This window comes from Zingiber officinale, chromosome 8A, assembly GCF_018446385.1.
Source record: "Zingiber officinale cultivar Zhangliang chromosome 8A, Zo_v1.1, whole genome shotgun sequence".
Lineage (NCBI taxonomy): Eukaryota > Viridiplantae > Streptophyta > Magnoliopsida > Zingiberales > Zingiberaceae > Zingiber > Zingiber officinale.
This window is the reverse complement of record NC_056000.1, coordinates 57,687,050-57,831,228: the sequence shown is the minus strand read 5'-3', so window position 1 is coordinate 57,831,228 and position 144,179 is coordinate 57,687,050. Positions and strand designations below refer to the sequence as shown.

Sequence of the window (144,179 nt, the reverse complement as noted above, 5' to 3'; positions counted from 1 at the left end):
GATCGATCCATTACCATCGTATGGACGTGGGAGGGAGAGATTAGGGGGACGCCACATTAGCCTCATCCATGGAGACGGCCTCAGCGATGTCGTCGTTACAGGTGTTCTTTCTCAGCTGCCAACATGTACAGAGTATACCTTTGGTCCGCAAAGAGGAGATTTGCTCCTTCGTTGATTATCCAAGTTTTGTCCTCGGTCACAGGACAGAACGGAAGCATCGATGGGCAAGGCAAGATCTGGTGGGACTTTTGGTGGAACAGGACGCTGCAGCACACGCGGGGTCACCTTCTTGAATTAGTGAATTCAAACAACATTCTCATCTCAAACCTCACTTTCCTCAATTCTCCATTTTGGACGATACACCCAGTTTACTGCAGGTCGACCCCAAAACTTAACTTCTTATTCTCGCTTTTTCTCAAAAACAGAGGTGTTTATGCGAAAATCCTCTCAGTTACGTGGTGCTCAAAGGTCTCACTGTTCTGGCGCCTCTTCATTCTCCGAACACAGATGGGATCGATCCAGGTACCCCCTCCCCTGAATGTTTAGTTACTGCACGCTATCAAGTTCTTCATGTTTTTGAAGACTTTCTTCATATTTCGATATCAGATTCAAGCTCGCATGTCTGCATTGAGGACTGCTACATCGAGAGCGGGGATGATCTTGTAGCCGTGAAGAGTGGCTGGGATCAGTATGGCATCTCCGTGGCTCGCCCAAGCACCGACATCATTATCCGAAGGGTCTCGGGCACGACTCCAACGTGCTCGGGCATTGGAATAGGAAGCGAAATGTCAGGCGGAGTAAACAACGTGGTGGTGGAAGGCCTGCATGTCTGGGACTCAGCTGCCGCAGTGAGAATAAAGACCGACATCGGCAGAGGAGGATACATAACCAACGTCAAGCTTACTGATCTTAGAATGGAGAGAATTAAGGTCCCTATAAGATTTAGCAGGGGTTCCAATGATCACCCAGATGAGGGTTGGGACCCTAAGGCTCTTCCGAGGATTAAGGGGGTTCATATCGCCAACGTCATAGGGTTTGAAGTGGGCAAAGCCCCGGTCTTGGAGGGTATCAAGGATGCAGTTTTTGAAGATCTCTGCATTAGAAATGTCACCTTATTTGTCAAGAAACAGGAAGTTAAATGGCAGTGTGAGTTTGTGACAGGAGAAGCCTATGATGTTTCTCCGGTGCCGTGCGAGGATCTAAGGAGCAATTCCTCCTCGTCATGGTGCAGAGAGTCGTAAGATAGACAGAATACAAAAATGTGGACTTGATGATTTTTTTTTTCCTTTCAGTCTTTAAGAAAGGAGATCAATTCAACAACAACGTGTGTAGGCCTTCTACAATGAATACTAATTTACGGATCCCTGACTATGGAAACATTCCCAATTAGAAATATTTCTTAAAGTTTAACACACACTTTGAAAATATTTCTGATCGGAAATATCCCCAAATCTTCAAGGCAGGGATCCTCTAGTCCAAGATCTCTGGATCAGTCCTGATCCCTTGCTCATTCATTGATTGGATGGGTTGAATTCCACCTGTTTAACAGGTGAAGTCTAGTCCACCCAACTAATGAATGAATAGGGTCTCTTCTGATCCAAAAAATTCTTGACCAGAGGATCTAGCCTCAAATCTCTAACGCATACTATTCAGTCGAGATCATGCCCAAAACTCTAGAACACACTATGAGAATATCCTCGGTCACAACAAAAATCCAATGTTTAACGACAGACTTATTCTGTCGCTATATACAATTAGCGACAAAATATATTCTGTTATTTGGATTTCCGTCATTGACATTTTTTATGACAGAATATACAACGTCATCACTGTTATATATATAGTGATGTATTTATATATTTCGTCGTAATATTCCGCAAGCTAATTAGTGATAGATTTATGTAAATCCATCGTTAATTAGCAATAATAAATTATTATTCGCACGCCCTAATATCCTGAATAAAATTTAGATTCCGTAAACACATTAGCGATAGTAAATTAATATTTGTGGCTAATTATATGTTGATATATTAGCGACGGATTTTAATATCCGTTGCTAATCTTCATTAAAAAAAAATTACCCAATTTCATCCATTTTCTTTGTTTACATCCAAATATAATAATCACCAACAATGATTTTCATAACGAACAATACAATCCATATCAATAAGCTCACAACACAAAATAACATTAATAAACATTCATATCAACTTAAATAATACAATCCATACACAAACAAAATAACATCCAAAAGTAATAGCATCTATTACATAATACATCCAAAATTTGGGCACAAAGTTTACATCATACATACAAAACATCCTAATGAAAATCTAATACAAATTTTTTTAAAAAAAAAACATACCTCACTTTAAATTTTGGATACCTGAATATGACGATAAAAATATGCAACATTTGAAAATATCATGGAAAATTATGATACAACTAGAAATGCATATAATTTTTTAAAAAATAATAGAAATATTTTTGACTAAAACATAGAGAAACATTAAAAGCTAAGGGGGTGCTTGGTTGGAGGGAATGAGAGTGGGGAATGGGAAAGAGATTGAAAGTGGATGTTTGGTTGGGAGGATTAGTGGTGGGTCCCACGGATTCATTACCCCAAACATGGGAATGAACCATTCCCTAGCAAAAGGAAGGAAATGGGAAACCCCCCATTCCCATTCCCCACTTCTATTAATCTCATTCTCATTCACATTCCCTTATATGAACCAAGCACCCCCTAAGATAAATAATAACATACCTCAAAATGATCTACTCAACAGGGGAATGGTCAGGACTCGCAGTCTCTTGGGACTCTAAACAATGCGGGCGCAACATCTGTGAATTCGGAGTGAACGCTACTGCAAACACTTGCATATGACAAACTATCTGCTCAGTTCAAGCCTATCACTCGTGCATCTCCCGTGCCTCTGCATTCCTCTCAACCATCGTCTCCTCCAATGACGAGAGTCAAGTCTACTAATCCTTATTTTCCTCCCGCAATGCGTGTACCTCAGTAGATGAGGAGGAGGAACTAAGGCAACCCCTGATCCGTGGAGCCCTCATCCGATCAAAGACAACTTTGGCCTGAGAGCCAAACTTGTAGAGGGAGGTCTTTTTCTTTCCACCAACGATATCATAATAAATGTCATTAACCTTATTGGTGGAAAGAGGTTGTTGTTGGTGCAACCTTAGGTCAAGGTTGACCTGGTTGACCCGACTCGAGGTGACTTGACTCGAGTTGTATTTTGATGTTTGACTTGGGAAGATTGTCGGTGCAACCTTAGGTCAAGGTTGACCTAGTTGAGTTGCATGTCGATGTTTGACGAGAAGAGAGTTGTATTCTTGATGTTTGACAAGAATAGGTGTTTGGGAGATTGTAGGTGCAACCTTAGGTCAAGGTTGACCTGGTTGACCTGATTCGCGAAAAGTCCAAGTATGGAGACTTGGCACTGGAAAAGTCCAAGTACGGAGACTTGGCACGGGGAAAAGTCCAAGCAGGTAGCTTGGCACGCGGAAAGTCCAAGTATGGAGACTTGGCACTGGAAAAGTCCTAGTACGGAGATTTGGCACGGAAAGTCCTGGTGAGTGAAGCCAGGCAGTGGAAAAGTTCTAACTGGGATGTTAGGCAGTTGGAAAGTCCTGGTGAGTGAAGCCGGGCAGTGAGAAAGTCCTAACTGGGGTGTTAGGCAGTGTGGAAAGTCTTGGTGAGTGAAGCCAGGCAGTGGGAAAGTCCTAACTGGGATGTTAGGCAGTTGGAAAGTCCTGGTGAGTGAAGCCAGGCAGTGAGAAAGTCCTAACTGGGATGTTAGGCAGTGTGAAAACCCTAGTGAGTGAAGCTAGGTGAAAGTCCTGGTGAGTGAAGCCGGGCAAGGGAAAATCCAGATGGATCAAGGATGATCGGACATCTGGTGTTGAGAAGGTCAAGTAGGTCAAGGGAGTGACCGGATACTTGACACGAAGAGAAAAGTCCAAGTGGGTCAAAGGGATTGACCGGACACTTGGTGAGGAGTCTTAGCAGGTCAAGGGAGTGACCGGATGCTAAGCATGATGTACCAACATGTCAAGGTTGACCGGATGTTGGTTTGGGAGACTTGGACTTGGTTTGGGCAAAACCAAGCTCGGATCGATCTGCAGACCGATCCGATCGTTGTGTATCGATCAGTCGGTGACCAATCGGATAACAAGCGAAGGTGGGCTTCTTGATCGGTGCAGGGACCGATTAGCATGGAGCTGATCGGTCCGGGACCGATCAGGAGAGGTGGGATCGGTCCGGGGACCGATCAGATCCGAGAGAGTTGGGCAACTCTGTGAAGCCTTCGATCGTTCCGGGACCGATCAGGCCTGATCGGTCCCCACGGCCGTCGAGAACCGATCGGGCTTGCTGATCGGTCCATCTAAGCCGTTGCGTAGCAAGCTAGTTTCATTGTCTTCTTGGCGGTATAAAGGGGTCGCCGCTGTGACTTCTTCTTTTCTTCTAGAACTTGTTCTTCTGCTGCTGAAGCTTCGCTTCATCTGAGCTTTGATTGAGCTCGCCTCGAAGCTTCGCGTGAGCTTCGATCTGGTGTTCTAGCTGCTGGATCCGAGAAGTTGCTGCTTCACCTCCAGTCGACAAGAAAGCAAGCAATTGGTAGAGTGCTATTGTATTCATATTGTATTGCTTTTCTTACTGTTCTTGTACTCTTTGTTTGCTGTTGCAAACGTTTGTGGTGAGGTTTCTCCACCCACAAGGAGTATATTGTATTAGCCGGTTCTCCGGGGGCTCATCCACCGACGGATTGACTGGACTCGTCCACCTTACGGACACGCCGAGAAGTAGGAGCCATAATCTCCGAACCTCGTTACATCCTTGTGTTAAGGTTTGGTTTTCTTCTTTTTCGTTTCTTTGTATTTTCCGCTGCGCTAACACGTTTTGTAGAAAGAAACGACGATTTGGGGTCGGCTATTCACACCCCCCTCTCTAGCCTCCGTACGAAGGATCCTAACAGTTGTGACCCCTCTCAGAGATGCATATGCAATTCTATTGGGCATTGCTTCTTGTGTCAAAATATTAATTTTATTAACCTCCATATAAAGTCTACAAATATATTCATGAAAGTTAATATTCTTACATTAATTGTTGAGATACGTCGATCAACAAATGACCCATCCTTTTTTCTTATGGGTCTTGTTAAATAGCTCCCAACAAGTGGTAGGTCTCTGTAATTCAGCAACCTACTTATAGAGAATGCAAGTATATTAAAACTAATTAAAAAATATATGTAAGATATTTTTATATAACTTAATTTTAAACTTACCAAGTCAGATGCATGCTCAAGGATAGAACGAGATCCAATAGTATGTTTTGTGGATCTAGTGCTCAACCTAGTAGGCTTTGAATTGTGATTACCTTGAGTAATCGTTGAATTAGACTACCAATACTGGGTAGCCCAAATGGCTCTCCAAGTCTCATAAACTATATCAGAGATCTTGAATGGCCTAGTGCCCCTCTACCTCCACTTATATAATATGTCCCTGCATAGTTTAGAGCAGTAGTTCCAAATTTTTTTAAATTCGGCCTCTTGACCCTCCTCCCAAACATACCTCTTCTGCAATAATAAATTTTGAGAGTTAATATTTAATTTTAAACTACAGAATACATTTTATATGCAAAATACTTACCAAGAATTATCGTAATAGAAGTCTGTCATGTCCTGGTCTACAAGCCTCAATGTAGTACCAAATGAGGACAATCGTTCTTTAAACCACTTGGATATGTAGGTTGTGACCTGGTGGTCGTTTGGGACAAAGTTGCATGCAAAAAATATCATGGGTGAGATATCACTATATCATATTTGACTTTCTGCAGCGTGCAATTATGTTATCTACAACGCGCATCGCACGTTGCACAACTACAAGATGTTGAAAGTCTCAAGACATTGACAATGTGCGCCACGCATTGTGGTTAATAGCTTTCGCAGCACATGCCGTGCGTCACGCGCTACGGTTAAGAGAATTCTTAGAGTGCAACACTCACTGCGGTTAAGAGCATTCACAGCACACGGCGCACACTATTGTTAAGAGCATTCATAGCGTACGATGCACTCTACAATTAATAGCATTGGTAGTGTGCATCGCGCGTTACAGTTAACAACATTCGAAGTGCTCAGTGTGCGCTGCAGTTAAAATACCATACAATTATTATTAACATTTATTTAAAATATATAATTTAAATTTAAGATTGAGACATTATCACAATTCATCCATCACTTAAAATATAAATAAAAATTATAAAATACAATCAAAAGGTGAATACATAATTTTTATTCATCTAATTATTTTTTTACAAAGCTCACAAATTAATCTAAATTAACTAAAAAATCATGAATCACTAACATTCAAAGATTTCACTATCAAAGTATTTCCACACTACTTCAATCTAATATGCATCCAACAATGTTCCACTGGCTACCAGTGTTCGTTTCGTTCTCAAGACTTCCATCTTAGCCTTCATCTTATCCAGCAATTTCTCATTAATCTCTCCCTTTAGCATCTGTACCTTCTCCTAAAAAACATACATGATAAAATAAGTAAAATTTATATCAGTCATACAAACCTATTAACTCAAATAAAGAAAAAGTGATTGTGCTTCCTATTGCATCCTTAAGAAAAATTATTTCTTCATTTAATCGAATTAGGTCCACCTTCTCTAACAAACTCTTATCAATCCAAACTTTCCAACAAGATCCACTAAAAGGAATGTGATGTCTCTTAGCTATATTTTTTTTTAAAATAGCATAAAGAGATTGAAATGCATAAGTATACTTTATTAAAGTAAATTAAGATTTTTTAAAAAAAATACAATATAACTTAAATTTCATCAATAGATGTTTTGTTGTGTTTTTTTCTTCTCATTTTTCTCATCTTTTGAACACATCAATTTGATTCATCATCGGTTCAAGAAAGCATATTTTATAGAGTAAAATATACTCTATATATAATTGAATAGACACATCTCATAATCATGTGAAGACAAACATTGTGGCAGACGAAAATGCACAACATGTACACAATGTGAATCGTTGCAACCCAAATTACAATATGCTTAACATGCACCATGAAGCAAACTGTGTCTATGGATTTTCTAGTGGTTTTTTTTTTCCAAATTCTGGAATGATATATTCACTGAAAAATAATTTTTTTTGAGTTTCATGTAAGCTTACTAAAATGATGTATTATTTGTATCTTTTCAATAGTGAAATAAGATTGATATGAAGAATTATGATATGAAATACCTCTTATTCAAGAACATTCAAATTCTTTGATGCAACTAAGAATATATCTAAAGTAGGCTTCAAATTCTCAAATACATCAGCAGATACAATTGCATTAAACTTGATATCCATAAGACATTTCAGATCATTAAATTTATTAGCTTTGAGATATTGTAGGAAAAAGATAAAACCTCGAATTTTGTGTGCCTAAAGGAGTTGTCTTAACAATGAACTAGAAAATAATATCACCAAGAATAATTGTAACTGGAGTAATTTCATCTCATAAGTTGAGAAGAACTGCTAGAGCATAAAAACTTCAATTTACTTTAGCATTGCTATAGAATGCATCATTATATTGGTGTAATTATCCCTGGGTTAAAATTGATCAGTTTGATCTTAAGTTTTGATATTTAATAATATATGAAAATTACAAATGTAATTGTTCATTAAGAAGAATGTTCGTGCAAGTCTCCTCTAGTCAAAGATTGACCAATTTGAAGTGAGAAAATAGTCAAGTAGGTCAAGGTTAACCGGATACTTGACTGGGAAAGTCTTAACTGGAAGTTAGGTAAGGACAAGATCAACGAGATAGTTGGCAGAAGAAAAATCAAATGAGTCAATGTTGACCGGACACTTGATGTGACAAGTCCCAGTGAGTAAAGCAGACAGTTGGAAAGTCTCAGTGATTGAAGCCAGAAAGTGAAAAAATCCTAGTGAGTGAAGCTAGGTGGTGAGAAGCTCCGGTGAGTGAAGTCGGGTAGTGAGAAAAGTCATAGTGAGTAAAGTCAAGCAGCTGGAAAGTGTTGGAGCAATCCTAATGGTCTGTGCGACCATGTGTTTTGGTGTTTGGGCAAAGGGTTTAATTTAAATTTACCCTTGTTATTTGATATGTGTATGTGAGTGTGCAGGTTTGTAGGATATGTTGGTTGGTCGTAGGAAGATCGTACCGGCTCTACTGTACAAAAATTTTGTACAAGTGACGAACCTTTCCTAAACAACCTATTGTGTTGTTTAAAAATTAAATTAGGAATTGCAAACGGAACTTAACATTATTGATTCCAAATTTAACTTATCTGTTCTTAATGGTTTAGATTTGGATCGCAAACGATACTTAACATTATTGATCCAAATCCACCTATGTTATAAATTTAATTAAATATTAATTTCTAAAATTGGCTTCCAGGACTACATGGCGAAGCACTAGTCCTTTTTGGGTATGAGATCATCTACTACCACCTAGACAAAGCCTTTTAAGGAAAGCTAATATTTAATTTCCTTATATAACTCTAAGCTTAACCAAAAAGAACAATCGAATCACAAATTCGAAAAACAAAAAAAAACATAAACTCAAATCACAAATTTGAAACTCTAGAATCATATGTCTCTTGTGTTTGGAATTCATACAAAGAAGAACTAGCATGATGCGGAAAATAATTACTAGTTATACCTCTTCTTTATATACTAATAACCTCGAGATCTTCTGCCGTATTCCTCGTCTCCTCTCGGACGTCGTGTGGGCAACGATCCTCCAAGATGAACACCACTCAAAAGCTCCTCCTCCTTCTCTAGTATTCAGCCACCACCACCACCAAGGAACAAAAGAGAGCAAGGGGAAAGGAAAGAGAGAGGGCCGACCACAAGAGAGAGCTCCAGCAAGAGAATAAGAATTGATATTTCATGAGGTCTCTCCTCCCCTTCTTTTATAATACTTGCCCAAGGCAAATAAGGAAAGATTTTTTTAAAAATTAAAATCTTCCTCTTGTTTTTCCTTTTCCCCTTTTATTTTTCCTTTTCTCCTTTAATTGATTGATTGGTCGGCCCCTTACTTGGGCACCAAGCAAGGGTGGCTGGCCCTTAAAAGAAAGAAAATAATCTTTGTAAAAATTTTATAAGCAAAGAGGGAAAGCTCTTATAAAATTTTATAAGCTCTTTTAATTTCTTAATGTGGATGTTAAAAAAGGAAAGTTTTAAAAAATTAAAACCAAGTTTTAAAATTTAAAACTTCTCTTCTAAAATTTCCTTTTTTAACATGGTTACAAAAATAGAAAGTTTCAAATTTAAAACTCCCTTCTTTTTTTTTCAAAACCATGAGGATGGTTAAAAAAGAAAAGTTTTAAAACTATTAAACTTTCTTTAAAACCATGTGGCCTAATTCAAATAAGGAAAGTTTTGTAAATTTAAAATCATTCTTTTAAAACTTGTAGTTATCTACAAAGAGAAGATTTTAAAAATTTAAAACACCCCTCCTAATTTGGATTATGGTGGCCGACCCCTCCTTGCTTGGGCACCAAGCAAAGGGCCGACCCCTTTGAGAAGAAAGTGGTCGACCCCTATGGCTTGGTCACCAAGCCATGGGTCGGTCCCCTCTTGGACACCAAGATGAGCTTTTCATGAGTGGATTTGAGGCTTCATTGAGGATACGACAGGGACCTAGAGGAGAAATTGATTTTGGCTTCCCGACAAGCTTGAGTATCCCGTGTTCGCCCCGAACACACAACTCAAGTTCATCAATAATAACTCATTCCACTAGAGAGTTATTATTGTACTACCGCACCAATCCCAAATTACATTATGGATTCCTTCTTATTATGAGTGTGTCAGTCTCCCTGTGTTTAAGATATCGAATGCCCATTAATTTAATTGAGTTACTGGCAACTCGCTTTAATTAATATCTTAGTCCAAGAGTAGTACCACTCAACTTCATCGTCATGTCGGACTAAGTCCACCTGCAGGGTTTAACATGGCAATCCTTATGAGCTCCTCTTGGGGGCATTCTCAACCTAGATGACTAGGACACAATTTCCTTTTATAATCAACAACACACAGTATAAGTAATATCATTTCACAACTTATTGGGCCTATTGATTTATCGAGCTAAATCTCACCCTTTGATAAATCAAAAAAATAAATATCAAATATATGTGTTTGTTATTATATTAGGATTAAGAGCACACACTTCCATAATAACTAAGGTCTTGTTCTTTTATTAAGTCGGTATAAAAAGAATTTACCTTAAATGGTCCTACTTAATACACTAAGAGTGTACTAGTGTAATTTATTAGTCAAGATAAACTAATACCTAATTACACTACGACTATTCCAACAGTTTGTTCCTTTCTATCTTAGTCGTGAACATTTGTTTATAATTTATAAAGAACTGATAACATGATCTTCTGTGTGTGACACCACACACCATGTTATCTACAATACAAATTAATTGAACAACTACACTTAGCAAATAAATGTAGACATTTGACCAATGTGATTCTTTTATTTCAAAAATAAATGTTTACAAAAGCTAGGCTTTTAGTATACACTCTAACAGGATACACATATGACTCAACTTGATGGCTTCGGGTCAGGTGAAGGATAAACCATCCGAGGGACCGTGGGCAAGGCAGCAAGGACAAGGGCTGAGGGAAGCGACTTCGAGGCATATGCGAAGGATAGCATTGGGGATGAGCTGCGAGCTTGGATGCATCCGAGGGACGAGAGCCTAAGGAAATAGGCTTGAAGGCAAGAGGTCAAGGCTGCAAAGAAGAGTCAAGTGGGTCGTGAGGGTCTGAGTGCGAGAGAAATGTACTCGGGAAGGGGAACCCTAGGTTTAGGGTTGTATCAGTCGACTAGTACTGGGATAGTAGACTGGGGGTGAGCACAGAGAGGTTATGTGCCCGAACAGCTGGGATCAGTCGACTGGTGTATGGACCAGTCAACTGGTAAAGAGCCGTTGGAGTACCGTTGGGTTGACACCAGTCGACTAATGGAAGGACCAGTCGACTGATAACAGTAAAATAGTAGGGTCGTTTCTTCCCAAGCTCTATAAGATGGAGCTTGGGATGGCTGACCAAGGTGATGAAATTAGACTTGGTTAAAGCCTAATTAGTAGTCACTAAAGTTTCTAGTGCTCATTGTATTCCAAGAGGTCTTGGTAAGAGTTATGGCGAGGTTTCTCCACCCACAAGGAGATTTGAGATAGCCGGAGTTTGTCGTGGGCTGATCCACTGACAGATAGGGATTGTCTACCTTACAGACAGTCGTGGATTAGGAGTCCTAATCTCTAAACCAAGTGAAAGGAAATGTGTTAGCAGTTTGCTTGTTCTTTCTCTTATTGTTTTTTAGCTTTCGTATTCATATTAGTATTGTATTTCTGCTTGCGCACTAATGAATACGTAGGAAGCAATTGATTTGGGGGTGTCGTCTATCTAACCTCCCTTCTAGTCGGTCGTACAAAATCTCCAACAGAAAGTCCTAGTGAGTGAAGTCAGGCAGTTAGAAAGTCTCGATGAGTGAAGCCGGACAGTTAGAAGTCCCGGAGAGTAAAGTCGGGCAATGAGAAAACCCTAGTCAGTGAAGTCAGGTGGAAAAATCTTAGTGAGTGAAACTAGGTGGTGAAAAGTTCTGGTGAGTGAAACCAGACATTGGAAAATCCAGGTGGGTCAAAAGTTGACCGAACACCTAGTGTTTGGAAGTTCAAATGGATCATGGAGGACCGGACACTTGGTATGAGAAGAAAAGTCTAAGTGGGTAAAAGGATTGACTGAACATTTATTGGAGAAGTCCCAACAGGTCAAAGGTGATCAGATACTTGGCAATAAAGAGTCCTAATAGATCATAGTTGACTAGATGTTGGACAGGGAACCCTAGGACTCAGGTTAGGAGCTAGGGTTGCCAAATCGATTAGGATAATCTATTTAATTTGGCAGAGCTTAAGCGATTAAGCTTCATCTTAATCACTTAATGCTCAAAATTACAATTACAAAAGCAACCTGAATCGCTTAAGATTCAGGATGGCTTAAGCGATCATCCTGATTGCTTAAGGCCTTTTCTATAAGGAAATTGAAAAGGTGGTAAGTGATTAAGCAAGGTAGCATAATTGCTTACGATCTTTAATTTCTCGTGATTGAGCAAAAGGAAGTGGAATCAATAAAGCTAATTGATTCCGCCCCTCTTAAGCGATTGGGGTAATCATTTAGGTTCAAAAATATAGTCATTCTGAGAAGGTTGCTGACGTGGTAATCGCTTAGGAAATTCTTAAACGATTAAGGCTCCCAAGGTAACCTTAGAAAAGAGTTTTCATGACAGATTGAAGCAACTCTCTCGACACAACACTCAATGCCAATTCTTGGGAGTTCTTGGAGCTTAGTGCGGTTGCATTTCCATCTACCAAGAGACAGATTCGAGCAATAGGAAGAGAGCAAGCTAAGATTTTATTGTTGTAATCTCGTGTAAGATTTCATTGTATTTGTTCTCTCTCTTTTTGGTGTATTTCGTGTTGTGAGCTTGTACGAGGCTTCTCCTTCTCCTAATTATTTCCAAGAAGAAGTGTTTTCATAGTAAAAATGTGTGCACTGTGTGGATCCTTGGATTAGTCATCTTCAAGAGGTGGATACTAAGTAAATCTTTGTGTTAGCACTGAAAAGTTCTTCACTTTAAGTACTCCATTGTAACTCATCTTCGTCAAAGCGAGAGAAATTATTTACCCTCCTCTAGCTAGCTCCCCTTGGTCGTAACATATCATACCACTGTATATTTGATTCTTGAAAATAGAAATTAGTTTACTATAGACCTAACTCAATAAATCTCATAGGTGCATTCAAAAATCAATATGACATAATTAAACAACAAAAAAATATCATACAATCTGCATGCAAATGATAGGCTACATTTCAATAGTATATATCTGCAGATAAACCTCAAAAAGACCAAACAATTAAATTCTTCAATTATAGGAAAGATGTTCATCTTCTCAAGGCAAAGACTAGCCAAAGATTAAGAGAGATGAGAATGTAAGCCTTAGAAAAAATATTTTACCTTTAATATGATGGTTTTGTTTCTTCTTTGCACAGGGAAACTAAGAAAATGGTTATGTGATATAGGCTAGCCTTTTAAAGTTCCTTTGTGGGTTGGTTATTTGGTGTCATATATTTTTTTTACACAGATCTAATATGAGTGAAAACAATAATTGATATACTAAAAATCAACAATGTGGACAAAATTAAGCCTTTATGGTATATGTTATAGTAGCAAGAAATTCACGTATATTGCTCAATAATATGTAAACTAACTCTGGGCAGGACAGAACTGACATCATAATGTATAAGATAGTCTAAATTATCAGCCAACAAAATGGACAACGAATTCGTGAGCTATTGATAGAGAAATAGGTAGACCAACAGCAACCAAATTTGCATCAACCTTGATCCTCTCAGCACTAGAGGCAACAACAACCTTAAGTCTTCTTTTGCACTATCATCGAGTACATCAAATCAATAGCTTAATCAATTTAGTTATGGTTAAAAAATTGAAGGAAAAAAATGATAAAGGGAAACCTACTGTCACTTAAATTCACGAGTTCAAAAACTCCAGGAAATCCAATTTCAGCCTCTGGCTTCGAAAATAATTATCATACTGCAATGTTGAACCCTTTGAAAATAATTATCTATGTTATCTGGTTCAAGCAATGTAGAATTATCATCGGTTAATACCTTAGCAAGGCAAATTTTGAAAAAATAAATAAATAAATAAATTTAGCAGCTTCTGGATTGAACCCTTTCACTCCTTTTGCCCTAGCAACACCTCCAAGAAAATTGGTCTCGCCTAAACCATTCGATTAATACAAAAAATTATGAGAACAAGGAAATCAGATCAATTTTACGTTAATAAAAAAAGTTCTGAGAAAAATAATCACATCCTAACACCGACAAATTTGCTCCGAGAGATATCAGCAGGGAAAAGGAGAAGTCTACCCGTCCCCATGAAGGGAATGAAGTCATCGGTGGTGATGGAGATGCTTGCGAACCTCCTGCACTCGAAGCAATCGCTCGTTGCTTGGTGAGTCAACGGCTGCCTCACGCGTTGGTAAGGTAGCGACCGCCTCACGAGTGGGCGTTGTTCGCTGACTCATCGGCCACCTCTCAAGCAACTGGCGCTCGCTGCCTCTTGGTCACTCGCTCCCTCGTCGGCAACTTGTCGGCGATAGAAAATATCACGGACAGGAAAGGAGACTCGCTGCGGGAAGGCTAAGTTTAGGTTAACAAAAAATTAAGAAGGGTCGGACACCGCTAAAGTTTTGAACGCGGACGAGTCAATTTTGGGCGCATTAAAAAAACCTCTTTTAACAATGCAATTTTGAGTGCTGTTAAAAGTTTATTTCCACATACATATTTTTAACGGCACACAACAGCCCATTGTTAATAATTAATTTTAACAGTATGGATTATGTGTTGTCAAAATATATTTGATAGTGTATTAGTTTTGTACGTTATTATTTGTAAAAAAAAATATAATATTAATCACACGGTGCCTGTGTGAACTAGTATGGCCAGTATCAGTCTCTGTCTACACTATAGATCAAATTTCGAATAATTATAATCATAAATCATGTCACATATGAAAATATAGATAGTTTTAAAATCTACAATTTTACTTCAGAGTCTAATTCGAGAAAACCATATATAATGATCAAAAATCTGGTTTGATGGAGCCTTGTAAACATGATAGATCATAATCCAAATTATAGGTTAAATTTTGAAGGATCATAACTTTTGACTAGGTTGGAGATAGGAGTTGAACCTCCTATAAAAATATAGATATTTTCAAGCTCTACAATTTTGATTCAGGAAGCCAACTCTAGAAAACAAAGTCTAAGGGTAGAAAATCCCATTTTGATGGATCCATATAAACCTGCAATTCTAGATCACTGGAGGGAAGGTATAAAAGAGTCAAACAAATCCTTGATTGACCACTCTTGGACTAGAGAACTTCATCCCCCTCCTTGGGAGTGGGTTTTACCCTCTTGGGAACCTTAAAGGCATCATCTTCATTAACTTCGGTGATATGTCCACATCCAACACAAGGGAACCACTCCGAATACACCAAGATCTTCTCTCTAAGCATTTCTTCTATCGTTATTCTTTATTTTGACATGTATGAATACTTTTATTAATGTCTTTAGTTTGTAATTTCTTTGCAAGGGAGTAGTTCTCTTGATTCTAGAATGTAGGGAGTAACTCTTTTGATATGTGAACATCTTTTCAATTAATCTATATATTTACATATTTCTTGTTTGATGAAATATGTATTTATAGTCCAGATCTACCATATTAACACGATTTCAATGCTAAAAGTGTTGGTGCAGGGAGCATCAAACGATCTAACCTAAGTTTTGATTGCGGCAAAGGATCCAAAATTAAGGTTACTTGTAGTCTAACAAGTGTGAATGAGCTTGTAGAAAAGTCCTAAGTGTTCTTAGGTAAATGTCCTATTGGATTCTAGGCAGGTGAAAAACCTTATGGGAGGTAACCTTAGGTAAAGGAAAATTCTAGCTGCGGTTAGGCATGAAGTCCTAATATGAGGGATTAGGCGAAGTCTTGGTGGGTCGAGCACTTTGGGTGAAATCCTAGAGTCGGGGGACTCTAGGTGAAAATCCTAGTGGTCACAGACCATGTGGAAGTCTGGATGGGTTGTGGAGCGAACGTTCAACATGAAGACCTGAAGTCTCAAACGTTAAGCAAATGTCCAGATGGTCTGGAGGACCGATCTGGCAAAAAGATAATTTCTCTTGAGAGGAATAGGTGAGGATGTGTTCCCCATTGAGAGAATAGTAGGCGTCAGTTCGACCTAGAATTTTCGGGAAATCTGAAAGTCAGAATCGGACAGTTTGGAGGTGGTCAAATAATTTATTATTCATATTTTATTGTGCAAACTTTGTTTTGTAGGGTATATTTTATTTGTGGACTAATATGCCTTGCAGGAAGGGAAACGCATAAGGAAATGCTCGGATGAACAGTATCCGACACACCTCCGAGGCTGTTGGAGGCGCTTCGGGTGCCTTAGCCCAAGCTTCAGTCAGAAGGGAGCTGAAGGCGCCTTGGACCAGGGATGGAAGGCACCTTCTAGGAGCTTGAAGGCGTCTTCGAATGGATGAAGTTCACAAAAAGTGGAGCTTATAAGTATCACGGATTTGGGGATAGAAATTCGAGCAGGAGGCGCCTTCAACACCCCATAAAAGAGGGTCTCGAGCAGATGGTTGAATATACTTGATTTTCGTAATGTTTCTCCTACGCGCTGCTCCAAGGACAATCATGCTACTCCATGACGCGACTCCAACGATCGAGCGATGCCACTCTAACAACCGAAAACGCAACACTCCACATCCTAAAGTTGTTGATATACTTGTTGCAAAGTTGTACTTCAATATTTTTGTTATATTCAAACTGATAGTGGATTGCCCAACAAAAACGATCAACAATCACAAGCCTTAGAGTAGGAGTGGTCAAAGCCTCCGAACCAAGTAAAAATAAATTTGTTAGCATTGTTCTTTCTTCTACTTATTCTTGTTCTTCCGCTGTGTTTTACTCGATCATGTTTTCTGAAAAAGTGTGAAGAAGCCATGAGCGCTATTCACCCCTAGCACGCATCGATCCTACAAAAAGTACGAGACTCATATATCACGAGGGTTTGGGGATGAACTGAAGTGAGAATTCAACACTTCGACCCATAGAAAATGGAGACACAGAGAGTCAAATATGAAAGTGCAACCCAATATGCCGTGAGAAACTCTAGGACATCATAGGGCCTAATTGATCAAAATAAATTTATTGTCGCACAGTAGGAAAAGTGGTTAATTAGAGGTTGTGGGATCTAGTGACATGGTCCCCTCTAAGTTATAATCACTAGCTGTGATCTTTCCGAAAGTAGACAATGATTATTGGTGATATGTCATTTGATCCGGTGACAAGGTCGGGGGGCCCTCATGAGGGCAAGGTTAACGACATGTGGAGGTCAACAGTCACGACGAGCGGGCGAGACATGCTGATCACTAGGCAAGGACCTTCATTCGAGAAAACAACCATCTTGTCGTGAGCCCAAATTTCCAATAAGGGAAAAAGATCATATGGCCGAGCGGAAAGTCCGCTCGGCTGCATTGCATTTCAAGAGTAAAGGGCGAGCGATTTCCCGCTCGGCCAGGGTGTCCGGCTACAAGAGCCGAGCGGCGACGACTCTGAACCATCCCGGATGGACGACCACCGACGCCAGACCAAAGGCGAATAGTCTGGCCGAGCGGTTTGATGGCCGATCCCGGAAGAAGAAGTCAAAGAGTATGGGACAGCGGGTACGTCATCTTAGTAACCCCTGTTGCTGACAACAGGCATGTTCGAAGACCAGGCCATACTCAGTATCGTACGACAAAAGGTTCTGCTGTCCCATCAAGGAGACACTCAGACTGTAGCAGTATGACGTCAAACATGCTCTTCTGACAAGTCCATGCTGCGGTATGGTGTATGACACGTGCACACCTCGGTTCGTGTGCACCAAGCTCCCATAGCTCTATATAAGAGCCCTTGGACTTCACCGGAGGTATGAAAATCTCTAATCTTGGAAGCCACCCTCTTGTTTTTCGTCTGCCTGACTTGAGCGTCGGAGGGTCATTGCCGGGAACCCCTTCCTGGCCCGACTTCTGTGCAGGTTCACCGGAGCACCTTGTGATCAACCGGAGATCTACGTCAGCAGCTTGGAGAGCGTCACGTGCCCAACGTCCATTGATTCAGCCTTCGGACATGATCACCATTATAGAAGCAAAAGTTCACATCAGATACCATTGGATGATCTATCTACATAAATATCCATTGAGGATAGGAAACCAAATATAGATTAAGTGTTTACAATTATTCAGGTGAAACTGAAATTTTGGTATTGCCCTTCACTACTGAACCTTTTGTGATATTTCTGCTTTTTTATCTAGATCTCTCTATCTTCCTTCTGCTATCATCTATGTCTTCTCATTGAGATCTTACTGTCTTCTCTATGTGATCTCACTACCTTCTACTCTAATTTCTCTGCCTTCTTTTTGTGATCTTCTCTGCATCTCTCTCTCACCTCTCTTTCTTGCTCTATCAACTCTAACTTTCTTTCTTGTTCTAGTGACACACACAAAACCTTAATTATCTAGACAATTAGTACTTGATTCACAATCCTTGTAGGATCGATATCTTTTATTACTTGATGATATCTTCGTGCATTTACGGACTTACCACACATCACATATCTAGAATAATCATCAATAAATGATAGAAAATATTGTTGATTATGTTGGTGCGGTTAGCACAACGGTCTAACCCGTGTTTTGATGAATGACAAAGTAAGTTAAGTTAGTTTCATATTGATCTAACACTTTGACGAAGTGTGCAGGAGAAGTCCAGCTAAGTCAACGGGTCGACCTGATAGCTAGCACGAAGCCCAGACTAGTCGACGGGCTGACCGGATGTATGGAACGAAGTCCAGCTAAGTCAACGGGTCGACCTGATAGCTGGCACGAAGCTCAGACTGGTGGACGGGATGATCGGATGTCTGGCACGAAGTTCAGCTAGGTCGACGGACTAACCTCATAGCTGGCACAAAGTCCAGACGGGTCAAAGGGTTGACCGGACGTCTGACAATTAGTTGAGGTAAGTCACTGGAGGAGGAGTGGCTGTGAGGACACGTTCCCGGGAAGGGAACTTAGGCCTCGATCCAACTTTTTGGAATAAATAAACTCAAAATTTTATTTTCAAAATTATTTTTAAAAATTAACTTAAAAATTTATTTAAAACTACTTTAATTTTAAAAAATATTTTAAAAATCTTGTTAACTAAAAAATTAGTTTAACTTAAAAAGCATTTCAAGTAAACTTAAAGTTAAACTAAATCTAAACCCTAATGAAATTATTAACATTTGATTAACTTAAAATTCTAAACTGAATTAAATAATTAATAAGTAAATAATTAAAGTAAAAACTTTAAAAATTATCTGTACTCTAAATTAGACATGACCTTAAAACTTAACCTTAATTTAACTCAATCAATCTTAATTTTAACGTTAGTCAAAATCTTAACTTCACTGTAATTAAATCATAATTTATCATTATTAATGATTGATTCAAATTGAATCTTAATACTAATTCTAAACTTAGTTAATCCTAATTAAAAGTAACTTAAGTTACTTAATCAAAACTTAAAGATTAAGTAAATGAAAAATAAAATATAAATTACAACTATTATTTTTAATCCATTGATATTAAGTCAATTAATATGAAATTTAATCAGATAAGCCAAGTAAAATAAAAGTTAATCAATAAATTATTGATAATAATTAACTATTATTAAGTTTGTAACAAATTACTTATTACTTATTAATGAGTATAATTGATTATTGATTAATTTCAACAATCTTATTTTTATCAAACAATTATACCAAGTATATAGAAATATTTATGTAAATAATATACTCGATAAATATAAGTGTTACTAACACTGAATCCCTTAAATACTTAGGTAGAAAAATGTGTTAAAGCTTTGAAGTTTAACCCAAATCTTATGTGGCAAAAGGCGATTCGCTCGCCCCCAGCGCCCGCCAACCCGTCCCTAGGCCAACAAGGAGGAGGTAAATCACGTGTGGCTACTAGCCATTAGTGCAAATGGTCAAGACATGGGGGAGGCTATGCTCGGTCACGCAGAGTTTCGACCCCAAGACCTCATGTGGCATCACCCCATGCCTTAACCATCGCACCGCCCCGAGGGGACAGTTTAACCCAAATCTTAGTATTAACTTAAGGGGGAGAGATAAATTAAGGAGAATATCAAATTTAGAGAGAGAATCATTGTTTTTTTTAAAAAAAAAAATTGTCTCCTAAAGTTTATTCAAATTTCTTAGATTGCTTTTCTACAATCCCACCTCAATTTTTTTAAAAATAAAAAATATATACTTTGAAAATTTTACTTAAAATATTTTTTCTAGTAAATATTTTTAAAAGTTTTATTTTAAAATTATGTTAGGTTCAGGGGGAGAATTAATCGCCCTAATACTTATTTTCCCATAATTTAAAATTTTGAAATTAGTTTTTGAAAAATATTTTCTTAAAAGTATTTTAAATCCTTTTAAACTAACTAAGTTTTTTTAAAATTGGATCTTACTTAGTTTTGAAAATTGGTTTTAAAAATCGGATTTTACAAACTTAGTTTTAAAAATTAGATCTTACTTGGTTTTTAAAATTAGGATTTGAAAATTGGATTTTACAAACTTTTAAAATTGAATTTTCTAAAGTTAGTTTTGCAAATTGGATTTTACTTAGATTTGAAAATTGAATTTTACAAATTTAATTTTGATTATTAATTTTATCCACTGAGTTGAAATTTAAATTTTATAAACTTGACTTTAATCTCACTTGTGTAGAGATGGTATATTTGAAAATTAACTTTTATAAAACTTATTTTTGAAAATTGTGTTTAAAAGTGTTTTAAATTTGCAAAGCTCATTCTGAAAAATAAGTTAATTTTGTAAAGTTTATCTTTAAAAATTACTCTAAAATTCACAAAGATATCCTTCTAAAGTTATCTTTCTAAGTTAACTATTTTTTAACTTAGCTATTTTTTAAAGGGCCCTATTTTGGTGGGCCAACTCACTATGTTTATCATGGTCACCATAGAGGAAGTGATACGATGACATCAGGCATCCCAAGCAATGGAAGTGGAGGTTGAGGCACCGATAGCATATGCCTGAATTCAAGATCCCATAATGCAAAGCCCAGGGCCTTCACAATCCAAGAGGGAATGTAGGAGCCCATCACGACCTGCCAAGAGCAATACAGTACGTCAAATATATCTTAGAGGAACGATTATCGTCTAGTTTTCAACCTCCTTAGATTGGAGAGTGTAAGTACCTCAGGTGAGTTTTGATATGATCAATCAAGTTAAATTAGGCTCTATGTATTTGATGTCTTGTGTCTAAGTGTGTAGAGACTTAGAAACATAAAAAGTCGAGCAGAAGACACAACTAGTGAGAAGGATGACACTGGAAGCGAGTCGATGAGCTCGGTGCGTCTGAGGGATGAGGCATTGTGAAAAAGTACACCTACAGATGAGAAGCATGCACATGACACTCCTGAGGGACAATAAGCCAAAGTGGAAGATTGCTTGAGGAGAAAGGCGGAGTTGAGTTTGAGTGAACTACTCAACTTTGGATGGCCAGAGAATCACCCAAGTGAACAAAGCAGCAGCCGGATAAGTCAACTCTATGTTGACTTGTCCATGCACCTGGACCAAGTCTAGACGCCCAGACTCTAGGCACTTTGAACAAGTGTAGGCGTCCGGACTCCATGCGCCCGAACCAGCCTAGTATTGAACAAGCACCTTTTCGAGACGTTGTTGTGGATGACGATTCAAAGTCCACGTCAGTAACACTCTAAGTGCTTGGACTGATTTAGACACCCGAGTTCTGATAAAGTATTTTCATCAAGCTATTGCGAGCAGCTAAGGTGAACCGTTGGAGGGCGCACTCGCTCCAGGTACCTGGAGTTGCCATGTCAGCCAACGGTCAAATATGACCAGAGGGCTATAAAAGGAGAGCTTGTTCTCCTTTTCGAATAACACATTTTCTATAATCTCATTTCCAATTCTGTGCTTTTAATTTACACATTCAATGCTTGTATGAGCCTTCTCTGTCTCTGAGGATTCGCTCGTAGAAGGAGATTTTAGTGAGTTTTCATTGCCTTGGATTAATAATCCTCTGATTGCAAACCAAGTAAATTTGGTTGTCTCATATTTCCTTTTTATGCATTTCACTTTACTCTAATTAAGTGTGTATTTGCTAAAACTCAAAGATCAAGAAAGGTTAACTTTTATTTCAGACAATTCACCCCCTTTTGTCAGTCGTACCGGGACCTACAATTGGTATCAGAGTTCAACCATTTTAAAAGGACTAACTAGGGATGACGTTGGGTAGGATTTCATATCCTCCATGCTCATCTCTATTTATTATATCTATACCCATACTTATCCCCATACCCATCGAGTATTTAACTTTCATACTCATCCTCATACCCGTCAGATTTTCAGGTTTTCATATCCTACCCATCATCCTATTACTTCTTACCATTCTTATTTTTTAAAAAAAAAAATATTTCAATGTACTTGTCAGCTCTTCCTCATCTCGTGCTCTTTTGATCGGGTGAACATTTCCTGTGGAAAAAAAGATAAGATACGTGTTGATGATCGGATAAAGAGACAAACTAAGTATTTTTTTTTCTAAGACAGAAAGCAAGCCAAAGTTTTTTCTTTCTCAATAAAAAATGAGGCTATATATATATATATATATCGGGTATCGGGTAGGGTATGGGTAGGATTTTACCATATCCGCCTCCATACCCATACCCGAATACCCATTTACTAAATTGGGTATAAAAATTCCCTTCATATCCTCATTCATTCGGGTCGGATGTCGAATTACCCATCAGATTCGGGTGAAATTGTCATCCCTAGGACTAACAGATGACTGAATCAACAAGATGATGGCTGGTTCAAGCATTCATCCACCAAAGTTTGACAGATATTTCAAGCAATGGGAGTACCGGATGGAGGTAATTTTTAAAATAGATTTTAAAATTTTATTAATAATTAATACGATTTTGTACTACCCAAAGATCAACACAGAATAAAGAAGGAAGAGTATCTTTGGAATAATAAGGAGCAGGTTGACTTCGTAGCTAATGACAAAGCAAGATTCCATCTGCTTACCTACTACCACCCCAAGGAGTCAATAGAATCAGAACATACAACTCAACAAAAGAATTTTGGGAGAAGTTCTTGGAGCTATACGAAGGTACCTCGGAGGCTAAACTAGCAAGATGAGACGTACTCTGAAACTAGCTAAGCAACCTTAGGATGAAAAAAGGAGAAATGGTAGCTCATTTGCACACGAAGATCAGAGAGTTGATCACCGACTCAACAACCTTGGAGAAATGGAAATGAACCAGGATTCAATAAGGTATATGTTGGATCGAAACGCGCTAGAGCGGGGGTGAATAGCGCTCGTGACTTTCACTTTTCATATTAGGAAAACTTACGAGTAAAAGCAGCGGAATAATAAATAACACAACAAAGAATGACCCAAGTATTTTTACTTGGTTCGGAGCCTTGGGCAACTCCTACTCCAAGGCCCGGGCTCGTTGAGCGTTTACTTTGGGCAATCACTATAAGCTCAGAAAAAGTACAATTAAGTATTACAATTAAATGCACTAGAAATTTATACCGACAATAAGAAATCGTAAAAATGAAGCTTCAGGTCGTTAGAATGTTGTTACAGCTTTCTTGGATCGTCTCGTTAGCAGTGCGCTGAAGAAAGATGACTCAGAAGTGATTGATCCAAGTTTTTGGTCGAGACTGTCTTTTAAAGATTGTTGAGGGTACCTTCAAGCCCCTTTAGGGTGCCTTCAATCACCGAGTTAGCTGCTGTGTGGATGAGAGCCGAAGTGGTCTACGCTTATCCACCTGAAGGCGCCTCCAACCTCTTGGAGGGCGCCTTCAAGGCTGTCTGAGGCGCCTCCAGCTCCTTTGGAGGTCGCCTCCGGCTCTGCTGTGAGCACTCCTTCTGCCTTGCACCCGTGGCGCCTTCAAGCCCCATGGAGGGCGCCTCGGGTATTGTTCATCTGAGGTAAAGTTTGCTCCTTTGTTCCTGCAAGATACGTTAGTCTCAAAAATATCCTGCAACACAAAGTTAGCACATAATAATAAATATAAAAAGATGTTTGATAGTTACTAAACTGTCCGGTTTTAATTTCGGATTTCCTACCGGAAACCCTAGGTCGAACCGACGCCTACTGTTCCCTCAGCAGGGAACGCGTCCTCACCTACTCCACTCAAGAGAGTATACCTATTGCCAGTCCGGTCCTTCAAACCGATTGGATTTTTACTCAGCGTTCGAAGCTTCCAATCTTCATGCTGGACGTCCGCTCCACGACCCACCCAGACTTCCACCTGGTTCGCGACACTAGGATTTCAACCTAGGGTTACCGCCCCCTTGGATTTTTGCCCGAAGCTTCGACCCGCCAAGACTTCCCGCCTAGGGTTACCACCCCCTAGGACCTAGGGTTACCGCCCCCTAGGGTTTTCCCTTTGCCTAACCGCAGCTAGGACTTTTCTTCACCTAGGATTACCACCCCCTAAGACCTAGGTTACCACCCCCTAGGGTTTTCCACCTGCCTAACCGCAGCTAGGACTTTTGCCTAAGTACACTTAGGACTTTCCTTCAAACTCATTCAAACATTTTAGATAACAAAACAACTTAACTTTGAACCCTTTGACATAATCAAAACACAGGTTCGATCGTCGGATGCTTCTCTCACCAACAATCTCTCCCTTTTTGATCATGACAATACAGTTCAAAGTTAAGTAAAAATATAACAAACAATAAATAAAGAAATTTTAAACATGAGCATAAATGTAATGAAACTTATGCTATGCTCCCCCTTTATTTTGTTTAAATTCTTGATTTACTTTTTCATTTTGTTAAATCTTAATTTGCTTAACTTTGACTTTTTTCTCCCCCTTTGATATAAATCAAAAAGAAGGAATAGAGAGAAAAAAAATAGAAAAATATTCTATATAATTTTAAACTCCCCCTGAAGAGTAACACTTAGCTAAATTTAGCTTTAAAAATACTTAGCTAATTTAGAAATGCTTTGAAAAATATTTAATTTTTTTTAACAAAAACTTAGATAAACATAGGTTTTGAAACTTTTATATCTTTTTTGAAAAATAAACTTAGCTCAATTTTCAGCTTTAAAATGATTGTGTTGATAAAACACCATGCTAAATAGCTAATTTAGCTTTTAATTAAATTTAATGTTTAGTTTTGAAAACTACTTAGTTAAAAACTTAGCTGAAAGTTGATGGATCGAAAGCGCTAGAGGAGGGGGGGTGAATAGCGCTCGTGGCTATTTTAAATATTTATAACACAGAATAGAAACGCAGCGGAAAGTAAAATCAAACACACAGAGATGCAGGTGTTTTACTTCGTTCGGAGCCTATGGCGACTCCTACTCGAAGGCCCGCGGTCCTTGACCGCTTTCGGTGGGCAACAACTATATATCTGAAAGATTACAATTTGAATTACAATTAATGCAATAAGTAAACTAATACCGACAACAAAAGATCGAAGAGTCTGAGCTTTGGGTTGTCGACGTCGAGTAGTAGCACTTCAAGGTCGTCTCGTTGGCAGCACTTCACAGAAGAAAGCTTAGAATTCGTTGTTCTTTGAAGCTGCTCCTCAACTCTCCTTTTATATGAAGTTCAGGGCGCCTGGGACCTTTCCGGGCGCCTGGAGTGTGACGTGGCCGACCAACCAGGTTGCTCCACGTCGCGAAGTCGTGCAGGGGATAAAAGTTGGTCTCGGGCGCCCGGATCCATCCCGGGCGCTCGGACCACCTTTTTCCAGCAGGTTCCTTACCTACAAACAAAGGTTAGTCCGAACAATATACCCTGCAAGACAGTGTTAGAATCTGATAAAACACAATAAGGAATAACTGACAGTCTTCGGACTGTCCGAGTCTGACTTCGGATTCCCAACCGGAAACCCTAGGTCGACCCGACGCCTACTGTTCCCTCTACGGGGAACGCGTCCTCACCTACTCCCCTCAGGAGAGATTACCTGATGCCAGTCCGATCCTCCAGACCGACTGGACTTTCCGCCTAGGGTTACCACCCCCTAGGACCTAGAGTTACCGCCCCCTAGGGTTTTTCTCTACCTAGGGTTACCACCCCCTAGGACCTAAGGTTACCGCCCCTTAGGGTTTTCCTCCACCTAGGGTTACCGCCCCCTAGGACCTAAGGTTACCACCCCTTAGGGTTTTTCATCTGCCTAATCGCAGATAGGACTTTCCTGAAACACTCATTCAAACATGTTAGATCACACACTAACTTAACTTTGAATCCTTTGCCATTATCAAAACTAAGGTTCGATCGTCGGATGCTTCCCGCACCAACAAAAGGAAGTTTAATAAACACTTAGATTTGAAAAAAAAACTTAGTTAATTTTTACTTTGAAAACACTTTTATCAAAGTCTTAGCTAAACTTTTGAAGATAATTGTTTTATCAAATATTTACCCTTAAAAAGACTTTTAGAATTTTAATATTTAGCTTCAAACGTAAAGGTTTTGAAGGACTTACTTAAAAGTACTCAATTTAAAACAGATTTTGATAAAAATTTTAGCTTTAAAAAATATTTTGATAAAAACTTTAGCTTGATAAAACTGTCGAGCTTGAAATCGAGCTCGAGCTCGGCTCGATAAGATAAACGAATGAACTCAAACGAACTTTTTATCGAATCGAGCTCCGAATAACTCACGAACCGTTTGGTTCATTTACATCCCTAGCTGGAATTCTCTTCCTCAAGATTTTAGACTTGAGTTGAGGTTTTAGTCTGAATAGGGTCAATCAAAGGACTCGAGTTAGTCGTTTCCTTAAGGGTTGTTACCTCCTTTTGGAGTGACTTGACCTGGACATTGGATTTAGCTAATTTCTTTAACAAATAAGAAACTAAATTTTCTAAATTAATACCATAGATAAGAGAGCTTACAGTGGGGTTAGGTCCTTCAAAAATAGATACAGATCCGTGGCTTCACTTAGACTCAGTTCTGATTCACTCTCGGTTTCGGACTCGAACTCGGACTTGGTTTCGATAATATTTGCTTGTACCGGTAGAGTGAGAAAGTTTGCTTATACTTCTTCGTTGGATTCGGATTCGTCTGATGACTCGGACCATGTTGCCTTCAACACCTTCCTTTTTCCTTGCCTTTGATTTGGACAATCCGGCTTGTAGTGCCCCTTTTGGTTACAGCCATAACAAGTAACTTCAGTCTTGACCTTCATGTTCATTTGAGTTGCCTTTTTCTTTTTCTTGTACATCTTCCGGACCAGTTTCACGAGTTCAGTTGTGATCTCGTCGTCGTCATCGTTCGAGTTTGGTTCTTCTTCTGACTCCGGTTCGGTTCTGCGTCTTGCTTTTGGTTCGCGGGTTCTACTTGTACTTGCAATTAAAGTAATACCTTTCTCGACTGATCGAGCATTAATTTGTTCATGCAATTCAAATTCAGCAAACAATTCGTCTAATTTAATCGAAGAGAGATCCTTGGATACCTTGTAAGCATCTACCATTGATGCCCACAAGGTATTCCTCGGGAAAGCATTGAGTGAATACCTGATTATGTCTCTATTTTCTACCTTTTGTCCGATTGTGTGGAGACCGTTGAGGAGGTCTTGGATGCGTGCATGCAGTTGGCTCACCGTTTCACCTTCCTGCAACTTAATATTATATAATTTATTAAGAATGAGATCCCTCTTACTTTCCTTCGTATCTGATGTACCCTTGTGTAGCTCAATCAGTTTTTGCCACAATTCTTTGGCGCTCGAGAAGGGGCCGATGCGGTTCAACTCCTCCTTGGTTAGGTCGCACTGAAGTATATAGGTTACTTTGGCATTTGCTTATACCTTTTTTATTAGAGATGCATCCCAGTTCTCACACGATATCAACTTGCCATTGCCGTCAGTTGGGAGTTCAAGACCAGTCTTGACGATCATCCATACTTCGAAATGAGTCTGAAGATATGACTCCATTCGGCCCTTCCAGTAGTCGAAGTCTTCTCCGGTGAAGAGCAGAGGTCGGGCTGTATTGTAGCCTTCTTGAAGATTCATAGAAACTTTCACAAGGAAAACAAAAAGAAACTTGTCCCAGGACTTGAGCTTGGATTAGTAGTGCGGGTTAAAGGAAAAACTAACACGCGATCTCAAGTGGTATTGCACCAACTTCGAGAAAAATTCGATTACGAAAAAAAATCGGAGGGCGGCAAGAATACTGATTCCGATTGACTTCGAAAAATTGAAAATCACCACGAAAAATAGGCTTGACTGGTGGTTGCACTAAATCGAAGCGACCCCGCTCTGATACAAATTGTTGGATCAAAACACGCAGAGGAGGGGTGAATAGCGCTCGTGGCTTTCACTTTTCATATTCGAAAAACTTACGAGTAAAAGCAATGGAATAATAAATAACACAACATAGAAGGACCCAAGTATTTTTACTTGGTTCAAAGCCTTAGGTGACTCCTACTCCAAGATCCACGCTCGTTGAGTGTTTACTTTGGGCAATCACTATAAGCTCAGAAAAAGTACAATTAAGTATTACAATTAAATGCACTAGAAATTTATACCGACAATAAGAAATCGTAAAACTGAAGCTTCAGGTCGTCGAAATATCATTACAGCTTTCCCATATCGTCTTGTTAGCAGTGCGCTGAAGAAAGATGGCTCAGAAGTGATTGATCCAAGCTGCTGGTCGAGCCTACCTTATAAAGGTTGTTGAGAGCGCCTTCAAGCCCCTTGAGAGCGCCTCCAATCACCGGGTTAGTTGCTGCGTGGATGAGAACCGAAGTGGTCTACGCCTATCCACTTGAAGACGCCTCCAATCTCCTGGAGGATGCCTTCAAGGCTGTCCGAGGCGCCTCCAGCTCCTTTGGAGGGCGCCTCCAGCTCCTTTGGAGGGCGCCTCCAGCTCTGCTGCGAGCGCTCCTTCTGCCTTGCACCCGAGGTGCCTCCAAGTTCCATGGAGGGCGCCTCGAGTACTGTTCATCCGAGGTAAAACTTGCTCCTTTGTCCCTACAAGATATGTTAGTCTCAAAAATACCCTGTAACATAAAGTTAATACATAATAATGAATATAAAAAGATGTTTGACAGTCACCGGACTGTCCGGTTCTGACTTCGAATTTCCTACCGGAAACCCTAAGTTGAACTGACGCCTACTGTTCCCTCAGCAAGGAACGCGTCCTCACCTACTCCACTCAGGAGAGTATACCTGTTGTCAATCCGGTCCTCCAAACCGACTGGACTTTTGCTCAACATCTGAAGCTTCCGGTTTTCATGCTGGGCGTCCGTTCCACGACCCGCCCAGACTTCCACCTGGTTCGCGATACCAGAATTTCAACCTAGGGTTACCGCCCCTTAGGATTTTTGCACGAAACTTCGACCCGCCAATACTTCCCACCTAGGGTTACCACCCCCTAGGACCTAGGATTGCCACCCCCTAGGATTTTTTCCTTTGCCTAACTGCAACTAGGACTTTTCTTCACCTAAGGTTACCACCCCCTAGGACCTAGGGTTACCACCCCCTAGGGTTTTCCACCTGCCTAATCGTAGCTAGGACTTTTTTCTAAGTACACTTAGGACTTTCCTGCAAACTCATTCAAGCATTTTAGATAACAAAACAACTTAACTTTGAACCCTTTGACATAATCAAAACACAGGTTCGATCGTTGGATGCTTCCCGCACCAACAGTATACTCTAAATGTATTCCCGAAAACACTAGAATGGACATCGATATTCGACGTCTACTACATCTCCAAGGACTTAAAGGTAAGTACTTTAGAAGAACTATTTTCTACCTTTGAATTATACGAATCTAGATGTACAGACTCAAGAAAAGAAAAGGAGCCTACCAAGAACCAAGCATTCAAAGATGAGAAGATCGAACTGGACTCCGACGCATCCCTTGATGAAGATGAAGCAACTTTTATAGTAATAAGATTTTTAAAGTTTTTCAAATCTAACAAATTTAACAAGTTTTAGTCTAATAAGCCTCCAAGAGGCAAATAAAAGATTAAATGTTACAACTATGATGATAAAGGGCACATCAAGGATGACTGCCCGAAGCTGAAAATGAAGGAGAAAAACAAAGGGCCAACAAATTGAAGCATAAGAATCTGAATGCAACATGGGATGAGTCGTTATCAGAGTCTGAACTAGAGGAATATATCAAACTATCATTAATAGCGAGTCACCAAATGTAGAGCATCGATGTAGGTGGAGCTACATCTGAAGAAAGCAATAGTGAAGAAGAAGAATCTAGCTTTATATCAAATTTGGTAAGTGAGATATGCTTTCTACCTCCTGATCAGTTATATTCTGGTATAACCTTATTTCTAGATCAATGTGCAAACTCAAGTCTAAAAATAATGAATTAAAAAAAGGAAAATATAGTTTTGAAAATAAAATTAGCTAATGTATGTCCATTATAACTTTTTGACAAAGTTCAAATGGAAAATTCTAAGTTAAAAGAACAAATAGAATCCTTGCAAAAGAATAATACATGTTCAAATCTTTCAAACTTCAAAAATTACAGTGGGCGTAACAAATATTTATAAAATCATAGGAGTCAAATTATAAAAGTAAATAAAAAATTTATTCCTAGAATTCAGTAAAAAAATAACATATTTAGTATAAATTAAAGTAAGTTTTATGCATGCTTCAAATATAAATTTAACTTAATTTGAATATTGCTTGCAAAATTTAATTATTTCGTGCACTTACACTTCATAATTTTGGTTGAAATTTGTTTTTGTACAAAATAAAAACATTATCTACTCACATAAATATTTTTAAATTTTTTTGTTTGTTACACTTATTTTTAAAATTTTTCTTTTGAAAAATGAGTTTTGATGATTAAAAATATTTAGAAAATTGATTTTTTTAAAATAGAATTTTTATATGATCATGAATTATGTTTTTGTAAGAATAAAACTTTTCAGAAATTTTTGACAATTATCTAATTTTTATAAATTTTTAATCAAAATATATAATTTAAAATTTAAAATTTAAATTTTTTCTAAGATTAATTTTAAAAAACCTGATTTTTTGAGAAGTTAATGTTGTATTTTGGATAGTAAAAAAATCAGTAAGATTTTTATATGATAATTTCTATTTTTTTAAAAAAATTATTATTAAAAATAACTCTATCCGTTTAAAATATTGTCTATGGTTAAAATAAAAAGATTTTGTGTATATTTTTTTTATCATACTTAAATTAATTTTCAGAAATTTTTGACAATTATCTAATTTTTATAAATTTTTAATCAAAATATATAATTTAAAATTTAAAATTTAAATTTTTTCTAAGATTAATTTTAAAAAACCTGATTTTTTGAGAAGTTAATGTTGTATTTTGGATAGTAAAAAAATCAGTAAGATTTTTATATGATAATTTCTATTTTTTTAAAAAAAATATTATTAAAAATAACTGTATCCGTTTAAAATATTGTCTATGGTTAAAATAAAAAGATTTTGTGTATATTTTTTTTTATCATACTTAAATTAATTATGATTAAAATGGATAAAAATATTCAAGATTTTTATAAACTTAAGAATAATTTTTAAATTATTTTTGTCAAAATATAAAATTAATTGATAAAAAATTATTTCTTTGAAAATAAATCTCAATAAAAAGTCATATCTTTGGAAATCTATTTTGTACCGGTAGAAATATTTTGAATATTTTTCTTATTACTTTTTCCTATTTTTCCTATTTTTTATGTGATAAAAGGGGGAGAATTAGAGATTAAATTTAGGGGAGATGTATATTACTTACTTTAATTGTAAACTTATTGTAGAAAATTATAAAATCAATATTTACTTATTTTATTGTATTCTTTACCCTAACTTAACTTGGGTTGATGCACATTAAAAAGGAAAAGATTTTAAGTATTTTAGGTGAGTTTTGATATAATGAACTGGGTTAAGTTAGACTCTACGTATTTGATGTTTTGTGTCTAAGTGGGCAAGACCTTAGAAACACAGGAAGTCGAGCAGAAGGCACAGTTAGTGAGAAGGATAGCACAGGAAGTGAGTCGATAGGCTAGTGCATCCAAAGGATGAGGTGCTACAGAAGAGTACACTGACAGATGAGAAGAATACGTGAGACACTTCTGAGGGAAGAGAAGCCTAAGCGGAAGACTGCTTGAGAAGAAAGTCGGAGTTGGGTTCGGGTGAACTCAACTCTGGATGACCAAAGAATCACCCAAGCAATCGGACCAGCAATTGGACTAAGTCCAAGCGCTTAGAATCCAAGTGCTAGGACCAAGTCCAAGCGCCTGAACCAGCCTGGTAATAGGCATGTAAGATCTGACAATTAAATAATAAGTGTTATCGGAGATATAACCTTATTTGATTTTATGAAAATTTTTAGAAATTTTCTGGATTTAAACTGAGTTTGTATGACCCATTTAAGAGGATAGAACTATTAGACTCAGAGAAAGCATGTTTGGAACACCCATTAAGTTGGGAGTTAATTGTGGAACAACTTAGGATTTAATTAACTTAGACTAAGTATATACTCTGCTCCTCTCTTCATCTCTTACCCGATCCCCAATTCCAGTGCCGCCTAGTTGCCCCTCTCCCTTCTCTCTACGTCATCGTCGACCATCAAGGTTGGACGCCAACCGCGAGATATCAGTGATCCACTCTTGTGTGCCACTGCATCCTCTCCGTCCTGACTCTGCTATGCATCCTTTGCCATAATGCCACCAGATTTTGATTTGAGCCAATGTCGTTTAATCCATCGTCGGTCGAGCTTTCCTCCTCCACCGATCACCTAATTTTTTCCGGTGATTGTCCTTCTCGCCGAGTCGCCACCCGTGCGGGCGGATCTTCAGCCAAGAGGGAAAGCTTGAGCCCTAGCATCGAACTTCCCTCGCCGCACTTGCGTGCCAGAGCACCGACCATCGGAATCCTCTGCTCCAGCTAATCATTGCTGGAGATCGAGCTCTCTCACTCCAGATCCTCTCCTCCGCTCAGTGCTAGATTTCATTTGGGTCTTGGTCGTCGGTGGCTAGCTACCGCCACCTGATTCTTCACTAAGGATATCCCTCTATCTTTAGGGATAGTGTTGGACCTTACCCCTTGGTCCGAAGAGTAGCTTCTGTCCATGAGAAAGTATGGTGTATCCTTCCTATTTTCACTATGTTTCCTGTCTAATTGTTAGCCATTGTGGTCTCTTGATTAGCACAATTGGTTTCAGGTCCAAGGATGCAATGTCTAAAACCTTGCTAAGTTCCTGACCACGACATTGGAAGGAGGTAAGGGTTGAATTAGAGTACTGGATTTGCATATCTACAACTCCATCTTGCTCCAGCCACTTTTCTTGATAGCAAGCATCTCCAGTTGTGAGTCAACAATGGGGCGTTCGGATTTGGATAAGTTATGGAGGAAATTTCATATATGAACTAGATTTGATTCTAGTTGTGGAATGGTTAGAATGTCCTAATTATATTTAGTTGTGATCTGTTGCTTGACTGGATTTGAGTTTGTGATTGATTATTATGTGGATTGATTGTTATTGAGATGAATATTTTTGGTTAAATGGAGGATTGATTCATTGCTGGAATTGGGTGAGTTTTGGATTGATTGTGCTTGAAATAAATCCTAGGTGAGAGCGGAATTTGATTAGTTTGTGTTGAGTTGATTTCTATACTTGGATTGATTAGTGGATTGGTTGATTTAGAGGTGTACATGATTGTTATCAGAATCATTGGATTGATTTATGATTAGTGGTGATGGATTGGATGTATACGGTTTCTTATTGGTAGAATTGAATGAATTATAATCAAGGATTCATGGATTGGATTAATTTAGGTAAACTAATGATTAGAGTTGATTAATAATTATTGTGATGATGGGTTATCTTATCGGTTTTAGGAACTAGGTTTAGCTAGTTGATATATAACGTAAGTAGCTAAATTATACATCATGTGATTTTTTGGACTTTGATTCGAGACGGGCATCTCGACATAGGATTACTTAGCACGGTCGACAGATAAAGACGGGTACTTCTTACCTTGATTTTTTAGTTCTTTTACCCCTAGTGCATAAGTTATATATTCGGATAATTGTTGTACTTACCTTGACTCCACTCATATTTTTTCTGAGCTTGATACTTACCTGCTTGATCCTTGAGCTGATCATATCCATATCTATGCAGTCTTTCATTGTTATCTATGATATTTAGCAGATACTAGATACCATGTTTACTTGCTTTGATTGTTGTTTTTTCACATATGTTATTGAGTATGTTGGCTTATTATAGCATACCTGATTTCTATTTATATATGTGATACTGTTGCATCTTGCACATCATATCATTGCATGCATACTAACGATTATGTCTTTCTTGTGGTTGAGAGAGTCATTGGTCAGCGTTGCACACTCGACCACTCATGGGTAGTAGTAGCTAAAGGAGATGTCACTTGTCCTGTTGTGCTCCCACTCGACCACTCATGGGTAGTAGTAGCTGGAGTTATGAGTAGCAGGGATCTCATTGCTACGTAGCTAGTTAGCTACTATGCACCTGTCCACTCAGTCACTCGAGAGTAGTGGTAGCTGGAGTGTGTATAGTTGTCATTATCCCGATCTCTTGACCATACAGGTCGTAGTGCAGAGGGGTGGGCGAGTGTAACCATCCGTGCATATATTTTTATTATTATATTTGCTTATGCTATTGATTGTTTACTTATGCAACTATTTTATTGTATCCATGTGATATACCTATATATGTTGAGTTATATACTTGTTGCATGTATTCGATACTGACTTACTTATTGGTAGTATGTATATATCTCACATGTTACCCTTGTAGTTATGAGTAATACTATTGCAATTCCTCACTACCCCTGACCCTCTATTACTAGCTTAGTATATGAATTCAGGTATAGACATTCATTATATTACCTCTATAGTTTATGATACTTTTTCCCTATGAGACTGTATACCTTTGACTTTCTCTATATATATTATGCTCATACACTATCTGTTTATTACCCGCTGAGTACCAACACTCACCATCCCTTAATCTGATTTTCTTTTGCCAAGGAACAGGTAGATGATACAATGACACTTAGAGGATCCTGACTGTCAGTTCCACGACGCATCCGATGACGGTTTTCTAATTTTGTTTCTTATCTTATTTATGTTTTGAATTTGTGAACTTGGTACTATAATAACTCCATATGGACTTAGAGTTTAGCTTTGTGGTTTCTTGTATCTGGTTTGATATTGTCGTGTCAAGTCGAGTCGGCTCACAGTTAGTTGTTTTGTAGTTTTGTGTTAGCTATTTTGTGACTTTCGTTGTGTTTTGTTACAACTGTGTAGGCTACTTATTATACAACTGCGTGATTATATTCTTTTTATTCTAGTCATGTGGACTGTGCATATAACTACGTGGTTGTGTATTTTCCAACAGTGTGGGCCGTTGTTGATGACTTGTGAGTAGTCTTGTGGCATTGTATACATGTTTCATTTGTCATTACTACAGGGGAGGTGTTACCCGATTTTCGTTAGAAAACCTTCCCTTCGGGGCGTGACAAGGCGCCTCTTCGAGACGTTACTGCGGATGATAATTTAGAGTCCACATCAACAACACCCCAGGTGCCTAGACCAGTCCAGACGCACGGGTTCCGATAAAGTGTTATCATCAAGCTGTTGTGAGTAGATAAGGTGCATCACTGGGGCGTTCGGACTCGATCCAGGCACTCGAAGTTGCCACGTCAGCCAATAGTCAAATCTGACTAGAGGGCTATAAAAGGAGAGCTTGTTCTCTTTTTCAAATAACACATTTTCTGTAATCTCATTTCTAATTCTGTGTTTTTAATTTACACTTTCAACGCTTGTACGAGATTTCTCTGCCTCTGATGATTCGCTCATAGAAGGAGATCTTAGTGAACTTTCATTGTCTTGGATTAATAATTCTCTAATTGTAAACCAAGTAAATTTGATTATCTTGTATTTCCTTTTTATGCATTTCATTTTACTCTAATTAAGTGTGTATTTGCTAAAACCCAAAGATCAAAAAAGGTTAATTTTTATTTCAGATAATTCACCACCCTCTTGTCGACCGCACTGAGACCTACAGAGATTACAATGTCACGACAGACCTAGAGGAATACCTGTGTCTATTTGATAATGTGACTCCCCTTCACTAATACCTTATGGAGTTAGGTGTAGGATTTCCCTAGCTACTCTGTTCGAACCCACCTACTAAAGGTTCAATACCCTGAAGTCATATTCTATTTGATCGTTTGACGACTCTTCAACTTTATTTCTACACCACTTTTCTAACTGTAAGAGGACCGACCCATGCCCCTTAGTTGATTTCATTTGAAGTAGAAAACATATGAACCTCTATGAGAATATATACAATTGTTCATCTCTTGCCCAGAAACTTTCACAAGACTTTGATGAGTTGCTCTCCTTGGCCAAAAAGTATATTAACATAGAGAAGTGTAAAAGGCTCACTAGGAGCAACATACAATTTAGTCGATAAAGATAGGGGAGCATTGCCAGGAGCACCGACCTTCCCTGCGGCCATCACACCATTAAGATATCTTATAATCACACCCCGCAGGGGTGTTTAAAGAGAGGGTCTTGTACGTTTACGACAAGAAACACCTGAGGTCACCCGATTCGTGGGGGCCTTATGTTGGATCATAGCGTTCGATAGAGGGGGAGTGAATATCGATTAAAAACTTGTCGAAAGAGTATGCAGCAGAAAAGTAAATGCAAAAAGAAATAATAAAGCAATCATAACAAGAGTCATTTTTTACTTGGTTCGGAGCCTTTGTCGACTCCTACTCCAAGGCTCGCAAGCAAGGGTGCTTTCGATGGGCAATCCACTAGCAATTCAAATATTTGATTACAAACTAAATTACAGGAATGCTAATAGAAAAGCAATACCGACAAAAGGAAGAAAACAAAAGAACAGCGCGTGGTCGGAGTAGCTTCGCAGCGTCGCAGGAGCATAGGAGAGCAGATTGTCAGTTGTTGTTGGAGCTTCAGCCTTGACCCTCCTTATATAGGAGGTTCGGGGCGCTTGGAACCTTCAGGGCGCCCTGATTATGACGTAGCCGAGCCAACCAGGGAGCTCCACGCGGCGAAATGACGTTGAGGATAATTTTTCACCTCCGGCGCTCGGATCCCTCCCGGACCCTTAGTTTTCAATAGATTCCTTCCTGCAAGAAAATGTTAGTCCGGAGGCAAATATAAGATATATCCTGCAACACAGAGTATTAGCACAGTTTAAAATTAATCAGAATATTAATTAGATTCCATCTCTCCGAGACCGGAATCTAGTCAAGATCTCGACTTAGAGTTCCGAAATGGTTCTAAGTCGGATCGACACCTAAGTTCCCTTCCCAGGAACGTGCCCTCACAATCACTCCCCTCCAGTGACTTACCTCCACTTACTTGCTAGACATCCGGTCAGCCCTTCAACCCGTCTGGGCTTCGTGCCAGCTATCCGGTCAACCCGTCGACCTAGCTGGACTTCTTGCCAAACGTCCGGTCAGCCTGTCGACCCGTTTGGACTTCGTGCCAGCTATCCGATCGGCCTATCGACCTAGCTGGGCTTCTTGCCAGACATCATGTCAGTCCGTCGACCAGTCTTGACTTCTCCTGCACACTTGATTAGAGTGTTTAGATAATAATGAAACTAACTTAACCTATTTTGTCATTTATCAAAACTTGAGTTAGACCGTTAGTGCTAACTGCACCTCCCCCTTTTTGATGCAATGACAACCTGATTAAATTAGTGAAAAATATGCAAGTAAAAAATAAGAATTAGGTTGTTAGGTTAGCTTTTTTAAATTCTGTTATTTTTGTTGTTTGTTTTGTTTAACTAACTTAACCTCCTAACTCTCCCCCGTTGGCATTCACCAAAAGATTAATATAAAAAAAATGTAAAGAAAAAACAATCTAGAAATGTAAGTCAGATTGTCTCGGGAGAATTGTAAATTTAGACAATTTTCCATTTACCTCTTAACCTTTGTAAAATAGCTAAGTTTTGAAAAAATAGCTGAGTTAGCAAAATACCTTAGTAATAAGTTTGTAGATTAATTTTCAAAAGATAATTTTTGTAAACATAAATTTATAAAAGCTAATTTTCAAGTATAAGTTATTAAAGCTAACTCCATAAAAGCCAAGTTTGGAAATTCTAATTTTCAAACATAAATGTATAAGTTCATAATTTTAAAATTAATTTAATTTTCAAAATAAATTTGAATAAAAAAAATCTAATTTTCAAAACTAAGTAACATCGAATTTTCAAAATCAAATTTCAAAACTAAGTAACATTGAATTTTTAAAAATATTTTTCAAAACTAAGTTTCGAAGTTGTTATTTTCAAAATTGAATTTGAAAAGTTTAAAAACATAAAGCTAATTTTCAAAAATGATTTTAACTTTCAAAATTAATTTTGAAAAATCCAAAGGAATTTTTAAAACACTTAGGTTTAACTTGATTTTAAAAAGAGGTATTTTTCAAAAATTTTAAATAAGTATAAAAATGATTAACCTCCCCCTGAACCTGACATTACAAAAATCTATCTAACCAGTTAGTTATTCACTGACTATTAGAGGATAGCAGCTTTCACTTGGTTAGTCAAGTTAAGTCTAAGCATCAGTTAGTGTTTGATTACACTGAATGACTTAATTTGATTAATATCTGTTTGGTATTTAATGCTCAGACTTATATCGATGCACTGATATAAGCATCTTAAGTCCAGGTAATTTGTCTATGCATCTCACCCCTTTCAATGTTTGACAATCACAAACAAGGGAATCCTAAGGTGTTGGTGAGATGCTCAAGTACTATCCCTAGGGGAACATGCTTTATAAGGGATTGTCCTAGTTTAAGACTAAAATTGATTTTGAAATTTTAAAAATAGGAAATTTTGAAAATATAAAAGCATTTTGCCTTAGAATTTAAAAATAACCATTTTTTAAAACAATTCTAAAATTCCTAATCTATTAGACACATCCCTAATTTTCTACGTAGATTGCTAAATTCAATTTCAGAGAGGGGTTTAGTAAATATGTCAGCTAAATTAGATTTTGACTCAATGGACTTGAGTTCAATGTCTCCTTTAGAGACATGATCCCTGATAAAGTGATGCATAATTTCAATGTGTTTGGTTCTGGAATGATGCACTGGATTTTTTGTTAAATTAATTAAACTAATATTGTCAATTAATACTTTTACATTTGTAAGGTTTAAGTTAAAATCTTTTAAAGTGTGCATCATCCATAATAGTTGTGCAACGCATTCTCCTATGATAATATATTCTAACTCAGTTGTAGATAGAGCAATACAGTGTTGCTTTCTACTAAACCAGCTGACAAGTGATGGACCTAGTAGTTGACATCCACCGCTTGTGCTCTTGCGGTCTAATTTGCACCCAGCATAATCTGAGTCAGAATACTCTATTAATTCAAAATTATTAGTTCTAGGATACCAAATACCTACATTTATTGTTCCTTTAAGGTATCTAAAGATTCTTTTGACTTGAGTCAAATGTGATTCTTTAGCACAGGTTTAGTATCTAGCACACATACTAATTGCAAATAAGATATCGGGTCGACTTGCAGTTAAGTACAGAAGGCTACCTATGACACTTCTATAGTATTTTAAGTCAACTGGTTTTCCATTAGCATCTTCATCTAGGATTGTGTTTACTGCTATAGGTGTTTTTATTTCTTTAGTATTTTCCATTTCAAAATTTTTAAGTAATTCTTTTGTATATTTTTGTTGAAAATATAATTACTTTCATTTGTTTATTTGATTTGTAATCTTAAAAAGTAAGTTAATTTGCCTACTAGACTCATTTCAAATTCTTGCTCCATTAGAGTTGTAAATTCATCTAAAAATTCTAAGTTAGTTGGACCAAAAATTATATCATCTACATAGATTTGGGCTATAAAAATATCTTTATTTATTAACTTAACAAATAGGGTTGGATTAATTTGACCTTGGTTGAACCCTTTGGATATTAGGTAAGAAGTTAGTCTTTCATACCATGCCTTAGGTGCTTGTTTAAGTCCATATAAAACTTTCTTTAATTTAAATACATAGTCAGGATGCTCTAGACTTTCAAAGCCAGGTGGTTGTCCTACATAAACCTCTTCTATTATTAATCCATTTAAAAATGCTGATTTGACATCCATTTGATATACTCTAAACCCTTTGTGGGCTACATAGCTGAGTAACATTCTAATGGACTCTAGTCTAGCTACTGGGACATAAGTTTCATCATAGTCAAGTCCTTCAACTTGACTAAACCCCTTAGCAACTAGTATAGCCTTATTTCTAGTAATTTCCCCAGTTTCACTTAGTTTATTTCTAAATACTCATTTTATTTCTATTACTTTTTATTTTTGGGTGGTGGTACTAAGTCCCAAACTTCATTTCGCACAAATTGAGTTAGTTCCTCTTGCATAGCTATGACCCAGTCTGTGTTAAGTAAGGATTCAGTTATGGTTTTAGGTTTAATTTTTGAAATTAAGGAAATTTGACTTAGGTTTCTAAAGGATGACCTAGTCTGAACCCTTAGGTCTAGATCACCAATTATCTGGTCAGTTGGATGATTTGGGTTGACTCTTATGGTTCTAAGAGGTTGATTTTCTTGAGTTCTTTCTTCCTCTTCATGATTTAAGTCTTGATTGGTTTCTTCTTGATTACTATTGCTTTGAGTGAACTCAATTGGCTGAAGTTGGGTTTGATCTAAGTTTGGTTTGGATTCCTCAAATTTTACATTGGTGGTTTCTTCAATTCTTAATGTAACCTTATTATATATTCTGTATCCCCTACTGTTGAGTGAATATCCTACAAAAATTTCATTTTCTACTTTAGAAGTAAATTTTCCTAAATATTTCCTTGTGTTTAAGATGAAGACTGGGCATCCAAATACTTTAAAATATTTTATATTGGGTTGTTTATTATAATAAACTTCGAAAAAGGTTTCATTATGTACTTTATTTAGGGTTGTTCTGTTTTGCACGTAGCAAGCTGTACTAACAGCTTCTGTCCAAAAGTATTTGGGAAGATTATATTTATTTAACATAGTTCTAGAGGCTTCAAGTAAAGTTCTATTTTTTCTTTCTACAATCCCATTTTGTTGAGGAGTTTTAGGGAACGAAAATTCATGATGATAGCCATTTTTATGACAAAATTTATTAAAGTTATGATTTTTAAATTCTCCTCCATTATCACTTCTAATTCTCTTCATTTTAAGATCTTTTTTTTTTCAACTTGTTTACAAAAGTTTGTAAAAATTTCAAGGGTTTTATCCTTATTTTTTAAGAATTTTACCCAAGTGAATCTAGAGTAGTCATCTACTATTACTAGACAATATAAACTACCGTTTATTGATTTGACCCCATGGGAGTCAAACAGGTCTAGATGTAAAAGTTCTAGTATTGAATTAGTTTGAGATTGATTAATTGGTTTGTGGGTAGATTTTGTTTGTTTGCCTTGTTGACATACATTACATATTGTTGAATGTAAGTTAGGTAATTTTGGTAAGCCTCTAACTAATCCATTTAATTTGCTTATATTTCTGAAATTTGTGTGTGACATTCTTCTATGTCATAACCAAGTTTCTTATTTTTTTGTTAAATAACACTTGATTGTGATGGTTGCTACTTGGAATATCATACCGGTTCCCCTGTACAAAAATTTTGTACAAGTTCTGAACCTTTCCTAACAACCTATTGTGTTCTTTAGAAATTAAATATGTAATCGCAAACAGAACTTAACATTATTGATTCCAAATTTAACTTATCTGTTCTTAGAGGTTTAGACTTGGAACGCAAACGATACTTAACATTATTGATCCAAATCTACCCATGTTACAAATTCAATTAAATATTTATTTCAGAGATCGGCTCCCAAGTCAAACATGACGAGGCACTTGACCTTCTTGGGTATGGGAACATCCACCACTGTCTCGACAAAGCCTTTTAAAGAAATTCAATATTTAATCTCCTTATAGTAACCCTAGGTTTAACAAAAAAGAACAATCGAATCACAAGATCGAAAAACAAAGAAACACAAATTCGAAACAAACCTAGAATCACTAGCCTCTTGTGTTTGGTATTTCAAGATCTAAACAAAAAGAATGAACTAGTTATGATGTGGAAACTAATAACTAGTCATACCTTTTGTAGCTTATAGACTTCACGATCTTCTACCGTGTTCCTCTTCTTATCTCGGACGTCGTGTGGGTGACGATCTACCGAGACGAGAATCCACCCAAGCTTCCTTCTTCTCCAAGCAAGTTTCAGCCACTCCTAATCTCCAAGAGATGTAAAACTTTTGGCCACCAACCAAGCCCAAGGGATGCAAGAAATAAAGCCTCCTATCACTCCTTCTTCCTCTAGCAAAAATCGGCCACCACCAAGCTCCTTGAGATAAAGATGTCGTCGGCCACAAAGGAAAAAGAATAAGAGAAGAGGAGGAAGAGAGGGTCGACCACCAACCAAGGAATAGAAGAGATATTGTTGTGTTAAGGTGATGCACCTCTACCCTCTCTTTTATATTCCTTGGCCTTGGCAAATAAGGAAAGTTTAATAAATAAAACTTCCTTATATTCTTTGCCAATGTTTAAGAAGGAAAAATTTATTTAAAATTTCCTTTTTAAACTCTTAATGGCCGACCACCTTATTCCCTCCAAACAAGGAAAATTTCAATCACAAAATTAAAATTTCCTAATTTGTTTCCGGAAATAAAAATTTCTCTTTTAAAAATTCCCTTCATGGTTGATTATAAAAGGAAACTTTTATAAATTAAAATCTCTCTATTAAAACATGTGGATGATTTCCAAAAAGGAAAGTTTTCTTCAAAATTAAAATCTTCCTTTTAACTACAAATAAGGAAAGATATCAAACTTTTCTCTTAATTCTTTGTAAAAAGCTATAAAAGGAAAATTTTATAATTTTTAAAACTTTCTTTTAAATCATGAGCATGGTTACAAAAAGGAAAGTTTTATAAAAAATTAAAATTTTTCTTTTAATTACAAATAAGGAAAGATATCAAACTTTTCTCTTAATCCTATGTAGAAAACTATAAAAGGAAAGATTTAAATTTTAAACTCTCTTTTAAAATCATGCTTCCACATAAGAACAGATTTTAAAAATAAAATCCTTTTATTTTTCATTGTGGCCGGCCACTACCTTAGCTTGGGTTCAAGCTAGGGCCGGCCACCTAAGCAAACCAACTCACCTTGGTTTGGACGGCTCTAGCTTGGGCTCCAAGCTAGCTTGGCCGACCACCTTAAGGTGGGTAAGAAGGTGGGTATGAGTGAGTATAATACTTTATAAATAAGAGGCTACGATAGGGACCGAGAGGAGGAATTGATTTTGGTCTCCCGATGAACTTGAGCTTCCCGTGTTCGCCCCGAACACCCAACTCGAGTTCATCAATAATAACTCATACCACTAAAGAGTTATTATTAAACTACCGCACCAATCACATATTATTATATGGTCTCCTTCTTATCATGAGTGTGTAAGTCTCCATGTGTTTAAGATATCGAATGCCCACTAATTAAATGAGTTACTGACAACTCATTTAATTAATATATAATTCCAAGAGTAGTATCACTCAACTTTATTGTCATGTCGGACTAAGTCCACCTGCAGGGTTTAACATGATAATCCTTATAAACTCCTCTTGGGGACATTATCAACCTAGATTACTAGGACACGCTTTCATTCTATAATCAACAACACACCATATAAATAATACAATTTCCCAACTTATCGGGCCTATTGATTTATCGAACTAAATCGCACCCTTTAATAAATCAAAGAAATGAATATTAAGTATATGTGCTTGTTATTATATCACGATTAAGAACACACACTTCCATAATAACAAAGGTCTTGTTCTTTTATTCAGTCAGTATAAAAAGAACTTACCTTAAATGGTCCAGCTCAATATACTCTGAGTGTACTAGTATAATTTTATAGTAAAGATAAACTAATACCAAATTACACTACGACTATTCCAATGGTTTGTTCATATCCATCTTAGTCGTGAGCAACTGTTTATAATTTATAAAGAACTGATAACATGATCTTCTGTGTGTGACACCACACACCATGTTATCTACAATATAAATTAATTGAACAACTACACTTAGCTTATAAATGTAGATATTTAACCAATATGATTATTATTTCTAAGTAAATATTTATACAAAAAGCTAGGCTTTTAGTATACATTCCAACAGATTGAAGAAGTGGTTAAGTTGATTGCATAGATGTTGTCTTTTCTAAATCCTTTTAGACTCATAGTAGGGTTATTTAGATGTTTGATTAAGCATTCCGTAGACAGGAACCTAACCTTATACCTAGTGTCACACAATTGGCTGATACTTAAGAGATTATACTTGAAATTTTCAACAAGTAAGACATTTGTAATAATAAAGTCAAATTTTAGCTCAATGTTACCTATACCAATTACCTTGAGTTTGTCATTATTTCCAAAGACAATTGTTCCTAAGCTTTTATAAGTAAGTTGAGTGAATTTGGTGTGATCTCCAATCATATGTTTGAAACAACCACTGTCCAAAATCCACTTAGTTTCCTACAATAGGTGGGAGCTTGAATTAGTCTAAGTTCAGGCCGATAAAATTTTTAGGTTAGTTTTAAAATAAATCTTAAAAAAAAAATTAAGTTAATTTTAAAATGAATTTTAATAAAATTTTAAATTAATAATAAATTTTTAAGTTAGAAAGGATCTTTAAGATAATTTAAAGTTTTAAAAATAATTTTTAAAGTTTTTAAAAGAATTTTTTAAAGGTTTTAATTTTTTTTTTAAGTTTTAAAAATAATTTTTAAAAGTTTTTAAAATAATTTTTGAAAGTTTTTTAAAATAATTTTTAAAAGTTTTTAAAATAATTTTTAATAGTTTTTAAAATAATTTTTAAAGGTTTTAAAATAATTTTTAAAGGTTTTAAAATAATTTTTTAAAGTTTTTAAAACAATTTTTAAAAGTTTTTAAAAGAATTTTTAAAAATTTTTAAAATAATTTTTGGAAGTTTTTTAAGTGAATTTTTAAAAAGTTTTTAAAATAATTATTGACAATTTTTAAAAGAATTTTTTAAAAGTTTTTAAAATAATTCTTGAAGGTTTTTTAAAAGAATTTTTTAAAAGGTTTTAAAATAATTTTTAAAAGTTTTAAAATAATTTTTGAAAGTTTTTAAAAGAATTTTTTAAAAGTTGTCGAAAGTGGGGGTGAAGAATTTTTTAATTTAATTTGATTTAATTTCAATTTAATTTAATTAGTCATTAGTCATCTCACCCGATCTACGTTTTCAATCAAGGAATCCTATAATTTTGTGAGATGAATTAAGTTCAGTTTTAGGGTTTGGTTTAACTTTGTGTTAAATTCAGGTTTAGTTTTAAGCTCAACAATTAGGCATTCTTTGGATAAACTTCTGGGCTATGGTGAGTCACTTGGGCATCATTAGAGTAACCATGCATTCGAGGTTTTCCAAATAGTCCTATCCACTGAACTTAATACAAAACCTTGGTTTAACTGGTTAGGATCCATAAAGCGTAGCTTCGGTCAGTTCCACCTAGGCAAATGCACCAAGTCGAAGTCATATATTCCTAAACATGCATAGACTAAGCTTCCCTGACGTACTATCATCCAAAACTTCACCAATACCATAGGTCAAGTTAAACTTGGTCCCTTTCTAATTAGTCCTAATTAGCCTGTCGGGTAGCTTAGTTTGGGTTACCCTGTCGGGTAGGTTAGTTTCGGAGGTGTTAGTTATTCTGGAGCCTCCCCTAGATTATTGGCCCTTAATTTATATTCTAAGTCTTGGTGTGACTTAAAAAATTTGGATTTTGAATTTGTTGGTCTAGGTTTGTATTTTAATTTTTTATTTGATTTATTTGATTTTATATAATGTATTTTTTCTTTGGATATGTAGTATTGGTTAAGTCCTACTTGCGTGGTTAAGCACGCTTTCGGAACCCAAGCTTTACTTAATTGTTTGTGTTGGGTTATTAACGATTTAAATGTTTTATTCAAACTTGACTTGTAGTCAAGTCCGGTTTTGTTGTAAATTACTTTTTGATTATTTAATATTAGATCTAAATTCTTAGATCTAGTTGTAAATTTTTCTAACATTTCTTTTAATCTGTTAATTTCTATTTTTAGCGATAAATTCTCCTCCTCAAGTGTTAGATCTTGAGTTGGATTTGATGTTGTGCTTTGTTCCTTGAGGATTTGATTTTCCTCAAGGAGCGTTTTATTTTCATTTTCTAATGTTACCAATTTTTTATTCAAGCACAAAATAATTTTAAAGAATTTTTTTATTTAAATTAACATTTACCTTGTCGGGACCTTCGGAAACGAGTACGGACTCGTGGCTCGATTCGGGTTCGAACCCGTCTTCCGATTCTTCGTCCGATTCTTCTTCGAGGGCCATCAGCGCGAGGTGGCTCTGTAGCCTTTTGCGACATTGAACTATTGGTCGAAGTCTATCTTCAGGTAGACCTCCATCCGCTTCTTCCAGTACGGAAAGTCATCCCCGTTGACCAGGAGAGGACGTACTGTGCTGAAACCTTCAATTTGAGGCATCCGACACATAAGAAAAAATAGACAGAAGAACGTCCCAAGACTAGGTCTTGGATTAGTAGTGCATGATAAGATAGAAGTAATTTAAGAACTGAATTGGTGTTGCACCAATTCAGATTGATTGCGACGAAAGAAAAAGTTTCCGAAAAGGTAATAGTACCAGTTTGGAAAATTTCGAAAATATGGAAACCGAAAAAAAAAGGAAAAGAAACACAATTAATCTCACCCCCTATCTAATTGGTGGTTGCACCAAATCAGAGCGGAACCTGCTCTGATACCACTTGTTGGATCGTAGCGTTCGATAGAGGGGGGGGTGAATATCGATTAAAAACTTGTCGAAAGAGTATGCAGCGGAAAAGTAAATGCAAAAAGAAAGAATAAAGCAATGCTAACAAGAGTCATTTTTTACTTGGTTCGGAGCCTTTGTCTACTCCTACTCCAAGGCCCGCCCGCAAGGATGCTTTCGATGGGCAATCCACTAGCAATTCGAATATTTGATTGCAAACCAAATTACAGGAATGCTAATAGAAAAGCAATACCGACAAAAGGAAGAAAACAAAAGAATAGCGCGTGGTCGGAGTAGCTTCGCAGCGTCGCAGGAGCATAGGAGAGCAGATTGTCAGTTGTTGTTGGAGCTTCAGCCTTGACCCTCCTTATATAGGAGGTTTGGGGCGCCTGAAACCTTCAGGGTGCCTGATTTTGATGCAGTCGAGCCAACCAAGGAGCTCCACGCAGTGAAATGACGTTGAGGATAATTTTTCACCTCCGGGCGCCCGGATCCCTTCCAGGCGCCCGGAACCATCCCGGGCGCCCGGACTCTTAGTTTTCTGCAGATTCCTTCCTGCAAGAAAACGTTAGTCCGGAGGCAAATATAAGATATATCCTGCAACATAGAGTATTAGCACAGTTTAAAATTAATCAAAATATTAATTAGATTCTGTCTCTCCGAGACTGGAATCTAGTCAAGATCTCAACTTAGAGTTCCGAAATGGTTCTAAGTCAGATCGACACCTAAGTTCCCTTCCCGGGAACGTGTCCTCATAGTCACTCCCCTCCAGTGACTTACCTCCACTTACCTGTCAGATGTTCGGTCAGCCCTTCGACCCGTCTGAACTTCGTGCCAGCTATCTGGTCAGTCCGTCGACCTAGCTGGACTTCTTGCCAAACGTCCGGTCAGCCCGTCGACATGTTTGGACTTCATGCTAGCTATCCGGTCGGCCCGTAGACCTAGCTGGACTTCGTGCCAAACATCAGGTCAGCCCGTCGACCAGTCTGGACTTCTCCTGCACATTCAATTAGAGTGTTTAGATAACAACGAAACTAACTAATTAACATATTTTGTCATTCATCAAAACTTGAGTTAGACCATTAGTGCTAACTACACCAACACCTTATCTCTCCAATCGACCATTTTTTTATTCCTTCCACTTGGCTAAAGGAACTTTATACCTCATGAATTTTAGTATACAAGTTTTATTTTTCTAGGTTCCCTTGTGTTGCTATACATATACATAAACCAACGTTAGAACAACATATAAGGAAACTCAAACAATTAACTTTTGTTTTGATTTAAATCAATCCAAATTCTCTTTAGTTGAATTAAACTTAGATAAAATATTTTATTATAGTAAAAGGTGATTATCTTCCCCTTAGACTCTCCTTACAGTCATTCCCTAGGTTATTAAAAGGAGGTAAATTATGATATGAGCTTATAGTCGATCGTCAAATTGGCTAGAGAATTGGAGAGATTTTTTTAGTTGACTAACAAACTTTTATGCATAAATTTATCTTAATCGACTCAACTTTATTGATGCAATCATAAACTAAGCATGTGGTTTGAATTTGATTTTGATGTTTGAAAAAACATTTAAGTTAGATAAATAATTATTGATCTCTCATGTATCATGTAAAAAGGAGTAGAAAATTTTGATATGTGTTGTAAGTGTTATAATGAAAGTTCACGTAGATCAACGAGACTGAATATTTAGTATATAGAAGCTTAAGTAAGTTGAGAACCAATTGAAGTCCTGGTAAATTAAAAAAAAACTAGGTGAAGATAAATTCTTAGTCATAGAGCCTCTTGGCATGTAGGTATTATGTAAAAGAGTTTGAGGTGACGTTTGGTTTAGGAGTTTGAGAATGAGAGAATGAATTCATTTTTAAACTTTGTGTTTGATTGATGGGAATGAAATTCAAATTTTGGAATGAAACCCAAAAACTTGGATTTTGATGAAATCCACCTTCTCCCTTGGGTTTTGATGGGAATGAGAATGTGAAATAAGTTTTGGACGAAAATACTCTTAATATATTTGTTCAATTTTTCTTTCATATCACTTTTTCTCTCCTTGTTCTCTCTCATCATACTTTCTCTCTCCTCATTCTATCATTACACTTTATCTCTCATCATGCCCTCACGGGCTGGATCAGCTGGAAGGGTGTCTGACGCTTGCAACGGAGGTTCAGGGGTCGAGGGTCTCCGGTTGCACACAGATGTAAAATCTCGGTCTGCTGCGCTTTAAATTCCACTCGACCCCAAGTCACCCCTCCTGCCCAGCTTAACCGTGATTTACCCCTTCTGGATATCTGTGGGGTCGGACCCAGGGGGCCGCTAAGGTGGCGGTTCCACCTTTTGTAACTTTATCTCTCATCATACTTTCTCTCTCCTCAATCTCTTCTATCATATACTCTCGTTCCTCATTTTCTCTCAACACACTTTCTCTCTCTTTATTTTCTCCCATCATACATTCTTTCTCATCATACTTTCCCTCTCCTCATCCTCTCTCATCATGCTCTTTCTCTTTCATCACACTCTCTTTTATCATTTTTTCCTATTATACTTTCTCTCTCTTTAATCTCTTCTATCACACTCTCTCTCCCTATTTTCTCTTATCATATTTTCTCTCTCTTTATTCTCTAATCACCACACTTTCTCTCTCCTCATCATCTCTCATTAAGCTCTCTCCCATCACACTCTCTTTCATTTTTTTTTCTCATCACACTTTTTCTCCTATCATACTTTCTCTCTCATCATGCTTTCTCTCTCATCACACTTTCTCTCTCCTTAATTACTCCCATCATACACTCTCTTTCCTTATTTTCTCTCATCACATTTTCTATCTTTTCATTTTCTCTCATCATATTTTCTCTCTTATTATCCTCTCTCATCATCCTTTCTCATCATGCTCTCTCCCATCACATTCTATTTTCTCATTTTCTCTTATCATATTTTTTCTCTTTTCATTCTTTTCCATCACATTTTTTCTCTCATCACACTTTTTATTTCATTATTCTCTCTCATCATATTTTTCTCTCACATCAAAATTTAGATTTATTTCGATAGAAAATATTCGACTAATTAAATATTATTTTTATGAGTGATACTCATGCTCATACCCATTCTCATTTCATAATACCATGATTCTTATTCTTATTCTGATTCCTAGGAAAGAACTAAACATCACCTGAGTGTATATGTACACTAGGAAATAAATGGGATTAGACTTAGGAACCAACTCAACCAGAGTATGGGTACTCCCTGCAAGATTGTTTGAAGCTAAATTAGGAGTTAGAGCATGTTATTGATGTCCACCCACAAGTGCAAGGAATGTTAGTAGTGACTACTACCTATTGAGTGCCCCTATCCCAATGCAATCCTAAAGAACAAACATGGTACGTTCTAGAATGACATGAGCAAAAAAGGTATGCAACTCCTCCCGAATAGCGACCTGGTAGGGGACTTGAGGAGAATAAGCAATCCACTTAGGGGGTTATTAAAATGATATTGGGAGGCACAGTAGATGAAGATTCCAATCGAACACAGAACGTCTATAATTAACAAGAATGCATGACAATGGCCAATTTGGAGACTCGGGCTGGGATCAGAACTAGGGTTGTACACTATATCTTCCTTCTATACACTTCCCTCTCCACTCTATATCTAGATTTTAAAATTTCAAATCCTCTACGTCTATCAATGAGTTTCAGCAAAAACCCATTAATAATCTTAGTCAGCTCTAATGAGACCCAATCCAAGTCTTGTATAATTTGGTAGTGCTCTTTAGTCTCACCATGCTCAAAAGTCTTAGATTCAAGATCTTCTTAGCCATGCACAATATGTTTTCAAAAATTCAATCAGCATGCCAATTGACACAAACCAATAACTTCATGTAGGAGGCTTAGAACCAAGGTTGCACACCATATCTACCATCTATACATTCCTTTATTCCACTCCATGTCTAAGTTTCAGAATCTCAAATATTCTAGGTCCATCAATGAGTTTCGGCTAAAATCCATTGATAACTTTAACTATTTTTGATGAGACCCAATCCAAGTTCTATAGATTTTTATAGTGCTTCTCATTCTCATCGTGCCTTAAAGTCTCAGATTCAAAGCCTTTCTGCATAGTATATTTTCAAAAATTCAACCCAGTCCTAAGGTGATGCTTTGATGAAATCAACACCAACATGGTGATGCGATAACGAAATCTGTATAAAGATGGTGATACTTTGAAGAATTTAATACTAAAGTAATGTTGTTTTTTAAGAAATCAACACGACGTTTTAACAAAATTAACACATCAAGATGATGATGTTTTAATGAAATCAATATCAAGGTGGTAATATTTTAATAGTTAATTAATTTTTAATATATATATATATATATAAAATAAATTGTCTTTAGGAAAAATAACTACCCGACAACGACCTACTACTTATAAGTTTCTTACATACAAGACCTAGGACTTCATTCCAAATGGATCTACAAACAAAGACACAAATTGAAAGTTTTTCTGGATTATCACAAACTTTAAGACAACCAAATAGAAACTTATCTGTAATTCCCAGAAGGTCATCATCAAATATTGCTACTTATCAATTAGAAGAACTTATAGACATTGAACATAATTTAGATACCTTTTCTACCAAACAACTAAATACCCTAAATCCAAGGAGAATATATAATTAAGGACTATTATCTTTCTCTACATCACTCTATAGACATCACAGGACACAACCACTTCATCTACCAGATGGAGGTGAAGAAAGATTTACACTCATGACTGAAGAATCGACACAAACACTTTTACAAAGAAAACACCACTACATACATCTAGGACTAATAGTATTTGGCCTAAGAGGACTTACTAGAAAGAGTATAGGAGCCAAAGTATTTTTAGTCTTTTACGACTCAAAATTTTCTGGCAATTATAAGGCAGTTATTGGACTCGTTGAAGTAGATATAAATAACAATTTAGAAATTACCTACTTCTGTCCAAACTTTAATATGACAATCCCAAACTTTATAGAACATATTAAAATTTCAGTATAGGCCTGAGGGAATGGAGACTTTCAAAAACATAATATCAAAATAGACATAATCTTTCTAGGAAAAATAATGACAAATATTAACAATAGTTTTAAAGTCCAAATTACTAATATCATTGAGACCTTTACTACAAAAGACGTTTATTTCCTCAAACCTAAGGACTTTTCATCTACTTTACTTGCCGGATTAGATTGGACTCTTAATTTGGAGCTAAGCATTAAACCATAAACTTTACAACAAACGGAATCCATTATTTACAAAGATATACACGACAACTCTATAGTAAGATTTTATAATTACAAACCTTCAACATCACAAGAAGAAGATCATGAAGAAAATCAAACTAATATGAACTTAATGAACATAGAATATACAAACAACAGTGCTGAGAATAATTATTTATTTTATGATGACCTAAATGAATATGTTTACATCCCATTTGGAATAGCTGCCTATTTCACTAAAGAAGATTTAGAACAATTAGAAACCTTTTACCTTCTACACCATAAATTATAGCCTAATTGGATGTTATATATTTTGATGAGGACCATAATATAATCACTAAAAAGAAAGATTACTTTTCAACAGTAAATCTAATGAATCCAACTGAATCTAGTAGTACTAGTAATTTCAGACCACAACCATTACAAGTAAGATATCCTGAAAGCTCTATGAGAACTATAGATTATGGAGAATGACATCCTCCAATAACAAAGATTACCCCATCTACTAACAATAATCCTTTGTTGAGAACAATCGGAAAAAGGAGACCACCTGAAATTACTTATTTTGGCAAAAATTTGGTCCTATTAAATATTGGAGAATGCGATGATCCATAACTTTATAATACCTATTTAGAATAATGATAGTATATGTTAAAAGAGATTATCAAGCCAGACACAAACTAGACATAGAAACAGGAGAAGCCATGATAAGGGTCGGGGAAAATTACTTAGGCGATGTTGCCAGGGCAGCATGAGAAGCTTATAAAACTACATATCCTGAGAAAGAAGCTAGGATGACCTCACAAGGAAGTAACATACTCAATTTTTGCTATCTTTAGCAAACTTCCAGGAGACTTAGGAAAGGAAATACATAAGGGCTAGACAGATATGAATGTAGCACCGCAATATGATAACATTGGAGTAATAATCCAACACATTATTTCCATAATTAAAGAAAAATGTACCTATATCCATATACAAAAAACAACTTAAAAATCAACAATATAAATTTTGTAGTCAGATATATACCCCTCAACATTATGGTCTCACCCAACCTAGACCAAAACTAAATCATTCATCAAGAACACCCAGAAGATCGGTATCAAGGCCCAAAGCAATAAAACTCAAAAAGACCTACTATGTTAGAAAAAGTAGAGAAAATAAACCCTATCTAAATAAAGAAAAACATGTGCGAAAATTCAAACCAAAGAAGACGTATGCTAATACCATCACATGTTTCGCTTGTAATGAACCAGGCCACTTATCTTCTGCCTGCTCAAATAAAAAGAATTTATATACCAGAGAAGCAAAACTAGTTACCTGTACAAATCTTGATTTAGTAGAAGTACAATCAGATGTTTATGACACATCCTCCATCTACTCTATTGTTTCTGTAGATGACGTAGAAGAAGTTATTCCCCCTTTTGACTATAGTCTTGTAAACTCCTTCTTACAACCTTCATACCAGCAGTATAACCTACATCCTGAAAGTCAAAATTACACACTGTATGATACACTAGACAATCTAGAAGAATTATGGGATGAAGTTCCGTTTCTAGACACCAATTTAATGTTTAAACAACACAGTACAAAGTCTACAGAAGAACTTAACTATCCACATGAGTGGATACTAAAAACAGGAACTGATAACATTCCTTGTTTCTTTTGTAGCTATTATCCATCTTTAGATAAGAGAGGTACCTGTAAGTTATGTAAGAAACAAGCCTGTAATCTTTATCTTCAACAGTTGTTCTCGATTACAATACCCATAAGCCAGCTCTCTAAAGGAGGTACTCAAAATTTTTTATTAGAGACAAGAGTCTCTGTGTGTGTGTGTATATATATATAGAGGTTTAGTTGATTCATTCAATTTAAATAAAAAATAGGCTAAATAGTTTTAAGCCCCCTATATTTTCTATCAAAGTAGTAGTTTGTCCTCCTGTATTTAAAAAATAACACTTAACTCCCTTTGCCCTGAAGTTAAAAAGAAAAAAAAGAGTAACTGATCAAAATAACTTATTACTTTGCTGACCTAAATCTTAATTCTGAATGTTGAAATTATTCTGACTGAAACATCTTTATTGAAAAATAACCTCAGACTTCTAGATAAAAAATGAAAAATAAAAAAAATCTCATAGGACTATTGAAAGCTTAACCTTAACCTGAATGTTTTGGAAGGTGAAGTTGTTGAAGTCTTGTGCTTCTTTTTTCTATTTCATCCATCCACCAGAAGAACCCACTTCCATCATTTTTTCTGTATACAAATAGTAGTTGACATCTATTAGATGTTAGTGATTTTGGATTAATGTGGTATATTAAGATGTTTGAGCATTAATCTTATAGCCACAATAGCCTATAAACTTTCTTTTTTGAATTTTGTAATATTTTTGATGTGTGTATTGGTGCAATTTTGTCACACCAATACTTCTACTCCATTGTATGCGACATTTGATGATGAGAAGATTTTTAATGATGAACTTTATTTTATCTTCATTTGATTCTGGTTCATTAATTTAATAAAAAATGATACTTTTTTTTGGTTTGGTGAGGATGATGGAATGAGTTTTTGCATGATTATCTTGTTTATAATTTATGTTTTTCTATTGTTTATATTAGTACATGTATGAATTTTGTGAGGAATTTTTTTTTCACAAGTGAGATTTTTGACCTAAACATAGGTCATGTTTGGTTAAAGTTAAGTCTTCAATCGTCATATGAGTTTTTTTAATTTTAATTTTCAATTTTTATCTAAGATTATTTTTTAGTAAGGATGTTTCAATTAGAATAATTTCAACATTTAAAATTAAAGTTTAGGTTAGCAAAGTAATGAGTTACTTTCATCATTTACTATTTTTTTTTATTTTTAATAAAAATTAAATATTATTTTTTAAATATAAGAGACAACCTGTTATTTGATAGAAAATAGAGAGGACTTAAAAGTTATTTAGCCTAAAAATTATATCTTTTACTTTAATTTACCGAGGAATATTTTTAAAATTAGGTAGGCTCTATGATAAATTTGCAATATGGGCCTTTTGGATGTTTTAGAATTTTTAGAATTTTTAATATGCCTTTTGTAAAAAGCCTTCTTATGAAAGTCAAGTACATTCAACACAATCTTTATTTGAACCAACTATCAACAGCAACTACGTATTATCCCATTAAATGGGGTGATGGATTTCACACTAAGCTAAATAAATTGAATTTCTATTTAAGTTCTTGTAATAGTTTAAACGACTATGATAAATCAGACACATTAAATTTGTGTAAAAAAATAAACACTTATATATCTTATTTTTTTATTTTTATTTTATTATGTAAATCAGAAAACATTTGTAACGGATGATTAATCAGTCCTGATTTTGAGATCAACTCTCTATTAAAAAAATATATCTATTAATCGATCGAAAATTAAGACTCGATCCATGCAAATTGAAAGCACGCTTGTATGTTTGTATGTGATACATTGACAATTGTTATGTCTATTTTTATTTGTTTTTTTCACGCAGGTAACAAGTATGCCATACAGATCTATTATGCTTGGTCCGACGTGAGTAAAAATGGGTCAACTTAGTCCATGCCCTATCTGAGCGCCCGCCCTCCTGTTAAACTAGCCCAAGGCAGAGAGATAAACAAACCCTGCTGGGCCTGGTATCGCCGTCTCAGGTCGCGGCGGATAAGCCGGCGACGCGATGGCTTCTTGGTCGCCGACACTGCCTTCTGCCTCATGCTTCTCGCCTTCCTCTTCTACGTTCCTTCCTTCCTACCGCCTGCTGACGACCACTCTCCGGCGCCAGACACTGAAGAAGCACCTATCTGTTACCGTCCCGGTGGATGTTGCTCATTTCCGTGTTCGAAGCTTGGAGACGAACATAACTCCTACAGGTGATGGTGAACTACCGGTTAACGAAGCAGCAACAGAGGGAGAGAATCTCGAGTTGCAGCAGGTTTTCGAGGTGCCGTAAGAAGAATGCTTTTACGTTCAATTGTAATTTCCCCCCTCTTCACCTCTAGTGTCAAACTCATGACGAAGTAGGAAGTGAAGAGCACTTGAAAACACCTTGACTTCCAATTTTCGGTTTTTTTTCCTTTCAAATTTGGATTGGAAAGCCATTGTTTCCATAAGTTCAATTGTTGCCAGATGTTTATGATGAGGTTGAATTGATCAGAGAGGCAGGGCGTTTATATTAGGTCGTCTAAAGTCTAACCAAATTGAAAATTATCATTTTTCTTCTGTAGGTTCAAAGTGCGGCATACAAAACGGGGCTTATGCTGTTTAATTTATTGTACTCTTTAAATCGTCTAGTGATTATTTATATACTGCAAGTTATAACTGTATGCCACTTTCGATCACATATGCCAACCTACTTGAAGAAATTACAATCGTTTGCTGCTTAGGAATATGCACTTGCATTACTTAAGTTTGGACATTGAGAAGTTATGGCTTAGATTCTAGTTGAAACCTTCTACAAATAAAGAAAAACAATGATTGGACTGTTAGAATTCTGCCTAGCAAAATAGTCTGATCTTGTTCTACAGATCCTGAGACTTGGTTGTTTAACAACAAGCAGAGTGAACATACAAAATCTAGATACCTTGAACAGCCTAATGGAATCTCTGTTAACAGATAGAGCTTGCCAGAATAATGTTTTTTTGTGTATTTTTTGAATCTGTGAGATTATTTGTCCTCTCAAGCTGTTGATATCTTATGCTCACTACTCAGAATATTTTGGAACAATTTTTCAGAAGTTGAAGGATTCAGAGCGACAACGCGTTGACAAGTTGGAAAAGTTTGAGAATAAAGCAAATGTGCAACTTGAGAGGCAGCTTGTATTGGCTTCCTCTTGGAGTAGGTCTTTACTGACTTTGCAGGGAAAATTGAAAGGAACAGAATGGGATCCAGTGAACTCTCACAGTATTGAATATAGTGAGTTTTTGAAGCTACTTAATTCAAACAATGTCCAATTCATGGAGTATTCAAATTTTGGACAGACCGTCTCTGGTATGAGATCTATCCTATTTGGTTTCTACCTTTTCGTTCTATTTTGAGGTTGGAAGAGTCATTCTTAGCTGCTTTTCCCCCATTATTTCCTTGAGATAGTAGATTCATTTTCATTTTGGATCTTGAGACATTTTCTTCCCTAATCATGCTAGATAAATGTTAATATAGGTTAACCCTTGTGTTATTTTTTAATGGCTTTCTCTTTGGCTTAAGTGATGATTTTGTTAATTATGCCATTATCTGCAATGCATCCCCTGCTTCTGCTAATAGTCAACTTCATGTGATTTGTTATTTTTTCCTGAAAAAAATGTGTTCTGTTAGTTCAATATCAAATGTAAAGTCTTAATAATTTTAACTTTTTATGGTTGTTAAATATGTCTCTTCACCTTATTCTTGTTAATGTTTTTGTTAAATATATCTCTTCACCTTATTCTTGTTAATGTTGTTTGTCATTAAGTTTATGATCTTTTGTGGAATTTATTAAAATCTATTTATCTATTGATCTATTCCCGGATTTGAGTCAGGTCACATTTTCGTACTAATGTGTCATTAATTAAATATATCTTCACTTTGTTCTTGTTAATGTTATTTGTCACTAAGTTTCTGATCTTTTATGGAATTTACTAAAATCTGTTTGTCTATTCCTGGCTAGGTCACATTTTCTTACTGTGTGTCAGTAGTTAAATATATCTTCTCCTTGTTCGTGTTAATGTCATTTGTTACTAAGTTTTTGATCTTTTGTGGAATTTATTAAAATCTATTTATCTATTCCCTGATTTGAGTTCAGTCACATTTTCTTACCAGTGTGTCAGTAGTTAAATATATCTTCACCTTGTTCTTGTTAATGTTATTTGTCACTAAGTTTCTGATCTTTTGTGGAGTTTACTAAAATCTATTTATTTATTCCTTGATTTGAGTTTGGTCACATTTTCTTACGAGATCTTCACCTTGTTCTTGTTAATGTCATTTGTCACTAATTTTTTGATCTTTTGTGAAATTTATTAAAATCTGTTTATCTATTCCCTAATTTGAGTTCTGTCACATTTTCTTACTAGTGTGTTAGTAGTTAAATATATCTTCATCTCGTTCTTGTTAATGTCATTTGTCACTATATTTTTGATCTTTTATGGAATTTACTAAAATCTATTTATCTATTCCTTGATTTGAGTTTGGTCACATTTCTTACCATTGTGTCAGCAATTAAATAGATATTCACCTTGTTCTTGTTAATGTTATTTATCACTAAGTTTCTTATCTTTTGTGGAATTTACTAAAATCTGTTTATCTATTCCTTGATTTGAGTTCGGTCACATTTTCTTACCGCCTGTCAGTAGTTAAATATATCATCACCTTGTTCTTGTTAATCTCATTTGTCACTAAATTTTTGATCTTTTGTGGAATTCATTAAAATCTGTTTGTCTATTCTCTGATTTGAGTTCGGTCACATTTTCTTACTAGTGTGCCAGTAGTTAAATATATATTGACCTTGCTATTGTTAATGTCATTTGTCACTAAGTGTTTGATCTTTTGTGGAATTCAGTAAAATCTGTTTATCTATTCCCTGATTTGAGTTCAGTCACATTTTCTGACCAGTGTGCCAGTAGTTAAGTATCTCTTCACCTTATTCTTGTTAATGTCATTTGCCATTAAGTTTCTGATCCTTTGTGGAATTTACTAAAATCTGTATATTTATTCCCTGATTTGAGTTTGGCCACATTTTCTTACCAGTGTGTTAGTAGTTAAATATATCTTTATCTTGTTCTTGTTAATGCCATTTGTCACTATGTTTATGATCTTTTGTGGAATTTACTATAATCTGTTTATCTATTCCCCGATTTGAGTTGGGTTACATTTTCTTAATAGGGTGTCACTGGCATAGTTGTCAAAGATCAGATGACACAGATATGGATCACCTGTATTGTCTTGGTATGGGCAAAAGCTTATCCGATCTTTATAAGGAGATTGGTTATCCCATTGAAATTGTTGGATAAGTTTGGACAAACTCAAGATTCAGATTAAATTACTTAGAGATCAGTTATATTCCTCAAGGAAATAGATGGAAACAATTGAAAATTGGCCATATTGAGAGTGAAAATGGATGCGGTTGGTTGATATTTGAGCGTCTTAGGGTGACTAATAAACCTGGTGTTTTAGCAAGAAGTTTTATCCTGTTTAATCCTAGTAAACATGCATGAGAAGGCAGTAGAATCTTTCTCACTCTCTTGAATTTGAAGTTAAATTTTCAACCTCACCATACTTAAGTTTTTCATGATATCAATAATTTAACCTTTTTAATGCTCCTAAACAATATTAGAGATCTAATATGTATAATCTACTATTACCTAGTAGTTTCAAAACATTACTAATAGTTTGAAAGTATATGTATTATTAGTTCTAATATTTATTATTGGTATTTAGTGATATTTATTATATGATATTTGATGAATGCACCTCCTTATTATGATTGAACACAATTTGTTATCTCATTTGAAATTATTTTATTTATTTTTCTTAATGATTCCTATTTTACCAATCCTACCTATCCAGATGACTCATAATTATGTATTTTGACCATTGGCTCCAGATACATATACCAATTTTGACAAACAAGCTCAGTAGGCCATGAAGATAAAAGTAAAAATTTCCCTTTGTTTTATCTTTTATCTTAACTAACTAGCAGTAACTGAAAGTGCACATATGGACACGCCTGTCTTATCTTTTTGCTGATTGAACTGATACATCTATCTCAACGTTGTATTTTGTTAAGTATATGTCATAAACTGTATTTTTCACTTGATTTGGCAAAATGAGTACAGGAATAATGTCCAGGGCATGAGATTAACGAAGAAAAAAAATAAGCCAATAGTATGGAACACTATACAGAATAACTATATTATATGAATGAAATGAACAAAAAAGATTTGGTTATTTTACAAGGTTCTTGGCATGAGATTTTTGGAATATGCTCCTACAGCTACCAAAACTCTTAAATTATTATTATCTTTCTCATAAACTTTCCAAGTTTACTAAAGGCAGCAGATTATTGCTAAGGTTTCAAAGGAAATGAGACTGTGATTGTACTGATGGAATTCTAACTGACAGCATATATTGGGTATGCAATCAATGTCGGTGTGCTATATTAGATCATGCAGTTAGTTGTCTCTTAATTACCAACGTTCTAGAGATAAGATTCATGCAGAATTTGACATTGGAGTCTCCTGGTTGTTGATTCTTCTCTTAGTGGGTGAACATAGTGTGGGCATAGTCCTTCATCAAAGTTGAGAATTGGCAACCAAAATTGGCCTTTGGACAGGTTAAGAGTATGATTTATAGTGATTTGGGTAGAATTATCCATTTAACTTTCAAGTCATGGAACACTTCCATTGATACCTCCCATGTAACAAGATAGTAGTCAAAGGATGTAATGCTCATTGTTGATACTATGATCAATGTGTGAGGGCTGTGTGGCCACCTAACCAATTGCTTAATGTCAAAAAGGAAGAAGCTTGAGTTAGAGTCTAATGAGAGGACACATGGACTTTAATTGATAACTAGGTGCAACCCTCAAGGCCTATAATCCATCACTTGGAGGATGCACTCAAATACTTGAAGTCACACTACAATGAGTTAAGAAAGGACACTCCAAGTTTAATCTTTCTTGTATATAATGGCTTCACAATCTTTTGGTGAAATCTCATCATTGCATATCACGTTTACTTTAGTTCTTTTTCACTTAGATTTTTTATGTTTAATAAGACTATATCACTTAGATAACTAAATTAAAAATAATTTTCACTCATTTTTGCTTCAATGTGTGTTAATTATTGGAATGATGTGCCATTTAATTGTCTCGCCTGGTGAAATAATGATTCAATCTAAGTTGATCTTGGTATGCTTCGGCATCAACCAAAGTGTGCCAAGTGTTGACATAGTGCGGTATTGAAATTGTATCATTCCATCAGAGGGCAAATTCTAGCATGGATCAATACTTTAGAATTGGCCAACACGATCCAATTTATTGGTTTTGAGCCAAATTAATTTATTCAGGAACATTTTCATGTATAAAATTTGGTTACGCACAAATGACAGGTTATCTCATTTATCTAAATCAAAAGAATGACTGAGAATTTTAGGTGCTAACAACTTGTAATTTATTTACATTAAATTACCAATCTTGCTTGTCATTTTTGAAACATTTTCCTGATGCTTCATGTTTTACTTATTGCTACTAGCTAGTATATTAGATTTTAGTTGAATATATTTGTTAGGAATGAGAGTCTTGGTACAATAGTAAAGTTGTTGCCGTGTGATTTAAAAGAGTCTCAGAAACAACCTCTTATAAAGAAGGATAGGCTATGTACAATAGGCCCTTCCTAGGGACTGCATTAGCCGAAGCTTCGTGCATCGGGCTGTCTTATTTTTTTAAATATATTTATTAGGTAAAGACATAAGTATCGTTACTAACAATATTTATGTTTCTTAAGAAATATGGCCATTATATTCTATCATGATAATTAATTGACATGCTTATTTAACATACGATGCCCTAAACATGGTCTCAATGCCTCAATAACAGGAGGATTTTTAAAATATTGATAATTTTTTAGTTTTAAATAAATTAAATGCATCAAAGAAACAAACTTGCAAATATGGTATGCCATAAGCCTATTTAGTTGTTGCCACTAAATAGGGCAAAAGGTCACGGGTTCGAATCCTGGAAACAACCTCTTGCAAAAAGCAGGGTAAGATTGCGTACAATGGATATGGGACCCGCAGAGCGGGAGCTTCGTGCACAGGGCTGCCCTTTTTTTTTATAAGCCTATTTAGTCTCGTTACTTGTGCTGATGTGTTGCCACTTGTGACTGATGTGTTAAGCTATATCAATGCAGAAAATTGTTACTGAAGGATTTACTGGCACAAATAATCGTCCTTTATAACTTTTTTTGTGCTATGCAGACCAGACCAAAAAACTGTTTCGAATAATTTCTGAATACTTGGTTAAAAACCTTCGTCAAGCCTTAGTTTAATCCATTTTCGTATACTACACATGGCTATCAGAAACTTTGAACACAAATCTTCTCCTATGATTATGATAGTAGATAGGGCTGAAATAGGCAAACTGAAAGTTTTAATTGACCGAATGCATATAACTGCGATACAACCAACGACACAACTTCTTATAGACTCCAATACAGACACTAGCTTTTGGAGTAGATCTTTGAAAGCTTCCTTTTTTAACCATGTGAACCTTAAAGGCTGTGTCAGATACACAGAATACCTCCCTTCTTTTCATAGTCCTTGTGGCTTCCAAATTATTTGTGTGTTTGCATTGCTCAGTGCCTGCCTGATATGCTTTTATGGGTCATTAAGCGTCTGTTGAAGTGGTGATCCAATCAAATTTTACTTGGAAAAGATTAGACTTTTCCTAACATCTTAAGCTTTGGGGATGACGTCACCGATCAAATTAATAGTCCTTGAGAATTTGCTAATGTTATTCCTGTTGCACATAGGCGTTTTCTGGTGGTTGCATGCACATTTAAATAAAAGATTATAACTAGTCTTTTTATTGTTATGAAGGGATATTAAGGACAGGGAGCCTCTTCCATATCTTCCTTTTTTGTCATCAATTTATTGGTTGACTTAGATTCTTATTTATATGGTTTCTTTGATACCTCTTCATGTCACAATTTCAGCACAATAACTTGTTATATGTCACAGTTCTCCTACATCTAGGCCTTTGATCACATATCCATTTTGATTCAGTATTATTTTTAATATTTATGCTAAGTTTTGCTTTATGAAGACGGTGCATTCTTTCTGCTATATCTAAACCCTAAATATACTTGCATATATGTTTGTTTTGCTTTTTTAATTGGTTATGCTGCATTCTTTCTGCAGTGATTTTACCTTATAACAAAGACAAAAGAGATGGGAAAGAAAGTTCAGACAGAGAAATTGTGTATCAACGCCATATTGTTGATCGGATGCCAATTGATGGGTGGAACACTATATGGAATAAATTGCATCAACAACTTGTAAATGTAGATGTCATTAATGTGGATTCTTTATCCTCTGAAGTCTACTCAACCATAGCGACTGCTGTTGTGTGGTCTATGCGTTTTGCCCTTTCAGTTGCTGTATATCAGTGGGTTGATAGTGTGGCGAGACCAGTTTATTCAAAGTTGATTCCTTGTGATCTTGGTAAACCACAAAAAAGAGCTAGACCTTTGTTGCCCCGTAGGCACAGTGCATTAGGATCTTTGGGCAAAAGTCGGTAAGTGGAAACATGTTTATTCCTTTTAGTATCACGTGTACTGATAAACATAGATGGCCAAGTCACTAGAACTTTTGGAAGATTGTTTTTGCAAATAAAGACAATGCTAAGATCATCTCCCTTTTATCGAATAATTATGATTTATTGAAGTGTCAATTCCTAGAATTAGCAGACATGTTACTTATGACATTTGAAAACAGTAACTTAGTTATCGAGCTCTAATTTAAAAAAAAAAAAGTTTACATCATGAAGATTTTTGTTAAATCCTGTTAATACTTATGGTGTTTCATGAAGTGCAAGTTCTTATTTACTGAAAATCAAATCATGTTACTTATGACATTTGAAAACAGTAACTTAGTTATCGAGCTCTAATTTAAAAAAAAAGTTTACATCATGAAGATTTTTGTTAAATCCTGTTAATACTTATGGTGTTACATGAAGTGCAAGTTCTTATTTACTGAAAATCAAATCTTGATTAGATACATCTTTACTCATTTTTCAGGGCAAAATTTATATCAGCTGAAGAGACTACAGGTGTCACATTCAATGATTTTGCTGGACAGGAATATATAAAGATGGAATTACAAGAAATTGTGCGAATCCTTAAAAATGACGAGGCATTTCAAGATAAGGGTATATATTGCCCGAAGGGGGTTTTACTACATGGACCACCTGGAACAGGAAAAACTCTGCTGGCTAAAGCTATTGCAGGTGAAGCAGGTCTCCCATTCTTCGCAGCCAATGGAACTGATTTTGTTGAGGTGATGTCTGATTCTTTATTTTGTTGTTTGCATGTACCGAAACCATATCGGTACGGCATGATACGGTACTTAAACCGTATCGTTTTGGTCATAAACTGAAACTCTGATACAGTTCGAGATTTTAAACCATGGACTGACCTATTGGTTGAGTAACTTGTTGGTCGACTAGATGTCCCAATCTAGTTGACTAGCTTTGACTAATTCTTCCATGACTCCTACCTTCCACTTGCATTAGTCACATATACATTAGTTTTCTAGTTGACTCTTTCAATCAGCTGTTATATTCAAGTATAAATAATCTCTTCCAGTTTCCCCATTGTTTTTATATGACCATTTATTTTTCTTGAGGGGGTATAAAAACTTATGTCATTTAGGATCTCTCTTTTTTTTCTAAGCTCAACATTAGTACCATAGCTCCCAATGATGTAGAAGAATCCCATATAGCTTATCCCACTGAGTGGCATAAAGGCTTGGTTGTCGTAGTTATTTTTGTAACCTTAACACCACAGCTCTATCTACTGAATCTTCATCTTCTAATCATGAACTAACATTTTTATGTGCTGCCACACAACAATGAAGGATCTTTTGTTATTTTTCATCGTATATATCCGGTGTGATGATGGTCACTTGATCTCCTAGCCTAGCCTTGCAAATTGGGATACCTTTGTGTTGTTGGCTTCCACATGATTTGTAGGTGATGATCTAGCCTTATAACAAATATGATTTAATCCAGACTCATGCATGATACAATTTTACATGGTTTCAAGATCTATTCTAAACCTTAACCTTTTCATTGAGTTTGGATCCCTCATTGGAGGTTTTAGACTATACAACCACTTGTTGCAAAAGCTTAATCTCTTATTGAAAAATATCTGCTTAAGCCTTTTTGTTTTCAGCAACTATATTGTACAAGACACGACAGTGATTGATCAGACCTCAAGTGCTCCTATGCTCCTGTCATGACTATTTTCTTGACATGTTTTCTAGCCTTGCTCATGAGAAAGTGTTTCTCGTTGCCTGTTGTTGCCAACTTGCTTCACATTGTTTTGGTCATTGGTTTGCCTATGCTTCTCCTCCATGTTTAGATTCAGTTGTCAGTTATTACTCTGTTTTCCTTCCCAAAGTACCAGGTCCAATTCATGCTTAAGTAGCCTGCACTCAACATTTCTACCTTGGCAGATGTTTGTAGGTGTCGCAGCAGCCCGTGTGAAGGATCTCTTTACAACTGCCAGATCATATGCACCATCAATAATCTTTATTGATGAAATTGATGCGATAGGCAGTAAACGTGGTGGACCTGATATTGGAGGGGTAAAATGTTCTTTTCTCCTAATTCTTTTATAACATATTTTCCCTTAACTTGCCTTTTCATGCAAGGATGGCTGTGTTATGATGTTGCTGGGGTGTTAATTACTCTCAAGTTTCTCTATCTCACAGGATTTTGCACTTTAGCATTCCTGGATTTTTCAATTACATTAACCTTTTATTTATTAATTGTTTGGTTATACAGTTTAAACTTTAATGCTGGGCAGATCACTAATTTAATCAATATGTTGAAATTGATTGGGGGTGGATCTCGCATGCATGCATTAATTATTTGTGTGATAATTTTGCTTTGGACCATTTTTTCCTAAAAACAAGTAAACATGCTGAGTTTGCGGAGTGTGTACTGTTTGAATACTTAAAGTGCATGAAGAGAGAGGAGTTAAAAAGGATAAGGAGAAGAAAATGTTGGAATAGATAATTTTTAGAAGAGGAACATATTTGGTACTGAGAGAGATAGAGACCACCTGAAAGAAAAAATGAAAAAAAAAAGATAGACATAGGGATTGAGAGAGTAATTCACATGTTTTTTTTGCCTCTCCTTTTTGTACCTTGTTACATGAGCAGAGTTTAACTAACTTGATTGCTTATCCAAAATATCAATCTAAGATCTTTGTACTTTGAAGATCTGGTGTAGATCAACTATGAAAAATTGCTAGATCTTTAGAAGAAAAGAAGCTCATTGTGAGAATACTTCACAAGTGATGTAACACAATGGATGGATAAGCAAATGAACCTCACATAGAGGAACTCTAACATAGAGTAAAGCTAGTGAGAAGTTTGCAAGATGGCAATTACATGGACTATGGACCTCTTTTGTAGACCCAAATAATCTAAATTAGGGAAGGAGACACTCGAACATAATTAAGAATACAATTGTCTCCTAATTAATTACCAAAAGAGATCAAGGTGATTGAAAATCAATTTGGATTTCTACCTAAAGTCGGTGATAAAAGCTATACATCTTCTTAGATAAATGATTGAAAAGTATCGGGAAAAGAAGCAACATGTATACATGATATTTATTATCCTAAAAAATGTCTATGACAAAGTTCTGAGAGAAATTATGTGAAGAATTTTAGAAAGAAAGGTGTTAACGTAATGCATATTGAGACAATAAGGATATATATGAGGATTTAATGATAAGAGTGAACACTCTGGTGGATTAACCAAAACATTTCTTATAAAAATAAGGTTACATTAAGGAGTAACTCTAAGTCCATATCTTTTTACATTAGTTATGGATAAACTCACTTAACACATCCAAGATACATTATCATGGTGTATGCTATTTTAGATGATATTATTCTGGTTGATGAGATACGTGAAGAAGTAAATGCTAAGTTTGAATCTTGGCAGAAGACATTAGAAGTTAAAGATTGTAAGCTTAATAGAGTAAAGATAAAATAATGGTATTTAAGTTTAATAGTAGTAGACATAACAAGATAATTGTTAAGATAGGGGATGATGAGTTAGTCATAATTGAAAATTTTTAAGTATTTAAGATCCATTTTGTAAAAGGATAGAGGAGTTGATAGAGATGTTTTCATATAATATAAGTATGATGATTAAAATGGATGAGGGCGTCAGTAAGGTATCTCTTAAACTTAAAAAGAAATTTTATAAAATGATGGTTGGACCTACTATATTATATGAAATTGAATGTTGTGCTGTAAAGTGAGTTCATGAGTAGAAGATGAGAGTTGCAGAGATGAGGATATTAAGATGAATGTATGAATATACGAGGATAGATAAGAAATCAGAATATTAGAGAGAAAGTATGGGTTGCACTAAAACTCTCATAGATATGTTTAAGATGGTATGAATATGTACTTAAGTGCCCAATATATACCCCAATTAGGCTATGTGGGAGCATGATAAATGCACACATTAATCAAGAACGAGGGAGACTAAAAAAGACTTGGTTAGTAACTATAAAACAATATAAAATGCATCTAAATATAGATGAGGATATAGTAGAGATCAAATCTATTGGTGTAGGAGGATCTATATAGCTGAGTTAGCAGGATAAAAACTTTGTTGTTGTTGTTGTAGTAGGAGTAGTATTCACCCATCTTAATTTATTCACCTTTTTTTTTCTTAAATTGAAAATGTCTTAATCTCAAATTATTCTCCAATTTGTTTAATTCCTTTTCAGCATTATTCTCCTATATTAAGAACTCAACTTCAGATGAGTTGTCAGCTTTTCTTCTTGGATTGTCATTTCCAAGCATAGGGAATAATTGCTTTACTATGTTTAGTAATGTTTCTTAGTTATTTTGTTTTTTTACTTTCCTTCTAATGAGCAAGAAATCAATACAGTTTGCTCCTCTTTTGTGCTTTGTGTTATTCCTTTTTGGTTGCTCTTTTTAATGTATAAGAAAACATCTGAGATTGTTATAAGGTAAGAATATTGGATATGAACATGGTAACACTAAGGATGATTCCACATAAATTGTGACAAAGTCAACATATAAAGAAGGATACTTAATTTCTCCTAGCAAATTAGTATACCCCTATTTAAAAAATTTGACTTATGGTTAAATAAGTTGGCAAGATAAACAAATGAGCATTGTAATCAATCTTATATGTGGCCAAATAAAGCAGTTATGAAAGTAATAAATGCCCTAACATAGGCCAAATAAAGTAGATATGAAGGTAATAAATGCCTCTAAAATAGATGTTATTAGAAAATTCAGATATGCAATATGAAAAATTATTGTATCACTTGGAACTTTATAATAATGATTTTGTTACTAGTACTAACAGTATTGGTAGATACATATGAGACTGAGACTTTCAGTTTGGTAGATAAAAGAAAATAAGAAATCTAACTCAGCTAGTCGACGTATATTAAAGTTATAAGTAACTATGAAATAAATCATGTCAAGTAATATAAAAATTTTAAGGTGATATTGTTCATGATGTTTGTTTTGTTTTAGTTTCCCCTTATGATTTCTTTGGATAACATGAATGGGCTATGGTTTGAAAGACTAAGACATGGTTACTATCGGGTTGTTAGGTCTTTTTAGCTTGCATTGTTAATGAGCTCATTTAAGTGTCATTAGAAGACTTTTAAAATGTTATTAGAGAACTTTCCTAGTGTCGAATTATCAACTTTTTAGCACAATTCTTTCATTTCAATCAATTGTCATTTCAATTGAGTGTAAGTGAAGTGGAGTATGAGGATATTGTCTTTGAGTGTAATTCTTTCAAGAAGATTGTTTTGTATATACATATTGGGTAGTTGTTTGAGTTTTTTTTCCCTTTTTTTCTTCATTTTTGTTGTTGTTCCTATTGTAGCAGTAATAATAATTTCTTTTTCTTTTTCTTTTTCTGGTGTTGAGGGTGGAGGAACTTTGTAATGAAATTTGAAAGAAATAATGATGTAGATATAAAAGTGGTGGACGAGTGGATGCATAACAAGGAGTTACGTGATTAGGTAACTAGTACTAAGAATGAACCACTTGGTTTTGGCTTTGATACTAATTGATGTAGCACTGTGAACAAATAGGCAAACGAACCTCAGATAGAGGAAATTCTCACACAGAAAAGCGAAAAATTATTATTGATTGCAGGATCACAATTACATGACTTTGGACTTCATTTATATACTTTATCCTAGTGAATTAGAAATAATAATCCTAAATTAGGAACTATTCGCAAGACCATAATTGGGAATATTAATTACCAAAACGAAAAATATAAATTTCCTAAATTACCAAATAATTCAATAATTTATGAAATGATAAACGCCAACTTAAAATTTAATTGAAAATGTGCCAATCTTAAATTATTCTCCAATTTTATTTCTTTCAATTAAAGATGCACCAATCTCAAATTATTCTCCAATTTGTTTATTTCTTTTTCTGCATTAACAAGTCTTTTGAAAATTAAGCAATGTATTGTGAGGTATTTTAGTCTTCATTGAGCTTGTCTTTTGGTACATAACAATGTTTTTGAGACGTTGAAGTTCTAGTTTTCTTGTGTACTTAGTTTGACATCCCTGATGTGACTAGTGGGCATGTCTAATAGGTACAGTATCTTTTTTGGCTAATAGTTTTGACTTTCAAGATCTAGTTTGGGCACCTACTTGGCTTGGCATCAAACCTATGTCAATTGGCCGGCATAGGTCCCACAGGTGTAGCTAGGTTTATGATTGCCCCATCTCCTTTTGTCTTGTTTACCTGCAAAAATACATATGAAATATTAAAGAACCTAAATGACAAAACTATATTATTGTATCAAATAAGTTAATGGTAGAACCTCTTTTGTAAGTAAAATCAATAACAAATCAGTAGCTACATAATTCTTAGAAGTGTTGTAAACTAAATGTGTCTTTTTCATCAAAGTTGTATAACTATAGGTAATGTCTCCTAACCATATTTTCCAAAAAACTTGGCTACCTAACAAGATTAACTAATTACAGATTCAAAGAAAAAAATGCAAAAAAATGAATTAAATTTCACTTAAAAATGGTTAAATCAATTAACTTTGTAAGTTCTGAGTGAATCTGCAGGAGTTAATAAAAACCTCGTATGGGCAGTACCTATTCTTATAATTAGTGTAGTGCCAATAAAGCTCCAATGAAAGGAGTGTAGCCACCACAGACTACTAACTCGGGAGTAGATGTTTGGGGGAGGCTGGTATAATCTTTGCCATATGCTCTAGTCAATGGTTTTGTGGACGCCAAATGAGATGCTCCTGATCCTCACCTATGGATTTTGGTGAACAATGGCCTGCAGCTTTCCTCTTTTGACCTAAGCTGAACAATGGTGCCTCATTAAGAGGGAACACAATTTTTGAATTTAGACAGGAAGGATAAAAGATACAGATAAAAGATACCGTGCTTTTATTTTCATTGCATGCCTTGTTTTCTTTCCTCTTGTGCATGCCACAAATTTGGCCATGCATACTGATACCACCACTACTATCATTGGGCCTGTTAGAAAGCGACAAAATTAGCTATTACAACCAATTAGAAAATTGTGAAGTCAAACTATTTACTTGTACTAATTTTCTGAATCTAGGCTATTCTGAAACCCACTTCTTTGCTTGGTCAAAGTTGATACGAAACTAGATAACTGATTGTTATCCCTTCAACATCTTGGTTGATCCACACGCCCCTTCTAATTGATGCTTCCTATTGCTGCACCATTTTCTATACGTCTCTTTTTTAAACCTCACCATATTAACAACAGATGCCACGCTAGCAGTTTCTGCCACATAGGTCAACATGTTGGTGACTCGTGCCATGTCAGTGTCTGTTACTATGTACTGTCCCCTTGGAAATGTGCTTGTCCTTGAGCACAAAAGATGGCCAATCCTTCACCTGGTTAACCGACTACCAGGAAGTGTTTGCAAGAGACATATCTTTCCAATGTGTTAGGAGTTTCTTTGTCGGCATCTATGTTAGTCTAAGATGGTTCAGATGAAGGTCCTGGCTAGTGGTTAGGTAATCTAGCAACTTGGGTTGGTACTCCCATGGCTCTTCATGGAATGCCTTTAAGCAAGACACATGGAAGCTTGGGTGGATTTTTGGACAAATCTGGTAGTTTTAATGACAAGCTAGTTGGCTGATGAAGTTGAGTATTTTGAATGTAACACGATGAGCCACCATTTTCTTATGTGTGCTTGCTCAACAGCCCCAGGATATCTGACGAAATGGTTGCAGATGTGGAAGCACTACCCATTTATTCACCAGGTAGCCTGGTGGTCATAGGTTCAAGTCGTGAAATAACCTCTTGTAATGCAGGCTAAGGTTGCATACAATAGACCCAATGTGGTTCAACCTTTCTCTGGGATCTTGCATTGACGGGAGTTTTGTGCATGGGGCTGCACTTTATTGCACATCACAAAATTCTTCTTCTTCTTCTTCTTCTTTTTATCATGATGTGTCTGGGCTTTGTTGCAAGTGCTGACAAATGATGTGGTGGGCTTCATCTTGCTGCAGCAATTCCTGTTTGTTGGCCTCAAGCTGTGCAGTCCTTGTGGAATAGGCCAATAGTCATGGCGGTTGCTGATCATAGACCACCTTGAATGGCGTGGCATGTAAAGCAGTATGATTTTTTAGTGTTAAAAGTAGGACTTAGTTCAAGTATCCATTTTCACCGAGTCATTGGCTCATCACTGATGAAGCAAGGAAGATACATGCCAATGCAAGGATGTACCATTTAGGTTCGACCATCCGTTCATATATGGTCAATCAAACTGGTGATTGAGTTGAGTGCCTCATAGCTTAAAGAGCTTGGTCCAAAAAATACTTGTACATAAACAATCCCTTTCAGATGCTTATTATAATTACTTACACTCACTAGCTTATTTCAGGGTGGTGCTGAGAGGGAACAAGGCTTGCTTCAGATTTTGACTGAGATGGATGGATTTAAGGAATCAACTTCACAGGTCTGCATACTGGCAAGACTTTCTGTTAATAAACACATCACTATAATCAACTACTGCAGGTTTTGGTTATAGGGGCAACAAATCGATTGGATATATTGGATCCAGCTCTTCTGAGGAAGGGTCGTTTTGACAAGATTATCAGGGTTGGCTTGCCATCAAAGGATGGAAGATTGGCCATATTGCATGTAATAGAATTTGATATTTTGGATTATTGTGAACTTAAATTTTTGTTGTTATTCAATAGCCTTTCCCCCCTTAAATTTATGCTATAATGAACAGGTGCATGCTAGAAATAAATATTTTCGTTCAGAAAAGGAAAAAGATGTCCTCCTGCAGGAAATTGCTGAACTTACTGAAAACTTTACTGGAGCAGAGCTGCAGAATATACTGTAATTTCTTTATGGACATTTGTACTCCTTATATCAACCTTTTTGGGAATATTTGGCAAACTCATATTGTTGAACAGGAACGAAGCTGGAATTTTAACTGCAAGAAAAGATCAAGATCACATAGGACGAGAAGAGCTATTGGAGGCTTTAAAGAGGGTAGGTTGTTCAGTCCACTTCTGTCTAGAAATTAACTTTTGGCCGGTGGATTCAGTAGAATCTAGCATCTTCATTTACTGTGTTTTTTTTTGGTAAACTTTCTCAGCAAAAAGGTACCTTTGAAACGGGTCAGGAAGACAATAAAGAAATACCTGAGGAATTAAAGGTTCGGCTAGCATATAGAGAGGCAGCTGTTGCCATTCTCGCATGCTTTTATCCAAATTCTCATCAACCGATTTTAGAGGTTTGTAGAGGGGTCCAAACTTCTGATTTTATTTCAAAAGCAATTTTCAACTTGTTTTCTGCCTTACATACTACCATAAAGGTAGGCCTGTGAAAAGGCTGCTGCTGGACCAAATGTAGGTCCTATGCTGCCTCATTGTCTCTCCCTTGACCTCTCCATATGTCATGTTGGGTATCAAGACTGACAATTCCTTCTTTGTGGTTATGATGCATAGAAAAATTTTATATTTTGCAGACACATATCCGCACCATCCAGAGTACACCAAATATGCAGTACAGCAAGGTTTCAGGAAAAGCTTTCTTGAGAAAATCTGATTATGTAAACTCTATAGTGCGGGCTTGTGCACGTAAGCACCATTTTTATCCTTATCATGACTCAACAAGATAAGCTCTACTTTTCTCATACTTTGCATGACTGGTCTTTATGTTCTCAAAAGTGCTGTCGAGAAATGATGAATTTGTTACTCACACTTAAATTTGAAGGAAAAAGGAACTTCGAGCAACATAATTTCTTGTTAATCTACGCATATATCAGATGAGCATGCCTTTTTACAAGCTTTAGAATTTTTCTGAAAAACTTAAACCTTCCTTCATGACCACCATGTTATGTTAGATTGTAATGAACTCATAGTAAAACGTTCTTGTTGCCAATTTGATAGGTTTGTTTTGATTGGCCCCCTATTTGATAAGATAAAAGATGATATTAATAAATTACTTTGGCACAAAACATTTCTAACTCAATCATTGATCACTTGTTGGCACTCTTTAATTATAGCAGAAGTATAATTGCACTCTGCTCCTTTTCAGTATATCTTCAGGAAGACAATTGTGTATCACACCCTTATACCATATACCTACAACAATCATTTAAAGATGAGAACCATAATCTGTGGACATAAATAAGCTGATTGTAATCATGATTTGAAATCTCGTACTATATCATACGAAATGGTGGAAATGCATCTTTCGGGTAAATTATTGAAACTTTGTACCATTTGGCACAAATAATGTCTACTCCTCTGCTTTGTCTCCTTTCTCCTTCAATCTCCAATCCATCACCGATACCATTTGTCGGCTTGAGATTTTGAACCTTAATCCTATTATAATGCATTTATACTTGGGTTTCTACTTGTAGGAAATGATCAGATTCAAACTCTTAAACATCAAATATTGCTTCTCTATATTTTGATAAATGATGTGAACAAATAGAAGTTGTAATATTAAATATGTAAATATAGCATTGATATGATATATATAACTAGCCTTGCACCCACTCTCAAAGCTGAGCAATATGTATCATGCCTATTTTTGTTAGAAAAAAAAAAAATACAAAATAAGTGTGTTAAGAAGTTTATGAAGATATCAATTCTTTGGAAGAGTATATAGTATGTCATTCCCCAATTATAGGGTTGTAAATGAGGTGGACATTCGTGAAAAAACTTAGTATTCGGTTTGATAAAATTCATTAAATTCATTCAATAATAAAGAAGTATATAAAATAAACAATCTTAAACGCTAGTAAATGAAGTTCATGAATAATTTAGGAATAAATTTATTTATTAACTAGTGTAAAATTAATTATAAATTTAATTCTTAATTTTTTTAATTTAAATAAATAAAAATATAGTAATTTATAAATTTTTATAATTTTAAGTTATTCATAATATGTTAAAAATAAAAAAAATAATATAAGTTTTATGCATTAGATAAATGTTTGGGTAAAAATAAAAAGTGTGCCCCTTTTTTAACGAATCGTTAAAGGGGTGCCCTACTTTGATTTATTATCAAAAGGGCACCCCACCTCTTGGTACAATTACTCTTTTGTCCCCTATACACTGTTCGGTAGGGTGTGGTTAGTTGGCAGATCGGTCCGTGTTAAACCAGTAGGTTGGCCAAGGCGGGCGGAAAAAAACCCAATACCTTTATGGTTTTTTTGCTTCTCGGAAAAACTCAAACATTTCGAACCCTCCTTAGCAATACCTTGTTTGCTGATCAACTTCATTGTCCACATCGCCTCGCTTTCTTGCCGCTATTCATCTGGAGTGTGTTCCCCCTACATCTTATTATTTAGGGTTTAGATTTTAGTGGCAGTTCAGTTTCCATTTGAGTTCTCGAACATCTTCCTCCTCCATCCAAATGTCATTTGTTGTAGCAGATACAACGTTGTAGCAGCTACACAATCGTAGCTGCTATAAGCCTACGATTTCATAGTACGTGCTAAGATCAACGTTCTGGTCTAAGCACGTTGTAGCAGCTACGATTGCGTAGCGTATGTTGATGAAATGACACCATTATAAAGATGATCTCCTAGCATATGTAGACTCTTCACTTTTAGATCATGGCGCAAGACACTTCGCAGATCATTGTGTGTTTGTGTCGTCGGAAACCAACACCTTCTTTAGGTCCTGTGATAGTGCCTGATGATTCGACTTCTGACCCTTCTAAGGGGTCTTCGGAAGACTCTTCCCTCTTCCTGCCTCTGACCATCTTGTCAGGGCCTTCTACACTAGTGGATCCTCAGGCTGCTAGGTGGTATTTCATCTCTCAGCCATCCCTTTTCCTTGTATATTTTATAGTGAACTCCGGAAATCAGTCACATGAACTTCCATCACAATCTGCCAGCTCTAAGCAGTGCCCTTAGGTAGGATATTCAATTGCATCTAATTTTGGCACAAGTGAAAATCCTAAAGCAACAACGGGATCAAGCGGTGAGCGAGTTGAAGGTCACCCTTCAAAGACCGTAAAAGATCCATGCCACACTTGCTAAGATGAATGAGCAAGTGATAGGTTAATGTAGCTCTAAAAGAGGCCATGACGATTACTGAGGGAGGGGCTCGCTTTAGAAGATCGTAGGGCCTTAGGATCATTTTGTTGATATATATATTTTTTTGTTGATGTCTTATAATGACTATCTTCCTTCTGGTGTATGTCTTATAGACTTAAAGAACTTTTACTTTTAATGTTAAATGGTGGGTTGATCTATCTCAGTCTTGTACAAATATGTTGAAGTAGCTACGGTTCTATAGCTAGTACAGGGTAAACTTGAGGTTGTAGCAGCTATGAAACCGTAGTTGTTACAACACGGTTCGTAGCGTTTTACACACGTAACACCGTAGCTACTACAACACGGTTCGTAGACTTGCACAAACACATTGTAGCAGAGGTTGTAGCAGCTACGGTTAAGTAGTTGCTACAATGTAGACTTGATAGTGTAGCAACTACGTAACCATAACTGCTACAACGCGAACTTGAATTCTTTAATCACGTTATAGCAGCTACTTAACCGTAGCTGCTACAATACAGACTTGTTCAAGTCTTATATGTAGCAGCCACAGTCGATATGAAAATGAAATTGGAAATCAAACATTGAAAATATTTGAATATTGTAAATGTAAATGCATAATAGTAAACTGGTATGTCAAATTCCATGCATCAAATATTTACTTACATATTTCAATTCATACAAAATGTTTAGAATTTCGTTGAACCATCATCACATTTATTTACATGTTTCAACTCATACAAAATGCTTAGAATTTCATTGAACCATCATTACATTTACTTACATGTTTCAAACCTCATACAAAATGCATAGAATTTCATTGAACCATCATTACATTTACTTACATGTTTCAAACCTCATACAAAATGCTTAGAATTTCATTGAACCATCATGACATTTAACCATGTATTCAAACTGTTGGAGGATTCCTACCAGATCGACGATTATGACTTAGCAATGAACACCTTGTTCACCTTTTACGAATCTTTCCACTGCGTCTACTTTAATGCATATTTTTCGTCATCTGCCTAGTTGTACATGACACCTAGGAGGGAGCAGATGAGGATCAGTGGGCCGATGTATCCAATACTCCTTAATTCTAGTTTTATGGATAACATCATTGTATGTATTTCTGTATTATAATGTCAAATAGTAATCTTCACAATAGTTGTAAGGATCTTGATGAGCAATGCCCAATTGCGCACATTGCATGAGAACAAGGGGAACCATGAATGTCGAATACAATGTCTTTCAAACAAATCAACGACTTGTATACCAGTACTGGTGTTTACTTAGAATTTTGTATTAGAATAAGGGTGGATACTGGAATGCATCTCCCAACTGCTGTACTTTTTTAGTAGATCTTCGACATACAGAGTCATCCTGGTTAATAATTTCTTACCGGTCTGCATACAAAGATGAAACCATTCAAGTAACTTTCTTTTGGCGTACTCTATCAAGCCACACATATTGGTAATTCATGTGCTGGCTTTAGGACTACATTTATACACTTTGAACCATTAGTAGATAGCATGTAGTGCCTGCGTTCAGGTACCACGTTCAGGAAAGTAGATATTAGCCCATTTCTCCTTCTCCACTTTGACAACCCACTCATAGCTACTTAGTGTGGTACATTCTCAACTTATCCATGCACTCATAAGTCAGCTCAGTGCATGCATGTGCCGTAGCCCATATCAACTTTTCATCTCTATCTTTATAATCTGATACCAAGTTCTTGGATAGGTAAACAATAACCGTGGTGTGACTCTGATAATACATCTGTCACATGTAGTATGCCAGGATTTCTATCACTTATAATTGATATGCGTTTATTCTCTATTATCTCATTTTGAAATTCGGACAAGAACCATGCCCAATCAAGCTTGCACTTGATCTTCAATTTCTGCAACTGCAAAAGCTATTGGGAATAATCCATTGGACCTGTCCACACTAGTTGCCATCATAAGAACTCCAGGATACTCCCTGTAAGGTGGCAAGCATCAATACTAATAACTGGACGTAGGAATTCAACAATGCACGCATATAAGCTCCAATAGACCAGAAGTCACGTTGAAAATGACCATCATGTGGGGACCTTATGTGCACCATCGTATGATTATATCCTATCTTTAATTCTCTAGTAAAGGCATTGTATGATTCAACATAATCCCATGTAGATTATTATTACTTGGAGTTTAACTCTCAATGCTTTCTGATATGAAATTGTCATTCCAAATCTTTTTTGAATATGTGTTATAATCATTTTTCGAGTGTACTTCTTACTAGTCATGACTTGTTCTTGAATCTCACTATCAACTCAATAACTAGTGCGGTTTTTGTGGTCTCTACCTTTCGTCATAGATGTTGAGCATGTGTGCAATTTGTCTAACACAGCATTTCGAAAATTTCTAGGTCCTCTAGCAACAATTCCCCAAGCACAAGGTTGAGCCTTTCAAATAGACCTCATTTTATAACTTGTCTCCATATGTCTGGTCTCAACGCCTTTATATATCACATAATCCTCTAAAGCTTTTCTAAATATTTTTTAGACAACTTGGCCAACTTTTGGTGATTTCCCACTACTCTCATCATCTACGTCAGCTAAATTAATTGTGATAGTATCCTTGACGACATTAGTTTGGATTGTCATCTCAATTTGATTTGACTCATTCACACTTAAGTTTTCAATCTCAACACCAGATGCATAGACATCATTGGTGTTTGAGTAATCATTTTCTTGGTGCTCAAATACAAACTGTAGGGACGCAAAATTAAAATAATCTTCATCCCCTTTTAGATCATATGCGTCCTCATCTAGCTGATGCGATGATCCATCTTCCTCCTTTGTTGTAATATTAATGTCAACTTGTGATGTATTTGAATATAGTGCAACCTCCTGTACGTTTTGTGCTTCTGACTCACAATGATGTCCTCTATTGATAGTTTGCCTAGTGAATGAAGAAGACATCCATTGTTGCTCGATACTATCAATATAAGATAGTAAATCAGTAGAAATTGGTAAGTCCCTGAAAACAAATAAAGTGAGTTAGAAAAAAGAAATAACATAAAATTATTTACGAACAGCAAATAATTTATAATTTAGAACTACTAGCTACAGCATTGTAGCAGTTACCAAATTATAGTTGCTATAACGTTCTGTTCTAAGCATGTTGTAGCAGCTACGAAATTGTAGCTGCTAAAATTTGTAGTTGCTACAATGTTATGCTCTGTAGTCGTAGCACGTTGTAGCAGCTACGAATCGTAGCTGCTGCAATGCTAGATCACAGAGCAGCGATTGGGTAGTTGCTACAATGTTGTATCTGCTATGACAGTTGGATGTCTTCTAGGGAGGAGGAAGATGTTTGGGCGCTCGAATAGGAACTGAATCGACACTAAAATCTAAATCCTAAATAATAACACGAGGCATCAGCAGACAGTTAAAAGATAAACAAGAGAAGATTATCACATACATGGGGGAATACACTGCATATGAATGAGGGATTTCGAAGGAGGGTTTGAAATGTTTGGGTTTTTTTTTTTTTCAAGAAGCTCAAAACCCTAAATGTAATGAGTTTTTGCTTGTATGTTTGATAGCTTTAGACAAGCAGATGAACGGGGAAGCTTAGGAGGCAGCACAGGCAATGCAATGGAGTTGATCGGTGAAAATGGTGAAGTTGAGTGGCGAATGAGGGATTTCGAAGGAGGAGGGTTCGAAATGTTTAGGTTTTTTCGAAAAGCAAAAAACTACCTAAATGTATTAGGGTTTTTCCTGCTCACCCACCTCGGCCAGCCTACATTTAACACAAACCGGTCTGCAAACTAGCCAGACCCAGTCGAATAGTGGATGGGGGACAAAAGAGTAATTGCATTAGGGGGTGTGCACCCTTTTGATAATAAATTAAACTAGGGCGCTCTTTTGACGATATTTTTTTAAAAAAAGGTGCCCTTTTGATTTTTGCCCTAAATGTTTAACCTAATTCATAAAGGACAACTACATTGTTAGACGAGCTCCATAAAAAGCTTGTGCTCGTTAAATTTTTTAATAAATAAGCTTGAACAAGCTTGATGAGGAAATAAATAAGTTTGAACACAGTTAAGCTTGGCTTGACTCATTTACACCAGTACCCAAGTAGACTCTTTCTAATTGGTGGGACCAAATCTTCTTATCAACGTGATAACTCCATTGGCTATCATTGTGTTGTCTATTGGACTGAATAATAAGTGCACTGACTAATGCATGTCACACCCACCACCCAATTTCTCTTTTTTACTACTGACTAGTATGGAGTACAAGAACTAATGATAAAGTAGTTATCAAAGTTGATATAGTAAACATAAAACCGTCCTTAAGTACATAATATAATTAAAAGGTAACTAAAAGCAGAAAATTATTTGATGGATCAGAAATTACTCTATGAATAGGTGATACAATAGTACACATTACAAGCAAGCAGAAACTCCTTATTTTTGAAGCTTCCAAAAGCACAACATACACGATAAGTGGGCATCTGTTGGGGAAAGCTAAATGGAAATACGATGAAAGGTGATAAATTGTAGGATAATACAATAATAATACAAGCCATATTAAGATTGTAACCATAATAAATATCGATGTTAATGCCCCCTCATTCACATTTTCTTTATTTTAGATTGATCATGAGATATGAGTTTCCCTTGCATTCCAACACTACATGGGGGAATATACACCCACTTAAATATGATTGCAATTGCAGTACCCCAATAACATGAAGATGCATATTCACTAACAGCTTATACAACCCAAGGTTTGAAGTGTTGAGCCGTGGTGGTTGGTACGACGACATTAATCATTTTGCCCATTGATCGACATGCGAGATGCTTGACATCGATACCGACATCATAATCGCGGGAATATAGGGAAAAATAAGTAAAGAAGAAAGATCAAGGGAGGAGAGAAAAGAAGTAGCTATGAGAGAGAGAGAGAGAGAGGTGGGCTCTTCAAGTGGTGTGGGACGATGGGAATGTAGGTGGTGGATGACTACCACTGTGGCTTGTGACAATTGCAGGGGGAGAGGGATGAGTTTAGGAAAGGAATTAGTGGGAAGAAGAAAGAGAAATAACTTAATTAATAATAAATAACTAAATAATTTTTAACCTTACAAATATATACCTAGCCTAATTAAATCTATTTAAATACGATTGAACTATACTATCCTATTTATAAACTTGGTTTAGTTTTAGATAGATTAAAATATCCAACTTGAGTCTGGTTTCAACCCAACTGATCTTAATCACTATATATACTTAATGAGCTTTTTTTAACCCTAAATTAACCTACATTCAACTGTAAACTTAAAATATTGATTTCATTTAGTTTATTTATTTATTTTAAAAAATAATATAAAATATAAAAATTTAAATGAGATAAATTTGTAACCTTGGGAGAGATCGAGATAAATTATGTTGGTAAGCAATTAGAAACTCATGGTATGAAATCTCATACAGTGTCAAATGAAATATATCGTTTCAGTAAATCACTTAAACCTGATACCATTCAGTTCCAAGTTTTAAAATTTCAAGTCGTGCCATAGTTTTGGTCTTCAATTGGCAAGATGTTCAGGTATCGTGTCGACTTTCCAATGCATAATGTTGGTGACAGATTGGAGGTTGAAGGAGGAAGGAGATAAAAACAAAGAAAGGAGACATTGTTATGCTAAGTGATATCGAGTTTTAGTGATTTATCGGAATGATTTGTTTCAACTTGTTTGCACGGTACTAGATTTAAAATCGCGCTCGACACAAACAATGCCTCCTTATGCTTCTTCTCTTTCCTTCTTCAACTCCAATTCATTATCGGCACCATGCATTGAAATATTGACATGATACTGAAATAGTATTGTTCCATTCAAAAATTGAAAACTTCAGTATGACTCGTGATTTTGAATCTTGAAGAAAATTATAGTTCGATGAGATTGTATCGAGCTTCTTGTCCACCTTTATGTCTTTTCTCAGTTTTAGTTTGAGCAATAACAAATGGCTATGGTTCAACATGTCTCTTTGATTAAATGAAAACTTATTTAATTAAATTTAAAAAATTTATATTTTCATTATTTTTAATTTATTTAGAATATATTATGCTTGCAATAGACGTGAACTAATTAGGCAAGATTAACTTATCTGCTATGATTAATCTGAAAGTTTGGAGAAAGGTATCAGACGTAAATTTAGGACTGTAGATGGACCAACTGCTTGCAATGTGCAGACTTGACATGACAGAAGCTCACTTGAGCTCAACTGAACACCTTACTGATCTAAGTCTGAGCCTTCGGTTTATCCTCAGTAGCTAAATGTGCCATGTGGCACAAGACAAATCCCCACTTTTCTAAGTTATTTAATAAACTTGTTTCAGGTTTATAAAAATTATCAAGTTTATGTATAGGCTTGTAAACTCCGTCCATGACGACCGGTCATGGCCGATCCTAAGCCCGGATATAGGAGGAGGGTTGCGTTAGGTTGCCAGCCAGCGTCAAAACTATGACAAATATTCAATGAATGAATTCATTAAACTATTGTGCTAATGCTAGGTTGTTCTTCGGAAGGAATGCGTTGTAGGGTCCGACTGTAACGTCTCGGCAAGGACCGCCACATCTCCAGAACTCGGGTGTAGTGCTAAATATGCAAGAGTTCGCGTTACAGGGTCCGACTGTAACGTCTCAGCAAGGACTGCTACATCTCCATGAGAACTTGGGTGAAGTGTTAAATAGGCAAGAGTTCTCACACCATAGATTGGATAAGAACAAATATGATAAGAAAACTAATCTAAGATTTGGAACATGGAACATAGGAACTCTCATTGGTAAATCAATGGAGGTAGTAGATATGATGATTAGGAGAAGAATTAGTATTTTGTGTGTACAAGAGACAAAATGGACAGGTGAGAAGGCAAAGATGATAGAGAACTCAGATTTTAAGTTATGGTACACTGAAAGAGTAAAGCAAGAAATGGAGTGGATATTATTGTAGATAATTTGTTAAAGGATGAAGTTGTAAGAGTAGTTAGAAAAGGGGATAGAATTATAGCCCTTAAGATAATAGTGGCGAAAGAAACTATGAACATAATTAGTGTATATGCACCACAGGTTTAATTAGATGAAGCTACCAAATCAAGATTTTGGAAGGACTTGGATGAAATATTACAAAATATTCCACCAAATGAAATGATTTTAATAGGAGGTGATCTAAATGAGCATGCCGGAGTGAAAAATGAGGAATATGAGAGAGTACATGAGAGTTATGGATTTGGAACGAGGAATAAGGAAGGGAAAACTATATTAGATTTTGCGATAGCATATGACCTTATATTAGCTAATACGTTTTTTAAGAAAAGAGAAGAACACTTAGTCGCATTCAAAAGTGGGCATAATAAATCGTAAATTGACTTTCTTTTGGTTATGAAGAAGGATAGAAAGATTTGTAAAGATTGCAAAGTCATCCTTGGAGAAAGCTTAACTACCCAGCATAGGGTAGTAGTGTTGGATATACGCTTCAAACTAGTATCAATAGAAAGAAAATATATAGGATTTCTAGAATTAAGTGGTGGAAGTTAAAGGATGGGAAGCAAAATATATTTAAGGAGAAGGTATAAGTACAAGCATTAGGTGAAATATACGATGACTCTAATATACATGGGATAAGATGATATCAAAGTTGAAAATAGTAGCTAAGAGTGTACTCGGTGAGTCAAAGGGACATGCACCACTAAGTAAGAATATTGGTGGTGGAATGAGAAAGTACAAGAGAAAGTGAAGGAAAAACGAATAGCTTATAGGGAATTATATATTTGTAAGAACGAGGGAAACTTAAAAAAAATATACAATAGCCAAGAAAGAAACTAAGAAAGTAGTAAGTGAAGGAAAAAATGAAACTTTTGAACGATTATATCAAAAATTGAATACAAAAGAAGGGGAAAGAGACATTTATAGAATAGCTAAAGTGAGAGAAAGGAAAGCAAGAGATCTTAGCCAAATAAAATGTATTAAAGATAAATGTAATAGGGCATTAGTAAACTATGGAGAAATAAAAGAGCGGTGGAAGAGGTATTTACATCAACTTTTTAATGAAGGTTTAGGTGACCAACTTAACTTAGGTAATTTAAGTAGGTCAAATGAGCATAGAAATTTTAATTTTTATCGTAAAATTCAAACTTCAGAAGTAAAACAAATTTTGAATAAGATGCACAATGGAAAAGCCGTTGGACCAGACGATATTCTGATAGAGGTATGGAAGTGATTAGGGAAACAACGTATTGAATGACTTACAAAATTATTTAACATGATATTGAAAACGAAAAAAATGTCTGATCAATGGAGGATAAGTACTCTAGTTCCCTTATATAAGAACAAGGGAGACATACAAAAATTGTGCAAATTATAGGGGTATTAAACTAATGAGTCATACTATGAAACTTTGGAAAAAATTAATAGAAAAAAGATTAAGGAAGGAGACTACAGTGACAGAAAATCAATTTGGGTTCATGCTTGGAAGGTCGACAATAGAAGCTATACATCTTCTTAGACAATTAATTGAAAAATATCAAGAGCAAAAACAAGATCTATACATGGTATTCATTGACTTAGAAAAAGCTTATGATAGAGTCCCAAGAGAAATTATACGAAAAATTTTAGAAAAGAGAGGTGTTAGCGTAACATATATTGAATTAATTAAGGATATGTATGAGGATGTAACGACCAGAGTAAAGACTTTAGACGGAGTAACTGAAGCATTTTCAATAAAGATAGAGTTACATCAATGATCAGCTCTAAGTCTATCTTTTTACACTAATTATAGACGAACTCACTCGCACATTCAAGACACAATACCGTGGTGCATGTTGTTTGCAGATGATATTATTTTGGTAGATGAAACATGTGAAGGAGTAAATGCTAAACTAAAATCTTGGAGGGAAACACTAGAAGGGAAAGATTTTAAGCTTAGTAGATTAAAGACAGAATAAATGGAATTTAAGTTTAGCAATATTAGAAATAATGAAGCAATTGTTAAGATAGGAGAGGACGAGTTGTCCGGAATCGAGAGATTTAAATATTTAGGATCATTTTTTGTAAAACGATGGAAGGATTGAGAGAGATATCTTACATAGAATACAAGCAGGATGAGTGAAATGGAAGGGAGCGTCGAGTGTTTTATGTGACCGTAAAGTACCTCTTAAACTTAAAGGTAAGTTCTATAAAATCGCAGTTAGACCTGCTATGTTATATGGAGCTGAATGTTTGGCTATAACTCGAGCACATGAGCAGAAGATGAGAGTTGCAGAGATGAGGATATTAAGGTGGATGTGTGGACACACGAGGATGGACAAAATAAGAAATGAGAGCATTAAAGAGAGTCGGAGTTGCATCTATTGAGGAAAAACTCCGAGAGACACGTTTAAGATAGTATGGACATGTACTTAGACGACCAATAAATGCTCCAGTTAGGCGATGTGAAACTATGATAAACATACATATCAAACGAGGAAGAGGAAGATAAAAAAAAACTTGGTTAGCAAGAATAAAACAAGATAAAATTTATTTAAATATAGATGATGATATAATAAGAGATAGAGCTCAATGGCGTAAAAGGATTCATACAGCCGACCCCACCTAGTGGGAAAAGGATTGGTTGTTGTTGTTGTTGTTGTATGTATATGCTTGTAAACAATATTAAATGGACAATCTCATGCTCAAAGGGGTCATTACCTCATAAACTAGAAGTTATAAAGAAACTTGTGATTAAGCTTGTTTCTAAGCATATTAACCATCCTCTACGGACAAACCTGTTTGTAAGGCATACAAGTACTTTGTTCATGAGCTTGTAAAGTACCCACCTCAGTTGTAAGCTTATGCATAAGCTTATTATTTTTTTTTAACCCAGCTTGCTTTGTTTACAGCTTTAGTAAAACTCAATTTTGCCACTTCACCAAGAATATTACTTGTCTCTAGTGTACTTCATGTCCAGGGAAAGGATTCATCAAATGATGTAGCATCTGCAGACTGAGTTCTAAAAAGTGCTCAGAAATACAAAATTTTAAACCCAATCTGTGATGTTAGCTTGAAAGTATGGCAAAAGCAATCTATGAACATAAGTATATTTAGTGCTCAAATGAACCAAGCTGCTTGCAACTTTTAAGTGTTTCAGAGCCTGGCATGTCAAAAGCTGATCATTTGAGCTTACCTGGATATCTCAGTGAACCAATTCTGAGCTTTAGGTTTAGACTTAGTATCTAAATGAGCCAAGCTGTACAAGACAAACCCCCCAACCTTGTAAGTTGCGGACAATATCGTTTTGTGTTCATCAACAAAAGGTTTATTTTATACTTGTGATCAGCTGAAAAATTCGTGATAAAGTGTGTCATAATCTCATGGACAAGTTGTAAACAAATTATGATCAAGCTTCTTCAGAGCTCATTAACAACCTCCTATGAACAAACTTGTTTTTAAGCTCATGAATAATACCATGGTTAAGCACACAAGTACTTCAAGCTCATTAACAATTTTCAATCAACAAACTTGTTTGTAAGTTCATGAGGGATGTTATGGTTAAGCACACAAGTACTTCATTTATGAGCTTGTAGTCATGCCAATTATACGCTCATGCATTGGCCTATTTGTGAACCAAGCTTGGTTTGTTTAGAGTTTTAGTAAAACTCAGCTTATACCACTTCACCAAGAATGTTAGTGTGCTTCATGTCCAGTAAAATGGTTCGTGGAAATTGGAACTTCTGCAGACTGCGTCTTGAGTACTCAGAAATACTTCAAATCGAAAATTCAATATGTTTCTTATAATTTATACTCTTTGCGCATCTTTTATAAATGTCTAAACATAGTAGTACATTGTAGCTTTTATGTTGTAGGAAGATTTTTTTTCTGTCTACTGTTTTCTTCTTGTACTAATTAATTAATTTTATTCTCAATGAATAAAACTTCTAATGTGTTTTTTTCTTGATATGTTACAACTGTAGCTAGAGTCATTGAAGAGGAGATGTTTGGGATTGATAATTTGTGTTGGATATCGGCGAAATCTATATCTGAAGCATCAACCCATGCACAACGCTTGATTCTCCAAACAGGGATGACAGCATTTGGCAAAGCATACTATAGGAATCAAAGTGATCTTGTGCCTAATGTGTGTACAGCAATTCAATGGCAAAATTCCCATTTGTCCAAAACTATGTTACCCAATCACCTATCTTTTCTAATAAATGAAGAAAAGCATTTTCTTGACTGCAGCTTGCAGCGAAGTTAGAGGCTCTCAGGGATGAGTACATGCGTTTTGCATTCGAGCAGTGCTTGTCTGTTCTGAAAGAATATCGTTCAGCAGTAGAGACAATTACAGGTATTTAGATTAACTTCTTCCTTCTAAATATTCTGGATAAATAATTTCTTGATAGGCTATTTGTATCAACTAGACACAAAAACCCAGCAAACAGGCCAATTCTATGTGAGATTAAATTTTATTATGTTAAAGGCTGAAACTGTATCAATACTGTTAAATCCTATATAGTCTGGGACTGAAGTATTTATTATTTTATTATGTTAGATGTTTTGCTTGAGAAAGATCAAATTAATTCTATGGAGATCTGGGACATCTATGAAAAAGCACCACGAATTCCTCAAGTACGTATATTGTCTGCAGTTGCTTCGTTGCATGATGCTTTTCTGATAATTCTGGAAGACTGCTCTTGCGCAAATGAAAAACAGAATATTTATGATGTCTATCGCTTGAATTTTACCTTTTACTTGTTAACTTCACACGCTTTACTTTCTAGTTGAATATTATGTTCACTAATATACATTTGTTCATGGATGATTGTTGCCATCATTGTCAAATTTGGATCCTCCAGTTAGAGAATCCATGTATTGGTTAACATTGGATTGGTTTGATCAGTGAAACCTCAACTGGCTGAAAAAGTAAAAAATGTGAAAAAAAAATAAAATTATTTTTATATGAGATTATATATTCAATTATTAATAATACAATCGACAAACAGTGTGATACTTATAATATAAAATTAATAAATAATAAAAATAGATTTTACCCAAATATATTGAAATAATATCTTTTGTATAGAGTATGTAATAACACTAAAATTTTAATTTATTTATTAATTTGTTATTATTGGGTCTAATTAGGTCTTAACTAGATTTCATCTCCTTTCAGTTGAAAGAAAGACACTTTTAGGTTGTGATCCAGAGATTATTGTGTTCCCTCTCGATCCATATTAACCTTGCTTGATTAATAGTCAGTGTGAGAAAGATGAGTGTGTGAGAAAGATGAGTGACACATCAATTGTAACAAGTGATGGTAATGTTTAACTACTGATTCTTGATCTCTTAGTGAATCCCGAGCACAATGCTATGAAGATAACAAAGACTATTATCTTCATGTACATGTTCTTTAAAAATCAAGATAGATTGAAGGGAAAGCTAGATCAGTCCTTTTTTCCCCTTAAAGTTTTCTCAATTTGACCAATTTTCAGTTGATTCCATCAAAATTTCTAATATAATCTAACTAATTTATAGCTAATTTCTTAATTTTTTTTTTTTAATTTTTTTAAACTGCTCAATCTTTGTGATATGTTGATTTGTGGACGATTCATATTGGTATTTGATTGATTTTGCCAACTATGATTGTTACAAATCTAGGGGCTGGAACTGTGAATCTGGCTATGTCTAAACATTGATTCTGTGTAGTTGCATCCCATAATTTTTAATCTCATTTTATCTCTCCTGATACAAGCATGACAAATCAACACTGAAGTAGCACTAGAACATAGCTCTGTCAAAACCATGGTAGAAGGAAACAAGAGGCAGTGACGGTACTAGGGGAATTTCAAGGAAGCTCTCACAATCTATGGGAAGGGCAGGTGAATGGCTTACACTAAGTGGGAATACCAGAATAAGCAAGTTGAACCATTCTTGTTTGACTAGGAAAAACATCAAAGAAAGCATTTGGTGTATGAAACAAAATTGAGACCTGACGTTGACTGGTAAAACATCAGATGGATGAAATAGGTAAGATTTTCTCTTCTAGTTATGAATGATCAGAAACAGGGGTTCTGCATCCCGTAAATGGTAACATCTCAAGGAATAGATGCCACAAATATTATATGTCATCAAAGAAAGCATTTGGTGTATGAAACAAAATTGAGACCTGACGTTGACTGGTAAAACATCAGATGGATGAAATAGGTAAGATTTTCTCTTCTAGTTATGAATGATCAGAAACAGGGGTTCTGCATCCCGTAAATGATAGCATCTCAAGGAATAGATACCACAAATATTATATGTCCATGGATGATGATAAGTAGCATTTATTTGCCTCTGTTGCATGAATAGTTTTATGTTCGACCTTTACCACTTTGTTGCCATAGGTTGGCATCAGAACAAATCCATTTTGCTGAAACTATTATTACAAACTTTGATGACTATTTGATAGAATGGATCATGCCAGCTATTATGATGAACTGTCTAAAATATCAGTACCTTTTTTGAGGTTGTGCATCTCACAGCTCGCAAGTGCAGAAAAGTGTCCTGATTAGTGATTGAAACCAGATGTAAAACTAGTTTTTGAATTTTAATTGGTTATGGACCTTGACATCTTTGATGGACTTCCTAAAATGTACTTACCTTTTTCAAGTTGTGCAGCTCATTAGTGATAAAAACTTTAAAGGAAGAAATATTATTAACAAGACAATCATATGATATGGTCCTATGCCACTGGCTACGATAAGTAATGCTGATTGAGAAGAGAAAACACATTTCATATGAAAATGGAGAAAAAATTGGGCTAAAGGTCACTTGTCAGGACCGAGGTTAGACTTCCATGTACCAGGAGCTACTCCACTTATTGACAGCTTAATAAAAGGTAACCAATAATTATAATGACAATGAATGTCTCAAAGTAAATAGGAATTGTTCAACAAACATATGCACTTATTCCTTTTGTTAAAAGGAAGAGGGGCAGCCCGGTGCATGAAGCTCCCGCTATACGGGGTCTCGAGGAAGGATCCATTGTACTCAGCCTTACCCTGCTTTTTGTAAGAGGATGTTTCCGGAATTCACACCTATGACCTTTTGGTCACAACGCAACAACTTTACTCTTGCGCCAAGACTCCCCTTCTTTTGTTAAAAGGAAGTACAACAATAATGTACATTATCAAAATGCTAAATGAGATGATTGAAATAAAACATTGAAAGCAAAATGTGACATTTTTCACTTCTATAAATCTCTTAACAATTCTATACACTAGATGAAATCAACTAAGATATCAAAATCTTAAGACAGCCAAGAGATGAAAAAATAGGACTATATGTCCTATTGATTCTTTATTTCTTGATAGAGCAAATGTACAAGAGAGATTCTATAAATAAAATGTAAAGCAAGAGAAAAGTAAATGAAATACATATTTCCAAGATGACATTAAAGGAAGCTAAGGAAGTCCAAAGGATATCAAGGGGAAATGGGAAAGCATGCTTGCAATTAATATTTTATGCCCAACTTGTCACGTAGCTCTTCAAAGTTATTGCGTGGGAGAGCCTTTGTGAGAATGTCAGCTTTTTGATGTCGAGAGAAAATGTATGAGTTCCATGTTTCCATTCATCACATTCTCTGAAATGAAATGTCGGTCAATTTCAATGTGCTTAGTTCTATCGTTGATCGCACCGCAGTTTAATTGTCGTCTTTGTGGAAACTTTGAGATCATTCATAATTCTTTGGATCCATATTCCTTCATAGATTTCATGAGCAAGAGCCATGTATTCAGCTTGAGTACTGCTTCTAGCCATTACGGATGACTTTTTGCTTCTCCAAGTTATCAAATTTCCCATTACATACGTGCAGTAGCCAGAGGTTGATTGTCTATCATTAACGTTTCTGGCCCCATCAGTGTAAACATGTATGTTTGTGTCTTCAATTTTTCGGAATAGTAGTCATTTGCCCAAAGTACTGTTAAGATATTTAAGAATCCTATAAATGACTTTCATGTGTTCTTTGTGGGATTATTCATGAATTGACTTACCACACTTATAGAAAATTTGATATTGGGTCGAGTATGTGATAGGCAAGTCGTTGGTATCTCCCCTGTCTGTTGGTGCCTGGTCTTTTGTAGAACCAATTTTATTGATCCATCCGTTGGGGTACCCACTAGTTTGCATCCAGCATTTCAGTTTCCTTTAGTAGATCCATAATGTATTTTCGTTGTGGAAAAAAGATACCTTGTCTCGATCTTGCATTCCATTCCTATGAAGAATTTTGGATCTCCTAGATCTTTGGTTTGAAATTCTCTTGTGAGGAGCTCCTTCAGTAGAGCTATTTCTTTCTCGTCGTCTCCTGTGACAATGATGTCGTCGGCATAAACAATAAGAAGGGAGATTTTGTTGATGGTTGAGATTTTTACAAAGAGTATGACCCGCTTGACACTGTTTGTACCCGTGTTTGGTTACAAATGTAGCAAACTTGTTAAATCACGCTCTAGGGGATTGATTGAGGCCCTACAAGATTTGTGTAATCTGCATACTTTGTTAGGGTATGGTCCGATTCCATATGGAATTTACATATAGGTTTCTTCATCCAAGTCTTCATTTAGAAAGATATTTTTAACGTCCAATTGGTGGAGTTGCCAGTTCTTGTTTGCAGCTAGGGGGGATTTGATTATGTTAAAGTTTAGCAATTTGAGCGAATGTCTCTTGATAATATATTCCATAAGACTGTGAGTAACCCTTTGTGATCAATTGTGCCTTCAATCTTTCAACTATTCTATCCGCCTTGTGTTTGACTTTGAGTTTACATTTGCACCTAATTGTCTTCTGCCTTTTTGGTAGTTCGCATATATACCAAGTGCTATTTTTTTGCAGTGCTCTTATTTCTTCATTTATTGCTTGTTGCCATTTTGTCTTATTTAGAGCTTCATTAATGTTGGATGGGACCTTAATGTTGTTGGAGGAAGCTATACATGCTCGGTATTTTGAGGATAGCCTTTCATAAGAGATGTAATTGGAAATGTGGTGCATTGTTCATGATTTGACCCCTTAAAGCAATTGGTATCTCCAGATCTACTGTGGGTAAATTAAATTCATGGTTTATGGTCGTACCTGTGTCATTAGGATCTGAATCTAATTCCAACTTTTGGATTGGTGTTGAGCGTGTTTTTCGTTTAGTATATACACGAACTTCTTCTAGTGGATTAGATTCGGTAGGGGCTATGTTTATGTCACGAGTAGGCTCAAGCACAATGTTTGTGTCAGGAGTAGGCTTAGGCACAATATTTGTTGCATGGATTATTTTAGGCTCTTTGGGATGATATTCTCTCAAGTTGTTTCGGACTTGGGGTAGTATGGTTGATTTTCAAAGAATGTGACATCCATGGAGATGTAGGTTTTCTTAGTGGTAGGTGAGTAGAATTTGTATTCCTTGTGAAGGGATGAATATTCAATTGTGGCAAAAAAAAAAAAAAGCGAATACGCTCGCCCCCAGCGCCCCCGCCAACCCGTCCCAAGGGCAACACGGAGGAGGTAAATCACGAGCGACTACTAGCCTTTGGAATAGTGACTAGCACATAAGGGAGGTATTTACCTCGGTTTTGCCGAGATTCAAACCCCAGACCTCATTGTGGCAACACCTCATGCGCTAGCCACTAGACCCATTCGAGGGGACAAAAAAAAAATTGTATGGGTAAACTTTTTATAGTAACCGACACCACCGCCGAAACGATCCCTTATCAGAAATCCTCGAAGGGAACGGTACCACTTAATTGATAAGAGTCTGCGCAGGGGGGTGCTCGAACCTGGCACCTCAGTCAAAGGATACAACGTCATAACCAGAGCACTCCTGGTTCGATTGTGAAGGGATGAATATTCAAGAACATGCATTTGGTGGAGAGAGGGTCAAGTTTGCCCCGATGATGTTTGTGGATGTGGATAAAGGATGTGCGCCAAAAGATTTTGGTGTGTGGGAGTGACTGAAGAATTTTGGTGTGGGAAAGATTGGAGAAGACGTTGAAATGGGTTTTGGAAGTTGACGATGCTTGATGGCATATAATTGATGAGGTATGTGGTAGTAGCGATGACATCGCCCTAGAAGTTTTTGGGTGCGTTACAATAACAACAACAACAACAACAACAACCAATCCTTTTCCCACTAGGTGGGGTCGGCAAAAAGGGCAGCCCGGTGCATGAAGCTCCTACTATGCGGGGTTCCGGGGAAGGATCCATTGTACGCAGCCTTACCCAGTTTTTGGGCGCGTTAAAGGAAAAATTAGAGAACGAGTTACTTCCAGAAGACGTTTGTTTTTATGTTTGGCAACTCCACTTTGTTGTGGAGTGTCGATGCAAGAACAAAGATGAATGATACCTTTGGAGTTAAAAAACATTCCTAGGTTTGAGGTGAAGTACTCTTTTGCATTGTTGTTTTTTTTAATGAAAAGGTAAATATATATAATCAAACGGAGAAGACGTTGAATTGGGTTTTGGAAGTTGATGATGCAAAATGGTATACAGTTGATGAGGTATTGTGGCAGTAGAGATGATATCGCCCTAGAAGATTTTGGGTGCATTAAAGGAAAATATTAGAGAACGAGTTACTTCCCGAAGGTGTCTGTTTTTATGTTTGGCAACTTCATTTTGTTGTGGAGTGTTGATGCAAGAACTAAGATGAATGATACCTTTGGAGTTAAGAAACACTCCTAGGTTTGAGATGAAGTACTCTTTTGCATTGTCGATTTTTTTTTTTTTTGATGAAAAGGTAAATATATATCATCAAACATGCACAGATATACAAAAATGATCATGGAGCCCCTTATATCATGTCTGACGAACTGTCAGATTTGGAAGGGGAACCGCGATTGCCTACATATGCTCACTCATGTACCATCTCTCACACTCTCTACTACGCATGTTGGCAGTCTGCTCATCCTTAATATGAGATATCGAAGATGAGGTATCAATCAACATCACCCATGATCTCAATCTATACTACTTGTGTCTCATCGTTATTAGCCATGCTCTGTCTTGTGCCCTCCGTCCTAACTCCTCTATCACGAGTGTCTTCATATCCTCCATATCATGTGTCTCAATCATGTGTCTAGGAGCCATAGATGTCTCCCCTAATCTCTGTCAACCTCCTCTTGTGTCATGGGTACGGGCCGCCCGATGTCTCAAAGTCCCATGATGTCATTTTTAGCATGTGACCAGTTGTTAACGGATTTGATGTGTCTTTACCGCGAGCCGTTTGCTGCGGACTAGATAGGCCTTTGTGATGGACCTATGCACCCTCATGGGCTTTTTGGTAAAGCCCCAACCATAAACGCATTGTCGGTTTTAAGTACTTAGATAGATGTATGAAACTGTGTTTGGATTATGAAAGAATTTTTCGAATATGTAACCGACGTCAAATTTTTCTTTCATTAGAAATAATCAGGTGAGTCGTGTATGATCATCAACAAAGGTTATGAATCAGCAATTTCCCGTGAGAGTTTTGATTCGGGATGGACCTCAAACATCGCTATGAATGAGTGCGAAACGTGTGGATGGTTTATAGTGAATTTTTTGGGAAGGGGGCCGTGTATTATTTAGAAAGTTGGCAAATCTCATATTGAAAAGAACATATTTTTCATTAAGGAATAGATTTGGAAACAACTTGACAAGATAAGCGAAATTTGGATGACTTAACCGTTGGTGCCATAACATGATTTCGGCATGTTTGCTAAAAGTCAGATGACAACTAGATAGAGGTGGAATCTCGTGAATAATGTAGAGTCTTGAATACAGCTCCGCACTGCCAATCGTCTTCCCCATCCTGTATCCTGAAATTCATAATGATGAGGGGAGAATTTAACATAACATTTTAAATCATGAGTTATTTATCGATGGATAATAAATTGCAATCTAGTGTGGGAGCATAAAGAACGTTTTTCAAACATATGTTTGGTGTTATTTTAGCTGAAGCAACACTGGTGATTTTAGCCATTGCTCCGTTAGCAACACGGATATTTGGCTTGTCTTGTCGTGACATAGTTATGGAATAAAGATATATCACCTGTCATATGTTTTGATGCTCTTGAATCGATAGTCCATCGCCTAAATGACTTGGCTTTATTTTCAATTATCGGGAAAATACCTGAATGAGCTTGTTGACCTTGTCTATGACAACACTAGATTTGCAGTAAAGGTCTGAGATAACTTTGGACATGACATCTGATTTCCACCTACTTTAGAATTAGGAGGGTTTCTTAATGGAAGGCAAGGATGAAAAATTTCTTCATGATTAACATCAATTGGTTCATCCTAATAGAGGGATTTGAAGCCCCATCGGATTGCAAAGGAAAATTCATTAAGATAAAAAATAAATTGAGGAGCATACTCAAAAATTTAAGAGAAACGACAAGGTAACTAAACTTTTGATTAATTTGGTGCCTAATGATATTTTGTATAAATTAGGCAAATACAAGTTTGAGAGATGCTCAATATTCGAGATGAAAGATGAAGAAACCTCTATCTCAAGGATTGAGGGGAGGTTAGGCCATTGACACTGGAATGAGAAGAATCTTTGACATTCGGAGCTAATGAGGAGGAAGCTTATACCATCTCGATTAGCAGAGATAACTTAATTCATGAAGGTGAAACAAGTGTAATTTTTAGAAATAAAAATTATATAATATGCTATGAGTGCAGGGAGTAGGGGCATTATAAGAGCAATTGTCTAAAATTAACAAAGAAAAGGCTTTAGTAACGCCCAAGGCAAAGGAGAAGTCAAAGGAAGTCAAATTCTTGATAAAAAGAGCAAGGAGCATATAGTATGCTTCTTGTGTAAACAATGAGGACATTATTGGAATCATTGTCCGAGAGGGAGGAATTCAACTAAGGACAAATGAGGAAGCTCAAACATAGGGAGAACTTCTAAAGTCAAATCTAAGGTATCATTTCATAATGTAATTCCATTATGCCATGATAACAAATATGCTAGAATAAGATTTTATGATTTTAGTGCTCATTATCGCAAAAATTAAAAATTTGATACACCTAATGACAATTCTAGATTTTATCCTGCTGGAACTATGTTACCTAAGTATAGGAGGGTAGAGAGTGATCTAAGCAAAAATCCTAAGAAAGGTTAGATATATCTCAGAAAGAATTAGGTCCAACCAAGATATGAAAAATAAAAAATTAAGGAATTAGAGATGGAAAATCATGTTTTGAGGTCAAGATTAAATAAATTGGAGAAGGCCCTTAGAAAAATGACAAATGAGGTTAAGGGGTCTAAAATAAAATCTAGGGTTAGGTAAGTAAGGATTATCTATCTAATGATGAGAAGAGTTTGGGATACAATCATACAAACCTAAATCTAAGGAAAATATGCTCTCATACTATATAGTTCTATATAATTATGAAACAAACTCTAGGTCTAAGAGTAAATTCAAGGTTGATAGGGAGATCATATCTAGTGTTAATTTTGATGTGACTAGTATGACTAAGGCTTTTAAGAAGTCTAGAAAAGTCATTAGAAAGATATATAGGGAAGTTAATCCTAGTGAGTACTTGGTACACCCAAGGAGCTCCAATAGATATTGGATTCCTAAGAGTGTGATCCCTTCACACTAGATGGGTATAATGTGTGCTAAACTAGAGTGAAAGAGTAGTTACCCAATCATGATAAAATTGATTTTTTAGGATATTTTCAAGGTATAACAATAATGAAATTTCAAATCTTATCTTAGAGGACTTTAGTGTGTGTCAATAAAAATTGAGTTTTTAAGTCGATAAAAAATTGATACAGTAGGATAAAATCCAAAAGTGTGCCAAGTTTGTGATTTTTGGCGCATTTAAGGGAGTTGGTCCACTTATGTCAAATTTTGTACTTGACATAATATTAAATGATATTAAACGGAAGATTTATGTGTTCTTGCTATTTTATTTATTCTTGTTGATACCTATCATGTCTTTGTGTGTCATGAAGGATGAACACTATTACAAAGTGAAAATTATTGCTATTATTGCTTTTTGGAAAGGAACCCCTTTTATGTTTGATAAATTTACATACCACACAAGTCACAATGAAAATCTTCAAACCTTAACCCTATTAAATAAGAGAACATTGTCTTTAAAATAATAAATGAAGGATGACCAAGACGGAAATGTTGACGCCAAATGAGATCATTATTTGAAATAGAAAAATAAAACTTTGAGAAAACATGTTTGACAGTAGATAAGTATGTGGCTGACGCATTGAGATAGTAGAAGCCACCCTTTTTATAGAAGTATAATTTTCTTCTGTGAAGTCTGATCCTGAAATACACAATGAGAGGGATCAAAGAAGACATTATAATTCATATCACGGGTTAGTTTGTGAATAGACAGAAGACTAGTGGATAATTTCAGAATATGAAGTACATCTTTTAATAAGGACTCAACTGAATGTGGCCAACACACCATGGTTACAAAACCATCAACAATAATGATGTTTCTATTGTTAGGACAAGGTGAATATGTTGTAAAATGGACTTGGGAAGGTGTCATGTGATCTGTAGCTCTGAGTCAATACCCAAGCATCTTATATAAATTGATCTAAGGCATGTAATCCATGAGAAAGTGACTTATTGGAGAATGCTAATGAACAAGAGCCAGTGGGCTACTCCAATGACCTCAATAAACTTCGAAGTTTCTCGATCTTAGCTTGATTAAAGTAACCTAGAGTATTCTCTCTAGGAGGCGAGGCTATTGGGTCGAGTTTTGTGTAATAACTTTTATGGAGGAAACTTGATGAGCTTGCAGTAGAATTTTTTGATCACCTCGCCGACCCTATTCTCGGCTTGAAATAGTTGGATTTCCATGCAATTTCCAGCAATGATCCTTGACATGTTTTGGCTTTTTATAGTAAGTGCACCAAAGATTATCTCGAGGGTTGCTTTGGGATGTCTCCTTAGTTTTACTTTGGTTGGTATTCTCTTGTGCAACCGTGACAGATCCTTCGGTTGGGATGTCTTCCTTTCTCCAATATTTATCCGCTATTGATCAATGAGATCATGTTGTTTGATTCCTCTACCATAAATTGCAAGTTAGTAGGGTAGAAGGCAAACTCTGTTTCGCCATTCATAGGTGTATTAGGTAAGAGAGCAGAATCAGCTCTTCTGTTTTTGGACTCAGAGATTTTGGCAACTTGCCCATGCCTTGCAGGTGGCATGAGTGAGGCACATTGTTACAAACACAACAAGAAGGGGGGACTACTTGGGAATAGAAAGGGAAAGGGGCTGTGTTTCACAGGATAGGAGGGAAATAAATATTGATATTTATAGTTTCCTATTCAATCAAATTGATCTGGTCCAATTTGCTTGAAGTCACCAGTTCACTCGTTACTATCAATTTGTCTCTGATTCTTACTCTGTTAACCCATAATTCACTCATTTTGAATTGACATCATGTACACAAGGTTACTCCCTTAATTTGCTCAACATGCCATAAGTTAGCCTCAAATTAACATTTTAGATTTCTATACCTAAAAAACGGGCAGTCCGGTGCACAAAACTTCCGCCAATGCAGTCAAGGGTCTATTGTACACAACCTTATCCTTTTTTGCAAGAGTTTGTTTATGAGACTTGAGCACGTGACCTCTAGGTCATATGACAGTAACTTTACCATTGTGCCAGTAACTTTACCATTGTGCTAAGGCTCCTTTTGTTAGATTTTGATACCTAGTTTAATTTAATTAAAAACCATGATATGGTAGAGCAAATAACATGAATTGGCTAATGAAATAGGTAAGAGTAATCATAGAACTGCAGGATTCATAATAGCTTAATTTCTTTTATGGTTTATTGGTAGGTATTAAAATATAACTTGATTTGAGAATAATATTTATCCATGGAAATAGTTGATAAATAGCCATAACCATGCATTAGATTGATCAATTGAGAATCAACTGACTAGCATTAGATCATTAATGATGTTAGGAAATTTAAAGAAAACACAAGAAAGATTAGGGCCACAGGAAATTAGGCTAGAATTGAACATGGATTTGGCAATCTACTCAAAATTGGTGAATCACTTACGAAACAATAATCTTCCTATTAGTTTATGGCTATATGTTTTCATGTTTGCAGTAATCACATCTTACCCTTGGGTGTTTTGTTGCTTCTTTTCAAGTACTTTGCCTATTTATGTTGTGCAGTCTCCGGTACGACCAGTTGATGAGTACGGAGCACTTATTTATGCTGGAAGATGGGGAACCCATGGTGTCTCTCTTCCTGGGAGGGTTACATTTGCACCAGGAAATGTTGGATTTTCAACATTTGGTGCACCGAGGCCGTCAGAGGTAATTTAGTTGTGCATATTGAGGGTGTATATTAAAAGTAACACTTGATGCAATGATGCTAAAATTAATTATTTTTCATGCCACTCCAGACACAAATCATCAGTGATCAAACTTGGAAGTTGATAGATGGTATCTGGGATGACAAAATCAAGGAGATCAAGGATGAAGTCTCTAGGCAGATTGAAGAAGACGCAGGACGACCACAACTTTTGGTGGCTGACCACTTCCTTTAAAAATTAAATATTAAGGATATAGAGGTATCTAAAGAATGCCATATCATGGCACCTGTGCTTTGGACTAAGCTAATTCTCATCTTTTGAATAGGCTGGTAACTCTCTATTAGCTTAAATGCAAAAGTAAATATCATCGTCTTAAGCTTCTTATGTTATTCATAACTTGCATCATCAGTGTTAGCATCTGTCTATTTCAGGCAAAAGTTGACACTATTAGTTTATGTTATCAGTTATCAATTAGAATAGGCAAAGTAAATATAAGTCGATTATTTTATAGCATTTGGTGGTTTATCTGGGATGGACTGCACCCTAATCTTTATACTACTATGGAAAGATAGTAGTTGTATTTTCTGGGATTAAATCAGGAGAAATTTGTTTGATGTATGCTGGATGATAATTTTGTACCATTATTGCATACATGTATACATTTGTTAATACATTTAACATGTGAACTACCAAAGACATTTTCTTTTTTGTTAAACGCTCATTCTAAATTCTGTATCTATTTGAAATTTGAATTTCTATCCTGACCAAATGGAACAACTGTGATGAAGTTTGATTTATCATGTTGCTTCCTTCTGGTGATTTTGGCAGTTGACTTTTAGATGCAAATGACCTTTATGAGAAGATACAAGGCCTTGGATTGAGTATAACTTCATTCTCTTGCAGGTAATCTACAATGCTTACAAATGAAAAAAGATTCACCCAAGTGATCATTTGCACAGTTTCAGAGTTGCTAGAGTTTGCTTATATAACATCTTCCAATGTGCAAGTGACTAGACAGTTGTAGAAAAAAATTTAGATAGATATTTTTGTATTATATGTATGATGAATGGAGCTCATTCCATCCCAACAAGTGGCACTTTTCATATACACCATGGACCTTTGTAATACCGGTAATGTGTGTGATTCATAAGCTTTGAGTTTCCCAGTTTCAATACTCCTTCACGCTCATCATGGTTGATAGACACCTAATTTGACACCATGTTGAATGATGGAGTCCATCCTATCCCAAATGACTAATGGCCCATGGTAGCAATCCAGTTCAACCATTAATATCTTGGGATAAGTTATTGATGGCCAAATATATTCTTGATGAAGATTGATGCCTTGGCTGTTATTAATTGTAGCAAAAAATAATTATGCTCGTCTTAGATGTTCCTCACAGTCCGTCTTTAGTAATATGTAGGGAGGTAAATCAGCTTATAGTCTTGGCTGTTATTAATGAATATTGCTTTCACTTGCCTAGTCCATGCCATGATTGATTCTGCATCTCCATTGTGTTTGCATAAACCAGCATTGGTTGCCAATAGAGTATCTTAATGTCATTTACTTTTGCATCTTCATTGTCTGTTTGACCAACTTCAGACGGGAGCTTGTCTCTTCATTGTCTGTTTGACCAACTTCAGACAGGAGCTTGTCTCTTGGGCCACGGTGCAGCACCAAATATGTTCCAATGGTTTTCAAGCCTTCACGGTTTATTTTCTGTTACAGTGCACTGTAAGATATTTTTTTTTCTGGTAGGATGATAACTTGGGATGGTTGTTGGGTGACGAGACGCTTGTACTTTTAAATTTATCTTAGTGGTTAATGAAAAAATTTTATGGAATCAGTCTCTTTCTGAATTAATTAGATTCAAGAGTTAGAATCAAACTATATATATATATATATATATAACTTCAAGAGCAAATGTTTTTTTTCTATTGGTAATTTAGATATTTAGTCTGTCCGATTTTATAAAAAAAAATTATTGATAAATAAGATAAATTTAAAAGTGCTTACGTAGATTCATCTAAGCTCCACTAAAAAATTATTTTTATAATCAGTTGGGATTCAACTCATAAAGTGTTGATCTGTACTTGTGCCAATCTATCTATTTGCCAGAACGGTGGAATGGACGTTCACACATTGTCATGCCCTGTGGCATATTATGTTATTCATTTCGGCTTTAAAAGGAGCGGCTAGTTTTTTCCGAACATTAAAAAAGATATGATATTTTTTTATATCAAGTTTATCGTTGACCTGATATAATTTTATATCGATCCAGCAACATGAGTCTTATATAAAAATATCATGCCCACTCTAGGCTTGATATGGAACATATCAAATCTAACATGAGCATGATATGATCCAATATTAGATCCAGATATGATCTTATGATCCAATGTCAGATTTAGTGTGAGTCTAATATTTTCTTATATTAGGAGCATGAGCCTGATATAATTCACTATCAAGTCCAGTGTGAACTTAATATTTTCTCACATTAGGTTCAGCATGAGTTTGATATTTTACTATATCAAGTTCAGCAGGAGATGCATTGGAAAATAATGGGATGGAAATTAGAAGGTTCCAGGAAAAATAGGAAGAAAATAATATTATTTTTAGTATAGAATAGTTTTAAAATTAGAGTATCCCTTTGATAAATAAAGAAACACGTTACTCCTTTTGGCATTCATTTTAGTAACGAGATATTCTCTTGTTGAAGGGGGAAAAAATGAAAATATGTTAGTACTAAATGAAAATTGAATTTGTGAAGAATATTAATAATTTAAATATTATTAATCAAAAGTTGAATATTATATAGATATGATGTAATGTTTAGAGACATGAACCTATTTTTTTTAAAAGTAATTTAAAGTAGGAAAACACACTAATCATAATTGAACATGTAATTATCCTCTGATAGTTTGCCAAAATAATTTTTTTGATCATTTTAAATTATTAAAGGAAAAAATTAAATTTGAAAATTTCATTGTATTTGTTCTAACCTTGTTCTTCAATTGTTTTATGCACTAATCTCTAATTATGTTCAATTTATTTCTAATTATGTTCTTTTTTGTTGTTTGCATTATCCTTCATCGTTGAGGAAAACTCAACTTTAATTATTGACTTCTCGTTCTAAATCATCAAATAAAAGCAAAGAAAATAATGGCTTCACTTACTATGTTTAATAATATTTTTTCCAATGCTCCTTTCAGACGTCTTTTTTGATGAAAAATAGATTTGTTTTTTTTTTCCTTTAAATTGAGTTAAGGCAAGAATGTTGTCTAGGGCCTTTATTGAAATCATGGGGCTTGAAAATGGTAAATGGTGAGGATGAATCCAAGTCATATAGCAAAGCCAACATACGAAGAAGGATGCTTGAATTTTTCCAAGTAAATTAGCATATCTCTTAATTTAATTTTTTTTTTATCTAAACCGTCGTCTTCAAGTCAATGTTATATTAAAAACAAATTTTAGAAGCTCATAAAGTAGGTAGGATATATATATATATATATATATATATATATATATATATATATATATATATATATATATATATATATATACCTTCTAAAGAACAATTATTTTGTTAGTCTGTACACACGTTCGATACATACTCCTAGATTATTCTCATATGTTCGGACGTCTCAGGACACCCTGGATGTCACAATCCTCAAAAGTGAATCGAGGCGTCTGGATGCATCCTCGGGTGCCCCGATTCTCAAAAGTGAATCGGGACACCTAGACCTGTGAGGATTGTTCAGGAGTGTGCATCGGGTGTGCAGGCTATTTTTTTTCTCTCTTTATAAAACTATTCCGCTTATATTAAGTTGTTCATTAGAAGAATCATATTGTACTATCCCACTACAATATCAAGACTAATATATCTATATGAGAACTTGAGTGTATTATTAAACATATGTTAGAGTCCTCACACCCTAGTTTAATGAGAATAGGTATTATAGTAACATAGAAATAATAGAGATAATGATTAGGAAAAAATTAATATTTTATATTTATAAGAGACAAAATGAATAGAGGAGAAGACAAAGAGGATAGAAAACTTAAGTTAGGTTATATATGCAAGAGTAAAATGGGAAATGAAGTTAGTATTGTTGTAGATAGTTCATTAAATACCGAATTAAAAGAGTAGTTAGGAAGAGAGATAGAATTATAACTCTCAAGATAATAGTTACAAAAGAAATAATTAATGTAATTAATCTATATGCACCTCAAGTAACATATTAATAAAGACACTAAACATAAATTTTAGGATGATCTAGATGAGGTAGTGTAAAAAATTTAACAAATGAGACGATTTCAATAGGAGGTTTAAATAGATATATAGGAGTAAGAAATAAGGAATATGATATAGTGCATAATGACCATGATTTTGGAATAAGAAATATAATATTGGATTTTATGATAGAATTTAGAATAGCTAACATATTTTTCAAGAAAAGAGAAGAATATTTGGTCATGTTTAAAAGTGAAAATAATAAGTTGTAAATTGGTTGTCTTAATATTAGGAAGAGAAATAAAATTTTTTATAAAGATTACAAGACCATCTCTATAAAAAGTTAATCACCTAATATAGGTTAATATTATTAGATATGTGCCTTAAGCATAGCACCAGTAGCAGAAAAATGTATATGACTATTAGAATTAAATGATGAAAGTTAAGGATAAAAATAAAATATCTTTAAGGAAAACATAGAAGCACAAGTATTAAGAAAAATACATGACGACTCAAATACGATAGGAGATAAGATAACATCAAATTTGAAAATAGTGACCAAGAGCACACTCAGTGAGTTAAGGAATCAAATAAGAAAACTTAGTAATGAAATGAGGAAGTACAAGAGAAACTAAAGAAAAAAGAATAGTTTATATGTTATTATACACTTTTAAGAACAAAAACCACTTCAAAAATATGTAGTAGCTAAGAAATAAACCAAAACAATAATGAGTGGTAGCTAAGAAATAAACTAAAAAAATAATGAGTGAAGTTAAGAATGAAGCTTTCTAATATTTGTATGGACAATTTGATACGAAAGAATTGAAAAAAAAAAATGATATCTATAAAATAGCTAAAGCGAGAAAGACATAGAAATAAGGAATCTTACTCAAATAAGATTCATTAAAGATGAATCAAATAAGATACTAGTGAAGTAAATAGAGGAGTGATAGAAGTGATATTTTTAATATTTAGATAATCAACTTAGTGTAGAAAATTTAAATAGGTAAAAGACTACAGAAATTTAAATTTCTATAAGAGAATTTAACTTTTAGAAGAGAATAGATGCTAAATGGGAAAGGAAAAAATAGATGATATATAAATAGAGGTATGGGGAGGTGGTGGGGCTAGGGGTAGTCACCACCAGCATAACTTAGATCTGCAATGAGCTCCAGTGACTCTTTCTATCTCTTGATCCAACTTGATACAATCCTGTGTTTCCTAGTGGAAGGAACAAAAATAGTTGATTGGGGGAGACAAGGTCAGCCTTCTCAAAATCTACTGCTCATCATAGCTCTACAATGCTCTCTCCTTGGATTTCCAACTTAGCTTCCTATCAGTTGCCACCAGGTCATGTCTAGTGGCGGTTACTAGCAGTTGCTACTCTGTCGATATTGTCTGTTAAGGATTGTCAACGAGGATGAAGGGTCGTTCGTCTTGGAGGGGTTTGGCTCTAAAGAATGTCTCTGATTAAGGATGTTCCCATGGTGTGCATCACTCTATGGGAATGTTCTTGATCAGGGATGTTTTCATGGTGTATATTGGCTGATGTTTCGGGTTGGAGATGTTCTCATTGTGTGTACTACTGAGTAGGGATATTCTCGATGAGAGATGTTTCCATAGTATACGCTGACATGCGGTGTATTCCCATAGTGTAGTGCATTGATGTGCGGGGATGTTCCTTATATGAGATGTTCCCATAGTATGTATTGACTGGTGGGGATTTTCCCAATCAGAGATGTTCCTATGGTGTGCACTGGCTCGTATGGATATTCTCAATCAAAAATTTTCTAATGGTGCACACTATTGAGTAGCTAGGGACGTTCCAATAGTATACGTTGGCTTACAGAGATGTTTTCAATCGAGGATGTTCTCGTATTGTATACCAATTAGGCTATCCTGATCAAACCCAAAATATCATAAAGATCAGGAGTAAATTATCTAGAACTTAGTTGCAATCAAGAAAAGGATATAAATATTCAATAAAAAAACCTATACCAACCAAAATTCAATATTATTTTGTAAATAAATATATTGACCTATAATAAGATTTTAAGTTGAGTCAACTGCTGCGCCATTAACCCTATATTGGGCAAAAGGCGATAACGCTCGTCTCCAGTGCCTCCGTCGTACCTTGCCCAAGGCCATCACGAGGAAGGTTAATCACGGTAACCGGAGAAGCTAGTGCGCAGTGGGAAGAGGGACACGGGGACCAGGGATTTACGCCCTGACTACCTCGCGATTCGAACCCATGATCTCATTGGGCAATTTTCTACGCACTAACCACTCCGGGTAACTCCTATATTGTTTGTACGTTGGATGCTGAAAAATACCTTTCCATGTAGTGACATGCTTAGTTTTATGATTTACTTCTCTATAAATGACTATGTGTGTTCAGCTACGTGGGGTGTCCGGAATCAACGAATGACCTTTTACCAAAATTGTATATTGGATGCTGCTGATGGCTGATGCCTTGCCACGAATGACAAAGAAGCAGCATCTTAAACACTAAAGAGTATTTCATAACCTAATTCAATTTAGTACAAATCTGCAATGCCAAGTGAGTTTGATGGAACCATCTCAACGACTTGCCTCACCTTCATTCTTTTTCTTAATTAATCTTCTATTTGTGCACCTCTGGCATCCCGTTGTGTCTTATATACACCAAGGGTTGGAACCCCTTTTCTCCATAAACCATAATCCAATTCACCTGATAATCCATCAGACTCCTATGCTACATGCGTTCACAGCAAAAGGAAAACAAAAGAAACCCCTGGGACTATGATATGATAGTAAGAAGTGGGACGAGCATTTAGATAACAAAGATTCAAATTTCATCTAGGGTACATTACATTTCATCAGGGTCCATCTGTGTTTCATGATTTATCCTGATAGTTGGTGGAAAATTTTCATAAAACAAGACCAGTCACCTTCAAAATTAGTCGGATCATAAGAATTGGATTACTTTTTTTTAAAAAAAAGAAGTTATGCCACTATACAACTACAGGAAGAGCACATTCATAATCCTCCTGACCCCACTATCTTGAAAGAAGAATAAGCATCATCCGCCACTAAATTACAGAATCCTTGTCATACAATCAACTAAGAATGAGCAGATTTTAGTGGGCAAATGGCATCCTCCAACATGGGCAGTCCCTATAAAATAAGAACTAAAGGGAGAAACAGAATCTGGGCATGCAAATGAATGAACTTTCTGGTAGAGAACTTCTGGAGGATATCCAAGTTGTCATGTTTCCTTTCTGACCATATGCATGGCACAAATGTTTGTCTGAATTGGAATTTTGTTGGAAGGCATCATGGACTAGAGAAAAAGAAGAACAGATGCTGCGCTGACATCCCACTAGAAACATGCAGAGTGCCACCTTTTGCAACATGATCGATTCCCTGGAGCTGTATAAATATGCTTCCTGAGTAGTCACTCCATTCATCCAGCCTCACAATTTCTTCTTGAAGGTAGCAGCAATCTGCTTGCGCATTTCTTTTATTTTGTTTTTTTTTACCCTTTTTCATTTTTTTTTTGCTATTGCTCTTGATAATGCTTCTACCTGATACATAGAATGGTTTGGTAATTGCTTAACCAGTTCTCGTTGTTAATATATAGGGATGGAAACGCCTACAACAGAAGCCAAGTACGAGTGTCTTCTCTTTGGTAAGTGACAAATGTAACTACTTCGTTTTCTTCAATAGAAACGTAGTTCAAATTCATAATTTTCAGATATGGATGATACCTTGTATCCCTTGGCTTCTGGTCTCAATTTGGCTTGTCGCAAAAATATCCAAGGTAATGTGGTTGTTACTTCTGATTCGAAGCACATTAAGACATTTGGTCTCAGTGTTGGATTCTGCTCGATGACAGATTACATGTTGCACCATCTCAATATAGAAGAAAACCAAGTTCCGAAATTGTGCCTGGACTTGTACAAAGAACATGGGACTACAATGGCTGGTCTCAAGGTGCAAACTTGTAAACTAATTTAATTAACCTGACCAATGAAGCTCACCCTTAATTCATGGCTGAATGGAACTTTTTCTCTCTTTCAACAGGAACTAGGTTATCAATTCGATGATGATGAATTCCATGCTTTTGTTCATGGAAGATTGCCATATGAGACTTTGAAACCTGACCCTGTGTTGAGAAGTATACTTCTTTCAGTGCCACAGAGAAAGATAGTAAGCTCTAAGAAGACCATACTTCATAGATGAGCTTCTAAAGGATAGAACAATATAAGCAGTGGAAAACAAAAAATATATTCAGTATTTCAATTTTGTTTCTTTCGTTATAGCACAGGAATCATTTTCCAATGATGATGAATCCAATTTTTACAGATCTTCACAAATGCAGACAGAGTTCATTCTGCAAAAGTTGTCAGTAGGCTTGGCCTAGAAGATTGTTTTGATGGTGTTGTATGCTTTGAGACACTTAATCCAACCCCAAATCAGAATGTTCCTGCTGAAAAGATCAACACCATGACTAATGATGATTTAAACAGTGATAGTTATGAGAATGGTTTAAGCAGCGACTGTGCTGACGGCGATAACAAATACAACTCTAATTCGGTAGGGAGAATACTCTGCAAGCCTTCTCTGGAAGCCTTTGAAATGGCATTTGCGATGGCTAACATAGATCCAAAGAGAACAGTAAGTCATACTAATTGGAGAATTTAATTTAATTTGATTTGAATCACACTGTGAATAAGTACTAATTTTGGATCCTCTCTCCTAGATCTTTTTTGATGATAGTCCAAGAAACATAGCGACCGGAAAAGTAGCTGGTCTTCATACTGTCCTCGTAAGTCTGTCACTCATCTCTCCTTAAAGATCAAGTCAAGCATTTTCTATATGAAAATTAAGTCGAGATTTCTGTGCAGTTACTTCAACTCCATTGTGTAATTCAGTGAATTTGTTCATCTAGAAATTGAAAAGATTGTTGAAGGTGGCACAAGAAGTGATTTCATATTAATTTATATTCTATTTGGAAAGGATCATTTTCTTAAGAACAAAAAGGAGAAAAGATATGCAAATCCAGTACAAAAGAACATTCTATATTCAAGCATCAATACATGTTCAGTATTGTTAAAATATAAAATAGTATAGGAGATGACTTCTCTTTAATGTAATGTAAATACAGATTAAAATCCCAAATAGAAAGACAAATTAACAAAACATCTACAACTGTTTTTCTTACCTCACTATGGAATTGTCAAATGCATGCAGGTTGGGAGCTCAGTGTTGGTGCCAGGGGCTGATCTTGCACTAGAAAGCATTCACAATGTAAGAGAAGCCTTGCCTGAGATATGGCAGGATGAAGAGCAGTTGGAACCGGTTCTTGCAGCCACATCTGCTGAAGCAGTAGTCCTCGCCTAGAAATTACTTTTAGCTACTATATCAGATGTATCTGAAGAGGAAATAGTAAGACTGTTGCTACTATAGATAAACAAAGGTAGTCTGTCTGTGCATGATGATGACTATATATGTAATAATATACATTTAACACCCAATAAAGCCAAATCATAATGTGCAAGGACGTAATAAGTTTATTATGTCGCCTCTTTTTCATGTAGCATTGAGGGAAACAAATTGCTAGTAATTTGCCATCGAAGGTCAACATATGCACCAAAAAGAAAACTGACATATGTTTACGATTTTAGGCTTTGTATTTTTTAGAAAATGTTTTTTTTAGTGTTTGGTTGTGTAATTGGAAAATGTTTTTTTCTCTCCATAAGTCAGTCAGGTTGACTTGCCTAGCTCGTCCTGCATGGCAAACTCAATCATGTCATTAATTATGCCTTATCGACTAGCCTGACCTGAACGGCTTGTTAGGATCGATGAGGAAATTATGTGTCAAATAGCTAGGGGGAATAGTGTTTGACATAAAAATTAAACTCTTTATTCTGGCTAATGCTAGCAAGGTCAAAGCAACACATAAGATTGATGTGGTTCAAAATCCCTAGTGAGATTATGTTCTACGATGGACATTAAGATGTCACATAGGTATATCTATAGTTCGATTTTCAACTAAGACATATTTGTAGAAATTTTTTTTCTAAATGAGATACATAATCACAAGATATTGGGCATGGGCCGATGAAAAACTTTCGTGGGACAAACCAATTACTTCAGGTTTAGTATTATTTAGTTCAATATTTTTTATATTTGACCCTAAGTCAATTGATTGAAAAATAATTTTCAGTTGATTGAATACTTGACTTGGACCATTTCTAAGCCCATGTCCCCTTCCTAAGTTCAGTCTCACCTAAAACCCATTATAGTGGTGCGCTTGACTATCCTTCACAAAAGCTGCATGTCTGCCAGCCAACACAGAGTGTCCACCTCCAAGTGTTCAAGTGTCAAGAAGCCTTGCTTCTGCATCTTCTATGCTAAGGGCATCTCCAATGAACAACCTCCAAAGTCAGGTTTTTTCTATTTTCAAGACGCCACATCATTTTCATATCAAAAGTAAAAAACCTTACTCTTCTCTCCATTATAAAAAAACTTCCCTATAACTTTTTAATGAGTCTCACACTCAACAATTCACATATCTTTAAATACAAATAACATTAATATAGATAAAAATGAATTACATGGATGACATAAAATTAACAAACTTTATAAAGATAATCTTAAAAACATCCACTACATACCATATTTCTTTTTAATATTTTCACAAAATTTAGAATGTAATTTAAGCTGATGTTTTGTCATTCCACTAGTATCCTTCATAAAGATTTCATACTCCTTCATTGCCATCTTTTGCTTTTGCATCTCAATTCGCTCTCTTTGTAATTCTTCCAATTTTTGCCATTTATTATCAAATTCCATGTTATCAATGTGTCTAGTTTTGGATTTACCCTTTCTGTTCGCTGCCTTTTGTCCCATTGGACAAGTCTGAACTTCACAATCATCTACATCGATGGAGCATCTGGATTGGATGAGGATGTGTGCCCTCTTGATTCTAAGGTCTTGGATTATTTGTTAGCACGATGACCAACTTTCTGCAGAGCATATTTCTCACAATCTCTGAGAATTCGTCAAACATGTTCATAGTTAAAGGACTTGTTGCAATGATTTTCTTGCCACATTTTATGTGCTCTCATAAGCACATCCTCATCACTCTACCCGCTTTCACGATATGTATAAAAGTTATTGTATATTGCTGTAAATTCATTCACCATGGGATGAAGCCTATAGAAATGTGATTTTACCTTCACCCAAGGTCGCTCTACAAATCCATCAGGTCGATACTTGTTGTAGTAATCCGCGATTCGTTTCCAAAAAGTTTGTTCCTTTTGATCATTGTTGATGATTGGATCGGTGCTAATATTGATCCATGTCTTTGCAAGGTGTATCTCTTCGTCCATTGATCCCTTTGCTCATTTGGTGTTACGCACACCCAAACTCCCTTCATTGCTCAACTCTAGAATCTCATATGGTGTTATTAATTCTTTGTCGGTTTGGATACATCTATGCTAGTCCTTCTTGATTCATCTGAGAGCATGACTGAGGGTTGTGGAGAAGAAATTCCATAAGAAGTGGGTGACATTACGAAGTAGCTTGCCGTGACTGCCAATATTTGGGAGGATACATATAAAAAACATCAGGACGATTGCGTGAACTTTACGAAGCTGCATTTTTAGAATTGAAAAAATTTCTAAAATCTCCACTATAATTTGGATCCATTTCAAAAGAATAAAGGATGAAATGGATTAAAAAAAATAAGAATAGGGTAGGAAGAATGAGAAATTTGATTAGAGAGGATAGATATATATAATCTAAAATTGGTGACCGTTAGAAAAAAAATAGAACGTTGACAAAAACTGAACGTTATCAATGTTCAAAAAATAATGAATGTTGAAAAAAATGAACGTTTGCAATCAACGTTCAAAAAACGAACGTTTGAAAATCAAGGGAAAACAAAAATGGAAAATGTAATTAAATTATATTAAAAAATTAATAATAAATTTAATTGGGGCCCACCAAAAGTTAAAAACCTGGGTTTGATAAATCGAACCCAGGTTTTTCTCTGCAAAAACAAAAACCTGGCCACAACGTAGGTTTTAAAAAGAAAAAACCGGGTAAAAACCTCTATTGTGGATGCCCTAAGCGATCTTGCCTTTGGGACTTTATCATCTTCGCCAATCATCTACTCCTTAACTCTCCGAGAACTCAATCTATTTGAACTTTCATTTGCCAAACATCTGATTCTTGACTTATTTGGATTTTCACTTTCATTTAGCAATATCAAACCAAACAACCTACACCTATACACTTCACACATCGTATGATGATACCAGATAAGGTTTTTAGCGCACACCTTATAAGACTCAAATTCTCTATTCTTTCTCCTATATAATATGGAAGCCATTGAGAATTCGAATTACAAAGGCTCGAATTCTCAATTCTTTACTCTCTTGTTAACTCACTAAGAATTTACCTATTTTGGCTTTAGTTTGCCCCAAATTAAGGTTCTCTTGTTAAGTCTTTAGTCCCTTAGATGCATCAAACCCTAGTCTCATTCCACATGTCATCCTACATAGTGAACCTCTAGCGACTCATCAAAGATGCCAATAAAACTCAATACTCCTCACCTTGTGATCCATTAGATGTCTCATACTGTCCTTTTCTGATCTCTAGCAACCATCTGATGCATTGAGCCAAAATCCTCTTGGTTTCGCCAAATCAAGCTTTATAAGCTTCATGTGCATTCCAAATTCTTGCAAACTTCATGCACACATTATTAATACGAACAAACCTAACTTAAACTATTTTCTAAACATGACCAATTAGGGCATGATTCCACTAACAACCTTTAGGTCTGTTATAGAATCCTCCTCATATTAAATCATCAAGTGCACTAAGCTTCCTTAGCTGTCTTCATGGCATCTTATCCTTCATGCTTGTGAATCCACCTAGTTCCAAGACATGTGTGATTCAGGAAAAGACGAATTATTTTAGTCTTTTTTATTATTTTGCTGAATTAGGTTTTTGAGAGTATTGCTGAGGCAGTGGATAATTGTCAAATCTATTAATTCACATACGAATATTGAAAGCGATTTTCTAAACCTGTTAATTCAAAAGAATATCCGGAAATAGGCGTCCAAAAACTACACAAAATTTTGGGAAGAAGAAAAATGACATGACCGAATTATCATTGATCAAAGACTATCCCTCAAAACAATTAAATAGGTATTTAAATACTCAAATCCTAAATATACAAAAGACTAAAATACTCTAAAAAATCTAACCCAGTAAAATAATAAAAAAGATTAAAATAATTCTTCGTTCCTATCATTCTTCCAACGTAGAAAAAATTCACCCTCGAATTGCTGGTCATATCATCTTCCCTTTGGAGAAGTTGCAGGTGCACAAGCCCATTCTGTCTTTGGAATGGTGCAGTTTGGAACGTGCATATATTGGAAGCGAAGATGAAGCACTTTCTGAGACCAATTCCCTCTTGTAACAAGTTGCGCATGCACCAATTACCACAAACACGCCATTAGATACTCTTTGGAGCCAAACATGATCATAATTTACTGCCAATGTGCAAATAACTGAGTAGTTCTTCCATTGGATAGCTTCAAATTTCCGGGGTCAGCTGATTCTTCATATCATCGCCACTCAGATATCCAAGATGAACCAGTGTTTCTAAGCATGCTGGGGATACTTGAAATGTGCTGCAAATGCATGGCCAATCGATTGCACTTGAGGCCCTCCAAGTATAATCGCATACCAATTACTGGTTTCTGATTGCTTACAACTTGGTCAATATTAACATGAAGCTTTGGACCAAAAAATCTAAACTGCAGTTTGGGACAAGAGACTTTTCTGCTTTGAAGTCCAAGAGCTAATTCATTGAACATTGGTGCCCACTGATTAGGAACTTGAAATTCCAAAAAATACTGTAAATCTTCAGGATCTGGTTTGTAGCGAAGATATAGATTTATAGCATGGCTGAGATATCCACTGCCTGGGATACCAGTTAGAAGAGATGTGATGGGAACAAACTTGAAGAGAATTGCGTCAGGGTTGTTCTGAACAGTCTGTAGCCAATTTGAGTGAGTTGGAAGACAGACATCACCTCCTCTTTTTGCACAAATGACAGTGAGTCCCTTGTTCTTGCCTTCTCTGATTTTCCGATGTTGAGAAGGGACTACTTCCATAAAAAAATAAAATAAAAAATCTCCAAGATCCTCAAGATACATCTTTAATTCAACTGATGAAATTGTTGATGAAGGGCTCTGTCTAACACGAATTACATCCTGACCTCCTATAGCTACATCTACAATTATATGTGTTCCAAATGTCCTGATAAACCAACTGAGGGCTAAGGGATCCCACTTTGAAGGTACCACCCTTTTTACCTCATCACGAAGAACTAAGGGAGAAGCTCTCAGATGTAAATTATACAGGGAAATAAAATATCCATCAAAAGCAAGCTAATTTGTTGCTTTAGCATCTTCCAACCATGCTCCAGTTAGATCAAAAAGAGCATTAAAATAGCCTAAGGCACTTTTCCTTGGACAGAAGATTTCTGATTGAGTAATTTGGACATGATAGTTGGGACCTCATTTATAGAATTAGCAAGCAGATTTTGTCTCATTGTATCCTAGGTAATTGCCTGTGGCTCCCAAACGCATCGGTCGTCATCGATTTGAACAATACTTAAACATGAAAGCTCTTTCCTTCTAACTCTTCCGCCAATGGTGTCTCCATCAGCAAATTCTCAGCATCCAAAACCAGCAGCATGCCGTCACTAATCTCATCGACAACTTGACAACTTCTTCTACTTCATCATTGTCATAAATCAGATCACCGACTATTTCGATCTTGTTGTCCACATCTTCCTTATAAATAAAAGCTCTTTCCTCCTCGTAAAAAACATCATCTTCCTCCTCCGAGTTTACCCGGTGATGACATTGGACTAGATTCTTCTATTTTGATTTTCAAACATCATCTTCATCCTTTCAGTAAGTTGTTTCACAACCCCTTGCATCCGAGCTATCTGTTCATCCATCATCTCTCGAACTCGTTGCTCCATATCACATTTATACAAGTTGTTGTCGTGTTGATTGGTGCCGTTATCAACACATTGTTGTCTTCTCGGCAACATGACTCCACAAGATCATCTCGCTCTGATACCAACTAAAGCAACAGATAACTATAGATTCAGTTAATTCATGCACGAATATTAAAAATAATATTTTAAATCTTGTTGATTTCGTAGAATGTCAGGAGATAGACAATCAAACTTAACGTTTAGGAAGAAACGATGCGGTAAGAAATTCTTATTAATCCAAAACTCTTCTAAAACAATTAAATAAATGTTTAGATAGACTCAAGGCCCTAAACATTATAAAGAAGAAATATCCTCAAAAATTCTAACTCAGATAAAGATAATAAAAAGATTAAAATTATTAGCACGAGTTGGACTCCTCAGTCCTCATCCAAGTGCGACTGTCCTAGGAAATGCAAAGCAAGACACTACACTTGAGGTTTGAATCCCAGGGACCCATAAGTCATCTCTTCTCTCGTTCAATTATTTATTTAAATGAAGAGGCCCTGAAGCATTCGATGCGATAGAGTATTTTGTGGTCTGGAAACCTCTTCCAACCAGCAGCCTTCGCGATCGTTCCTGCTCGACTCGACGAAGCGTACAATTCAGGAGAAAACAAGAAGAGTGGAATCACCTGATCTCCTTCCTTCCTTCCATCCTTCCATCCATCCATGGCGACTTCGATTCCCATCCACACTACGCTGAACCCTCGCCTTCTCTCTCGCAACTCCACCTTCCTCCAGCAGGCCACCCCTCTGACCCGCTCCGCTTTCAGTTTCACCCCCTCCGCCAAGCTCGACCTCTCGGAGACCATGGGTGGCCGCGGCCTCTGCAACGGCGAGCGAGGCATCCGCCACGAGCTCCAGCGGACCACCATGGAACAGCCGCCTTCGCCCCCTCTCGCCTCCCCGCCTGCTCCTGCCCCGCCTTCTGCCGTCGGCGTGGACGAAGGCGCTTTCGAAAAGGAGCTCTTCGGCCTCACCGGAGGCTTCCCAGGCGGCGAAAAGGGCCTCAAAGACTTCATCCAGCGGAACCCCTCTCCTTCCGAGGCAAAGGCAAGGGCGGGCGGCGAGGAGAGCATCGCGGTGTTGCTGGCGCGGGCGAAGCCGAAGCCCCCCGAGCTTCCCCTTTTCCTGCCCGGGATGATCGTGATTGTGAAGAACCCCAAGAACCCTTTCCACATGTACAGTGGGATCGTGCAGAGGGTCACCGACGGGAAGGCCGGTGTGCTCTTCGAAGGGGGGAATTGGGACAAGCTCCTCACTTTCGACCTCGTCGAGCTCGAGCGAAGGGAGAAGGGGCCGCCCATGGTGAACCCTAAGTCCGCTGTACTGGAATCCATACTTGAAGAAGCCTGAATGACCTGACCAGTGAGCCTCGTCTCGCTCATCTATGATTTTCATCTCATCTCTTCTCTTCTTTTGTCATCTCTCCTTCCTCGTGTAACATTTCTTCTTCTTCTTCATTGCGAAAGAAAGAAATATGAATTGATTTCGCCTCGACTTTCCGTTTTTAGTTAAGTCATCGAATCATCATTAAGGATGTCCATTTCCCTTCCAGATTAACTTCGAGCCAAAAGATAATCATCTGCTCAAGTGCTTAAGATTGATTGAAAATAACCTATAACATAAAATAAGAGCACTTCAAATTATGAAAATTACTAGTACTGGTGAATTTTTAGAGTCTAAGAATTCTTTCAAAGGAAAGGATGAAACGTCAGATGAATGATCCAATTAATTATTTTTTTAGTTAATTAATTAATTTCTAATGATTAATTGAGAATAATGGATTAATTTAATTGTAGATAAATCTGTTTCCGCTTAAATCCACAAAAAAATTCTCAATTTCCCATTAATTTCTCTCCTAAATGGTTTTAGGAGACTTTACATTTATGATCATCTTTAACCTCTTATATTAATTTTCAGGTTAACTTATTCTTTTTATAATAAAATTAATTTTCAGATTAACTTATTCTTTTATAAGAAAATTAAGATTGAAGACGATATTATCTATCCAAGAATTTTTCTAGCGCCCCATCAATCTGTCTTACCACAACACAAAATAAATAAATCATAAATAACTATTAATTTTTAAAATAATAACTGCTAAAATTATTTATCTCGATTATATTGAACTGACAAAAATATTTATCATTATATTAAAATTTAAAAATATTATTTATCCAAATGTTTATAGTTGATTGACCGTCAAATTTTTAAAATCCCAAGGGGACGGAGAGCTCCAGAGGAGAATTGAAAAGAAAGATTCAAACTTGAGCGACTTGAGAAAGCTGAGGGAATATTTATTTATAGGAATCAAAATTTTCATTAGAAGGATCCCATTAATTAATTTTTCTAGTTAGTTAATTAATTAATTAATTTCTAATGATTACTTGAGAATTGTTAATTAATTTTTCTAGTTTATTTTTGCAGATAAATCTAAAAAAAAAAAAAAAAATCTCAAGTTCATAATTAATTTCTCACCCCTTAATAAAAATCTTAATTTCTAAATATGAAACTTAGGTTCTTCCAAATTTGGATATCCTTTTGATACATACAAATACCTGACAGATGAATGAATGACAAGTTAATATTCTATTCACAAATACAATAACATCAACAACCAAACATTTTCCCATTAGATAAGATTGGCTGTATAAATCCTTTTACGTCATCGAGCTCTATCTCCAATTATATCATCATCTATATTTAAATAAATTTTATCCTATTTTATTATTGCTAACCAAGTCTTTTTTGGTCTTCCTCTTCCTCGTTTGATATGCATGTTTATCATAGTTTCACATCGCCTAACTGGAACATTTATTGGTCGCCTAAGTACATGTTTGTACCATCTTAAACGTGTCTCTCGAAGTTTTTCCTCAGTAGATGCAACTCCGACTTTCTCTCTGATGCTCTCATTTCTTATTTTGTCCATCTTCGTATGTCTACACATCCACCTTAACATCCTCATCTCTGTAACTCTCATCTTCTGCTCATGTGCTCGAGTCATAGCTCAGCATTCAGCTCCATATAACATAACAGGTCTAACTGCGATTTTATAGAACTTACTTTTAAGTTTAAGAGGTACTTTACAGTCACATAAAATACTCAACGCACCCCTCCATTTCACCTATTTTGCTTATATTCTACGTAAGACATCTCTCTCAATCCCTCCATCATTTTGTAAAAAAGATCCTAAATATTTATCTCGGTTCCAGACAACTCGTCCTCTCCTATTTTAACAATTGTTTCATTACTTCTAATATTGCTAAACTTAAATTCCATATATTCTGTCTTTAATCTACTAAGTTTAAAACCTTTCCCTTCTAGTATTTCCCTCCAAGATTCTAACTTAGCATTTACTTCTTCACGTGTCTCATCTACCAAAATAATATCATCTGCAAACAACATGCACTACGGTACTGTGTCTTGAATGTGCGTAGTGAATTCATCCATAATTAGTGTAAAAAGATAAGGACTTAGAGTTAATCCTTGATGTAACTTTATCTTTATTGGAAATGTTTCAGTTACTCCCCCTGAAGTCTTTACTCTGATCGTTACATCCTCATACATATCCTTAATTAGTTCAATATATGTTACGTTAACACCTCTCTTTTCTAAAATTCTCCATATAATTTCTCTTGGAACTCTATCATAAACTTTTTCTAAGTCAATGAATACCATGTGTAGATCTTGTTTTTTTTGCTCATGATATTTTTCAATTAATTATCTAAGATGTATAGTTTCTATTGTCGACCTTCCAGACATGAATCCAAATTGATTTTCTGTCACTATAGTCTCATTCCTTAATCTTTTTTCTATTACTTTTTCCCAAAGTTTTATAGTATGACTCATTAGTTTAATATCCCTATAGTTTGCATAGTTTTGTACGTCTCCCTTATTCTTATATAAGAGAACTAGAGTACTTATCCTCCATTGATCAGACATTTTTTTCATTTTCAATATCATGTTAAATAATTTTGTAAGTCATTCAATACCTTGTTTCCCTAAGCACTTCTATACCTCTATCGGAATATCATATGATCCAACAGCTTTTCCATTGTGCATCTTATTCAAAGTTTATTTTACTTCTGAAGTTTGAATTCTACAATAAAAATTAAAATTTCTATGCTCATTTGACCTACTTAAATTACCTAAGTTAAGTTGGTCACCTAAATATTCATTAAAAAGTTAATGAAAATACCACTTCCACCGCTCTTTTATTTCTCCATCGTTTACTAATAGCCTATTACATTCATCTTTAATATATTTTATTTGGCCAAGATCTCTTGTTTTTCTTTCTCTCACTTTAGCTATTCTATAAATGTCTCTTTCCCCTTCTTTTGTATCCAATTTTTGATATAACCGTTCAAAAATTTCATTTTTTGCTTCACTCACTACTTTCTTGGCTATTGTATATTTTTTTAAGTTGTCCTCGTTCTTACAAATATATAATTCCTTATAAGCTATTCGTTTTTTCCTTCACTTTCTCTTGTACTTTCTCATTCCACCACCAAGATTCTTTACTTAGTGGTGCATGTCCCTTTGACTCACCGAATACATTTTTAGCTACTATTTTCAACTTTAATACCATCTTATCCCATGTTGTATTAGAGTCATTGTATATTTCACCTAATGCTTGTACTTCTATCTTCTCCTTAAATATATGTTGTTTCCCATCCTTTAACTTCCACCACTTAATTTTAGGAATTGTATATATTTTTTTTCTATTGATACTATATTTGAGGCGTATATCCAACACTACTACCCTATGTTGGGTAGTTAAGCTTTCTTCAGGGATGACTTTGCAATCTTTACAAATCTTTCTATCCTTTTTCCTAACCATAAGAAAGTCAATTTGAGATTTATTATTCTCACTTTTGAATATGACTAAGTGTTCTTTTCTTTTCTTGAAAAAACATATTAGCTAATATAAGGTCATATGCTATCGCAAAATCTAATATAGTTTTCCCTTCCTCATTGCTCGTTCCAAACCCATAACTCCCATGTACTCTCTCATATTCCTCATTTTTCACTCTGACATGCCCATTTAAATCATCTCCTATTAAAATCATTTCATTTGGAGGAATATTTTGTAATATTTCATCTAAGTCCTCCTAAAACCTTGATTTGGTAGCTTCATCTAATCCTACTTGTGGTGCATATACGCTAATTATGTTCATAGTTTCTTTCGTCACTATTATTTTAAAGACTATAATTTTATCTCCTTTTCTAACTACTCCTACAACTTCATCCTTTAACAAACTATATACAATAATACCTACTCTATTTCTTGCTTTACTCTTTCCAGTACCATAACTTAAAACCCGAGTTCTCTATCATCTTTGCCTTCTCACTTGTCCATTTTATCTCTTGTACACACAAAATACTAACTTTTCTCCTAATCATCATATCTACTACCTCCATTGATTTACCAGTGATAGTTCCTATTTTTCATGTTCCAAATCTTAGATTATTAGTTTCTTATCATATTTGTTCTTATCTAACCTATGGTGAGAGAACTCTTGCCTATTTAACACTACACCCAAGTTTTCATGGAGATGTAGCGGTCCTTGCTGAGACGTTACAATCGGACCTTGTAACACGAACTCTTACATATTTATCACTACATCCGAGTTCTGGAGATATAGCGGTCCTTGCCGAGACATTATAGTCGGACCCTGCAACGCGTTCCTTTCGAATAACAACCTAGCATTAGCACAATAGTTTAATGGATTCATTCATTAAATATTTGCCATAGTTTGACGCTGACTGGCAACCTAACACAACCTTCCTCCTTTATCCAAACTTGGGACCGGCCATGACCAATCATCATGGGGGAAATTCTACACACAAATACATGCTACAAAAATTCATACACACACCCACATACATATATCATTTAGTCAAGCTTATTCAGCCAATGTGGTTCCTTTGTTTATATTTCGTGAGCAAAAGTCAACATGATTGTGCCTTCATATAGGACAATGCATAGGTCAAGTGAGGTAATAATGCTAATCATAAAACGAGGTAAGTAGGATGCCCTCGCATATCCCTTCCTTTCAACGAAACAATAAATAATAAGTCTGTTTCACCCCCAAAAGGGCATGAAGTTCAATGTTGCATCCAAAAGGAAGTTAGTATCAACCACATAAAATGGTTTGACATGGTATAGACCAAAAAGGACGCAGCTCTTAGCAAAAGTGTGGGGTGGTCAGGCACACAAGTATTTCCGAATCATCTGTTTCATATACATAACAGTACTAGCCTATTGGGGGAGAGACTACCTGTGTCAATGTTTGTCCAAAGTTGATAATGTCTAAGAAAAAACACCAAGAATGTCGCTTTAACTCAAAGGATTGTGAAACTTCTTCAAAGCTTCCCTGATATAGTTTTTCTATCAACATCTCGTCAATGCTGTTCTATATTATCTTCTGCAGCCAGAAACAGCATGAAGATCACCAGGTTGGGAAATATATAATGAACCAGTGACATGGGAAATAAAGATTTGCCAATTTGTTAACTTTGTACAATTTGACATAGTTTGACTAACAGATAGAATAGGGAGCATACTGAGGGAAGCTGAGCTAGAAAAATATGGATTTGTTGATACGTTCTTGTAAAACTGAATGGAAACAAATCCACCTGTACTTTGTCCTAACGATTCAGGTGTATCATGGAAGCTGAGTATGTAGCTTCCTCGACAATACACTCCTATGAGTTCAGAGAAAAACAACTATACAGTAAAACATAGGAAATGAATTTCAAACCAGAAAACTGTAGTGAAACATTTGGTTGAACCAGTAGCAAAATGACATTAGTAGAACTAATTGATGCCTTGTCACATAGTGCCATGCTTGACCTATATCATCTGCACACTGGTCCACAAACTTATTGCCAAAAAGAGTTCACCAGAGCGATGGCCGATGTGAAAGAAGTTGCAAGTCCTTCCAGGTACCAATATAAAGATTTAAGATAAGTAAGATAAGTTCAGGAAACCATTAAAAAGCTGAATCTCAAGCCACTAATGCACAATAAATATCAACTTTTAAAAATGAAGAGAAAAAAATAACATAATTTTTTCAGAAATTAAATTAAACTTGTTATCTTTCATCGACTTTCACAAATGAGTAAGGTCCAATCAAATCAAACTTGATTATGCAAGAATCTAAAAAAGCATGGGTGGATATTGACTTTGACCAACAAAAAGATAAAGTTCACAAAAAGACAATATGGGAGAGTGCAAGCCGAAACAAATCTGATTAGTATAAGGAGATTAGAATCAGCTTAACATTAATAAAGACCAAAATAACACAAATTGAAAGTATATCAAGCTTAACATCAAGGAGTTTTTTAAGAAAGAAATTAGAAAAGGGATTAAATGCCAAGACACAAGAGAGGGTATTCAGATATATACACCAATGAAATTCTGCCGCATACAAACAAGATATTAATTCTCATAATCAAGAAATTCTAATTGGTCAATATGTAAAGAAAAATAAAAAGAATTATATCTAACAAATAAGAATCAGGAACAAGGTCAAGTATCCATTACGTCTATAAGCTCATCAACAAAAATACACAACTTTTTTGATAAGGCCTATTGCACCATTCCCACATACAAATTTTCTTTAATTTCCCTCTTATTATTAAGTTATTAGAATCAGCAACAACAACAACCCCCCTAATCAAAATAAAATTAAACAAGGAATGCAAACAGGTCGCGGTATAATGTAATGGATTTTTTTATTTGAAAAATAATCTCCCTCCGGTGCATCATCCAACCTCAACACATATAAACACCAAGATGGAACATAAAGATAATGAGTATACTGCAAGCAGCTGTGTGAAGAAATTGACTAGAAGGCAAAAGGTTCGCTACAGTGGACCCCAAAAGAGTTGGGCCCGACACACCTTCATTGCAGAATGTCAAGTAATTGGATATAGTTTTAATTCAGTTGTGTATAAGTAGCATACAAAATGAAAGGTAAGGTATTATTTTTTTAGTGGCAGATATATCGAAGTTATCTAGAAGCATGGAAATTAGTAATGAAAATTAGGACTCAGATACAGATTAAAAGCAGGCCATCAGTTTCTCACGGTATCGCTATGGAAAATTACAAATACCAGCTCTTAATCAACGAATTTTAAAGTAGCAATGAAGAATGAATCAAACCTTTCCAGCTGATAACAAGGATTAAAAGAATAGTGACGAGCAAGGTCCAAAGGCTGCTATTAGAACGTGTTGACTTATTCTTCATCTTGATTTTCATCCTTCCAATCCTTTCTCTCTTCAACCTCTTCATTAGCTTCTGGTCAGTAGCATCCAGAGGCAGAGAGTTGGGAGGACGAGGTGGCTTAGGTGGCTTTTTTCGTCCTTTCTTTTTTGTCATTTCAAGTTCAATTTTCTTCTCCAAAAGGCTTACACTATCCTCCGGTTCAACCCTCTTGTCAACCAAAGCCTCCTCATCTGTGTAAGAATGTTCAGAAGGGCTAGATCGATTATGTTCCAACGGCCCATCTCTTTCTGGTTTTACAAACCCATCCATGCCAAACCCACTCAGAAATTCTATATCCTTCACTCCTTCCTGTTCTTTTTTCACATAATTCATGCCACTTTCTAAATCGAAGGCAAAGTCTCTTTCCAATGAATGGTTCTATCCATGGCAACGCCACATTCGAGTTTCCTTCTAGTCACAAATTAGTAGATGTAGCCGGCTCAAAAAGGGACTATACACGAAGTGCACCAACAGAATGTGGGAATCTGAAATTCTCCATGCTTAAATAGTGTAATCCACCTGCATTCAGGAAAGATTGAGGATACTAAAGCTCGATACAAGGGGGAAAAGGTACAACCTTTTTCTATATCGAAATATCGACTAAAATATCTCAGAAGAATTACAAATCTACTATGCCACGTAGAATTAACAAGAAGATCAGATCATCCGTACTTACAGTTCACCAGAAGGAACAAAACCCTAGTTCGAAGCGGAATCAGGGGAACAGCTTCCCATCGGTTTCAGCCGATACGAAGTCTACGAGCTGGAAAAGGGAAAGGAGGACGAGGATTTAATTAGGGTCGGCGGAGATGGAACTCTGCTCAATAGACCTAAGACGATGGCGTCAACGACTTTTCGTTATTTAATTTCGAGATGGAAAAGGAATGATAAAATTACGTTTTCAGTCCTCAGCTTACAATTTTTTTCAATTTTAATTATATTATGAGTCCATTTACGATCTTAATCATATAACTTGTAATATTTTTAATTTCAGTCCTTTTTTTTTAAATTAAAATTTTTCAACAAAAAAATATCCAATTTATTGTTAGAATATAAAAAATATATCGATAAAAAAAATTAAAATTTCCAAATTTAATTTACAATTCAATATTTTTTATTAAAAAATTTTAATTTTGAAAAAAATGATTAAAATTAGAAAATATTATAAATTACAAGACTAAGAATATAAATTGACTCATAACAAAATTAAAATTAAAAAAATATAAATTATAGAATTGAAAATGTAATTTTCTCTCGAAAAGGAATATACTCTAAGCCAAAGCAGCTTATGCACAAATCCGAAATACAACGTGTGCCAATAGAATCCAACATTTAAGATATTCATTTCATTTAAAATTTAACTCTGGACTTTAATTTAGATCCGACGTCATTTAAAACCGACCATTTGGTGATTCTATTTTAGAATTTGGTAGCTGGTTATTATTTTTTTTTTTTTTTAGGATTTGGTAGGTCAATCTTTAATCATAATGGTGATTATATTTTATAGTTCAGAATTATTGGTTCATGTTGAACATGATTCATCATAATTTAAAATTATTATTATTATTTTAAAAAATATTTAAAAATTATAACCTTTATCTATCAAAACTTTCTTATTTGTTGGTTGTCAAAACTTATTAGATTCATCAATAAATTAAATATCATTGTCCTCATTAAATTGATTATTTTCTTATCCCTTCAAAATTTAGATGATGAACCCCTTCCTTTCATTATAATTGAAGAATTAAAATCGAAAATGATCAAGATTTTAGAATAGAGGGATGAAAATAAAAGAGATGATATGAAAATGATTAAATGAATTCTTTATTGAGAGTTTAGAGAATAATGAATACATCAAAATTTCAAAATTTAGATGATGAACCTCCTCTTTTCATTATAATTATTGAAGAATTAAAATCGAAAATGATCAAGATTTTAAAATTGAGAGATGAAAATAAAAGAGATGATGTGAAAATGATAAAATAAACTCCTTATTAAGAGTTTAGAGATAATGAATATTAAAATGTAACTATTAATAAAAAATGATCAAATAATTTTAATGATTAACAACAATTAAAAAAAACTTCTGAGGAACTGTTAATTCTAAAATCAAGAATTAATTAAGATTCGTCAGACCCATATAATAATATAAGGGTGACGCTAGAGAATCCCAATAAACTACTGTAACGGGTTTCCCTATGTAAAAAATTAATTTAATTTAATATTATACTTATCTTAATAAAAAAACTAAGAAAAGTATATTTTTTAACATCGTCGACTTAAAATATTTATAGAAGCTTCTTTAATCATAGTGTTGTCAATTCTATGATATGAGACTAAAGATAATTATATTTTTTTTATATAAAATAATTAGAGAAAATTAATGATGAGAAAAATTCATATTAATACGCCGTAGCTGAGTCTCGAACTCTAGATCACTGATTGTTTCGCTTGTGGAATTATTAATAAATCTTAGAATTATTTTTAATATGAATAAAAAAAGGGACATTAACATAAATTCATTTTAGGCTTCGCCAAAATTAGTTAGTAAAGGAGGGATATTTTTAATAAAATAATAATAAGATTAGTACAAAGAAATGATTACAAAGTTGAAAAAAAAATTATTTACTCGCACTTCTTCTAACTATTAAGAATTTTAATATAGTAAAAAAAATCTATTGATTAATTATTAATAAATTAATTAACATGTAAAAATATTAATAGTTGTAGTTTGAACTTATGATTCGCTAGTTAAATTGGGGTCTGAACCTTAATCAACCATGTTCTTGTCTGGTCCGTTATGGTTCAAGTCCGATGACCCAAGTTAATAGGCAATTGGCCTGTTGACTTAGTTATGGGCTCATTCCGTGGTTGAGTCTACTTTAATTGTTATTTGTATTTACTTCAAACGATGAAATGGAAAAAAAAAAATTAAGTGGACAAAAATTCTCTAAGAAAAGGCAAGAGAAAGATAATAATAAAGAAAATAAAAATAAAAAGAGATATAAAAAGAAAAAATAATACAACCACTTAGAGCGCGTTTGATTCAAGTCACACGAGATGTCGTCATCATGCAAGACAACTTTGCACGAAGGCCCTCTGATTACAATAGCGCTAGGCCACCATCCACATTTGTAGGAGGTCATCGTCCGTAATCGTGTAGGACTGTTGTCTATAACCACATGAGGCTCGATTGTGAGTTGGAAGAAATTTAACTACATAATTAGGAAGGATGAAATTATTTCGGACGAAAAAAATGATAAAAAATTATTAGATTTTTTATGAAGTAAATAAGGGGAAAAAATTAAGGGGGAAATTTTCTTTGTGAAAATCCTTTTATAATTTTTATTTCTATCCTCCCAAATAAATAGGGCGCAAGTATTTTACCAATGCATCAGAGGTAAGACAAAGTGGAACTTTAAAATTACGAGATGAAATAAAATATTTGATAATTTATAAGGATAGTTTACACCTAATTTTCTTGAATGCTCAACTTACTTTTTCGAAGTACCAAATCACACGTTAACTTTATAAAATACACCAAAACTTGAACCAGCCCAAGCAAAAACAAATATTTCATGTCATGGTACATGAAATCTCACCCAACAGATAACTTACCTAAAGAGGCAAGGGATAACTTACCTTAAGGAGGGATAATTTTAAGTTTGAGTTGTGTTTCTCATTTACAAACTCTTATCGGTATAGTAATTATATATGTTTTTCATTTACATTATTAGGTTTAGTACCTTTATCTAGTTTACATGATCAATTATTTTTATACCTTTTTTATAATTCATATATTTTAATCATGCCCCACTAATCTTGAAGGTAAATCTTCTCCCTTGATTGTTTATTTTAGTGTTTTATCGCATCACACCTATGGGGGCTTTTATACTTGTATTTTTGTTTGTTTTTAAAGTGTGTTGAAGGGGAGAAAACGAGAGGTTTAGGTTAAAAGCTTTCATTTGTCCTTAAATGACTTGGGAAATGGAGAGATGAGGGATTTGAGTTACAAACTCATATTACTCGTACAAATAGGGAAATGAGGGTTTAAGTTAACACCTCTAATTTTACTCTAAATGGCTTAGAAAATAGGTTTAAATGTGCTAATTTAAATGGATTTTCAGATATTAAGAAGCAAAATTTGCAATTATGTCTCAAATTGTCAAGTTCAACCAAACGGTTTGGATTTTTTTTTTTTTGACAAAGAGTTAAGTTAGGTTAATAGTGTATTATTAATAAAGTTTGTAAAGTATGCAAGTGCAAGATAATTAACAAATTACTATAGGTGCAGTACTTGTGAATCGGAGAAGTCCGACAAGTATTGACAAAAGAAAAGTTCAAGAAAACTTAATAGAGGAGAAATACAAGCAGATCAATAATAATTAAATAATTAGCCATCAAAGAAGTTCAAGTATGCTAAGGGACAAAATATTTGGTGATTAGAAGAGCTTGAGTAGGTCAAGTGTTATCAAATATTTTGGTGATGGAAGAAGTCTAAGTAGGTTAAGAGGAACTAAATATTTAGTAGTTGGAGAAGTTATGATAAATCAAGGTTGACCAGATACCATACAAACATGGAAAAACCATAAGCAAGGCCTCGAAAAGGAGAACACTCGAAGACAAAGCCTCTTAGTAAACAAGGAAGGCTTGGAGGCTAGGCAAGGAAGATCTAGAAGTCTCTTGCATATGAGAAAGACCAAGAGACAAAGTCTCTCGGCAGATGAGGAAGACTGAGAGGTGAGGCCTCTTGGTAAGCAAGGAAGACCTCTTGAACGACACGAAAAACTAGAAGGCAAGGATTCTTGGCAAGTAAATTCTAGATGAGTTGTGAGAGCCAACGAATGACCTATATTTTGATTTAGGTGAGGACTCGAACAAGAAAAGGGTGTTTCAAGGTTGGAGTCAATGATCTAGTCAATTGGGTGTCAAGACCAATCAACTGAGTGTCAAGATCAATTAACTGATCTGTTGAGTTTACTACGATGTCGACTCAAGATGTTCTGTTCACATTCAAAAGATTTTTGATCTGGAGTGGAGACAAATAAATGTAACTTTTCAGTTAACTAAGGTAAGTTTAGTTGACTCAGTGTCAACTAAACATTATCTCTGTGCAAATTAGTTCTCTAACTAGGAGTCAACTAGAGCAACCGACTGAGAGAGTTCAATCCATTGAGTAAAGCATTAACTGTCAAAGAACTAACATGATCGAGAGAACTATCGACTAGAAAAAAGTTGTGGATTGAAGTACCTATTACCAAGCACAAGTTTTCCCGATCACAAAATCGGTTGAAGACTATAAATAAAGGCCTAAGGGAGCTTGTCAACCAGCAAAAACGATTGAGAAAAGGGTAGAGTTTCACATTTTCTTGTCCTTCCTTCTTTAAATCATCACTCACTCCACTTGTCAAGATCAATTGGATCTTCGAATTCGAGAGCTTCGAATACTTTTCCTTCGTAGTGATTCAATTCTTGAAATATGTCATGAGAAAATATTCCACTCTCTTTTTCCAATATAAATTTTACCCCATCGAAGTCATACTCTTTTTCCAATATAAATTTTACCCCATCGAAGTCAAGTATGACGTTAGTGTGGTGCTAAACCCCTCTTAAATTGTCATTTATTGATTGAATGAGCTTCTTTGGCAGTTAGTCCTTCCAGAGTAGCAAGGTTTTTATACCAATTTTTGGATCAACCTTAGATGGTAGAGGAAGGATTGGAGGTGGGGGGTAAATATCTAGTTGAAATCACATGTTTTTATGTCAAAATATGTTAGTTGTTCAACGAAAATATAAAACAACAATTAAGACTCAAGAAGTGCAAAGAATCAATTGTACTCCACCACCTAAGGCTCATCCATTATTTACTCCGTGAATATTACTATATTTTCGTCTTCTCTGGTACAACCTAAGGATCTGCTTGTACGTGGCCCAACCTCTGGTACAACCTACCCAACACAACACAGCTGTTTGGCGTGACATGTTGCCCATGGCCCAAGTTGTGCCAGACCATACGCATATTTTCCATTCTATTCATTACCCATCACCACACTAGCATGCTCCATCAGAATCTCCTTTTTGAACCTGACCTTCAATAGTTTCACAACTTCCTCATCCACTTCTTCAATGCACATATTTGCAATCTTTGGAAGCTGCTAATTTATGTGTCACATAGGTCAATGCTTTGTTTTCTCTGGAAGCACATCATATTCCTCCGACTGCTCAATGGGTCCGTTCTTGAATTAAACTCAACTCATTGTACCTCCGCTGTTCATCTGATTATGACTTGAGCAATAAAGAAAAATCCAGCAACCATTTTATAAAAATAAAACAAAATAAAACTAATTTTAGAAATACAACAGGAAAATATTGAAATGGAGTTTCTAAGGTTGAATTGCCTTAATGATTTTATAGTCCTATAAGCCAAGCAGCAGGCAACGGAGATATGCCACTGAGCTTTCCCAACATGTTATTTGGGATGGAACAATTGAAATTGCACCAAATTATCCACCATAACGGTATTTGAGAACCTCTGGGGGCTCTTCTTCCATAATTCCTGAGCCAGTTGAGTTCAAGTATTCCCCTATCGATGTTTTCCGGTCACTGATGAAGGTATGATCTAAGAAATTGTCATAGGCCAACTCCCCGAGGTTTTTGGCAGCGAGAACACTGCAGAATTGGGTTTATGAAAGCAGTGTTTATGAAATTGCTCACAAATTTTTAGATAGCAGAGTATAAAAATATCTGAAGAAATCTAATGAATTCCCACAAGATTCTTTGACAAGCTAAGTCCAGACCAAAACCTAAACTGCTCTGTCGATCCCAAAGAGTTCTAGCATTCCATATTTTCCCCCTTAACTAGACAGATAATGTTACAATCAGTTATCAAGAGGAAACGCCTGATGACCCAATTACAAACTAGATCATATGTGTATGATGTATCACATAGGAAATACACAAAGTAATTACTTACCAATGCCTAAGATATACCCGACAAGGCAAAATATCATCACGCCATATCTTCTGTATGTTGTATCGTCCATACTGATTAAAAAAAGTGCCCTTGTTACCTGTCAAGGAGATAGCAGCATGAGTGTAATAGCTTAAGCAAAAAGGGCATAACACAAGTTGAGGATTTGTTTTTTTATTATGTAAATTGAGGATGACCTAAATTTAAATAATTTTAATATATTGCATTACTCTTCACAAATCCAACAACTCGATACTAAGGTTATTATAGACGATTTACAGCAACCTAGGTGTAATGGTGCCGCCTCCACACACATCTTATCAAGTGGTACATCACAGTAGCATCTTCTCCAATACTGTAGTTACACGATGTCTTCTCTAGTAGTGTGGCCACACAACATCTTATATAGTGTCCCCAGTCTACCTCGCAAGAGAAGGTGATTTTTTTCATAGCCTATGGTGAGCTACGAACTAAGTTTGCAACTAACTTCCATTATTGCAGCCTCTCTAGTTCTCCCCGCATTGCTCACTTAATCATTTGGCCTTGTTAGCTTTGTTCCTGCTAATTTTTCACCATCTTCACCACATGCTGTGAAGACCCAAGCTGAGGGAAAGAACCTTTTTTGTGCATCATTTCACCCCCTTCCTTGATCTGGGCATAGGACCTCCACCTGACATACCCAATTTCATTTGTCATCAAGATCCTTTATTGTGCTCCTGCTTTCTGATCATAACCGTACGACACGACAATAAATTAACTTGTATGTAACATTAGATTCAAAGCTAACATTTATCTAACCATATCAAACCTACATCTACTATGAGGGAAAGAATGTCAAGAACATAAAAACTTTTATGTAAAAAACATCTAATAGAAACTCCACCTAAAATCCCTACTAATTGGTCAAGTTAGAACATATTCCATGAAGGCAAAGCATAATATAAGTTTGGTTCTCTTGCTTTTGTTCTCTCTTAAGGTTGGTGTAAAAGGGAATTAGCTCTGTAGAATCATCTGGCAATGCTTGCCAGTTATCATGATAAGTACTCATCTATGTTCGCTGACAAAAAAATCAAAGAAATTTTCAATAATCACGTATACTTGAATAATAAATGATACACAATGATAGCTCAAGCTTTCATCTCATACATGAGTTGAGTGGTCAAAAGTTGATCATGAAATAGCACCATAAATTGCCAAAGAAGACTACTCTCTTGAGCATCAACTTTGCACCATGTTGGTTTACTAAGTTAACTCACTAGAATAAATCTTCATTACTACAACTCGCTGTGAATTCTCACTTATGAAAATAACAGAGATGACACCTTGTGATGCAATATAACAGTGGTGCAATTACTATTGGCTGAACTATGATAACAGTTGTGAAAACCAAATAGGAACACTCTATCAATACGGTTATCATAATTAAATGAACTATCAATACTAATCTGATATTATTTTCACTAATAAAAGTGATTTTCAGGATAATAATGCTAACACATGTATTATTTCCATGGTTGGTTTAAAAATAAAATGATAAGTATTTTGAAAACTTAATTCTGCTTTGATACCATGTACTAATCTTTCATATCTCATCTTAACTAATACAATTAAAACATTACTAGACATATCATCTAAAAACTACAATAAGAGCCTTTGGGCAAATCATTATGTGAAGAATAGCAAAGCAGAGAGATTACAGACTTTACTCTTAACTAACTTCATGCCCTTTAAAGAAATGTATGCATAACAATAAATAATATATAATTTTGCCTCAATATACTTCCTTTAGTTAGTCGAGAGAAGTATTATTTACTTGGGAAAATCATTAAAGAAAAAATTATAGATGAGTCAATTTTTCTTTCTCCCATTTTTTCCTTTCACTTTCTTCTACTGCAATGCATCTACGGCACATCTAGCAAAGACTATGACATGGTTGCCTTTCTCACCATCAAAATCAGCCTGATTGACTTATCAATATTTTTTTCTTTAATAGGGAAAGAGAAATTGACTTGTCAATAGTTTTTTTCTTTAATAGAACAGAAGAGAAATTATCTATAAAAGTAGCAAATAGGAGAAAGGCAATCTCGAGGGTTTTATCATACAACACACACGGATTAAGCAACATGAGCTTTGAATGGCAGCAACAGTCATTTGATGTTAGGATCAATAATTGAATGGCCAAAATTATTTGAATGATGTGGCATATAACTAGGCACCTCAAAATTCATGGGATTTAAAAAGTCAAATATGGATTTTCCGCTAGATTTCTAGTTTACAATCAGAATACTAGAATTTCATTACCATGTTATGCCAACATTCATCATGCTTCAAAAAAGTATGTTGAAATTAATTCAAGTTTTAATTCTATAAAACCCTTCCACTTGTTTAACTCCTCCAACCATAAGCCAAAAGCACTTAGAAAGTCAATCAAATTGAAATTTTAGAGCAACATGATAATATTTAAACTCTCATGCATCATATGAGAGCATTAGTTCTGCTTCAAATAAGGTTAACCCCATAATTTTTCAAGAACAATATTAAATAATTTTTCTAGGATATCTACTATTGAAATTGATCTCTCAATGTGTCAACAAGTATATCTAACTTTTTTGAAATTGATCTCTCAATCTGTTTATAAATACATCTAACTTCGCCACTGGGAGTTAGACTTGGAGTAGTGTAATTGGAATTGGAATAAACATGGGTACAATATGTGTATACATCTTGGTTTCTCCAACTCACCCCTCTTTGTGTTGTTAGTGCTCCATTTGGTTTCCTCTCTTCCACTACCTCTTTCTTATAGTGTTTCATCTCCTCTTTGTGACCGCTGAATGAAATCGAAGAATAGGATATTGGATGAGAATCTTTTTCTCTTGGTTGGGTACAAACCAAGATAAGACTTGTTTTGATAGGTACCACTAGATTTGTTTTGGCATAGGGGTCACAATGATATGTATTTATCCCAACATTGTATCCATTTCCATGATGCCAATTCATGCCTATCATCATGTGAACCATGGTCATAGATACAACATATCACAAAGAAATGGTTATTCAATTTGTGTGGTATTAAGAACTTTGTTGAATATTTGGATGAAAAAAATCCCTATGGTTTGGTTGCCTCCTATAAAGAAAAGGTGCGCCCAGTTTTGAGAATGCCCTTATCTGTGTGATGTTGGTGAAGGTGTAGTTGTCCTTAAACCATTTTGCATAACTAACATCCAAGAGAAGACCTACTCATAGTGACAGATGGATGTACCAAAATCAACGTTAATACTCAATCAACAAGTGAAAAATATGAAGATAACAACAATAAACACACTCTACAATTGCAACTATCTATATAACTTTAAATACCAACATTTGGTGATGATTATGGCAATGACACTATTATCTCTATATATTAATTACCATATTATCTGTATATATTAGTTAATATGTTTGTCAATTAGCCTAATTATAGTTTCTTAAGATAGATTCCTAGTTTGTATATAAATATCCCTCACTCTTCAATAAAGATTATCAATTCTTTTTATCTCAAATAACATGGTATCAGAGCAACTTCGAAATTAGGGATTTGAAATTAGGGTTCCATCTCTGCCTCTACTACCTCTCACGTACTTTCATCTTTGCGGTGCGTCACGATCTCACCGTCGGCCACGTGCATGTGTCTCCACCGGTTGGCCACGACCTCCTTGCCAGCAGTCTTCCCTTCCCTCCTCTGTCCATGCACGAAGTTGGTTGTTGCTCGTCACTGCACCGATCGTTGTTGCACCTCCCCTTCCAAGCGCACAACACACGAGGTTGTTGACCCATTGCCGCACTGGGCGCCAACTTTACTTCCACGGTGTTGTCGTCTCAAATTCTGACTGCCGAGTAGCCATGCGTTAGCCTATCCCCAATGACCGCCACTGCTGCTTTCCAAATACACATCATCAGTATCGCCACTGTTGCCCAATCTCGGCCGCCATCGATCCTTGCCACCAGCCTAAACCTGTCGCCTTGCTTTCCTCAACGCGAGTAGCACCTAAGCTCGCAGACACCGTGAATTGACAATCTAATATGTGATTTCATACTACACATATTCCAAGAGACAAGAATACACAATCAATATAGATTTGTCATTAACTATCTTAATGATGGCAATCCATGAGAAAGCATCCAACTAGAGTCGATGGTGGATGGAGCATGGGCAAAACTACTCTAGTACCATGTTAAAACAAGGTTTCCAATGAAAATGAAATTGCTCCTTCAATTAAGCCCATGTACATTATATGTGATACACCATTTCACATAAGCCCTTAGACACATCATCTATTCACTTATTAGTTATTAGTGTTCTACAACAGTAATCATAAAGGCAGATATGTGATTTAACTTAACAATACCCTTTTAGGTATCATTTATAATTACTTTCCAACAATACAAAAGAAAGAAAGAAGATATTTTGAAAAAGTCTCCTGCATTTTACATACATTTTCTAGTTAAATTGTACATCAACATGGTAAAACAACAAAAAACAAACTGTTAGTCTCAACTAACATCTATCTCCACATCTCCACCCTAAGTTGATTTCACTGGTGTAATTATGAATCTTATTCGTGTAGCAAAGACATGTTCAATTATATTAATGTACTTTATCCTGTTTTATCATTTATCAGAAATATATCTAACTTCTACTAGGAAATATCATTTTTTTTTATTCTTTTCATGCAACCACAGACATGTATCTTAGTATTCTCTAATGCACTATCTTTCATGTTATTACTTATTTCTTAATTTTCCAAGTATGATGACAGTACCAAAATCTTGTAAAAGTTTCTTTTATTTTATGAGGCACAAAAAGATCACACAAGCTTTTTTTCCATTTTAGTACCCAATCCCTCTCCAATATAATATCTTCATGAATATCTTCTTGTTGAATAATAGATACAAATTCTGTTGCAAAAGATTTTGTGTACATCCAACTTATTTATTTCATAGCTTCTTTATATATATAATTGAGACTATATTTCATATATTTAGTCTTAGTTTTACTTATTTTAAATCCTTTGATTTCTAAAATTTATCTCCACCAATTGATATTTGTGCTTATTTTGTCTAGGCTCTCGTTAATTATAATAAAATATACCAAAGAATTTATGTTAGATGTGTCTACTAAGTTCATTTAGTGTCAGCAACAATGGAAAAAGATTTGGACTTTATCTTCTTGATCCTTTATGCAAAGATACAGTCACAGAAAGAAGTATTTTTACACAATCATATATGAATGACAAGATATGTAGGATATCCCAGCTGGTTCATAGATTCACATTACCAAGCTACCCAAGCCCAAGGTAATATAACAAACTGTGAGATCTAAGTTTTCTAAACAACTATCACAAATATTTTTTCTGTTCTAGAAAACCAGTGAAACAAATATGGTATACAGAAAGTAGTTCTCGGTAATTATATATATAAATTAATAACAAACATTCCTATGTGAAAGCTCTGAACAAAGCACAATAATCCTAATCTTACATTGTTATGTCGTTAAATGTTATTCCCATATAGCAAAGATGAGTATGACATTAGGATAAATATTTCAAAGCCAAAATCATCTTTAATAGGGACCATGTTGTCTAGAAGCTCCATCCTTCAGACAATCAATTGTTTAGCATTTAGAACCTACATCAATAAAAGGGAAATAGCCTTCTACAGGACAGAATCACCACCTTTGCATCTTATATGAAAATATTCTTCATCGCTGTAGCGTGCACAAACAACCTGGAACATTAAACGAATCTACTCTTTTAACCCAGTTAATTAAATTATAGATAAGCAAATAGAAAATACATAAGAAAGAAGTGCTGTCACAGCATGATCGAACACTCACAGCAGGGTTTGTAAATGAAATACCATCTAAATATTCAGGGTAAACCTGCTCATCCAACCAAAGCAGCAAGGTGTCAAGTAGGGAAAAAAGAATAGCAGACCAAACAAACCAATGAGATGAACGAGCAAGCCAATATAACTCACGGCTAAAAATCTGAACTCGTTCTCTCTCTCTATAAAGGCAGGAACCTGCAAAATTTTAGAACAGTTAAAGAGCCGAGAAGGTCAATTTCCAGTAATTGAAAAACAAAAACAAACTCTTCTCACCCCCTCTTTCTTGATCTCAAATACAGTCACTATAAGGAATTCACCCTCGCAAGGCTCCACACTCAAACTCGAGACCTCCTGTGATACGCAATCAATTAGAGCAAAGCACATATAATTTAACAACAACTATCCGAGTTCAAAGCGGTTCACTAGTTACCCCCGTCGCCTCATTAGCAATTCCGCGCTCGAAAAAAATCGGCGCGACATGAGCAAAGACCCGGCGAAACCCGCGGAGCACCGCAATGCGGAAGTTTTTGAGATCAGGGAAAGTGCTCCTGGCACTCCTCTCTATTAGCGGAGGAGAACGACAAGGAGAGCAATAATGGCTCAGAAAGCGGAACGGCAAACGAAGGGAGCAGGAGATCAAGGATTACCCGAAAGAAGAGAGCCAAAGCCGAGCACGGAGAGGAAACCGTCAGGGGTTATGATAGAATCGAAGTCTGATTCATCATTTAGTTCGAAGGGACTGCCCGGAGCCAAGGAGGGTGCCGGAGAAGCCATCAGGGAGGAAAAATCGCGGCGAAGGGAAGCCCCGGGGCGACGGAGGGAGAGTGTCGCGGGCGGAGGCGATCGGATGGGGGAGGGGGGAAGTGGGTTCCAGTGGTGGATTTTGATCGAACGGCGGGAGATGAGGCGATGGAGGACGGCACCTGGTACGGCATGGATGCTTTCTGTCATTGCAGTTTCTTCTTTCGTTTACGGCGCATGGGGATGGGATGGAGTTTATAAATCCGAATTAAGTGAAGCTCGAGCCTAACTCGATTTGTTTTTTAACGAGCTTAATTGATATTGATTCGTTTAGTTAAAATTTTGATCATTTAAAATTTTTTAAATTTATTTTAATTGATTTATGAACTCCATGTTAATTGAATTATGAATTGTTGTGAGTGCTCGAAAATCCCAACAATAAATTACTATAATAGAATTCTCTTTATAAAAAATATTAATTTATATTATACTTCATCTTAGTAAAAAGTTGAGAAAAGTATGCTTTACAATCTTGCCATCCTAAGATATTTATATAAGTTTCTTTACTCGCGTTGTTGTTAATTTTAAGATGTGACACTATATATATGCGTGTATATGGGCGATTGAGTGGGATTCAGATGTCCTGAGTTAATTTCAAGCACTCAGGGTAATGGTACAATGATTAGTGTCAATTATCATGTAATAAAGTTTCCGGGATAATGGAATAGTTAGACCCTCTAATAGATAACCAAGACATCTAAGGTTTGAGTCTCCTATGAGAAGCAAGTCTAAGAACATTGACTGTCTTAATAAGTTTTTACGAGTATTTCTCGATTTATTTTAATAATCTATGAGAAATTTTAATGGGATTAGATCAAATGGCCGATTCCTCTGAATTAATAGATTTGAAGAGATTTGAAGAGTTGAATTCATGCCAACTAAAAAATTATCTTAGTAGCAAAACAAATTTCAAACTGAAAAAAAAAAAAAAAGCAAGTTATATATAAGGGACTAGGTGGAGTTTATAAAGACTATTAGAAGTCTTCATTTTGATCATTTAAAACTCAATTCTTTACTTCTCAATAGATTTTTTAGATGTCGCATAAAGACTAATTTTAATATGAAACTTAAATAACATGATAAATTAGATAAACATAAAAAAAAAAAAATTAGATCCGTTAAATAAGAGTTCCCACGGATATGAAAAATTAAATAAACATAAAAAATCACACGAAAGGTAAAACAATATTAAAAATTATATTAGAGCATTTTACCAAATCGTATACTTGGTCCAAAACTCGTAGCCCATTTTTACACTGACGAAGTCGCATATCTCTTTCCATTCTCTTTCCTATAATAACCTCTTCATTGCAGTGTTCATCCGAAAATTTTTTTGAAGCGGTTCATTTATCCATTAAAAAATCTTAATCTCTCAACCCTCCTCCTACATCACTGTCTCGACGTCTTTCTTCCATTGTCCTCCTTCACCTCTGTCAGCAAGACAAAGAGACACGATAAGTCAGCGACATTTTGAGACCAAGACTAGAACTTTGAATCGATTTGTGGCAGGCTCGGGGAATAAGTGGTGTTTCTGATCGAGATTTGGAAGAAAACAAACGACATGGAAGCCATTGCAAGCAACGTCAAGGACACTGATCTGTGGCTTGGTCTGTCATGCTCCGATGCATTGAAGAAGTCAGTTACAATGAGTAAAAAATGAGCACTTCCGGAGGATGAGATTGACTTCGTCGATTTTTTGTCAAAGGGTGACTCTAGTCGCAAGAGTGTCGATGCATATGGTGCCGAAGTAAGTTTTTGATTTCGGATCAAAAGATTAATTTAGATTGAGTGTCATGTACTAACTTATGTGTTTGAGAAATTATTCTTTTTTGTTATGAATTAATAGAAATATTTTTATTTGTTATTTATAAAATATTTATATCTACAGGCAAAAGACTAAAGAATTCGAAACAAAGAGCTTGGAGTCAAGAAGTCAACTAGTCATACAAAAGGATATAAATAGAACTTGAGCCTTTACTTCATGAAACTAATTGTTTGTCAAAGTTCATAGACATTGACCAGATAAATGAAAGATTGGCAATGGATTTTAGATCTTTCGTTCCTATTCAGACAAAAAGCTAAAATTTGAAAAAGGAAATTATAAGACAAGATGCTAAAAGTTATTCAAGTGCGCATTTAATTGAGAATATCATACATGTTATATAAGTTCGTGTCAACCTTCTATGATATAATAAAACTATGTTATATATTCTTTTCTAACTTGTCAAATTTGAAATGTGATAAGTTTAATATGAAACTTAAATACTATGCTAAATTAGATAAACATAAAAGATCACACTAAATTTAAAAATTATGCATGATAGATTTATATCTTAACTCTGTAATACACATGACAACCGATCATACACAGTTCTCTCTCAGGTCAGGGATAAAAGAGCTTGCTGAAAAGCAGCTCATTCCAGGTATCCTGCAGCCCAGGCAAACACCAGTGCACGCAGTCGGCGTAGCTCACCGGGTTGGCGATCTGCTGCGGCGTCAGTGGCGTCCACTGCTTCTTGTATATCGACGTGTGTGCATCCTTGCGATAGCTCGAGAGCTGCGTGATGTTGAGCACAGTGATGGGCACCTCGCTTTCGCCCAGCACCTCTCTAACAACTTGCATCACTCCCTTCCTGCAGTCAGAGCCCCAGTAAGTGGGATCTTCGACAAGCGTCGTCTCATTGTAGCAATTGCCTCCTTCCTCGCCACCCCAATCTTTGCTCCTGCAAATTATCATATTTTTCTCAATCTTAATAAATGACTGCGTAAATTAATGCAAAACTTACTTTTCATGAGAAGGCGACATTGTCACGAAGAAGACCCTCGTCTTCCCCGGATCCATGTTTCTGTGTACCCACTCCAGCATGCTTGTCATCGCCATGCGGTAAGCATCCTCTGTAGATGGCTGCACGATATCTTTCACTTCATCTGTGAACGATCCTCCTCTTTGTCTGCAGAAAGCGCACACACGCACACAAACATTGTCAGGTTCCACCTCGTACGTGTTTAAATTTGAGTTGAGGTGGATCTACTGACAAGATCTTCATTGTCAAGCCTGTCATCCACCAAAGATACGTATTGAACACCAAAACATCGGCGCCCTTCCAGTGCTGCCCGTGCTTGTCGATGGATCCTTCCCTCACGATTCTGTCTTTCATCCTGTGGATGACAGCATCGTCGGAATTGGATTCCAGGAGGAATGGCGCCCAGTAGAACTCGATTGTCGCATTGTAATCCTGATTAAGATTTTAAAAAGAATTAGAAAGAAGGAAGTATGGATATGAAGACCTTGAATCTTACCTTTGCGGTGAAGATTTGGAAGGAGCCTTTTGTCTCCATTGACTTGGAGTCGTTGTGTGGGATGGCGGAGTGGAGAAGACAGACCAAGGAAATGAACTGGCCTCGGTTCAAGGAGTCGCCGACGAACATCATCCTCTTCCCCCGGAGAGTTTCCAGCATGAGAGTGGCGTTGAAGCGGGGCAAGCCGCAGCCGTGAGGCTGCCACCTCCAGTGCTGGTAATCCTTGTCGGGCCTCCCGTGCTCCTGGCAGGTCAGCTGCGGCTGGATGTAAGGGCACTCCGATTCGTCGTAATGAGGCCGACTCTGCTCGTCTCTCGACCACCTGCCGTCGAATATATCGCACTCCCCCTCCATTCTCCTTATCACAAATGGCAGCTTCTCAATGCTGAGGCGGTCTCTTACTGTCTCTGAAACAGAGGAATGACTTGTGATTATCAAATTCAAGAAAAGAACAGATGGTGGAGTAGACGAGAGGAAGTTGGATCACCGTTTGTTGGCCGGAATGTATGACGCTGCGTCCCGAGATGGACGAAACTGATGAAGTCCTGGCCGGAGAGGACGACGACCAGCACTGCCAAGGCGAACAAGGGTAGGAGGCAGGGAGAGAAGAGAGCTCTTTTGCTGAGGAAGAAGGAAGAGTTCTGCTTCATGGTGCAGTGCAAGCTTCTGAAACCTGATTGGGCTGCCAATCTCTTTAGCGAATCTGAATAAATAGAGAGTGATGGTGGCAGTAGGTCGCTGGAAGAAGGAGACTTGTTGGATGGGTTGCTTTCTCATTGCAAACTTGAATCGCACTCCATGCTTTCCATTGGTTTTGTCAAGTTACCGACACCAAATTGGTTGGTGATTTATGATTGTTTGATCAATTCTTAAATGCGTCGAGGTTGATTTGGAGTGTACTAAAATCAATTATGATTCAGGTATGGCTGGACACAACTTCATCTAACACGATATGATTAGTGAGTTTGGGTGCTGCTTTTGGCAGCATGTAGAAGTTTGATGCGATTTAAGGTAGTAGGCTGGAAAATGATGGAGCAGCGGATCGACCAGGTGCTATCAATCCAAGCATTTTGGCAACAGTGCAAAACATCTTGGACATGGACTTATCAAGTGTGCCTTTCAATCGAATCCAGCGTCCAGATCCATTCCAGTTGCATCAGCCAAAGGAAGAACACATACACATCTAATCCCACCCCACAAGACTTCCACAAACTTTACACGAGTAGCTATCAGGAACCTCTCTGTTACAGCAACAGGAAAACTTTTTGAAATTTTTGCTTAAGCAATTGCTGAACAGGCAGAGCAGTAGCAAGAAGATCTCTGCTAGAAATTTGTCTGATAAACGAGAGGCATAGAGATGGAGAACGGAAATCCAGCCACCCATCCTTATGCCAAAAAGAGATGATTGAAGATCCGGAACCATGAAAACAAATGCCGTTTGCACAAATGTCTCTACATTTCCATGTACCTGACCAATAACGATCAGGCATCTCCCAAAAACTTTCCTCTGTAAAAACAGTGTTCCTGACTTGTAAGCATCCACCGCCATTTACTGAGCAAGCTAGATTGTGCTCTTTAATTCTTCCCTGTTTACTCTGAGTGTAAAGTGTGAATTAGATAATTTTCTTTTTTATATCTTTAAATTCATCCATACACTTTTTTTTTTACTCATTTTTTTTTCCATTTAGAATCGGATAAATTGATCTTTTCCGGTCAATTCGATCCAAAAATTCATGAACGCAAACTCACAGCGGACTAATTTGTTGAGCTGCAGCTCTTCCTCAACCTCTCTGCAGCCATCAAGAGTTTGTGGCAAACGGTGAAATCGTTCGTCCCAGTGTCTCCGCCGCACCCAACCCCACGTCATCACGAGCGAGGTAAATCACAGCAGCGAGAGCCGAGAGGGCAAGTGGTGGTGGGGTGAGTTGCACAGGGTTCGGAGATTTACGCCTCGACGTCTTCATGTGACAAGCATGCCACCACTTACCTTCTCGGATGACCCGTGGGGTCAACCATCAAGAGTTTGTGCATGGCTGCGAGCAAGGGCGGAGTTTATATCGAGAAAGATGTTTTTAATACTGTCGATAATGAGCTAATTTTGCGACGTTTTCAGAATATGAAGTCTCGAAGAACGTAATCATCACGTATTAAGTTTTTCATAATATTGTACCTTTTTTCACTATATGTGAAGTTATTTAAAAAAATATTTTTTTAATTACATATAATTAATTAACCATTCAAAAAAAAATTAACCGCGCTCAGCTCAAATTAGCATTGCTCCTCCATGCTTGAATTCCTGGCTAAGGACGCTAACTTGCCAAGCTATCCCAATGCTTTGGGTCTGTTTACTCTACTCCAAGCTACGAATCTACGACCAGAGTGAGAGAATTTGCTTGGACAAGAAAATGCAACTAGTGAATAAGCCTACCATGGTGGAAAATGTGATTAGTTCGTCCCAGCACTTCATCTCTAGACCAATATGAAAGAGATAAATCATGGATGACTATTAATCTTCGGTAGTTGAATAACACATGAGGAGAGTTCTCATGGTGGTAACACCATGTTATGGTGCTAGGCAACTATCTATTATGAGGGGACATGAGTAAGCCTACCAACAACAATGATAAAGGGTTTCTATTTTTTCTAAATCGTGAAGGGCATTTTATTTTAATTTTCTTTTATGAGCGAGTGTCTTACCCTACTAATAAAATCATTCATAATTATTCAATTACCTTCCATTACGCTATTTTTATTATTATATCCCACATATATTTTTTGTCTAAAGTCAAAATTGGGGATTCATTGTATTAGCTACAAAATTGTAATGGTTATAAATGTTGAAGTAATAATGGTTAAATAGCTACTACAATGCCAATATATTAGATAAATATGTTAAATCCACATTGTAGTAGATATGAAATCCTAGCTACTATAATATGAATGCCTGAATGATAAGTGAACAGAGTTGAATTCGCATTGTAACAACTATGAAATCGTAACTAGTATATTAAATATGCATTGTATCAATTACTCAACTGTAATTATTATAATAATTGTTAAACATGTGTAGCAGTTAAAGTTTCATAGTTGTAACAATACACTCTCGATTCAAAATTTAAATGAAAAATATAAGTGGAAGTTAATAATGGGAATAATATAGTAGATGATAAATAATTATACATAAACTGTTGGTGGGATGGGATGTCCTTTTATAAAAAAAATTAAACTAAAATATTAATGATTTTAAAAAATAGTGTTGCTCTCTTAATTAACTTTTATCTAATTTTTAAGAATCCAACTTCCACCTCACTTTGACAAAAAAAAACTTCTTCCAATACTATTGAAGTATCTACAATCGAAACTCACATGACTTAAATGGGGATCTCCCCCATTTTTGACAAGAAGTTCCCTCATTTTTTTGATAGAAAGCAGCTCCCTCTTTTTTTTTTTTTTTTTTTTTTTTTAAATTAAACTAAAATTTTTTTAACTTAAATTTTAAAAATCAATATTTTTTTATTTAGGTCTTTTATTTGATGTAATGCAATTTATTTTTTAATTATTAATATTATTCAATATTAGCCATTTATGAATTTAAATTTTAATTATATATAAGTGAAAATATAATGGGAAAAGTGAATGATTTAAAAAAAATTGTTGAGTTTTTTTTTTTTAATAGTGAAGAGATATAGGAGAATTTTACTTTTAACGTGAGATTGATATGACATTAAAAACTGTTTTGAAAAGCTTCCACACCTATGACTGCCCTTAAACCCTTGTTAGGTTTCCTTATTCGGAGCCAAAAAGTCAAGACAACTCTTATAAATGTTAGCCAATTGTTAGTACCGTTAGTCACCCATCAATTGGGAGAACAAATTTTTTAGACCACTTTTTACAGTTCAGAAGATGATCTCTTTACATGTATTGATGGAATAGATGATCCTCATTCATAAAATAAGTAAGAATCATTCATCCAATCAATACATATAAAAGGATATCCTCTAAATCATAAAAAATGATCCAAAAGATCCAGACCCCATCACCTGGTGCCTAAAGGAAGATGAATGACTCAAATAAACAGTGAATGACACTGCTATAATTACCGAATTACACACTTTTTTTTTACTTCGTTCATGATGCAATGGCAGGCGTTCAAGTAGTTTTCTAAAGTTTTACGATTCTAATTTTAATTACGATGTATACTGTAAAATATTTTATTCTGGTGGAATAAAATATTCAAAATGTTGGTTAAGGGAAGAGTCACTTATGCTTTCAAATTTATCTGGTGATGGATTATTACCGGTGGCTTATCCCAAACAAGAATAACTACAATTGTAGTTTAGAAATAAAATCAATAGGTTTTAGTTTAAAATTTAACTTTGAGTTTAACGTATGATTTATCCAATTAATCCCTTTCTAAACTCAATAGGTTTTAGTTTAAAAATTAACTTTGAGTTTAACGTATGATTTATCCAATTAATCCACGGATCTGACAATCATTTATAGGATTTGATTTCCAGTTTATTATTTTGCATATACTTTAAATTTATTAGAAATGAGTGTAAACATTTGTTTTTAAAAATTTTTTCAAACCAAAACAAATGAGTGGAAATTTCACAAAAGGCAAATAATGACGAAATTACACGTACGTGAAATTTAATTAAAGAAAGAAAAGGAATGATTGGATGGCAACAACTTTAATTAATTAATTAATACTAAACCCCTAGTTGAGTTCGCTAATTGCTGCTGGATTTATCCTTGACTTAAAGTCCTGATTAATTCCATATATATCTCCTAATATTTCGCAGCAACTAATTCTGTTGAGTGTGTTTGCGATTTTCCCGCTTTGATTTTGATTTTGATTTGCTGCTGCTCTATTTAAACTCCTCCGATCCTTCCCTTCAGTTTCCACTCCAACTCGATCTATCGAAATTAAACCTAACATCTCCTCGATCTCCAGCTTCCAGTACTTTAGTATTTCTAATATCATCAAACTCATAATGGCTGTCGCAGTTGTCAACAACGATATGCTAATTTCCTCTTCCGCCGCCAGCACCAGCAGAATCGAGGTCCGCTCCGTGTGGGCTCATAACCTCGACGAGGAGTTCGCCCTTATCCGCTCCGCCGTCCCGTTCC

The 144,179-nt window shown here is 35.6% G+C and overlaps 8 protein-coding genes, 2 long non-coding RNA genes and 1 pseudogene across 14 annotated transcripts in view; 6 read left to right on the top strand and 5 right to left on the bottom strand.

Moving 5' to 3' along the window:
- The window catches only part of LOC122010856 (probable polygalacturonase), a 1,698-nt gene extending 457 nt beyond the window's left edge, over window positions 1-1,241 (top strand). Inside the window, exons 2-5 of the mRNA XM_042567326.1 lie at window positions 1-101; window positions 203-377; window positions 452-522; window positions 607-1,241. The exon at window positions 1-101 is cut by the window's left edge and continues 20 nt beyond it. Coding sequence (XP_042423260.1) covers window positions 1-101; window positions 203-377; window positions 452-522; window positions 607-1,241 — 982 coding nt within the window. The remainder of the gene's footprint in view (window positions 102-202; window positions 378-451; window positions 523-606) is intronic.
- A 4,990-nt stretch (window positions 1,242-6,231) lies between these two features.
- On the bottom strand, window positions 6,232-14,325 carry LOC122011577. Its single transcript, XR_006119977.1, has 2 exons — window positions 14,003-14,325; window positions 6,232-6,547 (listed from the first exon to the last, which is right to left on the bottom strand). It is a non-coding gene; the product is annotated as an uncharacterized LOC122011577 (long non-coding RNA).
- A 17,890-nt stretch (window positions 14,326-32,215) lies between these two features.
- On the top strand, window positions 32,216-35,571 carry LOC122009162. The gene is made up of 3 exons (XR_006119485.1): window positions 32,216-32,825; window positions 32,911-32,968; window positions 34,764-35,571. It is a non-coding gene; the product is annotated as an uncharacterized LOC122009162 (long non-coding RNA).
- A 19,872-nt stretch (window positions 35,572-55,443) lies between these two features.
- LOC122009161 (probable inactive ATP-dependent zinc metalloprotease FTSHI 4, chloroplastic) lies at window positions 55,444-99,701 on the top strand. 2 transcript variants are annotated; one of them, XM_042565188.1, is made up of 17 exons: window positions 55,444-55,812; window positions 56,603-56,858; window positions 62,757-63,132; window positions 63,635-63,893; window positions 65,073-65,204; window positions 71,544-71,618; window positions 71,678-71,803; window positions 71,898-72,007; window positions 72,085-72,163; window positions 72,270-72,407; window positions 72,642-72,753; window positions 86,185-86,348; window positions 86,453-86,558; window positions 86,763-86,839; window positions 98,382-98,525; window positions 98,615-98,782; window positions 99,428-99,701. In XM_042565188.1, exons 1-16 carry the CDS (start codon window positions 55,549-55,551, stop codon window positions 98,756-98,758), a joined length of 2,562 nt encoding a protein of 853 aa, XP_042421122.1. In that variant the 5' UTR covers window positions 55,444-55,548; the 3' UTR covers window positions 98,759-98,782; window positions 99,428-99,701. The 2 variants fall into 2 exon arrangements, with proteins under 2 accessions (XP_042421122.1, XP_042421123.1); XM_042565189.1 differs by having other exon boundaries at window positions 99,353-99,701.
- A 6,510-nt stretch (window positions 99,702-106,211) lies between these two features.
- LOC122011572 lies at window positions 106,212-108,272 on the top strand. Its single transcript, XM_042567956.1, has 8 exons — window positions 106,212-106,232; window positions 106,381-106,428; window positions 106,495-106,560; window positions 106,636-106,733; window positions 106,824-106,949; window positions 107,106-107,417; window positions 107,503-107,568; window positions 107,994-108,272. Exons 2-8 carry the CDS (start codon window positions 106,383-106,385, stop codon window positions 108,141-108,143), a joined length of 864 nt encoding a protein of 287 aa, XP_042423890.1. The 5' UTR covers window positions 106,212-106,232; window positions 106,381-106,382; the 3' UTR covers window positions 108,144-108,272.
- A 3,677-nt stretch (window positions 108,273-111,949) lies between these two features.
- On the bottom strand, window positions 111,950-120,297 carry LOC122009158 (annotated as a pseudogene).
- LOC122009159 (NAD(P)H-quinone oxidoreductase subunit S, chloroplastic-like) lies at window positions 114,351-115,331 on the top strand. Its single transcript, XM_042565186.1, has one exon. The coding sequence runs from the start codon at window positions 114,501-114,503 to the stop codon at window positions 115,185-115,187; it is 687 nt and encodes a 228-aa protein (XP_042421120.1). The 5' UTR covers window positions 114,351-114,500; the 3' UTR covers window positions 115,188-115,331.
- Window positions 120,298-120,565: 268 nt separating the features above from the next.
- Window positions 120,566-122,963, bottom strand: LOC122009160. The gene is made up of 3 exons (XM_042565187.1): window positions 122,784-122,963; window positions 122,005-122,626; window positions 120,566-120,775 (listed from the first exon to the last, which is right to left on the bottom strand). The coding sequence occupies exons 2-3, from the start codon at window positions 122,438-122,440 to the stop codon at window positions 120,720-120,722; spliced, it is 492 nt and encodes a 163-aa protein (XP_042421121.1). The 5' UTR covers window positions 122,441-122,626; window positions 122,784-122,963; the 3' UTR covers window positions 120,566-120,719.
- Window positions 122,964-127,930: 4,967 nt separating this feature from the next.
- LOC122009157 lies at window positions 127,931-135,910 on the bottom strand. Of its 4 annotated transcripts, none has more exons than XM_042565185.1 (8): window positions 135,593-135,910; window positions 135,376-135,506; window positions 135,219-135,296; window positions 135,096-135,140; window positions 134,953-134,997; window positions 134,792-134,843; window positions 129,081-129,177; window positions 127,931-128,382 (listed from the first exon to the last, which is right to left on the bottom strand). In XM_042565185.1, coding segments are annotated over exons 1-8 (753 nt in total). In that variant the 5' UTR covers window positions 135,897-135,910; the 3' UTR covers window positions 127,931-128,381. The 4 variants fall into 4 exon arrangements, 2 of the variants coding, with proteins under 2 accessions (XP_042421119.1, XP_042421117.1); XM_042565183.1 differs by lacking the exon at window positions 127,931-128,382 and adding an exon at window positions 128,402-128,776; XR_006119484.1 differs by lacking the exon at window positions 127,931-128,382 and adding an exon at window positions 132,688-133,104.
- Window positions 135,911-138,048: 2,138 nt separating this feature from the next.
- Window positions 138,049-139,727, bottom strand: LOC122011571 (protein trichome birefringence-like 33). The gene is made up of 5 exons (XM_042567955.1): window positions 139,534-139,727; window positions 139,047-139,453; window positions 138,783-138,982; window positions 138,533-138,697; window positions 138,049-138,469 (listed from the first exon to the last, which is right to left on the bottom strand). The coding sequence occupies exons 1-5, from the start codon at window positions 139,694-139,696 to the stop codon at window positions 138,130-138,132; spliced, it is 1,275 nt and encodes a 424-aa protein (XP_042423889.1). The 5' UTR covers window positions 139,697-139,727; the 3' UTR covers window positions 138,049-138,129.
- Window positions 139,728-144,043: 4,316 nt separating this feature from the next.
- Window positions 144,044-144,179, top strand: part of LOC122010854 (probable CCR4-associated factor 1 homolog 11) — an 882-nt gene continuing 746 nt past the window's right edge. Inside the window, exon 1 of the mRNA XM_042567325.1 lies at window positions 144,044-144,179. This exon is cut by the window's right edge and continues 746 nt beyond it. Within this exon, the coding sequence (XP_042423259.1) occupies window positions 144,044-144,179 (136 nt within the window).

Coding starts and splice junctions, on each gene's coding strand:
- LOC122009161 (XM_042565188.1), top strand. CDS start 55,549: ATGGCTTCTTGGTCGCCGACACTGCCTTCTGCCTCATGCTTCTCGCCT. Junction 56,859..62,756: donor TTTTGGACAGACCGTCTCTG/GTATGAGATCTA, acceptor TTCTTTCTGCAG/TGATTTTACCTTATAACAAA. Junction 86,840..98,381: donor AAGCACCACGAATTCCTCAA/GTACGTATATTG, acceptor TATGTTGTGCAG/TCTCCGGTACGACCAGTTGA.
- LOC122009159 (XM_042565186.1), top strand. CDS start 114,501: ATGGCGACTTCGATTCCCATCCACACTACGCTGAACCCTCGCCTTCTC.
- LOC122011572 (XM_042567956.1), top strand. CDS start 106,383: ATGGAAACGCCTACAACAGAAGCCAAGTACGAGTGTCTTCTCTTTG. Junction 106,429..106,494: donor GTACGAGTGTCTTCTCTTTG/GTAAGTGACAAA, acceptor CATAATTTTCAG/ATATGGATGATACCTTGTAT. Junction 106,950..107,105: donor CAGTGCCACAGAGAAAGATA/GTAAGCTCTAAG, acceptor CAATTTTTACAG/ATCTTCACAAATGCAGACAG.
- LOC122011571 (XM_042567955.1), bottom strand. CDS start 139,696: ATGAAGCAGAACTCTTCCTTCTTCCTCAGCAAAAGAGCTCTCTTCTCT. Junction 139,454..139,533: donor TACATTCCGGCCAACAAACG/GTGATCCAACTT, acceptor CCTCTGTTTCAG/AGACAGTAAGAGACCGCCTC. Junction 138,470..138,532: donor ATGTCGCCTTCTCATGAAAA/GTAAGTTTTGCA, acceptor GATAATTTGCAG/GAGCAAAGATTGGGGTGGCG.
- LOC122009157 (XM_042565183.1), bottom strand. CDS start 135,896: ATGACAGAAAGCATCCATGCCGTACCAGGTGCCGTCCTCCATCGCCTC. Junction 135,141..135,218: donor TTGAGATCAAGAAAGAGGGG/GTGAGAAGAGTT, acceptor AAAATTTTGCAG/GTTCCTGCCTTTATAGAGAG. Junction 134,998..135,095: donor ACGAGTTCAGATTTTTAGCC/GTGAGTTATATT, acceptor TTGGATGAGCAG/GTTTACCCTGAATATTTAGA.
- LOC122009160 (XM_042565187.1), bottom strand. CDS start 122,440: ATGAATTATGTGAAAAAAGAACAGGAAGGAGTGAAGGATATAGAATTT. Junction 120,776..122,004: donor CCTTGTTATCAGCTGGAAAG/GTTTGATTCATT, acceptor GGTACCTGGAAG/GACTTGCAACTTCTTTCACA.